Source organism: Rhinatrema bivittatum, chromosome 2, assembly GCF_901001135.1.
Source record: "Rhinatrema bivittatum chromosome 2, aRhiBiv1.1, whole genome shotgun sequence".
Lineage (NCBI taxonomy): Eukaryota > Metazoa > Chordata > Amphibia > Gymnophiona > Rhinatrematidae > Rhinatrema > Rhinatrema bivittatum.
The window spans coordinates 6,231,649-6,368,344 of record NC_042616.1 but is presented as its reverse complement, the minus strand read 5'-3'; the positions used below and the strand labels follow the sequence as shown (position 1 = coordinate 6,368,344).

At 46.3% G+C, this 136,696-nt stretch overlaps 4 protein-coding genes across 8 annotated transcripts; all 4 read right to left on the bottom strand.

Annotated features, from left to right (window-relative positions):
* Window positions 1-27,357: 27,357 nt before the first annotated feature.
* On the bottom strand, window positions 27,358-69,215 carry LOC115083457 (oocyte zinc finger protein XlCOF6-like). 5 transcript variants are annotated; one of them, XM_029587287.1, is made up of 3 exons: window positions 69,133-69,215; window positions 28,769-31,449; window positions 27,358-27,821 (listed from the first exon to the last, which is right to left on the bottom strand). In XM_029587287.1, exons 2-3 carry the CDS (start codon window positions 30,802-30,804, stop codon window positions 27,698-27,700), a joined length of 2,160 nt encoding a protein of 719 aa, XP_029443147.1. In that variant the 5' UTR covers window positions 30,805-31,449; window positions 69,133-69,215; the 3' UTR covers window positions 27,358-27,697. The 5 variants fall into 5 exon arrangements, with proteins under 5 accessions (XP_029443147.1, XP_029443143.1, XP_029443144.1 ...); XM_029587283.1 differs by having other exon boundaries at window positions 27,362-31,449; XM_029587284.1 differs by having other exon boundaries at window positions 27,362-31,446; window positions 69,133-69,204.
* Window positions 69,216-78,545: 9,330 nt separating this feature from the next.
* Window positions 78,546-79,679, bottom strand: LOC115086004 (gastrula zinc finger protein XlCGF57.1-like). The gene has a single exon (XM_029592585.1). It carries the CDS (start codon window positions 79,677-79,679, stop codon window positions 78,546-78,548), a length of 1,134 nt encoding a protein of 377 aa, XP_029448445.1.
* A 160-nt stretch (window positions 79,680-79,839) lies between these two features.
* Window positions 79,840-96,369, bottom strand: LOC115086003 (zinc finger protein 282-like). Its single transcript, XM_029592584.1, has 4 exons — window positions 96,308-96,369; window positions 82,102-82,587; window positions 80,850-80,973; window positions 79,840-79,964 (listed from the first exon to the last, which is right to left on the bottom strand). The coding sequence occupies exons 2-4, from the start codon at window positions 82,507-82,509 to the stop codon at window positions 79,840-79,842; spliced, it is 657 nt and encodes a 218-aa protein (XP_029448444.1). The 5' UTR covers window positions 82,510-82,587; window positions 96,308-96,369.
* Window positions 87,015-133,772, bottom strand: LOC115083453 (zinc finger protein 271-like). Its single transcript, XM_029587277.1, has 4 exons — window positions 133,655-133,772; window positions 119,849-120,334; window positions 118,602-118,725; window positions 87,015-91,836 (listed from the first exon to the last, which is right to left on the bottom strand). Exons 2-4 carry the CDS (start codon window positions 120,254-120,256, stop codon window positions 89,915-89,917), a joined length of 2,454 nt encoding a protein of 817 aa, XP_029443137.1. The 5' UTR covers window positions 120,257-120,334; window positions 133,655-133,772; the 3' UTR covers window positions 87,015-89,914.
* Between the last annotated feature and the right edge of the window lie 2,924 nt (window positions 133,773-136,696).

The following is a 136,696-nucleotide window of genomic DNA, read 5'->3' as shown; positions in this document are numbered from 1 at the left end:
GGGCTGCTAGATGTCAGCCCAGCACTAACCCGAGCCGCCCAAATGCCCCGGAAAGTGCCCTCCCCGCTGGGTGTGAGGGAGCCCGAGCTGCACAATGTGGGCTCTGCTGCGGGGGCATAAGGGGGATCCCCACCCCCTCCTCCGCTCAGGCTCTGGGAGCAGGACTGGGCACTCACTGACTAACAGAACATCTAACAATTAAAAAACTTTAAAAACCATTATCAAACACCAATAATATATTCCAGTACAGCAGACATCAATTAACACTCAGTAATTAAAACTAAACAATCCATGGCTTAGTCAGGGGGTGGAGGGTGTGCACGGACTTTCTCTTCCCTCTCATATTCACACACATTTTAAAACAGGGATCCCCAAACTCAGTCCTCAAGGGCTGCAAGCAGGTCAGGTTTTCAGGATTGCCTCAGTGAATATGCATGAAACCTGCATGCATTGCCTCCATTGTATGCAATAGACCTCATGCCTGATCCTTGTGGAAATCCTAAAAATCTGACTGGGCTGCGGCCCCTGAGGGGATCTGTGCTCTAAACCCCACATTGATTCTCACACAAAGGCTCGCTCAGGGACAGATTAAGAGGCAGGAATGCTCACATGCACATACATGCTGACACACACACATGTATACAGACTGACATGCAGGCTGGTTAGGGATGACTTCCTCCAGATGGGGAGGGAGAGGGATAGGGTGTTTTCTGAGGGGAGTTGGGATTGCTCTAGTATGTGCATATGTATGAGCTGCAGGGGAGAGAGGGAGATGGGAAGGGAGAGGGATAGGGTGTTTTCTGAGGGGAGGTGGAATTGCTCTAGTATGTGCATATGTATGAGCTACAGGGGAGAGAGGGAGATGGGGAGGGAGAGGGATTGGGTGTTTTCTGAGGGGAGGTGGAATTGCTCTAGTATGTGCGTATGTATGAGGTGCAGGGGGAGAGAGGGAGATGGGGAGGGAGAGGGATAGGGTGTTTTCTGAGGGGAGGTGGAATTGCTCTAGTATGTGCGTATGTATGAGGTGCAGGGGAGAGATGGGGAGGGAGAGGGATTGGGTGTTTTCTGAGGGGAGGTGGAATTGCTCTAGTATGTGCGTATGTATGAGTTGCAGGGGGAGAGGGAGGTGGGGGGGAGAGGGATAGGGTGTTTTCTGAGGGGAGGTGGAATTGCTCTAGTATGTGCGTATGTATGAGGTGCAGGGGAGAGAGGGAGATGGGGAGGGAGAGGGATAGGGTGTTTTCTGAGGGGAGGTGGAATTGCTCTAGTATGTGCGTATGTATGAGGTGCAGGGGAGAGAGGGAGATGGGGAGGGAGAGGGATTGGGTGTTTTCTGAGGGGAGGTGGAATTGCTCTAGTATGTGCGTATGTATGAGTTGCAGGGGGAGAGGGAGGGGGGGGGGGAGAGGGATAGGGTGTTTTCTGAGGGGAGGTGGAATTGCTCTAGTATGTGCGTATGTATGAGGTGCAGGGGAGAGAGGGAGATGGGAAGGGAGAGGGATAGGGTGTTTTCTGAGGGGAGGTGGAATTGCTCTAGTATGTGCATATGTATGAGTTACAGGGGAGAGAGGGAGATGGGGAGGGAGAGGGATAGGGTGTTTTCTGAGGGGAGGTGGAATTGCTCTAGTATGTGCGTATGTATGAGTTGCAGGGGGAGAGGGAGGTGGGGGGGAGAGGGATAGGGTGTTTTCTGAGGGGAGGTGGAATTGCTCTAGTATGTGCGTATGTATGAGGTGCAGGGGAGAGAGGGAGATGGGGGGAGGTTATCAGTTGCTCAGGTGTGTGTATGTGTGCTGCTTGAGATGAGGTAGGGGGAATATTTCTGGAATAATAGGGGGTGGTGTAGTTCTCACCCTTAGTAAAAGGAGGGAGCAAAGTAAATGCTGCTGGCAGGAGAGAGAGGATCCAGGGCTGTTTGAAGGGCAGACAAACATTCAGAATGCACCGTGCCAGGCCCAGGGTGGTGAGGGGACCAATGTGCCTTGTCAGGGGGTGAAAGCAAGGGGGTAGAAATAGGGAAGAGAGAAGAGGCTAAAGGTGAAGGGAGGAAGGGGGGGGGAGAGGGAGGTCTGGAAGCAGGGGGAAATGGCTCTTGACAGGTAAGATAGGGGCTTAGGCCAGATCCAGAGCAAGAAGCAAGGGGGGGGGGGTAGTGGAGAAAAGAGGGGGAGAGACTGAGGAGAAGAGGTGGGAGGGGAGAGAGGGAGACAGTGATAGTAGAAGAGGAAGATAGGAGAGGGGAAGGGGAATATAAGTATCCCTTCTCTTCCCTCTGCCTCCAGCCCTCCCCTTCCCCCTCTAGCAAAATCCTCTTCTCAGCCCCTCACCCCACCTTGTGCCTACCCCCATTGTGCTTGCCCCCTAATAGGGTACAAACAGCAGGTACAAACAGAAGACTTCAGGCACCTGGTCCGAGAAGGAAAAGTTTTTATTCTTTTTGCCAGCAAAAATAGATGCGACTGAAATGGTTTTCAGTAAAACTGCACCCCCCTCCCAAGCAGGGAGTGACTTCTTATACATTTCACATTTCTTATCTTTTACACGCATGCGTTCTATATACTGTTGAGCAAGCATATCCCGGCTGAGTGACTGACCCCCTCCTCTTCTTCAGCCTGGAACTTTCTTCTGTGTCCTGCAGGAGAGGCTGCCGGGACTTGCAGTTCAGGAAAGGAATTTGTGCGTTGGCAGCAGTACTGCCCTATACATAATACAACCATTGTTCTACTCCTAGCTGTGTGCTCAGCAAAGTTACAGACTTGGCAGGCAAGCAGTGAAAGCTTATCAGACAATAAGAACAGTGAAAGGCAAAAATGAAAATGTGCTGACAGAGAGTTTCTCAATGTCCTAACCATAGCTTTATTGCAGGCAGTAGACCCTTTATGAAGCAGGGGGTTCTGGTACATGAAGTCCTGTTTGGCAGGAGTTTCAGGTTGTCCTCTGTCAGGGTGAAGTCTCCGCCCACTACATTCCCCCCTTTTGATACTTATCAGTCTCTATGAAAAGTATCACACCATCACAACGCAGCCGTGGGGCTGAAAGAAACAGAAACAAGAAAAGTTAGCAAATTGAGTTCTCAGGGGCCCTAATTTCCCAAACAGTCCGGTGGTTTCTTCACGGGTTTGAGAGGGATGGGCCCTATTGGCTCCACCCCCCTTTGTAGCCCGAACTTGTCATGTATGGGAAGATGGCCCAGGATAAAACATGAGGATGGTTAAACAGGTTCTATAGGCTCAGAGGAATACATGTGCAGTGACAGGAGCTGCGTGGCTGTTTTCCGTTCAGCAATGTCCTCCATCATCCGACGAAGGCGGTTGAACAAGAAAGGAATAATGCAGGATCCTAAAAGACAAAACAATTAAACTGGCTAGGATAACAAACAAGCTCTTAAATCCACCGATCATGGAAAACCAACCACCGAATCCGTTGGCCCAGTCCCAAGCACTATTCCACTGCTGGACAGGGACGTGAGCCATCTCGACCATGCGATCAGTGATGTCTTGGATAACCTTGCTTTGGTCATCTATCTGCAAACAACAATTAGAGAGATTAAATTTACCACATACGCCACCTTCTTGAGCCAGTAAGTAATCTAAAGCCAGTCTATTCTGGTACACTGCAGTCATAATCTTGGTGTTTTGTTTTGCCAAGAGGTTAAGAGCGAAAGCAGTGTCGTTGCTGATGAGCTCCAGCACTGCCTGAAGCCTGATGATCCGATTTAACATGTAGATGGGGGTGCGATAACCATATGAGCCATCTGCCGCCCAGGTGGCGGGGCCATAATACTGGATTATGCGTTCAGGTGGCCACTCATTATCCTCCCAGGCACCAATTTTCAGGGACGTGGTGGATCTTTGAGCCCAGTCCTTGTTAAAGTATACAGGTATACTGTATACTGTTCCCCTGCAGTGAGTGGCAGCAGGAAGAAGCTGGGTCAGACAGTACCTAAGATACAGGTCCCTGCCCAGGCAGGGGGCAGTCGTTCATATGCCCAGCGGCCACAGATATAGTAATACCCATCAGGAGCAATCCAGGTGACATTAGTGTATCCCCCCTTTGACCAGGTCTGATTGAGCACCCGGTCCGTCCACAGAGGGGTAGGAAGGGAAACATTATCAGTTTGCCACCAGGTGGTGGAGTTGAGGGTGAAAGTGAGCACACCCGTGCAGACAGTGTCACCTTCGGAGTGTGTGTAGGTGTTACCCAGCATTCTGGAGGCACAGTGCTGACCGATGATACTGGTCTGGAGTGCCCACTGATAGGGGATCCGGGTTCGATTGTAAACGAGGGAGGCATTCAACGCATTAATCTCGTGCTGGGACATTTCCTTCGCCTCCCAGGGCCACTGCTCGCCCATATTGGTGCCCCCGCACACGTAGCAATTGGTGACGTTAAGAGTGACCGCAATGTTTTCAGCAAGGTTCAGGAACATGTTTTTCGCCTGGGCTGAGACTGAGGTCGTTCTGGAAATTATTTCTGCTTTCTCAAATCTCATCATATACTTCCTGGTAGCCTAGAACAGTAGACTTATAGACAGTAGAAGGGGGCATTTCTAATGTCTGTTGAATGGTCAGGTAGGTGGAAGGATCTCATCCAGAGCCATCAATACCAAAGGACCAGGATTTTAATCCACGGCTGGTTCTGATGTTTAATGCGCCACACGAGGGAAACCAAATTGCCTGCCCTGCGGGTCAGGCCAGTGATGCCTCCCGAGCAGTCATAAAACCCCTCACCCCCTCCGGTGTACATGCATACGCTACTCCATCCCCGGCCCTGGCAGGGCCACCAGGGTTGTAACTCTGCAGGGGGGGGTATAGATAATGCTCACACATCCACTTGTGGTTAGACTCGTATGCTTGTTTCCAGGCAGCCGAGCCACAGGTCCTGGCCATGGGATGGAGGGAGATGACAGTGCAAGCATCAAACCAGAAAGTGCAGGTGGTCAGGCCTCCCACCATAACACGCGTGGAATTGACATAAAAGAGTTTGCTATCCCCTTGCACAAAGGGGCCAGCCGGCGTGCGTGCCAGCCCAGCGTATATGGTGATATTGTAGTATTTGGGGCTCGAGGGAGTGTGACAAATGACTCTATCCTACTCAACGCATCTGTGGAGGCTCTGTTTGCCCTGCGTAGTTAAGACTGTGCAAAAGGGGGCAGGGACACATCCCTCAGGGGCTTGCGTTTGGTAGATGATAGTTCTGGACTGATTCCGCACCTTCCCGTGCATGTGGGCCACCACCTTTATACATTCTGTGCAATCTTTGCTGAAGGTGGTTGGAGCTGGGGACGTCGAACAGGAGTGGAGTGAGAGCAGCCAGATGAGGAGGAGCATTCCCCTTCTTCGATGATGCGCCTGTGGTAATTAGACCAGAATATAATGACTAAACAGGACTGGGTGAACCTCTGTGAAATTTCATTTTTAACCCATTCCCTTTTACCACCCTCCACTCTGGGGTGGTTGCTGGCTTGATTCTGGTCCACCGTATCCAGGTTGGAGTGCCTGCAACCTTAAATGCAGGGCCCTCTCCACTTGGGTTTCAGGCATACTTGGAATCTGTGTATATAGTGACTACTTTGTCCTTCGCCCACCTAAGGGTTCTTGACCTGACTATTGCCATCGGTGTGCACCGGGGCTGGTCCTTCAGGTTGGGTTGGCTGGCATGTATGGAGGTCATGCTTTCTTCTCATTCATGTGTTACTGGTTCCGGGGCCGTAAGCTGGGGCGTCGTAAGAGCCTGTTTCAGCTCTTGTAGGGCCCTCAGGTCCGGCTTGTATCACCTCGTACGTCTCCCGGGCGATTAGAAGATCGTCGACATACTGAACAACTGGCCCCGGCTCGACCTGGTACATCTTCAGGTCTCTAGCCAGTTGTTCTCCGAACAGGGTCGACGAGTTCTGGAATCCTTGTGGGAGACATGTCCAGGTCAGTTCCATGTGAAGACAAAGAACTGCTGGTGGTCCTCCGCCGGGAGAATAGCGAAGAAGGTGTCCTTTAGATCGAGTACACTGTAACGCTTGGCTTTTGCTGGGATCTGAGCCATGGGGGATACGGGTTGGGGCCAGGGCAGGCCTGTGTTCTGCGGGATCTGGTTTCTTTACCGGCAACAGTGGCATGTTCTGCTCAGATCTGGGTGCTTTCAGGACTCCCTGTTTCAGGAGCGTTTCTTCCCGGTCCCTTCAGGCTGTATGCACTCTTGTCGCCTCCACCGCCATCTGCCAGTGGGGGTTGTCCGATCTTCTGCCTCCCTGGCCCCTCTGCGGTGGTGCAGGTCCATCTCTCTCATCAGTATCCGCTGCCGGGCTCCCATATTTCTCTTGCCATTCTTCGCAGTCTGGCTTCCAATGGCCTTCTCTCTTGCAGTACGCACACTGATTCCTTCCCAGAGGGAGCCTCTCTGTCATTGCGATATCATTTGTACCCCATTATAGCACTATCCCATTGGTTATCCTCCTTCCACCATGTCTCTGAGATGCCAATTAAGTCTATGTCATCATTCACTGCTATACATTCTAATTCTCCCATCTTACTTCTTAGACTTCTGGCATTAGCATACAAACATTTCAAAGTTTGTTTTTTGTTTGTATTTTCATTCTGCTTTTTAATTGATAGGGATAAGTTAGAATTTTTTAGCTCAGGTGAGTTTTTAGTTACAGGCACTTGGACTACTTTTCTTATTATTGGAACCTCACTGTTGGGATGCCCTAATTCTAATGCATCATTAGTATCCTTTGAAGATACCTCTCTCCGAACCATGCGCTGCTGAGCGACTGTTGGCTTTCCCCTTTGTTCTAGTTTAAAAGCTGCTCTATCTCCTTTTTAAAGGTTAGTGCCAGCAGTCTGGTTCCACCCTGGTTAAGGTGGAGCCCATCCCTTCAGAAGAGACTCCCCCTTCCCCAAAAGGTTCCCCAGTTCCTAACAAAACTGAATCCCTCTTCCTTGCACCATCGTCTCATCCACGCATTGAGACTCCGGAGCTCTGCCTGCCTCTGGTGACCTGCGCGTGGAACAGGGAGCATTTCAGAGAATGCTACCCTGGAGGTTCTGGATTTAAGCTTTCTACCTAAGAGCCTAAATTTGGCTTCCAGAACCTCCCTCTCACATTTTTCTATGTCATTGGTGCCCACATGTACCACGACAGCCGGCTCCTCCCCAGCACTGTCTAAAATCCTATCTAGGTGACGCGTGAGGTCTGCCACCTTCGCACCAGGTAGGCAAGTTACCAGGCGATCCTCAAGCCCACCCGCCACCCAGCTATCTACATTCCTAATAATCGAATCACCAACTATGACGGCCGACCTAACCCTTCCCTCCTGGGCAGTAGGCCTTGGGAAGATATCCTCAGTGCGAAAGGACAATGCATCACCTGGAGAGCAGGTCTTTGCTACAGGATCCTTTCCTGCTGCACCAGGTTGATGCTCTCCAATCATGAGACCTTCTTCCTCCAAGGCAGCACCAGGGCTGCCAGTCTGAAGTTGGGACTTGGCTACTATGTCCCTGAAGGTCTCATCTATATACCTCTCTGTCTGCCTCAGCTCCTCCAGGTCTGCCACTCTAGCCTCCAGAGATCGGACTCATTCTCTGAGAGCCAGGAGCTCTTTGCATCGCATGCACATGTACAACTTCTCACCGGTGGGTAAAAAATCATACATGTGACACTCGATGCAAAAGACTGGGAAGCCCCCCTCTTGCTGCTGGACTGCTGCCTTCATCTCAATTTTGATCAGTTCCTAGTTAAGTTTTAGGTTGCTATGGGAGTAGGAATGTGTCTAATTAACGTCCTTTAAATGTATTAGTGAATTCACTATATGTCTGGTAGTGGCCACCGGGGTCTGATCAAACTCTCAATAAATGTTGAGATTACTTACCTGGTAATCTCCTTTTCCTTAGTGTATGCAGATGGACTCAAAACAAGTGGGTATAGTGTGCTCGTGCTAGCAGTTGGAGACGGATCTGACAGGTACATATACCCCCACAGGAAGTAAAGCAATTCAGTAATCTTCCTTGCAAAAGCTGTAGCTGACCGATCGTTTGAATGAACAGGATAAACTGGGCAGACTGGATGGGCCGTTTGGTCTTCTTCTGCCGTCATTTCTATGTTTCTATAGGATTACCCTGACCAATTGATGGTAGCTGGAGACCGCCAGTGTTCTCAACTGGAAGGCGTCGACACCCGGCAGGGTGGAAGTCCTATATAAGCAAAATATGGCTTACCGTGAGTCGGCGAATCCCCATGTATACCGGCAGCCGGGCGGGATGCTGAGTCCATCTGCATACACTAAGGAAAAGGAGATTACCAGGTAAGTAATCCCAACATTTCCTAGCATGTAGCAGATGGACTCAAAACAAGTGGGATGTACAAAAGCTACTCCCGGACTGGGCGGGAGGCTGCCCGAGGTCCGTTTAGGATTGCCCTCGCAAATGCTGTGTCCTCCCTGGCCTGGACATCCAGACGGTAGAATCTGGCGAAGGTATGGAGGGAGGACCATGTTGCCGCTTTACATATCTCTGCAGGCAACAGCATCCTAGACTCTGCCCAAGAGGCTGCTTGCGTTCTGGTAGAGTGAGCCTTGACCTGTAGAGGCGGTGGTTTTCCCGCCTCAACGTAGGCTGCCTTAATAACTTCTTTGATCCAGTGGGCGATGGTTGGCCGAGAGGCCGCTTCCCCTTGCTTCTTCCCGCTGTGAAGGACGAACAGGTGGTCCATCTTTCGTATTGCTTCTGACATTTCCAAGTATCTGGCCAGTATTCTGCCGATGTCGAGATGACGCAGTATTCGACCTTCTTCCGACTTCCTCAGACCTGCCGTAGACGGCAAGGATATGGTTTGGTTGAGGTGAAAGTGTGAGACCACTTTGGGTAAGAAGGAAGGAACCGTGCGAAGATGGATAGCCTCTGGAGTGATTCTGAGAAATGGATCACGGCAGGACAGTGCTTGTAGCTCTGAGATGCGGCGTGCTGAACACACAGCCAGCAAGAACACCATCTTCAAGGTTAACAGACGGAGAGACAGGCCTCGAAGGGGCCTGAAGGCGGATCCCGCTAGAAATTCCAACACTAGGTTGAGGTTCCACAAGGGCACTGGCCACTTCAGTGGCGGGCGAATGTGTTTGACTTTCAGGAATCGTGAAACGTCTGGGTGTGCGGCCATGGTGTTGCCATCGCTCCTGGGACTGTAGCAAGACAACGCTGCTACCTGAACTTTAATGGAGCTGAGGGACAGACCCTTTTGAAGTCCATCTTGTAGGAAGTCTAAGACGATAGGAATCTTAGCGGTATGTGAATTGGTGCCGTGAGAGTCGTACCAGTCTTCAAAAACTCTCCAGAATCTGATATATGTCAGTGATGTGGAGAACTTGCGTGCTCGGAGAAGTGTATCTATTACCGGCTCCGAGTATCCTCTTTTCTTCAATCTAGCCCTCTCAATGGCCAGACCGTAAGAGAGAATTGAGCTGGATCCTCGTGGAGGATGGGACCTTGCCGCAGCAGGTCCCTGTGTGGAGGCAGGCGTAGAGGATTCCCTGCCAGTAGTCTTTTCACGTCTGCGTACCAGGGTCTTCTTGGCCAATCCGGGGCCACCAGAAGAACTAGGCCTCTGTGTCGCTGAATCCTGTGCAGAATGGCACCCAGCAGGGGCCACGGAGGAAAGGCATACAGCAGAATTCCCTGAGGCCAGGGCATCGATCCCCTGGGATAGCGGATCCCGCCTGCGGCTGAAACATCTGGGTACCTGAGCGCTGGACCTGTCTGCCAATAGGTCCATGCCCGGGGTCCCCCACTGATCCACAATCATCTGGAAAGCTGTGGGCGACAGCCGCCATTCCCATGGACCTAGGCCTTCTCTGCTGAGGAAGTCTGCCGTGGTACCATCCTTCCCGGCGATGTGAACGGCGGAGATGTCCCGGAGATTCGCTTCCGCCCAAGCCATCAGGGGGGCCATTTCTAGAGACACCTGTTGGCCGATGCATGCCACCGTGGTGGCGCTGTCTGACATCACTCTGACTGCTCTGCTGCGAAGTCTGTGGGCAAATCGCAGGCATGCTAGCCTGACTGCCCGTGCCTCTAGTCGGTTGATGTTCCACCTTGACTCTTCTGTTCCACCGCCCTTGGGCGGTGAGTTCTTCGCAGTGTGCTCCCCATCCGTTCAGGCTGGCATCTGTAGTGAGCAGGGTCCAGGTTGGGGAGGACATTCTTGACCCCCGGCTCATGTGGCCGGGCTGCAACCACCACCGTATCTGGGTCCGCACTCTGGCTGGTAGAGGTAGGTGTGTGGCGTAGTTCTGTGATCGTGGGCTCCACCGGGATAGGAGGCCGCGTTGTAATGGTCTCATGTGAGCCCGCGCCCATGGTATCACCTCCAGAGTGGATGCCATAAGACCGAGGACCTGTAGGTAATCCCAAGCTGTGTGCCGGGTGGCGCTCAGCAGGACCTGCAGACGATTCCGGAGCTTTGACCTTCTCTTGGAGGTCAGACTGACCTTGTCTTCCTGGGTGTCGAATCGGACCCCTAGGTATTCCAGTGACTGAGAAGGCTGTAGGGAACTCTTGTTTAAGTTTACTACCCATCCTAGGCTTTCCAGAAGAGCAATAACTCTGTTGGTTGCCTGGTGGCTCTCCTCCGGTGACTATGCCCTGATCAGCCAATCGTCCAGGTAGGGATGGACGAGAATTCCTTCCTTCCTGAGTGCCGCCGCCACTACTACTATGACCTTGGGAAAGATCCGCGGCGCGGTGGCTAACCCAAAGGGTAAAACTCGGAACTGGAAGTGCTGATTCAGGACTTTGAAGCGTAAATAGCGCTGGTGGTCCCGATGGATTGGATATGCAAATAGGCTTCCGACAGATCTAGGGAGGTGAGAAACTCCCCTGGTTGTACTGCATTCTTGACAGACCGCAGAGTTTCCATGCGAAAGCTGGGCACCCTCAGGTATTGGTTGACTGACTTGAGGTCCAGGACGGGCCTGAAAGTGCCCTCTTTCTTGGGTACTATGAAATAAATGGAATAATGCCCAGAATTCATCTCCTCTACAGGCACTGGGATTATGGCTTTTAGTGCCAGGAGCCTCTGTAAGGTCACCTCTAGTGCAGTCCTCTTGAGAGGCGAACAAGGAGATTCCACAAACTTGTTGGGTGGGAGCCGAAGAAAATCCAGGAAATAACCGTCTTGGATGATGGCGAGGACCCACTGGTCTGAAGTAATCTCGACCCACCTGCCGTAGAAGAGGGTTAGCCTGCCCCCTATGGCTGCTACCCCCGGATGGGTCGGCCGATTGTCATTGTGGGTTGCGGCCGGGACCAGAACCCGAGCCGGTTCTCCTCTTGTTGTGCTTAGCCCGAAAGGGCTGGCTCCTGGCCTGAGAACGCGGTGCTTGTTAGCGAGCCCTGTAAGGGTTGAAGCGCTGAGAGTTTCGACCTCTGGATGGTCTAGAAAACGAACGCTGGTTCCTCCTCGACCTGTCTTCCGGCAGACGGGGAAATGGGGAGGCACCCCATTTGTTAGCCCAGTTCTCGAGATCGCTGCCGAACAGTAGGGATCCCTTAAAGGGCATTCTTGTGAGGCGCGTCTTGGAAGAAGAGTCGGCAGCCCAGTTGCGGAGCCAGAGCTGCCTCCTGGCTGCCACTGAGGATGACACTCCCTTGGCTGCCGTCCGGACAAGATCGGAGGCAGCGTCCGTGAGGAATGCGAGAGCTGACTCCATGTCTTCTCCTGGGGTGTTGTTTCTCGCTTGTGATAAACAGGAACGTGTCACCACGGTGCAGCAGGTCGCGATTCTTAGGGTCATGGCTGCCACCTCGAAAGCTTGTTTGAGCATGGTATCCATGCGCCGGTCATGTGCATCCTTGAGGGCCGCTCCCCCCTCCACCGGAATTGTGATGCGCTTCACAATTGCGTTAACTATGGCGTCTACCTTAGGGCATGCCAGCAGCTCCTTGGACGCCGGGTCCAGAGGGTACATGCCTGCCAAGGCCCGACCCCCTTTAAATGCGGCCTACGGTGCAGTCCATTCCAGATCTATTAGCTGCTGTGCTGCTTGTAGGAGGGGAAAATGGTGAGCCGTTTGGCGCAGGCCCTCTAACACGGGGTTCATGTGAGGGACCCCTGGGGTGTCCCGGCCCGGAATGGCCAATTCTGATAGGCATTGTGAGACCAGGCCTGGAAGATCCTCTTTCCGAAAGAAGCGTCTCATGGTCCGATATGGTTCCATCTCCGAGGGGAGTTCTCCCTCCTCGGGGGGTCTCCTCATCTTCCTCGGAGCAATCCGAATCCCCATGCGTGGGGCTTCTGGGTGGCGAGTGGCTGCGCCTAGGTCTCGAGGGTCCAGGGACTGGATCATCCGGAATAGAAAAGCCCATTCGAGGAGCAGACTGCATCTGGACAAAGGCGTGGATCCCCTTGAATAACTCCACCCAGGAGAGTGAAGCCGGATATGGCCTTAGGGCCACCAGGTCTCTCGGGTTCCCTGGCTGCTCACCACGGTCTGCTAAGTCCGGAGTGTTCCCTGAGGAACCGCTGGGCTGGGACCGGTCCTGTCCTGGGACTCCCATGGCCTCCTCGGGAGTCTGCCTCCTCGCTCTGTGTGGCTCTGAGGTTGCATGCTGAGCAGAGGCTTAGAGCTCTTATGCCTGATTCTGGAGGTGCCGGCTCTGCGGACGTATGGGCTCTCTGATGCTCCATACGCTTTGCAATATGTATCGCCTACTAATATGTGCAGATCCTATGAGAGTGCGCGTATCAACCTGCGCTTAGCTGCATGCGCCTATAAACGGGCGTCTCAGGAACGTGCGTCTACCAATAGGCGTCTTATGATCGTGCGCCTATAACGTGCGCTCATCAACGACGTCTTATGAACGTGCGCCTATCGACGGCGTCTTATAAATGTGCGCCTATAATGGGCGCCTAGCCACGGCGTCTTCGGAGTGTGCGCCTATAACGTGCGCCTATCCACGGCGTCTTAGGAATGTGCGCCTATAACCTGCGCCCAGCAACAACATGCGGCTAGGTAGCGAAGGCGAGTAGGCAAGCAAAATGGCGACCTCCACGGCGGGCCGCTACTGAGGCAGGCCCTGCAAATCCACACTTCCTCGGAGACCACAGTAAAGATGTACGCCTTACCTTGGCTTCGGCGCTTCCCGGCTGCGACCCGGGCAGTCTCCGGCTGTGGGGGGAGAGGGTGAGTACCTTCACCGCCGCGCTCAAGGAAGTGCACCCGCTGCCTCTAGGCCGCGCCCGAACTCGTCTCGCTCGGGGGCCAAATCCACGTCGGGACCGAGGCTGCCTCTAGGCCTCGCCCGAACTCGTCTCGCTCAGGGGCCAAGCCACGTCTGAGCCCTTCTCACTCGGGGGCTAGGTCCCTGCCGCGAGTCGGCCACCGGACTGAGGCTCCTACCTCCGAGGGACCATGGAAGTCAGCTCGGGAATCTCAACTGGGTGAGTGACCGGCTGTTATCACCACAGGAGTGCGGGGCTCTTCTTCAGTAGGTTTCTTCTAGGAATTTAGTCGTTAGAATTTGGAAACACGCTTAGCGAGCGTGAGGTAGCTCCAAACTGCTTTGGAGACGGAAATTACTGAATTGCTTCACTTCCTGTGGGGGTATATGTACCCGTGCTGACGTCAGATCCGTCTCCAACTGCTAGCACGAGCACACTATACCCACTTGTTTTGAGTCCATCTGCTACACGCTAGGAAAGTTTTTGTTGGTTTTTTTTTTTTTTTTGTGAAAGTGGCACTTGCCTATAAATTAAAGGATGAACTAGGGGTGGGTGGGCGAGGGATGGGAAATACAATCAGTCTAACTTCGGTTAGTCAGCCAGAGTGACTCACTGCTTTGTTGATTAACAAATGTTGGTACCTATTCAAACCAAATCACACTACCTCAACACCTTTCCAAGGTGAGTAACTGAGCTGAACTTTTCAACCTTTTTACTTAGGTATACCCTGCTCCTAGCTTATTTCTAGCTTCTGGCTACTTTTTGTGTTTTGTTTTTTTATACAAACACTCAGTTCTGCCTTACAGACTTTTAAAAATAAACACATTACCTACTGCTTACTAGCTGCCTTATTTATTTTATTTTTTTTATTTAACATTTTTTATATACCGAAATTCTAGCAACAATGTTGCTAATCATTTCGGTTTACATATAACATTGGAGTGACTTAACATGCGAGTCTTACATGCGAGTCTTACATGCGAGTCTTAACATGCGAGTCTTACATTGACTGACTATTTAAAAATATAGTCTAACTTGTTTATTCACTGCCTTATTGACTATTAAAAACACAAACACACACAAACACTATAAATAATATTCCCAAATAGTTAACTTTGCCCCAATACTTTTAAAAAAGACAATGTCCCAAGCAAAAACTTACTGATTCCTTTCAGCCACCAGCAAGGTGATCCTCTCCTCTCATGCAGATGGTGGTCGGAGCTCGGTCCCCTAGCTGCTACCTAGCTCACCACATCACTTGACTCTTTTTCTGCAGTTTAACTTTCATGCTGTTTCTTCTTCCAGGCTTTGGGGGGGGGGGGGGGGCTCATTCTGTGGCCTCTAGATTTAAAATGCAGGGATTTTGCATGAAAGTTGCAGTACATTATCTTGTTCTCATCCTCAGGGAGCCATCTGCCTCTATCCCAGCCCCTGTTCATTTTGCCATTAACTTATGAGGACCATTTCCTGATTCATTGGGTTCCCCAGGGCCTATAACTGTGGCAGGGACGTGACCTTCCCCTGAAGATCCTGCACTGTCACTCCCAGCATCATTACCTCCAGTGCAGAGGCTCAGGCTGGGAATCTTTTTATCTTGGGCGTTGCGTGCATTTATCTTTTTCATCCTTAAATACTAATACTGGCCTTGCTGACAGCTGCTTTAGATTTTGTACCAAGTGAAAGTACTGAGCAAGGAATATCAAGAGTTGCTCTGTTCCATTATTTTCTGTCCTTCAACTGTGAATGGAGCATTTTAAGATGAGGAGCTGAGTGACTTTCTCATCACATTCAGTACAGACAAATGCTAAGTCAGGATATGAGGAATAAGATCTCAGTCTCTCACATTTGATGCTAATGCCCTTCATAATACTTGAATAGTGCCAAAGAGACCCTCCTGTTTTATCAAGTCTAAACTGGCTACCTATCCCTGAATGAACTGATTATAAGATAGCCATGACTATCTTTAAACTTCTTAGTCCAGATTTTCCAACGTGGGCTAATGCTTTACTTCGCATTTATAAGCCCACGTGAGGTTTAAGATCTTCTCAACTTTGTCTGCTTGAAATACCCTCTGTTCGTCTAGCGTGCCCTCTCTATCGCAGGCCCCACTCTCTGGAACTCCCTCCCTGTGCCTTGAACCATGTGTGATCAAATTTAAAAAGAAACTAAAAACACTACTGTTCAAACAAGCCTATCCAGAATAAAATCCCCCTCCACACTATCCCTGCACCCCCTCATGCTGACCACATATTCCTTACATTAAGGAGCTAATTTTATTGTTAACTTAGGATTGTTCTTGTTACTTTAATCTATCCTTCCACGCTGATCTTGGTTAACCCTCTCCCAGTTCACTTTCCCTGTTAATATGTATTTTCAAGCCTTTTGTTCAAATGTAAACCGGTATGATGTCTCCACTAATACATGTATATAAAAGTTTCTAAATAAATAAATAAATAAATTTATCTTCCACCAGAGAGACATCCTTTTCGGTAGCTGCTCCAGCAGTCTGGAATCTTCTTCCACTTGAACTTCGAACCCTTGATAACTTGAAAAAAATTCAGGCATTCTTTGAAAGAATCTTTGTTTCATCGTGCTTTTGATACGTGTTAAATATAACTATATGCGTACTGAATTAAACACTTCTTCATTTAGAAGCCAATGACCATTGTTTAAAAGAGTAAGTTTGATCTTTGTGATGGTGAATATGAGTAATACTTGCAGATACTGACAAATGTCTTTAACCATTGTTTCTATGAAATTTATGGTATGTCTTTTTTTTTATGTGGTAAGTTTCAAAATTATTTTGTGTATGTTTTTACTGTGAATCACCTTGACCTTTTGTGAAAGGCGATCAATACATTTTAACAAAAATGTTTCATCTGACAATTCAACTCTCTTTGGAAGTGTAGTTAGCACTGAAGTAGTAGCCCCAGAGTCTAATAAAAAGGTATAAGGTTGCTTATTAATATATACTGTCAACATGGGGTCTTCTGCTCCTGCCCAAATTTGCACCATTCCTAGGAGTCATTGGGCAAACCCATTTCCTGCTCTATACCTCTGGATCTCGTTGGCAGGATCCCAATGAGGAAATCCTCCTTGTCTTCCTCTACCACCAGGTCTGTTATATGGGGGATTTCTGTCAGGATTAGCTCTGCATTCATTTGCGAAATGTCCAAATTTCCCACAATACCAACAATCTATGCCTGCTCGTCTATCAGATCCGATACCAGCTCCTTGTGAGGGACACCCATACATGCCTCTTCAACCTTTCCCTCTTCTACATCTTACCAGCCCTCTGCCATGGTATTATTTCCTCTAGGTGTAATCACTGCACCTATTAATTGATTCTGGGGATAGCACGCATTACACCCATCATGTCCATATCACATTCCTATCTGAACCGACTAACTCCTGCTGTCCTAGACACCTAATTTTTCTCTCCCTCTTTTCGTTTACTTAGCTCTTCTATCTGCATAGAATAGAATTTAGTTTGGATTTTAGCCAAATCTTCAGCTCCTTTTCCATTCTTTTTGACATACAGATCACTGTAATGACAGATATTGAGAAAATTTCTGGCCACATCTTACTTTCCAGTCCTACCATATGATCTAGCCTTTGCCATACTCCTTTTGGTAAAGTTTTCCGTAATTCTGGGTAAAACAAAGGTAACATACCAGGCTGATCAAATGGATGTTCCATTTGCTGAAACCATTCCTCCTGCACTGCTTGCACATGCAGCCTGTCAGATTTACCATCCCATACATGTGACATAAGGGTTAATAAATCTCTCTGAGTAGAGAAGCTTTGACGTAGGGCTTCTCAAAAATTGTGACGGAAGTGATTAAAAGATTGCCATCATATTCTGAATTACCTAATGTGATTTCCCTCATTCTAACTTGTCGAAACAATGTATCTACATCAACTCCAGGGGGTCGAGCTAATAATGCTTTGATATCTCCTAGGGCCAGGGTCAGTCCACTTGTTAATTTTTCAAACTCACGGATCCATGTACCTGCACCTGTCATTAGAGGTGGCAACTGCAGAATTATATTAGTTAAATCAGTGAATTGCCATGGAATATAGCGAGGAAGAACCTGACCCCGCTCTGAACTAAGAAGTGTTTACTAAAGAGTATGTTGGGGAGATACCCGTTCCAGAGAAGGTTTTCATGGGTAATGATTCAGATGGACTGAATCAAATCACGGTGAACCTAGAAGATGTGGTAGGCCTGATTGACAAACTGAAGAGTAGTAAATCACCTGGTCCGGATGATATACACCCCAGGGTTCTAAAGTTACTAAAAAATGAAATTTCAGACCTATTAGTAAAAATTCGTAACCTATCATTAAAATCATCCATTGTACCTGAAGACTGGAGGATTGCTAATGTAACCCCAATATTTAAAAAGGGCTCCAGGGGCGATCCGGGAAACTACAGACTGGTTAGCCTGACTTCAGTGCCAGGAGAAATAGTGGAAAGTGTTCTAAACATCAAAATCACAGAACATATAGAAAGACATGGTTTAATGGAACAAAGTCAGCATGGCTTTACCCAAGGCAAGTCTTGCCTCACAAATCTGCTTCACTTTTTTGAAGGAGTTAATAAACATGTGGATAAAGGTGAACCGATAGATGTAGTGTATTTGGATTTTCAGAAGGCGTTTGATAAATTCCTCATGAGAGGCTTCTAAAAAAGTAAAAAGTCATGGTATAGGTGGCGATGTCCTATCGTGGATTACAAACTGGCTAAAAGACAGAAAACAGAGAGTAGGATTAAATGGACAATTTTCTCAGTGGAAGGGAGTGGGCAGTGGAGTGCCTCAGGGATAAATGATCTGGAAAGAAATACGACGAGTGAGGTAATCAAATTGCAGATGATACAAAATTGTTCAGAGTAGTTAAATCACAAGCAGATTGTGATAAATTGCAAGATGACCTTGTGAGACTGGAAAATTGGGCATCGAAATGGCAGATGAAATTTAATGTGGATAAGTGCAAGGTGATGCATATAGGGAAAAATAACCCATTCTATAGTTACACAATGTTAGGTTCCATATTAGGTACTACCGCCCAAGAAATGAATCTAGGCGTCATAGTGAATAACACATTGAAATCGTCGGTTCAGTATGCTGTTGCAGTCAAAAAAGCAAACAGAATGTTGGGAATTATTAGGAAGAGAATGGTGAATAAAACGGAAAATCTCATAATGCCTCTGTATCGCTCCATGGTGGGACCCCATCTTGAATACTGTGTACAATGCTGGTCGCCGCATCTCAAAAAAGATATAATTGCGATGGAGAAGGTACAGGGAAGGGCGACCAAAATGATAAGGGGAATGGAACAGCTCCCCTAAGAGGAAAGACTAAAGAAGTTAGGACTTTTCAGCTTGGAGAACAGACGGCTGAGGGGCGATATGATAGAGGTGTTTAAAATCATGAGATCTAGAACGGGTATGTTATGAATGCCGCCCGCGGGGTTCCCCCCCCCCCCCGCGAGCAGACATACTCACCGCGTCAGCATCTTCACCGACGCAGCAGGACGCCGCCGTCGGCATGCCCACGCAGCCAGGAGGCCGCCTTCCTTCGTCTTCCGCTCCGCGGTCGGAGCCGGGGCCTGGGACCGCCCCCACCATCTTCCGGATCTTCGCGGTGTTTAGGCCACAGCCCCAGGCTCGAGTAGCGGCAGAAGCCGCCCCCGGGGCCTCCTGCAGCGGCTGGAGCCGCTGCCGACGTTAGGCTCCGCCTTCCTAGCTTCTTCTGCCTCTCTTCAGCGTCTGACGCTAGATGCTGTGCAGGCCGCTGTCTGCGGTCCTGCACAGCCCTGCTCTGCCTGCCTTAGACGCGCGGCCGCGTCTCTCTGCAGGAAGTGTCTGGGCCCCACCTAAATGACTACTTCCTGGCTCAGCCCTATAAAGGGCTGCTCCATTCTTCATGCCTTGCCTTGCATCGTGTTCCAGTCTTTGCTCTGGAGGCTCTGGCCTGCCAGAGACTTTGTAAGGTCTTCTCTTCTTCAAGGAGCTCCTTGTCTTGTTCCACATTTCATGTCTTCGCCTGAGGTCCATGTCCAGGTTTCTTCGCCTTCGTCCTGGTGTTCCTGCCTTCCTGATGTTCTTGCCTTCCCTCCGCCTCGTCCTCGCTCTGGAGCCTTCTGGTACCGGTAGGCCGGGGGTTCCCCAGATGTAGTTCCTGGGTGGACTAGGCTGCCGGTGGACGGTTGTCCTGTGCTCCTGAGCCGTGAAGCCTGCTGTGTGTTCCTGCGCTGTCCCGCTCCTGTCGTGGTCCGCGACCAGCCTTGGGGCTGTGTAGGGCGCGTAACGGACAGGGTGGTCCGTGACTCAGTCCCGCGGGTGGCCTGAGTAGCGCGCCCTGAGAGACAGTGCCAATGCCCATGCCTTGTGTCTTGCCTTGATGCCATGTGTCTTCGTCTGCCTTATCCAGCCATGTGTCTTGCCTCGGATGCCGTCCGCATCATCCCAGCCATGAATCCTCGTCTTGGATGCCGTCTGCATCAACCTCGTCAAGTGTCTTGTCTGCGATGCCATCTGCATCGATCCTGGTGTCTTGTATCCACAGCCCTAATGTCACGTCTTCTACCAAGTGTCTTCGTGCCATGTGATGCCGTCGCATCAACTTCAATGTTTCCTTGTCAAGGCCCGTCTGCCCTCAACCTCAGGCCAGGCCTGCTGCTCCATGCTGCTCGCAGCAGGTCCGAAAGGGCCCATAATGGTCGGAGGACCATTCACCTTCCAACATCCTCGGATGTTTGGCCATGGGAGCTTGCCGGCCTGGCAGAGGGTAGAGTGTCCAGCCACGCGGAGCCACCGTCAACCCTTGGTTCGGCCCGGGACGGCCTGGATCGGGCTGAGGCCCATGGGCACACGAAAACCACCCGATACATAACAGGGTAGATGTGAATCGGTTATTTAGCCTTTCAGATAATAGAAAGACTAAGGGGCACTCCATGAAGTTAGCAACTGGCACTTTTAAAACTAATCGGAGAAAGTTCATCTTCACTCAACGCACAATTAAACTCTGGAATTTATTGCCAGAGGATGTGGTTAGTTCAATTAGTATAGCTGTGTTTAAAAAAGGATTGGGTAAGTTCTTGCAGGAGAAGTCCATTACCTGCTATTAATTAAGTTGACTTAGAAAATAGCCACTGCTAGTACTAGAAACGGTAACATGGAATAGACTTAGTTTTTGGGTACTTGCCAGGTTCTTATGGCCTGGATTGGCCACTGTTGGAAACAGGATGCTGGGCTTGATGGACGCTTGGTCTGACCAAGTATGGCATGTTCTTATGCTCTTAGGGGTAGATTTTATAAAGTTGAGCACACGCGTACTTTTGTTCGTGCACCAGGCGCGAAGAGTACACGGGATTTCAATAGATATGCGCGTAGCCGCGCGTATCCATTAAAATCTAGGGTTGGCGCGCAGCCTGCCTCCATTCCCTCCGATTTCGGAGCAGCCTCAGAGGGAACTTTCCTTCCACCCCCCCCCCCCCCGCACCTTCCCCTCCCTAACCCCCCCTACCTTTGTTGCACAAGTTACGCCTGCCCGAGGCATGCGTAAATTTAGCGAGCCGGGCCAGCCATCGGCGCGCCATGGTCCGGTCTAGGGGCTGGTCCGGAGGCCGCAGCCACGCCCTCGGAACACCCCCAATGACGCGACACGCACCCGGAATGCCCCCGATGACGCGCCAGCTGTGACACGCTCCCCCAGAAAAATCCCGGGACTTACACGCGTCCAGGGGCTTTGCGCGCCGGAAGCCTATGCAAGATAGGCTCGGCGCGCGCAGGGGGGGTTTGGGGTAGGTTTTCGGGGGTTACGCGCGTAACCCTTTGAAAATCTACCCCTTATTATGTAGCTTTAGCTCCTGCTTGTTTTCCATATTTTTCCCATACCATAAAGGCAACATTCATATACTGATCATCCCAGGGGTCTACATAATAGTGACTATCTTCACTCTCAGAAACTATTTCCTTTGGTGTCTTTGTATGCAAGGTCTGGGCTAACATTAGAAGATCTCCGTTAGCATCCCTACAAGCTTTCTCCATATCTGCTCCTTCATGTATTATCACACACCCCTGAGTTTTACATTTCCTGGATGTCTGTTTTCTGGGACGGTCCTTTACTTGCCTGCTCTTTTTTCCCTTTTTCCATAAGCTTTTTTCCTCATCCCCCTCATCTGCAGAGCTACTGCTTCCTCCTTCCTCCTCTAAGCTTTCAGCTATCGGAAGCATAAAAACATTTTTTAACCTTTTTCTTAACTCATCTACAGTCAGTCCGGATTGAACAATGTTCGAAGGGTGCATTAACCCTTTAAGGATACAACTCACCTCCTGCCACCCTTTCTGTAATTCTAACGAAGGAGGGACAGATACATCTGCTGACTGGAGTGTCATGGGAGCTGCCACTGACGAACTGACTGAGATATTACAGAAGTACCCACTGCTGAAGTATTGCTAACCGGTAGTGGAGTCAAGGGCAGAGGGTCTAACTGCAGTGGCTTATAGCCTGGAGTTACATCTTTTGGATCTACATGTCCCAACTCAGAAGGGACAAGGTGTAGCGGAAAGTGAGCTAACTGGCTACAGGCATCCGGCAGAACTGGATACAAGCCTAGAAGGGTTAGAGTCAGGGAGCATGGAATAATTAACAGAAGCCATATCAGGGGCGTATGATGGGGGCAGTTTAATCCCATTCAGTATCCTTATGGACAGAATCTCTCTGCCTATACCATAAGTCAAAAACTTGCATATGTTTATCTAAACTCTGTCCTTTCTTTATATAACTAAGCAACTTCAACAACAGAGGGCTGCAGAGAGCCTTCATTTGGCCAAACAAAATCATGATGTCCTTTAGACTTTTTTCCTGATTGCTTGCACCACTTATGAAAATGTTGAATCTGTTTAACTTTAAGAGGGTTTGCTTCTAATACTAAATCTAAAGGAGTTTTCATATTATCCACTAGATGGCTCCCTTCCACCAGAATAGATAAAGTGACTTTACACAAAAGACAAAACGCAATCTGCCTTATCCCCTGCGCTTTTTTCCTCTTTTTTTTTTCTGTGATGAAGAAAACTATTAGGATAGAAAAGAATAGATGGAATCCCAAGATGTTAAACTCAAAAGAATTGAGTTCACAACATTCCATCTTTGAGAACCAATTAGAACACAAAGGGCTATGGCTTGGCCAAAAGGGACAGTGAAAAATAAAGGCAGAAGAAGAAACCAAAACTGATGCACAGTATCTGGTGTGCAATATTTGATATACAATATTTACCCACTATTCCCTTTACATGTGCAGTACAATCAATAAAACAATTAAAAATATAAAAAAGGATATACTCGCAGGTTGGTTATGTTGATTTGGTTAAATACTTACATACAGATCTGTCTTTCGCTTACCACTATGGCGTGAGTGCGTCTTTACGTCTTTGCTCTCTCTCTCCGGGTATAACTTCTCAGTCATCAAACATACAGAATACTTTATCTGGGTGACTTCCTTCGGACATAAGCCAATCTATGTCCGAGTACCAGTGTTGAATCTGAACCTGTCTACCAGATTCAGATGCAAGATTGCACAATGCACGGTGGCCTCAGCTGCTGCTGAGTCCTGCCACGGTCGCCAGATGTTATGCGCTAAATCACGCTTAAGGTGCTTATCTGCAGACACAAAGGTATTATACCAAAGTTTTTGGATAACCAATTTTTAATTTTTTTTTTTATATTGTATATCAATAAGCTCTACAGGCATCTTTGGGAGGAACGGAGGGACAGGCCCTCTCCGGCCAGACGCTCAGGAGAAGCTCTACCCTTTGTTTCTCTCCGTACATTAGTAAAGTCTTCGTTTTATAGATAACATAGACAGTCTCAATCCCTAAATTGCTTGACTCTTATGGGAGTCTCATGTACAAAGTTTATGTCAAAACAAGATGAATTAAACCTAAGTTACCCTGATCTCCCTCCCAAATTGAGGCCCACTTGACTAATGTTCACATCAATCTTCTGATAATCCTTTGTCCTGTCAGGTTTTCACTCTCAGGGAGGTTTCCAAGACTCTGGTTTCGCTGATACCACTTTAGTTGAAACGTTAATCCGTGAGATTCTATCCTTTTCCTTCTGCCTTTTTGTAACCCCATGACCTTCCATCATAAGTTTTTGACATCTCCTGCTGCTGTCCAGATGTCTCTTGTAGTTTCTCCAAATTAAGGTCAATAGAGCATTTAAGGCTCCTATGGCCAGAACTGCAAGCAGGCCAAGGCAGCAAAGGATTCTGGGTGAGTCATAGTCTTCATGTTGGTTTCAAACTCAGGCAAACATATCAAGATCTATAATTAAGATCAGTTCATATTTTTTTGCAGTTTAATTTTGATGCTGTTTCTTCTTTCAGGTTTTGGTGGGCTCTCTTTCTGTGGCCTCTAGCTTTAAAATGCAGGGATTTTCACTGAAACCTGCAGTACATTATTTATTTATTTATTTAAAGCTTTTCTATACCGGCATTCATGATACAATCATGCCGGTTTACAAATAACAGGGGGGTGCAATAACTTTGTTCTTTTAACCAGGGCAGAGGAAGTAAAAAGTTACAATATAACAAGATTGTTATATTATTATATCATTCTCATCCTCAGGGAGCCGTGTGCGTCCATCTCAGCCTCTATTTATTTTGCCATTAACGTCTGAGGACCATTTCCTGATTCAGTGGGTCCCTGAGCAGGTTCCTCAGGGCCTATAACTGTGGCAGGGATGTGACCTTCACCTGAAGATACTGCCCTGTCACTGCCACCATCATTACCTCCTGTGACGAGGCTGAGGACCTTTTTATCCTGGGCGATGCATGCATTTATCTTTTTCTCTCTTTTCATTCTTAAATAGTAATAGTGGCCTTGCTGACAGCTGCTTTAGATTTTGTATCAAATGAAAGTACTGAGCAAGGAATATCAACAGTCGCTCTGTTGCATTATTTTCTGTCCTTCAGCTGAGAATGGAGCACTTGGAGCCTTTCAATGTGTGGAGCTGAGTGAATTTCTTGTCACATTCAATACAGACAAATGCTAAGTCAGATTATGTGGAATAAGATCTCAGTCTCTCACATTCACTGCTAATGCCCTTCATAATACTTGAATAGTGCCAAAGAGAGCCTCCTTCTGGAGATCATAAGATGTTATATGTACAGGCAACATCTCCAGCTGTACCTAAAAATAAGTAATCAGGCAGTAGCACCCAATACATGTGGACCAGTTCTGTGTCCTTGTCCACCTTTTCTTGGTCTTCGATTCCTTCTTCCATTGGCACATAAGTATCTTTGATCTCTCCATATGATCCACAGGGGCGGATTTTCATACTCCGCGAATAGGCCTACTTTTGTTTGCGCTCCAGGCGCAAACAAAAGTACGCTGGATTTTAATAGATACGCGCGGAGCCGCGCGTATCTGCTAAAAACCTGGATCAGCGCGCGCAAGGCTATGGATTTTGTATAGCCGGCGCGCACCGAGCCGCGCAGCCTACCCCCGTTCCCTCCGAGGCCGCTCCGAAATCGGAGCGGCCTCGAAGGGAACTTTCCTTTGCCCTCCCCTCACCTTCCCCTACCTAATCCACCCGCCCGGCCCTGTCTAAACCCCCCCCTTACCTTTGTCGGGGGATTTACGCCTCCCGGAAGGAGGCGTAAATCCCCGCGCACCAGCGGGCCTGCTGCACGCAGGGACGCGACCTGGGGGCGGGTACGGAGGGCACGGCCACGCCCCCAGACCGCCCCGGGCCGTAGCCACACCCCGTACCCGCCCCCAAAACGCTGCCGACACGCCCCCGAAACGCCACAACGACCGGGCCCGCCCCCCGACACGCCCCCCTCGGAGAACCCCGGGACTTACGTGAGTCCCGGGGCTCTGCGCACGCCGGTAGGCCTATGTAAAATAGGCTTACCGGCGCGCAGGGCCCTGCTCGCCTAAATCCGCCCAGTTTTGGGCGGATTTAGGCGAGCAGGGCTCTGAAAATCCGCCCCACAGAGTATATACCTGCTACTCACACCTCCATCGGCAATGCTCTTCTTGTGGTTTTTTTTCCATTACCCACAATATCCGCTTTTCTGTCAGGATCAGGACCCCAGTGCTTTCCTAATTCAGCGATGTTATAATGTTTACACAACTTCTGAGGATGGGCCGGGCCAGCTTATTATGCCTTTCTGTATCCATGCCTTCTCACATCAGCACCTGACTTCCAGCAGCAGAACCATTTCTAGTTCTGTTTTACAGACTCTCATTCATTCATTCATTTATTTATTTGAAACTTTTATATACTGGCATTAGTAAGCATACATCATACCGGTTCACATTGTAACTAGAAGGCTGAAATTACAATCAACGGGGAGGGGAAACAGGGAGGAATATACATAGAGCAGGAGGGGTTGAAATTAAAGCATTAAAAAACTGTAACAGGCTATTTACAGGTCTATACATGGAGGCTTAAACAGGTTAATTACAGGAGTCTATATACAAATGGGTTCAAATTGGGTGAGGGCTGGTGGGGGGGGGGGGGTGAGGAATAGTCTGGGTAGGCTTGTCGGAAGAGCCATGTTTTGAGTTTTTTTCTGAACTTGTAGTAGCATGGTTCAAGCCTGAGCGTGGTGGGGAGGGCATTCCATTGTTTGGGGCCTGCGATGGATAGGGCGCGATCCCTAGTAGTGGAGAGGTGGGCTTTTTTTAAAGGGGGAATAGAGAGGGTGCCTTTGTTGACAGAACGAATGGGTCGTTCAGAGCGTATGGGACAGAAGGGTTCATCAAGCCAATTAGAGTTGTACGAGTGGATGGATTTGTGTACTATGGTTAGGATTTTAAAGAGGATACGGGATGTGATGGGGAGCCAGTGGAGTTCTTTGAGTATAGGGGTGATGTGGTCGGCTTTTCGTGAGTTGGTGATGACCCTGGCGATGGCATTTTGGAACATTTGTAAGGGTTTGGTGGTGGAGGAGGGTAGACCGAGGAGGAGGGCATTACAATAGTCAAGCTTTGAGGAAAGGGTAGCTTGGACGACTGTGCGGAAATCATGATAGTGGAGGAGGGGTCTGAGTTTCTTCAGAATACTGCGTTTGAAGAAACCTTCTTTGAGGATGGCGTTGATCTGTTTTTTTAGATTGAGTTGTTGATCAAGAATTACCCCAAGGTCTCTTACAGTAGGTTGGGACGTTATGGTATTGAATGCTGGGTCGTTGGAGATCAGGGGTTTAGGAGGGAGGTGAGGGGAGATGAGGAGCAGCTCTGTTTTGGAGGAGTTTAGAGCGAGGTGGATGTTGGTGAGGAAGTCATTTATGTTGGCAAGACATGTGTTCCAGAATGCAAGGGCATCTGAGAGAGAGTTGTGAATGGGTATGATGATTTGCACGTCGTCTGCATAGAGGTAGAATTTGAGGCCGAGGTCTGTAAGGAGCTGACATAGCGGTGTGAGGTATATATTGAAAAGGGTAGAGGAGAGGGAGGAGCCTTGGGGGACACCTTGAGACAGGGGATAGAATGTGGAATTGGCGTTTCCTATCTTGACTGAGAACTTTCTGTTAGATAAATAAGATTTAAACCATAGTAGGGCTAGGCCTGAGATGCCTATTTCTGTTAAGCGGTTGATGAGGTGGTTGTGATTGATGGTATCAAAGGCAGCTGAGATGTCGAGGAGGGCGAGGAGATAACAGTTGTCTTGGTCCATGCCTATAAGCAGGTGGTCCGTGAGGGAGAGCAGAAGGGTTTCGGTATTGAGGTACTTACGGAAGCCGTATTGGGCTGGGTGCAGTATATTATTGTTTTCAAGATATTCTGTAAGTTGGATGTTCACAATCTTTTCCATAATTTTGGAGAGGAAGGGCAGGTTAGAGATGGGGTGGAAGTTGGCAGGGTCTTTGGGGTCTAATGTAGGGTTTTTAAGGAGGGGCTTAACAATTGCTTGTTTGAGGGCATCTGGGACAGAGCCTGAGGAGAGGGAGGAATTTATGATGTCTGCAATAGGTTTGGAGATAGAATTAGGGATGGAGAGGAGGGATTTTGTGGGGATGGTGTCTGAAGGGTGAGATGCGGGTTTGAGTTTTCTGAGAATAGACTCCACTTCTTTAGAGGAAGTCAGGTCAAGGGTTTGGAAGGTGGGTGTAGTGGGGGAGGGTTGGGGGGGGGGGGGGGGAAAGGGGGGTTGAAGGAGATGGGTGTTGAAATCTGTGGAGGATGTTGGTGATTTTTGTGAGGAAGTATTGGGCGATTTCTTCGCTCTTGGCGGCGGCTTCATTTTCAGGGATGGCGGGCTGGGGGGACTTGGTGAGGTTGGCAACATAATTGAAGAGGGCTTTCGGGTTATAGATGTACTGGTGGATCTTGGAGGCATAGAAATCTCGTTTAGTTTTGAGGGTGGTTATTCTATAATGGTGAAGGGCGGATTTGTAGCTTGAGGCGAGTTGGGGTGAGGGGGCTTTATGCCAGATTCTCTCTCGCTGCCTCAGGGTATTTTTTAGGGATCTTAATTCTGTCTGTTGGATGCTAGACCACACTCACGACATGTAAATGGCTTCTCTCCAGTGTGGATTAACTGGTGGGATTTGAGACATTCTTTCCGAATGAAACTTTTACCACACTCACTACATGTAAACGGCTTCTCTCATTTGTCTATTGAACCAGGTTTTTTCTCTCCTGGCTGTGAACCATTCACTATCCTGTGCTGCAATTAATCTCTCATCTCTGTGTTTAAACTCGCCATTCCAGGACCATTCCTGTGTCAGTTTTTGAGCTGTGTGGGGGTTTTGAAGAAACTCTTTGTATTCCCCAACTATATTTGTGTTTTGGGGAATTCATTTTTCATGTCTACTGGTCTGATTCTTTGCAATGATTTTTCTATTGTTTTGCAAATTCCATTGCTTCTTTCCCCTCCTGTACTGGCACAGTCTCACTCTTCTATCAACTGTCCAGACTTAAGGATAGAGACCAATTTTGACCATTCAATTTTGTACTTTAGTACTGTTTGAGTATTTGTATCTGTAAGGCCCAAACCACCTTCAGCTGTTGGAAAATACAATCTCAGCATTCACTGAATCTTATAGGTTACTTGATTCTTAGACAGAAGTTGTATTGGTCTAGCATCCAACTCTTTAATATCTTTATCAGGCCATTCTACAATTCCAAAAACTATAGGAGAGTGTGTGAATTGCATGTGACACGTGAATTCTCTGGTAGCTTGAAAGTTCTTCCTTTGTTCTGAAGCTTTTACCATACAAAGTACAAAGACTTGGTTTCAATCCTAGGTAGACTAATGCCATATAAAAAATATCTTCTGATTTAAACTTCTACCACTGTCATATGTAAATGGTTTCTCTGATGATGATTGAAACTTCCTTTATGAATGAAAGCTTTACCACACTCACTACATGTAAATGGCTTCTCTCCAGTGTGGATTGACTGGTGGGATTTGAGACGTTCTTTACGACTGAAACTTTTGCCACACTCACGACATGTAAATGGCTTCTCTCCAGTGTGGATTAACTGGTGGGATTTGAGACATTCTTTCCGAATGAAACTTTTACCACACTCACTACATGTAAACGGCTTCTCTCCAGTGTGTACTCTCTGGTGACATTTGAAGTTTCCTTGACTACTGAACCTTTTACCACACTCACTACATGTAAATGGCTTCTCTCCAGTGTGGATTCTCTGGTGGGATTTGAGAACTTTTTTCAGACTGAAACTTTTTCCACACTCACTACATGTAAATGGCTTCTCTCCAGTGTGGATTCTATGATGGCGTTTGAAATCTACTTTGTGACTGAAACTTTTACCACACTCACTACATGTATAAGGCTTCTCTCCTGTGTGGATTCTCTGGTGACATTTGAAGTTTCCTTGACCACTGAAGCTTTTACCACACTCACTACATGTAAATGGCTTCTCTCCTGTGTGGATTCTCTGGTGGGATTTGAGATGTTCTTTCAGACTGAAACTTTTGCCACACTCACCACAAGTAAATGGCTTCTCTCCAGTGTGTATTCTCTGGTGACATTTGAAGTTTCCATGACCACTGAAGCTTTTACCACACTCACTACATGTAAATGGCTTCTCTCCTGTGTGGATTCTTTGGTGGGATTTGAGATGTTCTTTCAGACTGAAACTTTTGCCACACTCACTACATGTAAATGGCTTTCCTGTGTGGGTTCTCTGGTGGGATTTGAGATGTTCTTTCCGACTGAAACTTTTACCACACTCACTACATATAAATGGCTTCTCTCCAGTGTGTATTCTCTGGTGACATTTGAAGTTTCCTTGACCACTGAAGCTTTTACCACACTCACTACATGTAAATGGCTTCTCTCCTGTGTGGATTCTATGGTGGGATTTGAGAAGTTCTTTCAGATTGAAACTTTTGCCACACTCACTACATGTAAATGGCTTCTCTCCAGTGTGGATTCTATGATGGCGTTTGAAGCGTGCTTTGTCTCTGAAACTTTTACCACACTCACTACATGTAAATGGCTTCTCTCCTGTGTGGACACTCTGGTGCGATTTGAGATGTTCTTTCAGACTGAAACTTTTGCCACACTCACTACATGTAAATGGCTTCTCTCCAGTGTGGATTCTGTGGTGAAATTGGAGATGTCCTTTCAGCCTGAAACTTTTGCCACACTCACTACATGTAAATGGCTTCTCTCCAGTGTGTATTCTCTGGTGACATTTGAAGTTTCCCTGACCACTGAAGCTTTTACCACACTCACTACATGTAAATGGTTTCTCTCCTGTGTGGATTCTCTGGTGGGATTTGAGATGTCCTTTCAGACTGAAACTTTTGCCACACTCACTACAGGTAAATGGTTTCTCTCCTGTGTGGATTCTCTGGTGGATTTTCAGTTCTTCCCTTCTCTTAAAGCTTTTATGACACTCAGAACATGGAAACAGTCTCACTCCACTGTGGATTCTCTGGTGGGATTTGAGAAGTTGTTTCTGACTGAAACTTTTACTACAATCAGTACATGTAAATGGTTTCTCTCTTTTATGGATCCTCTGGTGAATTCGGAGTCCCCTCTCTGTCTCAAAACTTTTCTCACACTCAGAACATGGAAATGGTTTAACTCCAGTATGGATTATCTGGTGGCGTTTTAAGGTTCCTATCTCACTGAAACGTTTACCACACTCACTAGATCTAAATGGTTTCACTCCAGTGTGGATTCTCTGGTGGGTGACAAGGTTGCGTTTCTCTATGAAGTTTTGACCACACTCAATAGATATAAATTGGCTTTCTATCTGCTGGATTTTCTTCTCTTGTTGGACGTCTGCCTTCTCACGGAGGCTTTTTTCAGACTGAATACAAGACAATGCTCTCTGCCCAGTAAGTTTTTTTCTGTTTCCTGAAAAGACTTTCATATCACAAAAACTTTCGCTGCATTCATTATTTGAAATTGCTCTCTCTCCTGGTTGGAATTTTAGTTGTTCTATGACGTTTTCTCTTTGATTGACGTTTCTGTCACTACCAGCACACGTGAATACTTTTTCTTCTGTCTGTGTGTTTGGGTTTATTAAGTCTTGCTTGTGAATGATGTTTTCTCCACTTTCAGAACATGAAAATACTCTCTCTTCTGTCTCCATTTTCTGGTGATTTAATAAAGAGAACTCAGAGCTGCAAGATTCCACGTCTTGAGGGCAATGAAATGATTTCTTACTTATGTGTGTTCTTTGGTGTATTACTAAGGATTCCCTGCTAGAGAAATTTTTCTTACATTCAAAATAAGTGAAGTGTTCCCTTGAGTGTGACTTATCTGGGGTAATTTCAGGGTTAATTTATGTTTGAAGTATTTTCCACACTGAGAGCATGGAAAAGGCTTTGCTTCTTTGTGGGTTCTTTGGTGTGATACAAAATGACATTTCCTATGAAAGCTTTTTCCACAGGTGTCACAGTGTAAGGATTTCTTCCCTTCCTCCTCTCTCTGGTTCAGGTAAGAAGTCGTTTGATCACTGTTAGTACTTTGGAAGGGTCTCTCTGCTCTCAGGTGTGTCTTGTGCTCAGGGATGTCTGTGACCTCCCTGTCACTTCCCACACATGCAGTGAGTGTCCTGCAGGGTTTCGCTGCTTCTTCTCCAAATCCTGATGACTTTGGCAAGTGCCTTCCCCCTCAGCTCTCTAGGAAAGATTGTCACAGACATTTCTTGATTGTCTCTGTGTAAGTGCCAGTACTATAGTGTGTTCTTCTCGATTCACCTTCCTCTTCTCTTCTTGTATGACCTCATTGTCTGCTGGATAAAAAAAAGAAGGAATTAATCATGTATCAGGGTCAATGGTGGAAAGCTATCAATGACCTGGGATCAGACTTTCCGAAGGATCACACAATGACTGCATGGGATCTCTGATATTAGAGAATGGAGAAATTACTTACCTGATAATTTCGTTTTCCTTAGTGTAGACAGATGGACTCAGGACCAGTGGGTTATGTGCTCTTCTGCTAGCAGGTGAGAGTCAGATTTCAAAGCTGACGTCACTCTAGATATACCCCTGTAGTAACCTCAGGTCTTCAGGATTCTCTTCGAAAAGCCACTGTGGATCTATCTTGCTTAAATAACTTGATTAAACTTATTAAACTTGATTGGATTGATTCAACTGATTCCAAAAATTGGAGACCGCCAGTGCACTCAATCAATTAACGCCAACACCGGACAAACTGTGGGTGTCTTGAACTAGGAGTAGGCAACAGATTACCCGTATTTGCTTAGTCTCGAGGTTTGATTTCTGAGGTCCTCCTTCTCTGGGGCAGCCATGGGTGGGATGCTGAGTCCATCTGTCTACACTATGGAAAACGAAATTATCAGGAAAGTAATTTCTCCATTTCCTAGCGTGTAGCCAGATGGACTCTGGACCAGTGGGATGTACAAAAGCTACTCCCGGACAGAGCGGGAGGCTGCCCGTGGCCCACTTAGTACTGCCGTTGCGAAGGCTGCATCTTCTCGGGCCTGAACATCCAGGCGATAAAACCTGGAGAAGGTATGTAGTGAGGACCACGTCACTGCCCGATAGATCTCGGCAGGCGACAGCAGCTTGGTTTCTGCCCAGGAAACTGCTTGGGCCCTAGTCGAATGAGCCTTAACCAATAAGAGTAAAGGCCTTCCTGCTTCTGTGTAAGCTGCCTTGATTACTTCCTTCATCCAGTGAGCTAAGGTCGCCTGCGAGGCAGCTTCTTCTTGTTTCTTCCCAATGTGGAGAACGAACAAGTGATCCGTTTTGTGGACCTGTTCCGATCTTTTCAAGTTTCGCACCAGTGAGCCTTCCGAGTCCTTATGTTCATCCGGAGATGGTAGCGAAATGGCTTGGTTCAGATGAAACTCGGAAACCACTTTCAGTAGGAAAGAGGAGACAGTGCTTAGCTGTATGTTTCCAGGAATGAACCTGAGGAACGGTTCCCGACAGGCTAGTGCCTGTAGTTCAGATGTACTACGAGCTGAACATATTTCCACTAGGACTACCGTCTTCAGTGTTACGAGGCGTAACAGACTGCATGTGGGTCTGAAGGAAGTTCCTGCTAGGATGTCTAATACCAAATTGAGGTTCCATAGGGGCACCGGCCACTTTACGGGTGGACGAAGTTGATTAACCCCTTTTAGGAAACAGGTCAAATCCAGATGAGCTGATAGACAGATTCCATTCACTTTGGCTCTGAAGCAAGAGATGGCTGCTACTTGGACCTTGAGGAAGTTGAGAGACAACCCCTTCATCATCCCTTCCTATAGGAATTCCAGAACCATGGGGATCTTGGCCGTCCGCGGGGATATCCTGCGGTCCCCGCAACAGGCTTCACATATCCTCCATATTCGCATATCCTCCATATCCGTATATTCCCCGTAGCTCACAAAAAACTTAAATTTTCCTCCCACTCCCTAAACTTACCACCTCCTTTCGAGACCAACCTATTCAAATAAAAAAATCTCCAAATACTTCTCCTCTACGCCCCCCCAGGTTGCTTACAGCACAACCTTTCCCCACTGATCGAATCCATCACAACCCACATCAACTTACAAGAGCCCGCCATCATACTAGGAGACTTCAATCTCCGTATAGACACCCACCCCCTATCAAAAAAACCAACCCCGCATCCCACCCCTTAGATCCCATCCCCATCAAAACTCTAAAACTCATCAGAGAGATTATTGTCAAACCAATAACCTACATCATCAACCTATCACTCGAACAAGGAATCTTCCCAGACAAGCTCAAAAACGCCATCATCAAACCAATCATCAAAAAACCTCAACTCGACAAAACCGACCCAGCAAACTACAGACCTGTCTCCAACCTCCCATTCTTAGCAAAAATTATCGAAAAAACAGTCAACAATCAACTTACAGATCACCTTGACGCCCATAATGTTCTCAGCCAACACAGCATGGTTTCAGAAAATTCTTCAGCACCGAAACCCTCCTCCTCTCTCTAACCGATACCATCCTCAGAGGACGCGACAAAGGCCAATCTTTCCTCCTGATACTCCTTGATATATCAGCTGCCTTTGACACCATCAATCACAGAACACTCCTCACCAGACTTAAAGAAATTGGGCTACGAGACACTACAATCAAATGGTTCAAGTCCTACCTCTCAAACAGATCCTACATCGTCAAGACTAACTCATCTGAATCCACCCAAGCGCCCCTCACACATGGTGTCCCTCAAGGATCCTCCCTATCCTCAACCCTTCAACATTTACCTCCTCCCACTATGCAAATACCTCTCAGATGCAAACCTCACCTACTTCATCTATGCTGACGACATACAAATATTACTCCCCATAAGCAAGTCCATTGAACACACCATGGAAAGATGGAACAAACTCAGCTCAAAATTATCCCACCTGCTATCTCAACTATCACTCTGCCTCAACCAAGTCAAAACAGAAATCCTTCACATCCACGATGACCGTCCCTCTTCTCCCCTCAATTGCACCCCCTCAAACAACTCAGGAAGCTCAAACAACCCGGGGGTCCCAAACATCTCAAGAATCTCACTCACACCCTCCACAAGAAACCTAGGCGTAACAATCGACAGCCAACTTAACCTTAAACGCCACATCTCCAATACGATTAAAGATGGATTCCTTCAAGCTTCAAACACTGAAAAAACTCAAACCCCTTCTCCAAGCGCATGATTTCCGAACAGTCCTTCAATCAATTATTTTCTCAAAACTCGACTACTGCAACTCCCTCCTCCTTGGCCTCCCAGAAATCCACATCAAACCGCTCCAAGTTCTTCAAAACGCCGCCGCCAGAATCATCACTAACAGCAGAAAATCCTCCCACATCACACCCACCCTCAAAGAACTCCACTGGCTGCCCATCACACAAAGAATCCAATATAAAATCCCCACCCTCATACACAAAAAAATAAACAACAACAAAATGAACTGGCTAAACACCGCAATACTCCCATACCCCACACAAAGAATTCTCAGGTTTACCAACACTGGCCTTCTCTCCGTCCCCAATCTCAAAACTGCACACTTCAACGCAACCCGCAAACGAGCCATATCAATAGCAGGCCCTACCCTATGGAACTCCCTCCCCCCCCCAGCTCAGAAATGAACCCTCATCGCAAGTCTTTAAAAAACATCTCAAAACATGGCTGTTTATAAAAGCCTTCCCTCCAGACCCTTAACCTGCCCGATCGCATCACACTCTGGCCACATCGCAATCCCCTGCATGCATTCCGCCCTCCCTGACCCAACCACACACCCTATTCCCCCCCCCCAACCCTCTCCCCCCACCCACCCCATGCCTCCCTTCAATCAATCCTGATACCTAAATTATATTGTCACCAAGTCTTAATGTATATATGTTATATGCTATAATCTTATTTTTATTTTTCCATGTATATTTGTTATACTCGTTACCATGTTATAATGTAAAATAGGGCGGACCCCGCCCTTTTTCTGTTCCCTGTAAACCGATGTGTTATCTCGATCGAATGTCAGTATATAAAAGAAAATAAATAAATAAATAAAATATGACAGAGGGGGTTGAGAACTTGCGTGCAGCAGAGCAGGGTGTTAATCATGACCTTCGAGTAACCAGAACTGAGATGGATCTTCGTGAAGAATCGGTCCCTGCTGGAGAAGGTCCCTGTGTGGGGTAGACACAGAGGGTTCCCCTGCCAGGAGTCTTTGCATGTCCACGTACCATGGGCGTCTTGGCCAATCTGGGGCCAGTAGTAGAACTAGTCCCCTATCGTGTTCTATCTTGTGGATGACCTTACCCAATACTGGCTATGGAGGGAAGGCATACAGTAAGTCTTCCTTTGGACGAGAGCATCAATCCCTTGGGAGTGTGGCTCTCGTCTGTGGCTGAAAAACCTTAGGACTTGGGCACTGAGAGAGGTGGCTAGTAGGTCCATGGTTGGGAGGCCCCAGTGATTTACTATCAGTTGGAAGGCTGTGATCGACAGCGTCCATTCCCCCAGGTCCAGGCTCTCTCTGCTGAGGAAGTCTGCTGAGACGTTGTCTTATCCTGCGATGTGGGAGGCCGAGATTCCCTGTAGATTTATCTCTGCCCATGCCATAAGCAGGTCTATCTCTAGAGATACCTCCTGGCTCCTGGTTCCTCCCTAGCGGTTGATGTAGGCAACCATTGTCGCGTTGTCCAACATTACTCGAATCGCTTTGCCTCGGAGTCTGTGGCTGAATCGCAGGCACGCTAGTCTGACTACTCGAGCTTCCAGGCTGTTTATGTTCCATCCTGCCACTTCCTTGTTCCATTGTCCCTGGACCGTCAGTTCCTGACAATGGGCTCCCCATCCTCGTAGGCTCGCATCCGTGGTGAACACAATCCAATTCGGTGGGGATAGACTTACTCATCTGATTAGGTGGTCTTCCTGTAACCACCACTGAAGCTGAGAACGTACCTCTGCTGGTAGGAGGTGGTGAATTGAGTACTCCTGGGATAGTGGGTTCCAGCATGACAGTAAGGAGCGTTGGAGTGGTCGCATGTGGGCCCTTGCCCATGGCATGACTTCCAGGGTTGACGCCATGAGCCCGAGGACTTGAAGATAGTCCCATACCTTGGATCGTACGTTGGTCATCAATCGTCGTAATTGTTGTATCAGTTTCTTTCTAGGTACTCTAGAGACTGCGAGGGCTGTAGACTGCTCTTGACTGTGTTCACTACCCAGCCGAGTTTCTGCAGTAGGCTCTTGACTCTGCTGGTCAACTGCTGGCTCTCGTCCGGAGACTTTGCTCTGATCAGCCAGTCGTCCATGTAAGGGTGCACCAATATATTACCCCAATATAGACTGGGGTGCACCAATATATTACCCCAATATAGACTGGGTAAATGTATCATCGGGTCACGCTAGAGAGATAACGTTCCTGGATGGAATAAATGATAACTTTATGGAGCAATTGGTTCAGGAACCGACGAGAGAGGGAGCAATTTTAGATCTAATTCTCAGTGGAGCACAGGACTTGGTGAGAGAGGTAACGGTGGTGGGGCCGCTTGGCAATAGTGATCATAATATGATCAAATTTGATTTAATGACTGGAAAAGGAACAGTGTGCAAATCCAAGGCTCTCGTGCTAAACTTTCAAAAGGGAAACTTTGATAAAATGAGAAAAATTGTTCAAAAAAAACTGAAAGGAGCAGCTACAAAAGTAAAAAATGTCCAAGAGGCGTGGTCATTGTTAAAAAATACCATTCTAGAAGCACAGTCCAGATGTATTCCACACATTAAGAAAGGTGGAAAGAAGGCAAAACGATTACCGGCATGGTTAAAAGGGGAGATGAAAGAAGCTATTTTAGCCAAAAGATCTTCATTCAAAAATTGGAAGAAGGATCCAACAGAAGAAAATAGGATAAAGCATAAACATTGGCAAGTTAAATGTAAGACATTGATAAGACAGGCTAAGAGAGAATTTGAAAAGAAGTTGGCTGTAGAAGCAAAAACTCACAGTAAAAACTTTTTAAAATATATCTGAAGCAGAAAGCCTGTGAGTCAGTTGGACCGTTAGATGATCGAGGGGTTAAAGGGGCACTTAGAGAAGATAAGGCCATCGCGGAAAGATTAAATGATTTCTTTGCTTCGGTGTTTACTGAAGAGGATGTTGGGGAGGTACCCGTAATGGAGAAGGTTTTCATGGGTAATGATTCAGATGGACTGAATCAAATCACGGTGAACCTAGAAGATGTGGTAGGCCTGATTGACAACTGAAGAGTAGTAAATCACCTGGACCGGATGGTATACACCCCAGAGTTCTGAAGGAACTAAAAAATGAAATTTCAGACCTATTAGTAAAAATTTGTAACTTATCATTAAAATCATCCATAGTACCTGAAGACTGGAGGATAGCAAATGTAACCCCAATATTTAAAAAGGGCTCCAGGGGCGATCCAGGAAACTACAGACCGGTTAGCCTGACTTCAGTGCCAGGAAAAATAGTGGAAAGTGTTCTAAACATCAAAATTACAGAACATATAGAAAGACATGGTTTAATGGAACAAAGTCAGCATGGCTTTACCCAGGGCAAGTCTTGCCTCAGAAATCTGCTTCACTTTTTTGAAGGAGTTAATAAACATGTGGATAAAGGTGAACCGGTAGATATAGTATTACTTGGATTTTCAGAAGGCATTCGACAAAGTTCCTCATGAGAGGCTTCTAGGAAAAGTAAAAAGTCATGGGATAGGTGGCGATGTCCTTTCGTGGATTGCAAACTGGCTAAAAGACAGGAAACAGAGAGTAGGATTAAATGGGCAATTTTCTCAGTGGAAGGGAGCAGACAGTGGAGTGCCTCAGGGATCTGTATTGGGACCCTTACTGTTCAATATATTTATAAATGATCTGGAAAGAAATATGACGAGTGAGAATCAAATTTGCAGATGACACAAAATTGTTCAGAGTAGTTAAATCACAAGCAGATTGTGATAAATTGCAGGAAGACCTTGTGAGACTAGAAAATTGGGCATCCAAATGGCAGATGAAATTTAATGTGGATAAGTGCAAGGTGATGCATATAGGGAAAAATAACCCATGCTATAATTACACAATGTTGGGTTCCATATTAGGTGCTACAACCCAAGAAAGAGATCTAGGTGTCATAGTGGTTAACACATTGAAATCGTCGGTACAGTGTGCTGCGGCAGTCAAAAAAGCAAACAATGTTGGGAATTATTAGAAAAGGAATGGTGAATAAAACGGAAAATGTCATAATGCCTCTGTATCTCTCCATGGTGCGACCGCACCTTGAATACTGTATACAATTCTGGTCGCCGCATCTCAAAAAAGATATAATTGCGATGGAGAAGGTACAAAGAAGGACTACCAAAATGATAAGGGGAATGGAACAACTCCCCTATGAGGAAAGACTAAAGAGGTTAGGACTTTTCAGCTTGGAGAAGAGACGACTGAGGGGGGATATGATAGAGGTGTTTAAAATCTTGAGAGGTCTAGAACGGGTAGATGTGAATCGGTTATTTACTCTTTCGGATAGTAGAAGGACTAGGGGGCACTCCATGAAGTTAGCATGGGGCACATTTAAAACTAATCGGATAAGTTCTTTTTTACTCAACGCACAATTAAACTCTGGAATTTGTTGCCAGAGAATGTGGTTAGTGCAGTAAGTATAGCTGTGTTTAAAAAAGGATTGGATAAGTTCTTGGAGGAGAAGTCCATTACCTGCTATTAAGTTCACTTAGGGGTAGATTTTCAGACTGCGCGAATAGGCGTACTTTTGCTGGCGCATCAGGCGCAAGCAAAAGTACGCTGGATTTTAGTAGATACGTGCGGAGCCGCGCGTATCCGCTAAAATCCGGGATCAGCGCGCGCAAGGCTATGGATTCTGTATAGCCGTCGCGCGCCGAGCCGCGCAGCCTACCTCCGTTCCCTCCGAGGCCGCTCCGAAATCGGAGCGGCCTCGGAGGGAACTTTCTTTTGCCCTCCCCTTCCCCTCCCTTACCCACCCACCCGGCCCTGTCTAAACCCCATCCTTACCTTTGTCGGGGGATTTACGCCTCCCAGAGGGAGGCGTAAATCCCCGCACACCGGGCGGGTACGGAGGGCGGGGCCATGCCCCCGGACCGCCCCGGGCCATAACCACGCCCCGGACCTGCCCCCAAAACGCCGTGACGACCGGGCCCGCCCCCGATGTCCCCCTCGGATATTGAGCTGGCGGAGACTACGAGCTTCCTTCGAATTCTTCAAGTCATCCGTCGATGGTAGCAAGATGGTTTGGTTAAGATGGAAGTGTGATACCACTTTGGGAAGGAACGAGGGGACCGTGCATAGCAGGACAGTGCTTGTAGTTCTGAAATGCGGCGGGCTGAGCAGACTGCCACCAGGAATGCTGTCTTTAAAGTTAACAGATGGAGGGACAGACCTCGGAGGGGTCTGAAGGAGGTTCCTGCTAGGAAATCCAAAACCAGGTTGAGATTCCACAGAGGTACCAGCCACTTTAGTGGTGGGCGGATGTGTTTGACTCCTCTCAGGAAGCGTGACACGTACAGGTGAGAAGCTATGCTGTCGCCCTCGCTCCTGAGGCCGTAGCATGCCAGAGTGGCAACCTGTACCTTGATGGAGTTGAGGGACAGTCCCTTATGTAGCCCGTTCTGTAAGAATTCCAGGACCACGGGAACTTTAATTGAGCGTGGCTTGATGTCGTGCTCTTCGCACCAGGCTTCAAAAACTCTCCAAATCCTTATGTACGTTAGAGATGTGGAGAACTTGCGTGCTCGGAGTAGGGTGTCGATTACAGCCCCCGAGTATCCGCTCTTTCTCAGGCGAGCCTTCTCAATGGCCAGGCCGTAAGAGAGAATTGAGCTGGGTCCTCGTGGAGGATCGGTCCCTTCTTGGAGCAGGTCTCTGTGTGGAGGCAGTGGTAGGGGGTTCCCTGCCAGTAGTCTTCTCATGTCGGCGTACCACGGTTTTCTTGGCCAGTTCGGGGCCATCAGAAGAACTAGTCCTCTATGTAGCTATATCTTGTGAATGATTGCGCCCAATAGGGGCCACGGTGGGAAGGCGTATAATAGGGTCCCCTGTGGCCAGGTCTGTACCAGGGCATCGATCCCCTGGGATTGAGGTTCCCGCCTGCGGCTGAAGTACCTGGGTACTTGGGTGTTGGACCGGTTTGCCAGAAGGTTCATATCTGGTGTCCCCCACTGGTTCACTATCATTTGGAACACTGCGGACGACAGCTTCCATTCTCCTGGGTCTAGGCTTTCCCTGCTGAGGTAGTCCGCCGTGATGTTGTCTTTCCCGGCAATGTGGACGGTCGAGATCTCCTGGAGGTTTACTTTCGCCCACGTCATTAGGGAGTCTATTTCCAGAGACACCTGTTGGCTTCTGGTTCCCCCCTGCCGGTTGATGTAGGCCGCTGTTGTGGCATTGTCTGACATTACTCTGACCGCTTTGTCTCGGAGTCTGTGAGCGAATCGTAGGCAGGCTAGTCTGACTGCCCGGGCTTCTAGGCGGTTGATGTTCCATCCCGACTCTTCTGCGTTCCACTGCCCTTGGGCGGTTAATTCCTCGCAGTGTGCTCCCCATCCTCGTAGGCTGGCGCCTGTGGAGAGCAGGGTCCAGGTTGGGGAGGATAATCTTGTTCCCTGGCTCAGGTGGCTGGCCAGTAGCCACCACCGTAGCTGGGTCCGAACTCTGCCCGGGAGTGATAGATGTACGGCGTAGTTCTGAGACAATGGATTCCATCGTGATAGAAGTGAGTGCTGCAGGGGTCTCATGTGAGCTTGTGCCCATGGTACTACTTCCAGTGTGGATGCCATCAGACTGAGGACTTGTAGGTAATCCCATGCTGTGGGGCGAGGTTCGCTCAACAGGGTTTGTAACCAGTTCCACAATTAAGAACATAAGAACATAAGAAAATGCCATACTGGGTCAGACCAAGGGTCCATCAAGCCCAGCATCCTGTTTTCAACAATGGCCAATCCAGGCCATAAGAACCTGGCAAGTACCCAAAAACTAACAGGTCTATCCAGTAAAGTGCGGCCACGTTTACCCTGCTCCTAACCCGCGTTCTACTCACTTTCCGGCCGCGTTAGCACTTCCCGCGATCCCCAATCCCCTTTAACCTACTCCTACCGCATCCTCAAATCCCCGGGCAACCCCTTCCGCACGCGGCATGTATATTGCATGTAAATGAGCGAATTAGCTATTCCCTACCATCCAGTAACGCACGCCCCGACTATCCCTTTTTTACCCTGCCGTTTTGCTGTGCGTTTAACCTGCTAACTTACCGCCTACCCCTACCCCTGCGTTAGAGGCAGGGGTAAGGGTAGGCGGCAAATTTCCCCCAGCCCCCGCTCTCCTGCCCTGACCGCGTCCATGGGTGCTGGTCTCCGGGGCAGCCCCAGTCCTCTCCCCTCCTCCCGAAGCAAAAAAAAAAAAAGCGAAAAAAAAAGTTGCAAGAGAGAGAGGGGAGAGGACGGGCAATCCTACGCTCAGGATTGCCAGTCCCCCCTCCCCTCCTCCCGAAGCAGGGCGCGAAAAGCAGCCTTGCTCCGGGAGGAGGGGAGCTTACATTAGCAAGCTATTTACATACAGGATCGAGCGGTAGGTGAGCTGCACTGTGGTGCGGCAACCGCGGGTGCACCGGGCACTAACGCAGCTCTTCCTACCGCTCGGTACTGGATTGACCTGTAAGTCTATTCCATGTTACCATTACTAATGGCAGTGGCTATTTTCTAAGGGGCAGATTTTAAAAGCCCTGCTTGCGTAAATCCGCCCGGATTTACGCGAACAGGGCCCTGTGCGCTGGTGCGCCTATGTTCCATAGGCCTACCCGCGCGCGCAGAGCCCCGGGACTCGCGTAAGTCCTGGGGTTTTTCGAGGGGGGCGTGTCGGGGGCGTGTCGGATCGGCGCGGCGTTTTGGGGGCGGGCCCGGGGCGTGGTTTTGGCCCAGGGCGGTCCGGGGGCGTGGCCGCGCCCTCCTGAACTGCCCCCAGGTCGCGGCCCGCTGGCGCGCAGGGATTTACTTCTCCCTCCGGGAGGCGTAAATCCCCCGACAAAGGTAGGGGGGGGCGAAAGCGAGTTCCCTCTGAGGCCGCTCCAATTTCAGAGCGGCCTTGGAGGGAACGGCGGCAGGCTGCGCGGCTCGCGCCGGCTACACGACATCGGCAGCCTTGCGCGCGCCGATCCTGGATTTTAGCTGATACGCGCGGCTACACTCGTATCTACTAAAATCAAGCATACTTTTGTTGGCGCCTGGTGCGCCAACAAAAGTACGCGAAGGCGCACTTTCTTAAAATCTACCCCATAGTGAACTTAATAGCAGGTAATGGACTTCTCCTCCAAGAACTTATCCAATCCTTTTTTAAACACAGCTATACTAACTGCACTAACCACATCCTCTGGCAACAAATTCCAGAGTTTAATTGTGCGTTAAGTAAAAAAGAACTTTCTCCAATTAGTTTTACATGTGCCCCATGCTAACTTCATGGAGTGCCCACTAGTCCTTCTACCATCTGAAAGAGTAAATAACCGATTCACATCTACCCGTTCTAGACCTCTCATGATTTTGATCTTCTTTTGGGAGTCAGGCTGAACTTGTCTTCTTTGGTGTCAAATCGGACTCCTAGGCACTCTAGAGACTGTGAGGGCTGTAGACAACTTTTGTTTGTGTTGACCATCCTAGGTTCTCCAGTAGAGTCTTGACTCTGTTGGTTGCTTGGCGGCTTTCCTCTGGGGATTTCGCCCTGATCAGCCAAACATCTAGGTAAGGATGTACTAGGATTCCTTCCTTCCTCAGTGTTGCCGTCACCACCACTATGATCTTCGTGAACGTTCAGGGTGCTGTGGTTAATCCGAAGGGTAGTGCCCGGAACTGGTAGTGACGGTCCAGGATTCTGAAGCGTAGATAGCGCTGGTGTTCCTGATGAATTGGGATGTATAGGTAGGCCTCTGAGAGATCCAGGGATGTGAGAAACTCTCACGGTTGTATCACCCTTATTACGGAGCGTAGGGTTTCCATGCGGAAGCGGGGAATCCTCAGGTGACGGTTGACCGACTTGAGGTCCAGGATAGGCCTGAACGTCCCCTCTTTCTTGGAGACGATAAAATAAATGGAATAATGCCCAGTATTTATTTCTTGTGGAGGCACTGGAGCTATGTCCTCGAGGGCCAGTAGTCTGGTCAGTGTAGATTCCACTGCCGCCCTCTTGGCTAGGTCGTGGCAAGGGGACTCCACGAATTGTCCGGAGGGGTTTGCAGAAAATCCAGGTAGTACACCTCCCGAATGATAGCTAGGACCCACTTGTCCGAAGTTATCTCAACCCATCTGTGGTAGAATAGGGCTAGTCTGCCCCCTATGGCTTCTTCCTTTGGACAGGTCGGCTGAATCTCATTGTGGGGTACGGCTGGGGCCTGTACCCGAGCTGGTTCCCCTCTTGTTGGGCTTGCTCCGAAAGGACTGGTTCCTGCCCATAGGGCGGGACGCTTGATAGTTGCTTCTGTATGGATTGAAGCGCTGTGAACTTCTGCCTCTGGAGGACCGGGGGAAGGGTCGCTGTTTTTCTCTTCATCCTGTCCTCCGGTAGGCGCAACAATGGGGACTCGCCCCATTTGTTGGCCAGTTTCTCTAGCTCGCTGCCTAACAGGAGGGATCCTTTGAAGGGCATCCTTGTGAGGCGAGTTTTGGAAGATGAGTTGGCCGACCAGCTTCAGAGCCAGAGTTGTCTCCTGGCAGCCACCGCAGATGACACTCCTCTGGCCGCTGTGCGCACCAGATTGGAAGCAGCGTCCGCAAGGAATGATACTGCTGGTTCCATGACTTCTCCAGGGGTGTTGCTCCTGGTATGAGATAAACAGGCACGTGTCACTGCGGTGCAGCAGGCCGCTATTTGTAGGGACATAACGGCTACATCAAAATACTGTTTAAGGATGGATTCCAGATGCCGGTCATGTGCATCTTTGAGCACTGCTCCTCCCTCCACTGGGATAGTAGTGCGCTTCGAGACCGCGCAGACCATGGCATCAACTCTTGGGCATGTGAGAAGATCCTTGGCCGCCGGGTCCAGGGGGTACATGGCTGCCATAGCTCGGCCCCCTTTGAATGTGGACTCTGGGGCACTCCATTCCAGATCAATTAGCTGCTAGACGGCTTGTAACAGAGGGAAATGGCGGGAGGTCTGCCAAAGGCCCTCCAGCAGGGGATTCGGCTTGGGCCCCCCCCCCCCCGAAGCATCTGGGTCTGGGATAGCAAGCTCCTTCAGACTGTGGGTGACCAAGTCAGGGAGCTCGTCCTTGGTGAAGAAGCGTCTCATGGTTCGGTGAGGCTCTGTCCCCGGGGGAGTTCCCCCTCTTCTAGGGGCTCTGCTTCCTCTTCAGAGTTGTCCGTGTCCCCATACTTGGGGCTCCTGGGCGGTGGAAACTTTTGTCTAGGCCTCAAGGGGCCTGGGGCGTAAAGGTCCTCTGGCGGAGGATGTGGCTGGTCAGCCAGGGGTTCCGTTTGCATGTGAACAAAGGTGTGTAGCCCTTTGAAGAACTCCACCCATGAGATAGACGCTGGATCCAAGCTGAGAGGCGTTGGGTTCCTGGGGGTCCCCGTCTGCGGGGGTGTCCTGCTGGGATTTGCTAGGTCTGGGATACCACTAAGGAGCTATTACTTGGCCCTGAGTGGGACTGGCCCTGGGCTGGATCTCCCAGGGCCTCCTCGCACTGAGTGCACAGGGCGTTGGCCTCCTTGCTTTGTGCAGCTCTGATATGGCATGCTGGGCAGAGACCTTGAGCCTTTATCTTCGTTTCTGGTTGTGCCATGGTTGTCGGCGCATCTAAGCTGTGTGTGTGGGTTGTGCGCCCAAGTCGTGGTATGCCCTTAGCCCGGTAGGCGCACGTATCTTGTGCGCGCGGTCCTTGTGTGTGTAACTTATGCGCACAAGGAATATGTGCATGTAAGTGTATGCGCATATGTAATCTGTGTGCCTAGGTAAGCTTGTGCGCTCGGCCCGAAGCTATGAGCGGAGCAGCGAATAGGGCCAAAATGGCGACGGCGATCACGCGGGCAATATGGCGACTACCATGGAGGGTCTCCACGTGGGTAGACCCTTGGATCTAACCGGGGCCTGGCCCTGCTAGGGTGGATCAACCCAGCGGCACTGGTCCTGGACGGCGACCTGTGCGACTCCTCGAACCTCGGAGTCGACACTGAAGATTTCTACCTTACCTTGTCTTCGGCGATTCCCGGTTTTGTTCCGGGCGGTCTCCGGCTGCGGGGGGAGAGGGCAAATACCTTCACCGCTGCGCTCGAGGGGGCACCCGCTGCCTCTCAGCAGCGCCTAGGATCGGGGGCTAGGTCCTCGCCGCGATTCGGCCACCAAACCAAGACTCACCTCCGAGGGACCACAGAAATCACCTCAGGAAATCTCAACTAGGGGAGGGACCCCCAGTTGAGATGAGCCCCGCAGGAGAGCGGGGCTCATCTTCCAAGGTAGGTTTCGTCTTCAAATTTGGGTTTTCTTCTTGAATTGGTTCTAACGCTGCGAGAGCGTGCAGGTAGTCCCTAACTGCTATGGAGACGGAAAATACTGAAGAGCTGCACTTCCTGCAGGGATATATGTACTACGGGCTGACGTCAGATTGAAATTTGATCTGTCTCCAACTGCTATGACGAGTACACTATACCCATTGGTCCTGAGTCCATCTGATACACGCTAGGAAATAGCCGTTAATGGACTTCTCCTCCAATAACTTATCCAAACCTTTTTTGAACCCAGCTACACTAACTGCACTAACCACATTCTCTGGCAACAAATTCCAGAGCTTTATTGTGCGTTGAGTGAAAAAGAATTGTCTCAGATTAGTCTTAAATGTGCTACTTGCTAACTTCATGGAATGCCCCCTAGTCCTTCTATTATTCGAAAGTGTAAATAACCGATTCACATCTACTCGTTCAAGACCTCTCATGATCTTAAAGACCTCTATCATATCCCCCCTCAGCCGTCTCTTCTCCAAGCTGAACAGCCCTAACCTCTTCAGCCTTTCCTCATAGGGGAGCTGTTCTATCCCTTTTATCATTAGAAAAATGAGCAACAAAGGAAAAATAGGAAAAAAAGAGACTGTGACCAACTGATTAGAAAAATACAAAGTTCAGACACCAAAGGTAAAAATAACAAAATCATTTTGAGATTTCAGCAATTTGAATAGGCCATCTTTGGAAATGTGCATTTCTGATTTGTATTGATTTATTTAAGGCTTTTCTACATCGAACAAATGTTTTAACAATAACATAGCCAATAAACATATTAAAATGAGGCAGATATTGGCAGGGTCAAAAGTTACATTTTAACAAGGGCGAGCAACTGGGGATTGGGAAAAGAGAAGGGGGAAAACAAAAGTATACAAACAATAGGATACTTTATACAGACAGTGAGGGTGGCTAGTATAGCCAATCTCTAAGGTTACTTCTAAAAATTATGACATCTATGTTAGTTAATGAGTGATTATGTGAAGCGTAACGAAACAGTACATTAAAGTTCAGTGATGTAAATATGGTCTAGGCGCACGGAAAGGCTCGGCCGAACAACCATGTTTTGAGTTTCTTTTTAAAGGTCAGAAGGCAGGTTTCCTGTCGGGGGTCAGAGGGCAAGGCATTCCGGATGGAGGGACCTGCTGATGAAAAAGCCCGCTCTCTGAAGTTTAATCTGTGTACCATTTTATTCGGGGGGACGTAAAGTGATCCCTTATAAACGTCCCTTATCGGTCTGGCCGTAGTGTGTAGTTTGAGCGGTTGTATCAGGTCAAGAGGGGTCTGATGGTATATGCATTTGTGAATAATTGTGAGTGATTTGTGGAGTATTCTAAAGTTGACTGGGAGCCAGTGTAGATCTTTTAATATAGGTGTGATGTGCTCTCTCCGATTGGTGTGTGTTAGTATTCTTGCTGCCGCATTTTGAAGCAATTGGAGGGGTTTTGTAGTAGCAGCAGGCAGACCTTGTAGTATAGAATTGCAATAGTCGACCTTGGAGAAAAGGATGGCTTGGAGAACAGTTCTAAAGTCATGGTGGTATAGTAGAGGTTTAAGTTTTTTGAGCACCTGTAATTTATAAAAGCACTCCTTGGTAGTATGGCTTACAAATTTCTTTAAGCTCAAGTGACTGTCAATGATGACTCCGAAGTCTCTAGTGTGAGAAGTTTGGATATTAGCGCACATCTGTTGTTGGGGATGACTGATTTCTGGAGTGATAAGCAGAAGTTCTGTTTTGGAGGTGTTAAGCACCAGGTTGAGATCTGTAAGGTGAAGGTTGATAGTTTGTAAGTGAGAATCCCATAACCTGAGTGCAGAATCCAAAGAGCCAGTGATGCGAATCAAAATTTGAACATCGTCTGCGTAAATATAGAACTTCAGTTTTAATGTTGTGAGAAGATGGCAGACGGGGAGGAGGTAGATGTTAAACAGAGTGGGAGATAATGAGGAGCCCTGGGGGACTCCGAATGGAGAATTGGTGTGGGGAGATTCCTTGTTATTGATTTTTACCTTATAGCCTCTGTTACTTAGGAATGAGTTAAACCAACTGAGGGCGGCTCCTGTGATTCCTATATCTGATAGATGGTTTAATAGACAGGCGTGGTTTTCAGTGTCGAACGCTGCGGAGATATCGAGAAGAGCTAGCAGGAAGGAGCGTCCTTTATCAAGGCCCAGGTATGCCTGATCTAAAAGTGAGACGAGGAGGGATTCAGTGCTGTGTTCTTTCCGGAATCCATATTGCGATGGGTGGAGAATTTTATGTTCTTCCAAGTAATTTGTTAATTGATTGTTTACCACTTTCTCCATGATCTTGGCTAAGAATGGCAGGTTGGATATTGATCGATAATTATTGGGGTCGTCCGGGTCCAGGTTTGGTTTTTTTAAGTATGGGTTTAAGGTGGCCAATTTAAGAGCGTCCAGGAAGATTCCCTGTGAGAGAGAGCAGTTGATGATATCTGCTAGATGTTTGGAAATGGACGCCGGTACTTGAAGCAGTAATTGGATGGAATTTGGTCTAGCGGGTGAGTGGAGGGTTTCATTCTTTTTAGCAGGGTTTCAACCTCTGTGGTGTAAGTGGGCTCAAAGGAATCCAACTCTGCATCCGAGTTATGGTGGTGGGCAGGAACTGAAGATGGTGTGTTAGGTTTAGAGGGTAATCTAGCCAGTGTATTGGAGATTTTATTCTGGAAGAAGATGGCCAAATCATTGGCTTTTGATTGGGCTAGATCATCCGGGATTGATGAGGTGGTAGATTTAGTGAGATCCGAGACGTAAGAGAAGAGCGCTTTGGCATCGAAAATCATATCATGGATACGGTGGGCGTAGAAGTCTCTCTTCGATCGTAGAGTCGCAGTTCTGTAGTAGTGGAGCGCGGTTTTGTATATGGCTAGAGAACGGGGGTTGGGGAGATCCGCCATAACTTTTCTTTTTGTCTCAGGCTTTGTTTTAACGAGTGGAGCTCCTTTGTGAACCATGGTTGTTTGTTTTTCTGAGTAGGGTTGATATTCTTTGTCGAAGTTGGGCATAGTTTATTAGCTTTGTTTTCCATGATATTTTGCCAGGAGAGTATGGCTGTATTGGGGTTTGAAAGATCCAGATTGGGAAGTTCTTTGATCAGAGAATTGCTGATGGCTTCTGATGGGCAGGATTTCCTATAGTGCAGGGTGGTGAGAGGAGGGGGTGCAGGAGGTCTCGTCGTTTTGAGAGTGGATGTAATCATAAAATGGTCTGACCATGGTACTGGTAGGCATAAAGGTGGTGAGAGTTGTATGAGGCTGGCATTTGTGAAAATGAGGTCAAGTTTATGACCTGCCTTATGTGTGGGATGGTTGATGAGTTGAGTGAAGCCCATGTCCGTGAGGGAAGATAGAAGTGCTTCACAGTTAGAAGATAAAGGGTTAGCGTCGATGTGTATATTAAAGTCCCCAAGAATGATGGCTGGTGAGTCCAGGTTTAGGTATTTAGCAATGATTTCTACTAAAGGTGAGGCGTCCGAGTCTAGCAATCCGGGGGGGGGGGGGGGGGGGGGCGTATATGAGGAGAACTTGGAGGGATTTGGATTTGAACAGGCCTACCTCTAGTTTGGGAATTGAGTTAATAGGTTGTAGAGTGAGGTTAAGACCTTTTTTTGCCGCCAGGAGAAGTCCTCCCCCTCTTTTCTTTAGTTGAGGAATTGGAAAGATGTCATATATCTGAGTGGGAAGTTGATTTATAAGGACTGTGTCTGTCGGCTTTAGCCAGGTCTCTGTGATTGCACAGATGTCTGGTTTGGAGTCAAGCAGGAGGTCATGTAGGATGTGGGTTTTTTTGGTGATCGATTGAGCGTTAAATAGAGTTATAGTGAATAAAGCAAGCCCCAGGAATTGGGTAAGAGGAGATGTCATGACCGGAATGAGATTTCTGTAAGGTTTGTGTTGCTGTTGCAGTGGGGCTTTCATCCTAATGTATGGGCTATGGGGTAAGCAGGGTATTGCGTATCCTTCATCCTTAGGAGTTTAGAGCGTTGGCGTGGTCTGGAGTTGTTAGGTATGGTAATCTTTAGGCCTTAGCGTATCTGTGGCGGATAGCAGGGATGGCGAGATTTGGGGGGGTCTGAGGCGAGAGCCTATTGGATTGATTTTGGTTGCAGTGGTCGAAGGGTTGAGGTGGATTGTTGTGTTGTTCTGTGGCTCCGTTGACTTGGCTAGGCTGCTGATCCAGTAGGGGCCGGATTCGAAGGCGGTCACCGGAGAAGGGGAGAGAAGGCAGATACTTGATCGGTGTTATCAGTGGAATGGGTAAGGAGAATAATGATTATGGCCTTACCCCGGCGGTTCTTGAATGTCTGCCGCTCAGGTCTGGGAGAGTTGAGCTTGTGTTGATATGCTGGGCTTCGCTAAGGGGCTGCACGAAGGGGCGCACAAAGGGGCAGGCTCCTTTGTTGTGCTCCTTCAGTGTGCGGCGCCCTGGTCGGGAACTGGGTTTTAAATCCCCCCTAGGTCGCGTTCCGAGTGAAGTCAGGCGGGGCGACGCTGAGCTCCGGAGGCCATATCGGACGAAGCGAAGTGCCGGATGGGGTCGTCGGAGGAAGGTAAGCCCAGCCTCGTGGCCGGCGGTCGGTGGTAGGGCGAGAATTTGAGGCCTTTGTAGTCTCTGTATTAGAAAGGGGTCAGTCTCTGTTTTGCCTGTGTGTGTGTGACTGAGGTGTAGTATTCTTGCCAGCGTGCAGTTTCTCTGTAGTAGTCTATCTCGTTCTGTTACTCTAGTAGGTGACGTATTAATGCTCTAGGGCCTGGTGTAAGATTTGCATTTCTGCTTTTTCATAAGGTTGCTGAAATTTGAGTCCTGAGAGTAGGTGCTGTGACTAATGTATGGCAAGGCTCTAGATGTCTCTTTCTTTGCAGGAGTTTGTGTTACTTCACAAAAAAGCAGTGGAAGGATATTTTTTGCTGAGGTAACACCAGCATTTGAATATTTTTTTTTTCATGTTAGTTGTAATGTGAAATGTCCTAGCTCTGCAGCTATTCTGATGATTATTGATATTTTATTTGTAGTTATGATGATTTCTGGCTTTCTACAAAGAGAAAGGAAAATTAGGTTCTTACCTTTGCTAATTTTCGTTCCTGTAGTACCATGGATCAGTCCAGACAGCTGGGTTATGCCTCCCCTCCAGCAGATGGAGTCAGAGAGAAAACTGAAAGCACCCCCTAGATATACTGGTGTGCCACCTGCGATCCTTCAGTATATGTGATATCAAAGCAGACAGGAATCCAACCATGAGAAATGCCACCCCCAAAATTTTCCAAAAACTCAGAGTGTATGCCAACTTAGAGGCCAGATCAAACAGGAACCTCCAGAAACACAGACAAACAAATAGAACATCAAAAATGCACAGGTAACATGCAACAACCGAACAGGGTACCGCGAAAAAACGCGTCATCTGTGGCGTGGACACGAACCGGAAAGAAAACACGAGCGGACTCCCAGAAGAAGAGGGCGGGCGTCTGGACTGATCCATGGTACTACAGGAACGAAAATTAGCAAAGGTAAGAACCTAATTTTCCTTTCCCTGTACGTACCAGGATCAGTCCAGACAGCTGGGATGTACCCAAGCCGCCTTAACTGGGGTGGGACCCTGAGAGTCCCGCTCGAATCACGCTGCTGCCAAAGGACTGTGAGGACGGCCCCCTGACATCCAGGCGATAGTGCTTGGCAAACGTATGCCAAGATTTCCAAGTGGCCGCCCTACATATCTCCTGGGAAGAGACCAATCAATTCTCTGCCCACGAAGTCGCCTGAGCACGCAACGAATGAGCCTTAAGCCCATCCTGGACAGACTTACCACAACCAATGTAGGTGGATGCAATGGCTCCCTTTAACCATCGGGCAATCGTAGCCTTAGATGCCGTAAGACCCTTCTTGGGCCCATTCCACAACACGAAGAGATGATCCGACTTTCGAAAATCATTGGTAACCTCCAAGTATCGTAGGAGAACCCGCCTGACGTCCAGGCGCCGTAAGTCCTTACCTTGGGGAGACCGCAAGTCCTCCGTCGAAAAGGAAGGCAGCTCAACCGTCTGGTTGACATGAAACGCCGAGACCACCTTAGGTAGAAAGGACGGCACGGTCCGTAAGGAAACTCCCGAGTCAGAAATACGCAAGAACGGTTCCCTGCAAGAAAGAGCCTGAAGCTCCGACACCCTCCGAGCCGAGGAAATAGCCACGAGAAAAACCGCCTTGAGGGTCAGATCCTTCAACGAAGCCGACTGAAGAGGCTCAAACGGAGCCACACACAAACCCCGGAGCACCAAATTCAAGTTCCAGGAAGGACAGGGAAGCCTAAGAGGAGGACGCAGGTTTCTAACTCCCCGCAAAAACCGAGCCACATCTGGATGACACGCAAGAGAAGACCCGTCCAACTGACCTCTCAAGCATCCCAGAGCCGCCACCTGGACACGAAGCGAATTATACGCCAACCCCTTTGTCAGGCCCGCCTGCAGGAACATGAGGATCTGAGGAACGGTCGAACGCTTAGGCGTGATACCCAAACCGGCGCACCAAGCATGGAAGACCTTCCAAACTCTAGCATAAGCAAGCGTAGTAGAAGACCGACGCGCGCGGAGCAGGGTAGACACCACCGCATCCGAGTAACCTCTTTTCCTCAACTGTTTCCGCTCATAAGCCAAGCCGCCAGACAAAAGCGACCCGCCAGGTCGAACACTACCGGACCCTGACGCAGGAGATTGGGAAGATGACCTAGCCGTAGAGGACCGTCCACCGCCAGGTTGATGAGATCCGCGAACCACGGACGACGCGGCCATTCCGGAGCAACGAGGATCACCGGACCTTGATGTGACTCTATGCGACGTAACACCTTCCCCACCAGGGGCCACGGTGGAAACACGTACAGGAGAATGTGACGGGGCCACGGAAGTACCAGCGCATCCACGCCTTCCGACGCGTGCTCTCTTCGACTGAAGAAACGCGCCGCCTTCGCATTTGACCGGGTCGCCATGAGATCCAGGTGCGGAGTCCCCCACCGCCGAGTGATGAGAATCATTGCCTCCGGCGAAAGCTCCCATTCTCCGGGATCCAAATGTTGTCGACTGAGGTAGTCCGCTTGAACGTTGTCTACGCCGGCAATGTGGGAGGCCGCCAGACGCGATAGGTGGCGTTCCGCCCAGGACATCAATAACGCGGCCTCCGTCGCTACCGCACGACTTTTCGTGCCTCCCTGCCGATTTATGTATGCCACTGTGGTTGCGTTGTCCGACAGAATGCGTACCGCCCGACCGACGACCATGGGCAGGAGGCGACGCAAGGCCAGACGTACCGCCCTGGTTTCCAAGCGGTTGATGGACCAAGTGGCCTGGCGTGCTGTCCAGGTGCCCTGAACAGCCCGGGATTGGCAGACCGCCCCCCAGCCGGAAAGACTGGCATCCGTAGTCACCACCAACCAAGATGGGGGTTCCAGGGGCACTCCTTGGAGCAGGTTGTCCTGATGGAGCCACCAGGCGAAACTGGAGCGGGCCTCCTCCAGGAGAGGGAGTTCCAGACTGTAATCCTCTGATCTGGGATCCCAACGAGAAAGTAGAGATCTCTGTAAGGGCCGCATATGCGCGAAAGCCCATTGCACCATCTCCATAGTAGACACCATATGACCAATAAGCTGTAAGTGATCCCATACCGTGGGAGTCTCGAGATCCAGCAGACGCCGGACCAGGGCCATGAGATTGAACATGCGCTGACGAGGAAGGAAAACCTTGCCCACCGATGTATCGAAGCGCGCGCCCAAAAACTCCAGTTGTTGGGTCGGCTCGAGTCTGCTCTTCGCGAAGTTGACCACCCAACCCAACGACTAAAGTTGACTCACTACCAGGGAAACCGCCCGTTTGCAAGCCGCATGCGACTTCGCTCTGATGAGCCAATCGTCGAGGTAAGGGTGCACGAGTACCCCCTGCCGACGAAGAGAAGCCGCGACCACGACGAGCACCTTGGTGAACACTCGCGGCGCGGTGGCCAGGCCGAAAGGAAGGGCGCAGAACTGGTAGTGGGACCCTAGCACCATGAAGCATAGGAACCGTTGATGATGCTCTCGGATACCAATGTGGAGATAAGCCTCCGTCAAGTCCAAAGAAGCCAAATATTCTCCCTTGTGGACGGCCGCAATAACAGACCGTAGAGTCTCCATCCGAAAGCGAGGCACTCGTAGGGCCTTGTTTACACCTTTGAGATCCAGTATCGGACGGAAGGAACCCTCCTTTTTGGGAACCAGAAAATAAATGGAATACCGACCCGTCTGCAGCTGGTCCGGCGGGACCGGAGTCACCGCCCCCAGAGCTTGTAAGTGCTCGAGCGTTTGGGCTATCGCCAGCCTCTTTTCCATCGGCCCGCACGGCGACACCAGAAAGAAATCCCGGAGGGGACGTGCAAAATCCAACTCGTAACCGTACCGGACCACGTCGAGGACCCATTGATCCGAAGTTATTTTGACCCATTCCTCCCAAAACCGGGACAGCCGACCTCCGATAACGGGAACGGAGGAATGGGCCTGCGCACCTTCATTGCGCGGGCTTAATAGCAGCAAAACTTTGCGAGGAGCCTCCACGCTGAGGCCTCCTGCCCAAGACTGGGTTCTCGTGGTCTGTTGCCGCTGGGGAAAGGAACCGCCTCGTCCCGCACGAAAACGTCGTTGACCGCGAAAGCGAGCCCTTGCATTCCCAAACGCCCGTGCTTGGCGCGGCTTATCCTCCGGCAACTTATACACTTTGTTGTCGCCTAGGTCCTTAATGAGCTGATCCAGCTCCTCACCAAAAAGCAGCTTGCCCTTAAAGCAGTGGTTCTCAACCTTTCTAATGCCGTGACCCCGAAATACAGTTCCTCATGTTGCGGTGACCCCTTGCCCCGCGAGAGTGGGGTGAGGGTGGGGCTTTGGTCATATGGGGGCGGGGTTATGGATGGGGTTGGATTTTAGTGCATACTTATTTATTATGACATTTATAAACAGAACCACCATTCCTCATAAAACAATAAAATTAAGAAACATAAAGCATCAGTTATAATAGTAAAACCATACTAATAAAAGAATATTTTAAAATTACTGATAAATAGAATTTCTATTAATTAAAATCATATACATTTTTATAATTTCCCAAACACCAATAATATTTCAAAACAGCACATATATCAAACAACACCCAATAATTAAAACTAATAAGGATTTTAAAAAGCCCCTGCTGTCCATACATGGGAGCTCTTGATTTCCAGTCACCCTGATATTGTCGAGGATTAGGAGGTTATTCTCTCTCTCTCACACATACACTCACATGTCCATTCTCTCTCACACATACACTGTCACATACTTACACATTCATGCTCTTATACCCACCATAACCTCTCACAGACACTGATACACTCTCAGGGTGTAAGACACTCTCCCCCCCCCCCCCCCCCCCCACTCACTCACACACACTCTTACTCCCCTGGATTTTCTCATACACACTCATGCTCTCACTCTTACTGGCTCTCTCACAACCTCAGAGCCTCTCAGATAAAACTCTATGCAGCAGAAATAATGCTGAATGTTGAGAATTGTGTTATGCAGACTAATCTGGAAAATGCACTAATTTCTACATGAGTCATAATGAATCAGTCCTCAGCTGCAGGCATCAATTGATTATCCTGGCTCCCTTTATGTTTGCCAAATACAGTTCATGTGTAACAGCAATCCTAATTCTCCACCAGATGATTTCACATCCCACTTCATACTTTGTCACCTCCAGCTGAGTCAACAATTAATCTAATTACTGCCACTGCTGCCACGTGGCTATTGGGGAGGCACTGATTGCTGCTATTGGCACTGAAGCCCATTCTGCTGCCTCCTCTGTGCAGGCCCCGTGGGTTTCCACTTCCTCCATGTTGATCTCGTACATTGTGAGATCCGCCATAGAGAAAAAGTGCTACTCTTGCACATTCCCAAAGATTACATGTGCCAATCAGTAAAAAGTAATTTATTTTTTTTTTTACATCTGCTTCCCTTTCTAATTTTTTGCCATTTCGTTTTATATTGCCTTTTTTTCTATTTCTTTTCTCTCCACCTGTCTTCTTCCCTCAAACACACAGTCAGGAACCTTTTTGGCTGAGAGAGCCATAAACGCCACATATTTTAAAATGTAATTCCATGAGAGCCATACAATATGTTTAAAACTAAATACAAGTAAATGTGTGCATTTTATGTAAGATCACACTTTTAAAGTACAATAAGTCTCTGAAAATATTACACCAGGCCTTAAGACACCAATACATCTCCTATTAGGAAAACGGACCAAGTCAGGCTGCTATAGAGTCCTACACTGAAACTACACGCCAGCAGAAAACCTCACCTGAATCACGTGCTGTCCCTCACCTAACATAGAATAAAGAGACCAAAACGCATAACAAGAAGCATGCAGACAAAACTGAATTGGAAACTGCAACAAGCCAGAGTCTCTGTATGCAGTGTAACAAAGGAAAAAAGAAACATCACCCATCCTTATAAAAGGAATCAAGAAATATAAAATCATCAGCAGTAAAACTGTACTAACAAAAAGAACATATTTCGAAACAGCTGATGAGTGGAATATCCAATAATTAAAAACTCATATAAAACATTTCCAGATACCAACAAAATATTTAAAAATAGCAGACACAAAGACCCAGTAATGAAAAATAATAAGGATACAAACATTTTTTTGCTCTGCATACCTGGGAACATTTGATATCCAGGTGTCCTGAGATTGTTCTGAATTAGCAGGAGGTGGGGTGGTTTGCTTGGAACTTTCTCCTCTCTCAGTCACATACCAGCGCTCTCTCTCACACTGGCTCTCAATGACACACTTATACACACATGCTCTCAGTACTCACATATACACGTTTTTTCTCTCTCATATAGGCTCTTAATTACACATTTACACACATGCTGTCTATCTTTTCACGCTTACACACACACACAGGCTTTCAATCACATAAATACATGCTGTCTTTTTCTCTCACACACAGACTCTCATTCACATGCTTACAAACATGTCCTCTCTTTCTCTCATTTACACACAGGCTCTCAATCACATACTCACATGCTCCGTCACCTAAATCAGCTCTCAATCACACACAGACACACATGATCTCTCTCTCTCATTTAAACACAGGCTCTCAAACACATACTCACATGCTCCATCACCTAAACCAGCTGTCAATCAGACACAGACACACATGATCTCTCTCTTACTTATACACACAGGCTCTTAATCATACATACACATGATTTCTCACACACAAAGGATCTCAATCATACACACATACTCTTTCACACAAACTTACACATACAGGTTCCCAATGGTAAACTTACATTCATGCTCTCTCTCTCACAGGCAGGCTCTCAATCACAGACATACTCTCTTTCACATACACAGGCTCTCAATCATTCACATACATGCAATCTCTCACTCACACACACAGGATCTCAAACACACATGCTTGCTCGTTCATTCATTCACTATCTCTCTCCCCCACCCCGGGAACTAGCAGCAGCAGCAGCCTCCTCCCAACGCTAACCTCTTCATTTTCAGCCCTCGCGGAGGCGGAGTCCCATCGGCCGCGGTTGAAACTCCATTTTCCTCCGAGCCGCACTGCAGTCTCCTTCCCGTCGGACACTAGCGTGGCCTCTTCTTCCCGCGCAGGCACCCGATGCTCTCCACTTCCTCTTCCGGGCCGCGGGAAGAAGAGAGCACACCGGCGTGCTCTCTTCTTCCCGCGGCCCGGAAGAGGAAGTGGAGAGCATCGGGTGCCTGCGCGGGAAGACTCCCGCGCAGGCACCCGATGACTCCAGCGCTGGCACCCAGCTGACACCCGATGACTCCCGCGCAGGCACCCGGCTGACTCCAGTCGTGCCCGGCGTGCTCTCTTCTCCTCCCCCCCCCCCGCGGCCCGGAAGAGGAAGTGGAGAGCATCGGGTGCCTGCGCGGAAGAAGAGACCACACTAGCGTGGTCTCTTCTTCCCGCGCAGGCACCCGATGGCTTCTGGCTGCCAACCCGCTTCAGCCTGAAGATCTTTCAAGGCTATCCCACCCGTGACGGGGATAGTCGTATGTTTTAACCACTGCCGTAACCGCCGAATCCACCGCCGGTGTCTTTAGGAGTTCCAAGGAATCTTTAGGCAAGGGATATAGCTTTTCCATAGCCCGAGTGACCCGCAGAGAGGATTCAGGCAGCTCCCACTCCTTGGAAACAATCTGTAAAACCTTATGATGGAACGGAAAGGTTTGAGGAGGGGCTCGGATCCCTGCCATAGCGATATCCCCCGTCGAGGTGTCAGCGTCCTGGGGGGGCACCGTGAGCTCAAGCTCCTGGAGGACATGCAGAATTAGTGAGCTTAATTCCTCCTTACCGAATAAACGCAGCACCTGGGGGTCGTCCCCCTCCACGGGCAACTGGTCGTCAGCCAACAGCAAGTCTGACTGATCCTGAGAAGCCAGAGCAGGATCCGCGGCCTCTGTGCCCTCAAGCCCCCCCCCGTGGGCGGGGAACACTGGCCCCTGCGGACCCCACTCCCAGTGGCTTTCCCTGGGGTAAGGAAGGTTTAGAAACCTTAGGGGGAGAAGGGGCTTCTGGCTGCCAACCCGCTTCAGCCTGCAAAAAGGCTTTGTGCATAAGCAGCACAAAATCAGAAGAAAAAGGGACCGACCGTTTTAAATTTGCCCGAAGGGATCCCGAGGGAAGAGGGACTTGAGGGCTTTCCGGAACGGCTGGAGACCGCGTGTTTCGCCCGCCAGGGGAGGGGGGGGGAGGGAAGCCTCATCCTCCGAAAGCTCCGGGTCCGATTGCCGCGTGGCCAAGATGGCCGCCGCACTCCTCCCCGAGGGAGGAGGGGCCGGAGAACGGCTAGCAGGAGCGCTGCGATGCCGCGACGGGGAATGCAGCCCCGAATCGCTGCGGGCAGCGCTCGGCCCCCGGGAGGGTCCCTCGTCCCCGGGAAGACATCGGGGACAAAGGCCCTCCCGCGAGAGTCGCGCCCCCGTTCCAGCACAGGCCGCACAGGCCGAAGATCGCGGCATCGCAGGAACAAAAACGGCACCAGGAGAAAAAAGGCGCGAAAATCGAGGTGAGTTAATTCCTCACACTAGCACAGCTCGTCGGGTGGCCGAGCCACCCCCTCCGGGGTCCGAAGAGGCTCTGGCAGGCCGGGGTAAACAAAGAAAACCACTGCCTGTGCCCGACAGGACTAAGGTGGAGAAAAAAAAAATCAAAATCTCTTTTTTTTTTTTTTTGTATTTTAAAACCCCCTTCAGGGTTGGGACCCCTGGAAGTGGGGGGAGGGTGACCGGCCCACCGGTAAGCTCTCCCCCAGCCTCAAAGACACCTAACCCGGGAACTGTCACAGGGCAGAGCCCTATGTGCCTGCCCTAAAGAGCTGAAAACCGCGCTGCGCTGAAGGAGAAAAAACACCAACACGGACAGACAGGAGTGAGGACAGAAAGATACCCGATGATCTTGTCCCTCTGTCAAAAATTCCCCTTATTTAATTAATTTTACGGTACAAATAACCTGACCAGACCAGGACCGCAGGTTATGCCTCTCAATCTGCTGGAGTCAGAGAATATACTGAAGGACCGCAGGTGGCACACCAGTATATCTAGGGGGTGCTTTCAGTTTTCTCTCTGACTCCATCTGCTGGAGGGGAGGCATAACCCAGCTGTCTGGACTGATCCTGGTACGTACAGGGAACATAAGAATATGCCATACTGGGTCAGACCAAGGGTCCATCAAGCCCAGCATCCTGTTTCCAACAGTGGCCAATCCAGGCCATAAGAACCTGGTAAGCACCCCAAAACTAAGTCTATTCCATGTTACCATTGCTAATGGCAGTGGCTATTCTCTAAGTCAACTTAATAGCAGGTAATGTTCTTCTCTTCCAAGAACTTATCCAATCCTTTTTTAAACACAGCTATACTAAGTGCACTAACCACATCTTCTGGCAACAAATTCCAGAGTTTAATTGTGCGTTGAGTAAAAAAGAACTTTCTCCGATTAGTTTTAAATGTGCCCCATGCTAACTTCATGGAGTGTCCCCTAGTCTTTCTATTATCTGAAAGAGTAAATAACTGATTCACATCTACCCATTATAGACCTCTCATGATTTTAAACACCTCTATCATATCCCCCCTCAGTCGTCTCTTCTCCAAGCTGAAAAGTCCTAACCTCTTCAACCTTTCCTCATAGGGGAGCTGTTCCATTCACCTTATCATTTTGGTTGCCCTTCTCTGTACCTTCTCCATCGCAATTATATCCTTTTTGAGATGCAGCGACCAGAATTGTACACAGTATTCAAGGTGCGGTCTCACCATGGAGCGATACAGAGGCATTATGACATTTTCCATTTTATTCACCATTCCCTTCCTAATAATTCCTAACATTGTTTGCTTTTTTGACTGCCGCAGCACACTGAACCGACGATTTCAATGTTATCCACTATGACACCTAGATCTCTTTCTTGGGTTGTAGCACCTAATATGGAATCTAACATTGTGTAACTATAGCATGGGTTATTTTTCCCTATATGCATCACCTTGCACTTATCCACATTAAATTTCATCTGCCATTTGGATGCCCAATGTTCCAGTCTCACAAGGTCTTCCATAATTGATTGGTTTTGATTGTTTGTTTTCCTTGCTTTTTACATGCTATGCTTGTGCATTTATAAACTGCAATAAATATAAAATAAAATAAACTAATATAGATTGATAAGGAAGTTTTAATTCTGGTAAGTGTTTGAAATAATTGAGGTAAAATGTTTTAAAGTTTCACGCATGATGCATAATGGCTGTTGCAAGCTACTCAGAAAGCCACTGTAGGGTGCAGTATACGGCATTATTTATCAGTAAGAGTGCAACTAGTAGGTCTCAGACCTGCATGCCTACAGCCCACCCACCTTAACCTTCTGCCCACCCAAAAATCAGTTCTGGCCACCACACTGTTTGGCAAAACTATTTCATATGTAAATAATGATTAAAATACAGAGAATGGAAAAGTGAATAAAAGTTACAAAATAATAAGAACAGCAAAATAAACTTACGGAAAGCAAACAGAACAAATGGAGAAATTACTTACCTGATAATTTCGTTTTCCTTAGTGTAGACAGATGGACTCAGGACCAATGGGTATAGTGTGCTCCTGATAGCAGTTGGAGACGGATCAGATTTCAATCTGACATCAGCACCTAGTACATATACCCCTGCAGGAAGTGCAGAAGCTCAGTATTCTTCCTTGCAAAGCATTATGGATATATGTGTGAGTTTAACTCTGATAACTTTGGTGCCACGTTAAAAGTTTTGATTAATTTTGATTACTTGAACTGGTTGATTGACTATAGCTGGAGACCGCCAGTATCCTCAACCGGAAAGCGTTGACTCCCTGTAGGGTAGATGTCCTATGTAAAGGAAAAACATGGCTTACCTTGATTCGATGAACAACCATGTATAACAGCAGCCGAGGGTGGGCTGCTGAGTCCATCTGTCTACACTAAGGAAAACAAAATTATCAGGTAAGTAATTTCTCCATTTCCTAGCGTGTAGCAGATGGACTCAGGACCAATGGGATGTATAAAAGCTACTCCTGAACTGGGTGGGAAGCTGCCTGAGGTCCGCTTAGGATAGCTCTTGCAAATGCTGTGTCCTCCCGGGCCTGAACATCCAGACGGTAGAATCTGGGGAAGGTATGGGTGGAGGACCACTTTGCCGCTCTGCAGATCTTGGCAGGCGACAGCATTCTAGTTTCTGCCCAGGAGACCGCCTGCGCTCTGGTGCAGTGGGCCTTGACCTGTAGAGGTGGTGGTTTTCCCGCTTCTATGTAGGCCGCCTTGATGACTTCTTTAAGCCAACGCGCGATGGTTGCCCGTGAGGCCGCTTCCCCTTGCTTCTTCCCGCTGTGAAGGACGAACAGGTGGTCCGTCTTTCGTACTGGTTCTGACATTTCCAGGTATCTGGATAGTAATCTGCCGATGTCGAGATGGCGCAGGGAACAACCTTCTTCAGACTTCTTCAAACCGTCCATGGTTGGTAATGATATGGTTTGTTTGAGCTGGAAGTGTGATACTACTTTGGGTAAGAAGGAGGGAACTGTGCATAGATGGATGGTCCGTGGGGTGATTCTGAGGAATGGATCACGGCAGGACAGCGCATGTAGTTCTGAGATGCGGCATGCCGAGCATACGGTCAGCAAGAACACCATCTTAAGGGTTAGTAGACAGAGAGACAGGCCTCGGAGGGGTCTGAAGGCGGGTCCCGCTAGGAATTCCAAAACTAGGTTGAGGTTCCACAGGGGCACTGGCCACTTCAGTGGTGGGCGAATGTGTTTGACCCCTTTCAGGAATCGTGAAACATCTGGGTGCGTGGCAATGCTGTTGCCCTCGCTCCTGGGACCGTAGCTTGACAGTGCTGCCACCTGAACCTTGATTGAATTGAGGGACAGGCCCTTCTGAAGTCCATTCTGTAAGAATTCCAAAATTATGGGAACTTTAGCGGAATGTGGTTTGGTGCTGTGATCTTCGCACCAGGCTTCAAATACTCTCCAGATCCTTATGTACGTTAGCGATGTGGAGAACTTGCGTGGTCGGAGGAGGGTATCTATTACTGTCCCCGAGTATCCCCTCTTCGTCAGTCGGGCCCTCTCAATGGCCAGACCGTAAGAGAGAATTGAGCTGGATCCTCGTGGAGGATGGGGCCTTGTTGTAGTAGGTCCCTGTGTGGGGGCAGGGGTAGAGGATCCCCTGCCAGTAGTCTTCTCATGTCTGCGTACCAGGGTCTTCTTGGCCAGTTCGGGGCCACCAGAAGAACTAGGCCTCTGTGTCGCCGAATCTTGTGAATGATTGCGCCCAGCAGGGGCCATGGGGGAAAGGCGTATAGCAGGGTCCCCGGAGGCCAGGTCTGTACCAGGGCGTCGATCCCTTGTGACTGTGGGTCTCGCCTGCGACTGAAGTATCTGGGTACTTGAGCGTTGGATCTGTTCGCTAGCAGGTCCATGTCCGGAGTCCCCCACCGATCCACTATCCTCTTGAAGGCTGTGGATGACAGCTTCCATTCTCCCGGGTTTAGGCTTTCTCTGCTGAGGAAGTCTGCCGTGGTGTTGTCCTTCCCGGTGATGTGGACGGCGGAGATGTCCTGGAGATTTGCTTCCGCCCAGGTCATCAGGGAGGCTATTTCTAAGGATACCTGTTGGTTTCTGGTTCCGCCCTGCGGTTGATGTATGCCAACGTGGTGGCGTTGTCCGACATCACTCTGACCGCTTTGTTTCGAAGTCTGTGGGCAAATCGCAGGCAGACTAACTGACTGCCCGTGCCTCTAGTCGGTTGATGTTCCACCCTGACTCGTCTTTGTTCCACCGCCCTTGGGCGGTTAGCTCTTCGCAGTGTGCTCCCCATCCGCTTAGGCTGGCATCTGTGGTGAGCAGGATCCAGGTTGGGGAGGATATTCTTGATCCCCGGCTCATGTGGTTGGACTGTAGCCACCACCGTAGCTGGGTCCGAATTCTGGTCGGTAGGGTAGATGTACGGTGTAGTTCTGTGATCGTGGACTCCACCGAGATAGGAGTGAGCGTTGCAAAGGTCTCATGTGAGCTTGCGCCCATGGTACCACTTCCAATGTGGATGCCATTAGACCGAGGACTTTTAGATAATCCCAAGCTGTGGGGCGGGTGGCGCTCAGCAGGGTCTGGAGTCGGTTCCACAGCTTTGATCTCCTCGTGGGGGTCAGGCTGACCTTGTCCTCCTTGGTGTCGAATCGGACTCCTAGGTATTCCAGCTACTGCGATGGCTGTAGGGAACTCTTGTTTGTGTTGACTACCCATCCTAGGCTCTCCAGTAGAGTTATGACTCTGTTGGTTGCTCGGTGGCTCTCCTCCGGTGACTTTGCCCTGATCAGCCAATCGTCCAGGTAGGGATGGACGAGGATTCCTTCCTTCCTGAGTGTCGCCGCTACCACTACTATTACCTTGGTAAAGGTCCGCGGTGCGGTGGCTAACCCGAAGGGTAAAGCCCGGAATTGGAAGTGTTGGTTCAGGACCTTGAAGCATAAGTAGCGCTGGTGTTCCTGATGGATGGGGATGTGCAAGTAGGCCTCCGACAGGTCCAGGGATGTGAGGAACTCTCCTGGCTGTATTGTACGTATGACTGACAGCAGGGTTTCCATGCGAAATCTTGGGACCCTTATGTGTCGTTGACTGACTTAAGGTCCAGGATGGGCCTGTAGGTGCCCTCTTTCTTGGGTACGATGAAGTAAATGGAGTAATGTACAGAATTTATCCCCCGTGCAGGCACTGGGGTTATGGCCTTTAAGGTCAGGAGTCTGGTCAGAGTAGCCTCCACTGCCGCCCTCTTGAGGGGGTCGTGGCAGGGAGATTCCACGAACTTGTCCGGAGGGGTTCGAAGGAAGTCCAGGTAGTACCCTTCTCGGATGATGGCTAGGACCCACTTGTCCGAAGTTATCGCGACCCATCTGTGGTAGAATAGGGTTAGTCTGCCCCCTCTGGCTTCTTCCCTTGGATGGGTCGGCTGATTCTCATTGTGGGGTGCAGCTGGGACCTGAACCTGAGCCGGTTCCCCTCTTGCTGTGTCTGTTCCGAAAGGACTGATTTCTGGCCGGAGGACGAGGTGCTTGGTAGCTATTCCTGTAAGGATTGAAGCGTTGTAAGCTTCTGCCTCTGGATGGCCTGGGAAAGGGACACTGGTTTTTCTTTGACTTGTCTTCTGGCAGACGAGGTAATGGAGAGTCGCCCCATTTGTTAGCCAGTTTCTCTAGTTCGCTGCCGAACAGGAGGGATCCCTTGAAGGGCATTCGTGTGAGGCGTGTCTTGGAGGAGGCGTCGGCTGACCAATTTCGCAGCCAGAGTTGTCTCCTGGCTGCCACTGAGGATGACACTCCCCTGGCTGCTGTGCGTACTAGATCGGAGGCAGTGTCAGTGAGGAACGAGAGAGCTATTTCCATTTCTTCCCCCGGGGTGTTGTTCCTGGCTTGAGATAAACAGGAACGTGTCACCACGGTGCAGCAGGTCGCAATTTGTAGGGACATGGCTGCCACCTCAAAGGCTTGTTTCAGTATGGCTTCCAGGCGCCGGTCATGTGCTCCTTGAGGGCCACCCCTCCCTCCACTGGAATGGTGGTGCGCTTAGCGACTGCGCAAACTATGGTGTCCACCTTGAGGCACGCTAGCAGCTCCTTGGTTGCTGGGTCCAGGGGGTACATGGTGGATAAGGCTCGATCCCCTTTGAATGAGGACTCCGGCGAATTCCACTCCAGGTCGATTAGCTGTTGTGTCGCCTGTAGGAGGGGAAAATGGTGGGCCGTCTGTCGAAGGCCCTCTAGCAGGGGGTTCATTCTAGGTTCCCCCGGGGTGCCTTGGCCCGGGATAGCGAGTTCCGATAGGCATTGAGATACCAGGTCCGGAAGAACTTCCTTTGCGAAGAAGCGTCTCATGGTTTGATGCGGCTGTGTCCCAGAGGGAAGTTCTCCCTCCTCGAGGGGCTCGACTTCTTCCTTGGAGTAATCAGTGTCCTCGTAGGTGGGGCTTCTGGGTGGTGGGAGCCTGTGCCTAGGCCTCGAGGGTCCTGGGGCATGAGGGTCTTCCTGTGTGTATGGGTCCGCTCGAGATTCAGACTGCATCCTGACAAAGGCGTGAATCCCTTTAAATAATTCCACCCAGGAGAGCGATGCAGGTTCTAAGTTGAGGGGCGCCAGGTCTCTGGGGGTCCCCGTCTGAGGGATGGTCTCACTGGGGCCTGCTAGGTCTGGGGTGTTCCCTGAGGAGCTAGCACTGAATCTTGGGTGAGACTGGCCCTGGCCTGGAGCTCCCAGGGCCTCCTCACATTGGGCGCATAGGGTGTCTGCTTCCTCGCTCTATGCGGCTCTGAAGTGGCATGCTGAGCAGAGGCCTAGAGCTTTTATGCCTGATTCTGGAGGTGCCGCTTCTGTGGACGCATGGGCTCTTATGCAATCCATTGCGTCAGATATATATATGCGCCGGTGGGCTCCCAGCCGTAAATACACGCTTTGTACTGTGCGCGAAGCTTATGCGAGGAGGATTCTTAATGTGCGCCTAAGGAAGTGCGCCAATTAATGTGCGCCCAACTATCGGCACCTATAATACGCGCCCAATTATCGGCACCTATAATACGTGCCCGTTAACTTGTGCGCTTAGCTTTATTTGAGCGCTCGAGCGGGCGGCGAACAAAGTCAAGATGGCGACGGCAAGTGGGCGGGCAAGATGGCGACCTCGGAGGGTGTCCACGTGGGCAGACCCTGCTGATCCTCGATCTTCGGAGACCGGTAAGTAAAAGATGTACGCCTTACCTTGTCTTCGGCACTTCCCGGTTGCGACCCAGGCGGTCTCCGGCTGCCGGGGGAGAGGGTGATTACCTTCACCGCTGTGCTCAAGGAAGTGCACCCGCCGCCTCTAAGCCGTGCCCGAACACGTCTCGCTCGGGGGCTAAGTCCTCGCCGCAAACGGCTCCGGACCGAGGCTGCCTCTATGCCACGCCCGAGCCCTTTTCACTCGGGGGCTAGGTCCCTGCCACAATTCGGCCACCGGACCGAGGATCTTACCTCCGAGGGACCACGGAAATTACCTTGGGAAACTCAACTGGGGGAGGAACCCGAGGATATCACCGCAGGAGTGCGGGGCTCGTCTTCAGGTAGGATTTTTCTTTAAAATTTGGTAGAATGCTCAGCGAGCGTGAAGATAGCTCCTAACTGCTTTGGAGATGGAAAATACTGAGCTTCTGCACTTCCTGCAGGGGTATATGTACTAGGGGCTGACGTAAGATTGAAATCTGATCTGTCTCCAACTGCTAGCAGGAGTACACTATACCCATTGGTCCTGAGTCCATCTGCTACACGCTAGGAAATTTCAGGCTTTTGTATGCAAATAAAATTGTGACCTGTATGAGAAGTCCCCTCTTCCTCTCACTACCAGAGGGTCACGCAGCACCTATACAAGCCACCAGGTCTCCTGGGGATTTTTCCTGGTAAAATTGTGACTCCCCCCCCCCCCCCCCCCCCCCAAAAGCCTAAGAACATGCCATTATGGGTCAGACCAAGGATCCATCAAGCCCAGCATCCTGTCTCCAACAGTGGCCAATCCAGGCCATAAGAACCTGGCAAGTACCCAAAAACTAAGTCTATTCCATGTTACTGTTGCCAGTAATAGCAGTGGCTATTTTATAAGTTAACTTAATTAATAGCAGGTAATGGAGTTCTCCAAGAACTTATCCAAACCTTTTTTAAACACAGCTACACTAACTGCACTAACCACATCCTCTGGCAACAAATTTCAGAGTTTAATTGTGCATTGAGTAAAAAAGAACTTTCTCCGATTAGTTTTAAATGTGCCCCATGCTAACTTCATGGAGTGCCCCCTAGTCTTTCTGCTATCCGAAAGAGTAAATAACAGATTCACATCTACCCGTTCTAGACCTCTCATGATTTTAAACACCTCTATCATATCCCCCTCAGCCGTCTCTTCTCCAAGCTGAAAAGTCCTAACCTCTTCAGCCTTTCCTCATAGGGAAGCTGTTCCATCCCCTTTATCATTTTGGTTGCCCTTCTCTGTACCTTCTCCATCGCAATTATATCTTTTTTGAGATGTGGCGACCAGAATTGTACACAGTATTCAAGGTGCGGTCTCACCATGGAGCGATACAGAGGCATTATGACATCTTCCATTTTATTCACCATTCCCTTTCTAATAATTCCTAACATTCTGTTTGCTTTTTTGACTGCCGCAGCACACTGAGCCGACGATTTCAATGTATTATCCACTATGACACCTAGATCTCTTTCTTGGGTTGTAGCACCTAATATGGAACCCAACATTGTGTAACTATAGCATGGGTTATTTTCCCCTATATGCATCACCTTGCACTTATCCACATTAAATTTCATCTGCCATTTCGATGCCCAATTTTCCAGCCTCACAAGATCTTCCTGCAATTTATCACAATCTGCTTGTGATTTAACTACTCTGAACAATTTTGTGTCATCTGCAAATTTGATTGCCTCACTCCTATCATTTTAATGTTGAACGCATTAAAAGCCAAATGTATGGGAAAAGAAAGGCAGAATCAGAGGAGCTCCTAAGGATGGGAGACTGCGGGGCGGAGAGGCTGCAGGGGGGTCGGATCTAAAAAAAAGCCCTGATCTCCCCCTCCCCCTCATTTAACTAGAAAATGTCGCAGGGACCCCAGAAAAAGAAAAACGAGAGAGCGCGCGCGCTTACCCTGCGATTTATCGCAATCGCTGATTTCTCCGAAAAGGAAATTCCCGGGTTAGGAGCACGTGGGAGGGGGAGGAGCTCTCCCTCTGCCTGACCTCGTGCGTCTTCCTGTTTCGCCTTCCTCAGGCACCGCCCCCTTCTGCTGACCTCACCTCCTGCCGCCTCCGATTGGCTGCTGCCTCCGATGACTCATCACTCTGCGACTGCTTGCGGGGCTGCTGCTGTCCCTGCGTCATCACGCTGCGACTGCCGGCAGGGCTTCCTATAGCAAATAACAAACGGCACCCGCCGCAAACAGGGCTGCTAGATGCCAGCCCAGCACTGACCCGAGCCGCCCAAATGCCCCGGAAAGTGCCCTCCCCGCTGGGTGTGAGGGAGCCCGAGCTGCAGAATGTGGGCCCCGCTGCGGGGGCATAAGGGGGATCCCCACCCCCTCCTCCGCTCAGGCTCTGCTCTGGGAGGAGGGTGGCAACTTTTTCACAGAGCAGGACTGGGCACTCGACCGGGCGGGGGGAGGGGGGAGATGCCCCTCCCCTTTCATAATTTGAATAAAACATCAAGAAATATAAAATATATAGTAAGGCAAGATCAATAAAATAAATACTTCAACACAGATGACTAATAGAATATCCAGTAATTATAAAAACTAAAACAAATATATCAAGCAACCAAGCAAACAGAAGACTGTCAACTTAATTGTTTAAGTCTTTTTTTTTTTTCTCCTTTATCTTTTGGTCATCAATGTTACAACGTTATTGTTAAATTTTGAACTTATGTACACTGTTCCAAGTTTCATAACCTTGTTCTATGTAATGCCTTTTGGCAATTTTCATGTTCTGTTTCAATGTAAACCGATGTGATCTTTATTTCATATAGGAACACCGGTATATAAAAATCTAAAAATAAATAAAATAAATAAATAAATAAGACACGACGAGAGACCAGGGAACACGAGACCGAACGAACGGACAGGGCTCAGGTTTCTGAGTGCAAGTAAAATTGTGAGCTCTGAGCGCAGACTCTCGGGGGCTAAACCCCCTCTGCTCGCTTTCCCAGGGCGGTACTTACCCCCCCCCCTATTCAAGCCAGCAGATCTTCTGGGGATTTTTGCAGGGGGTCAAGATTTAAAGCCCTGACTCCCGCTCCCCCTCATTGTGCTAGAAAATGTGGCAGGGACCCCAGAAAAAGAACAACCAGAGAGAGAGAAAGCGCTTACCCTCCAAGGCCAAGCTTTACTGCAATCGCTGATTTCTCCTTAAGAAAAGGAAATTCCCGGGTTAAGAGCACGGGGGGGGGGGGGGGGGGGGGGAGGAGCTCTCCTTCTGCCAGACCTCGTGCTTCTTCCTCTTCTACAGGCACCGCCCCCTTCTGCTGACCTCACCCCCTGCCACCTCCAATTGGCTGGTGCCTCTGATGATTCATCATTCTGCGACTCCTGGCAGAGCTGCCCGGGTGCCAGCCCAACACTAACCCAACCTGCACAAATGTTGTTTCTTGCAGACCCGGAAAGTAACCTCCCCGCTGGTTTTGAGGGAGCCCGTGCTGCACAATGTGCGCCCTACTGTGGGGGCATAAGATTTGCATAAGGAGGATCCCCACCCCCTCCGCTCAGTCTGTGGTCTAGGAGTAGGGCTGCCATGAAGGGGGTATATCCCTCCCCTCTTTCATAAATTTGCATAGAACATCAAGAAATATAAAATATTGATAAGAGTAAGACCATATTAATAAATAGAATAAATACTTCAACACAGCTAATAGAATATCTAATAATTTAAAAAAAACTTTAAAAAAACATATCAAACACCAATAATATATTTTAAAACAGCACACATCCATTAATACACAATAGTTAAAAATAAAAACTCCATAGTTTAGTCAGGGGTTGGAGAATGTGCATGGACTTTCTCTTCTCTCTCATATACACACACATTTTAAAACCGGGATCCCCAAACTCAGTCCTCAAGGGCTGCAAGCAGGTCAGGTTTTCAGGATTGCCTCAATGAATATGCATGAAACCTGCATGCATTGCCTCCATTGTATGCAATAGACCTCATGCCTGGTCCTTGTGGAAATCCTAAAAACCTGACTGGTTTGTGGCCCCTGAGAGGAGATCTGTGCTCTAAACCCCACATTGATTCTCACACACAGGCTCGCTCAGGGACAGATTAAGAGGCAGGAATGCTCACATGCACATGCATGCTTACTGACACATGTATCTAGACTGGAGAAACTACTTACCTGATAATTTCATTGTTCTTAGTGTAGACAGATGGACATCCCTGCAGTGCCCTCACCTCCTCAGTATTCTCTTTAAAAACCATTGTGGACATCCACATTTTGCACTCTCTCGCACTCTTTTCCCCATCCCTCCCTATCATCTCCCCACCAAAATGACCTTCCACAGTGAGAAACCCTGGGACAGCAGCAGAAGTGCAATGGAGCTGGTCTGGGGGTGGGAGTCTGACAGCAGAAATAAAGGCGGGCGGGTCCCGATTCCTGGCATCAGGGCTGGCAGCACCGCAGCGGCAGTGGCAAGAGAAGGAGGGTGATGGTGCTCCTGGCTGCCCTGCAGCAGCAGCAACACAGAGAGGGAGGAAATTACCAGCAGGGAGCAGGGAGCAGCGACCACAAATAGGGGAAGAGGCCTCTGGCTACAGAAAAGGCACACGAGTTGTGCTGTTGCTTTTTTAATATATAAATATATTTTTTTTTTTATTTTTTTTTTTTAAATTCTTTATTTATGAATTTTCAAGACAAAACTAAAATTCACTTATTTTGTTTCCAATTATACATTGAAATTTTTAAGAAAAATAAAGGACCATAAACATACATAAATTAATACAAATAATTAATTTTCCTAATTTTCCAATTACCATACAATATGGGAGCCTATAGAGCAGACCTAATACAAAAGAAAAAAAAGAACGAAAGTCCTATAGGTAATAACAGAAGGACACAGGATTATCATTTATCCCAACTACTATTAACTGGGGGAATCCGCTGCCTGACCCTGGGTTCTACGTTCTTCCAGGAACCTCTCCAAATCTGAAGGATCGTAATACACATATTTTATGCCATCCACCCTCATAATGCATTTACATGGGAATCTAATTATAATTTGTATTCCAAAAGTTCTAGCTAAATTAGCTAGCATAATAAACTTTTTCCTACGTAATTGGGTGTCCTTTGCTACATCGGGGTAAACCCATAACTTCTGGCCCAAATAAGAAGTGGATCTATTCTGCATAAAAAGTTTAAGAATTTTATCCCTTTCAGTTGAAAGGGCAAATTTAGCTATTAATGTTCCTCTTTTCTCAATTTGAGCGCTATACGAAGTTTCTATAAGTTCGGTAACATTCAAAGTATTTTCCTGTGGGGGAGTGATTAAGTTGACATTTTGATTTCCTTCACCCAAAAAATACGCATTAATTATAGATGGAAAATTTTCAGATGGAAGGGACAAAATTTCAGTGAAGTAATTCTTAAGCTGTTCTATTGGAGAAATCATTTTACATTTTGGGAAGTTAACAAACCTTAAATTGGAATATCGAACCACATTTTCTAGGTTCTCAAGTTTTCTAGCTATAATATTCTCCCCTTTTATTATAGATGTTTGTACCTCTTTTATTTTAATTATCTCTACTTCAACATTCCTCAAAGTAGTCCCATTACTTATTACCTTCGGGCTTAAACCCAGCAATGTAGACTGTACATCCTTAATATTAACATTTAAAGTTTCAACATTTTTCTGTAATGACATTATTGCTATCCATAACATTTCCAATGAAACTTTTTTTGAATCACCAAAATCAACATTAGGGACAGATGGCATATGTAATAGTTGAAACTGTTCCTGTTCTACAGTATTGCCCAGGGAAGAAACAAGCGCAGTTGCTCCAGTTATTATAGTGGTCCCACTGGTTTCACCAGAGCTTTGATCCAATCGTTGGAGTAAGGGGGGAATCCCCTTCTCCTTTTCCCTCACTGCTGGATTATTACAATGAACTTCCTCTAACGGGCTAACCGGTATATACGCAGTCCGTAATATTGGAGAGCCTTGATCATTGATACCAGCAGTGATCATTGGTTGATTTGGTGTCGGCGGGACCCCGGGACTGAGACTCACTTCTCCCGACAAGGGGGATATCTGCTCAAAATCCCCACTTGTAATGGGACACTCCGGGGTTATTCCTGTGCGAGAGTAAAACCCAGTTAAGGTAGTTTGTGAGAGGCCCGGTTTGGCAGGGGTAGAGGCGTCCTGCCTTACCTTGCCTTTCCTCTTCGTGTGAGGCATAATACTCGTTGATAGCGTAATATAACCCCTGAGGGATTTACTCACTCTTCCGTCGCAGATAGATATAGGTAGGAGGATGAGGGATCACCGTTCATCAGCCAAGTTGGTAACAGCCATTCAGCCTAAAACGGAACGCGTGCACTAGGCAACGCGCGCCGACGGCGACGAGCGCCGATTCCTCCTCAATTTGAAGGAGCGGACGCTGCTCTGACGTCACTTCCGCCTCGTTTGGGATCCCTGGAACCGGGTCTCCTCCGCTGTACCGGGGCTTACCCCTCGTTGTTATCGGGTTTCAATAAGTGGCGGCAGGACCTGGTAGCCCCTCTCTCCTCTAACTCAGGCTTCCCAGGTAAAAACGCCGATTCCTCCTCAATTTGAAGGAGCGGACGCTGCTCTGACGTCACTTCCGCCTCGTTTGGGATCCCTGGAACCGGGTCTCCTCCGCTGTACCGGGGCTTACCCCTCGTTGTTATCGGGTTTCAATAAGTGGCGGCAGACCTGGTAGCCCCTCTCTCCTCCAACTCAGGCTTCCCAGGTAAAAACGCCGATTCCTCCTCAATTTGAAGGAGCGGACGCTGCTCTGACGTCACTTCCGCCTCGTTTGGGATCCCTGGAACCGGGTCTCCTCCGCTGTACCGGGGCTTACCCCTCGTTGTTATCGGGTTTCAATAAGTGGCGGCAGACCTGGTAGCCCCTCTCTCCTCCAACTCAGGCTTCCCAGGTAAAAACGCTGATTCCTCCTCAATTTGAAGGAGCGGACGCTGCTCTGACGTCACTTCCGCCTCGATTGGGATCCCTGGAACCGGGTCTCCTCCGCTGTACCGGGGCTTACCCCTCGTTGTTATCGGGTTTCAATAAGTGGCGGCAGACCTGGTAGCCCCTCTCTCCTCCAACTCAGGCTTCCCAGGTAAAAACGCCGATTCCTCCTCAATTTGAAGGAGCGGACGCTGCTCTGACGTCACTTCCGCCTCGTTTGGGATCCCTGGAACCGGGTCTCCTCCGCTGTACCGGGGCTTACCCCTCGTTGTTATCGGGTTTCAATAAGTGGCGGCAGACCTGGTAGCCCCTCTCTCCTCCAACTCAGGCTTCCCAGCTATATTTTTTATTTTTAAAGATTTCAACAATTCCTAAAATCTTTTCCATTTTTTGACCCTCATAGCACACAGAGCTGAGGAGTTCAAAGTATTTTCCACAATGATGAGCTGGGGGCAGAGCAGACCCTAAAGGTTGTGGGGCCTAAGGAGACTTAGCCCCTCTGATATTCTGAAGAGTGGGTTTGCCCCTGAGATTGAAGAGGGGGATTTGGGGTGGGAGTGGGAGTGGGGGGGTGAGGGGTGAGGGAAGGGTTCACTGGATTTTCATTCCCAATGCAGAGATCTCCACCCATCGGCTGCTGCACTTCCTGCCTCACTGGTGTTTCCAAGGAGCAGGAAGCGATGTTAGACGTCAGGGGATGAGGTTACAGCGGCAAAGCAGAGACCCCAAAATCTCAATTGCACCTCTCCCAGGTACGACCCTATTAAGGGAAGAGGGTAGGTTGATGGGAAAAGACTAAAACCAACTCATCCCATGTTTTACAATCCTAGAATAGATTTTCCATTACCACAAGGCTGCTTTTCTCTCAGGATCAGGATCCCAGTGCCTTCCTGGTACAGCGATGTTATAATGTTTACACAACTTCAGAGGATAAGCCGGGCCACCTTATTATCTCTTTCTACATCCAGGCCTTCTCACATCAGCACCTGACCTCCAGCAGCAAGCTGTGTAACTAATTATAGTTCTGTTTTACAGACCCTGCATTGTCTGTTCCACTACGTTTTTTCCCTGCTGCCTGTGAACCATTCCCTGTCATGTGCTGCAATTCTCAATCTCTCATCTCTATGTTTAAAATCGCTATTTCCATGTCAGGTGTTGAGCCATGTGGGGTTTCTGAAGTAACTCTTTGTATTTCCCACTATGTTTGTGTTTTTGGGAACTGATTTTCCTTGTTTTCTGGTCTAATTCTTTTCAATTATTTTTCTATAGCTTTGCAAATTCCATTCCTGCTTTCCCCTAATGTTTGAGCTGAGTCTCAGTTATTCCTTCCACTCACTGTAACAATTGTCTAAGCTTAAGAATGAAGAACAATTTTGGCCATTCATTTCCGTACTTCAGCACTGTTTGCATAGTTGCAACTGAAAGGCCCACACCACCATCAGCTGTTCTAAAGTACAATCTCAGCATACTCTGACTCCTAGATGTTACTTGATGCATAGGGAAAAGTTGTATTGTTCTTGCATCCCACTCTTTATGTTCAAACATTTTATTGATTTTGTCAAATAAATGAACAATTACAACAGTGAGGAAGGTGTGTTCCTTAACCATCCTCATGTACAACGATTAGAACTCAATTCCCTTCTGCCTCAAATTCCCCTCTATCCCATCCTTCCCCCCTCCCCAGGTACATTGGCAGTGATATGTAACAGGCCAAAAATCGTACAATGAAAAGGAAAAAAAAAGATTCTCAATAGCCAGTAATATCGTAAAATTGGTAAATTAGTCGTTAACAACTAAACTACGTGCTCGATGTGTTAGGCTTTGTAGGTACGGGTCCCCAGGTTTTAAGAAATGCTCGCCGAAGACGCGGCACTTCTTGTGACCCCATGCTTTCCATAGTCATCATCGCATGAAAATGGTTTCGCCATACCCAGTAGGATGGCACATCGGCAGAACGCCACAACAACAATATCATTTTTTTTCCCACTAAGCAGGCTTTTTGGAAAAATAGACGTGAGCCAGGATCTCTTATCCGTATGGGTGAGACACAACCAAATAAGAAGCATAGAGGGGAGAACGGGATCGGCACATTTAAAAGATCTTCCAAATAATTTGCCACTTTGCGCCAAAAACGCTTCACCACTGGGCAGGACCAAAAAGCATGAGATAACATACCAATGGCAAGGTTACAACGAACACAAGACGCCGAAGGTGCTATTGTCAATTGTTTTGCCACTAAGGGCGATACGTATGTCCTAGTTAAAAATTTGAATTGCAGTTCCCTGTAATGCATATTAGAAGAGATTTTGGCTATATGCCTAAAGCCCACCTTTAAGATAAAGCTAGTCACCATAAAGTCTCCATCATGGTTCCAGCGTGCTGCCAATAAGGAGCAAGTATCCAACCCTACCTTTTGACGTATGGCTTTATAATAATTAGACAGAGAGGGGGCCTTAGTGCGGGCAAAACAAAAAAAATTTTCTAGCGTATAAAAGACCACAGGTTCCTTTGATACCGCACGCAAGGCCCTTAGGTAGTGGCGCACTTGTAAATAGGGGAATATGTGTGAGGCCCCCAACCTATACATTGCACCAATTTCTTGAAAGTTCATTAACTCGCCATCTGTTTTAAGAAGGTGTCCAAGGTAGACAACACCCTTGTCTACCCATCGTCGCCCATATGCGGTAAGGCCCTGACTGAGATCCCGGGAAAAAGTCATCATTCCCTATTAGGGGGAGAAAATAAGCACAGACTCTAGAATTTTGCAGTAGTTTCGAGAGTCTCAGCCAAGTTTGTCGAAGCGGCTTAATGAGTGCCAATTGATTTAGGAAAGGCGGAAGACTAATAGACTGAGCTTGCAGCACATATGAAGGCGCTCGTGGATACATTACTGCATTGTCGGCCTCAATTGCTGTATAAAAGGGTGTGGTTATTAGCCAATCCCGTATTAGTCGCATATTACATGCCAAATTGTATAGAGCCAGATCCAGGAGCCCCAGGCCTCCTCGATTTCCCCCCCTCCATATAAATTGATGAATCACTCTCTCTAACTTAGCCAGGTCTTTCTTTCGCACCAGTAGGGGTAAATTTTGCAAATGATAGAGCCATCGAGGAAGAATGGCCATTTTAAACAGATTTACCGGGCCGCCCAGGGAAATTGGGAGGGTCTGCCATAGGGCTAACATATCTTGTGTTTTAGTAATTAAGCTTGGGATATTTACCTCATAAATTTGCTCTGGGTCGGCCGGTATACGGACTACCAGGTAACGAAATGCATCCCCCGCCCACCGTAGGGGGAACTGCCCACACCATTGCACCTGCAATGTCGCTGGAAATGCTAATGCCGAAGACTTGGATGCATTCAATCGTAGTCCAGAAAATGTCCCAAAATTTTCTATAGTTCGCATCAATGGAGGTAATGAGGCCTGAGGCTTAGTTATAAAAACCAATAAATCGTCCGCAAAGGCCACATATTTAAAGATCTGTGGGCCAAAGCGGACACCTCGGATTTCAGGCGCGTTCTGTATGGCGAGTAAAAGAGGTTCTAATTGCAATATAAACAATAGTGGGGATAGGGGGCAACCTTGGCGGGTACCCCTGGTTATCTGAAAGGGTTGTGATTGTGCCCCGTTGGCAGTGATTACCGCCTGAGGGTCCTGATATAGTAGGTGTATTGCCTTGAGAAAGTACCCTCCAAAACCCATTCTATGTAGTATACAAAACAGGTAGTCCCATTCCACTCTATCGAATGCCTTTCCGGCGTCGAAACTAATGACCAAATATGGGTTAGACATTTGCTGACAAATTGTCATAGCTGTTAATACTCTGCGTATATTAGCTAAAGCATATCTCTGGCATACGAAGCCCACTTGATGGTCCCCGATTAGAGTAGGGAGAATGAGCGCCAGCCTATCTGCCAGTATCTTTGTCAATAGTTACTGATCATAATTAAGAAGGGATATGGGCCGGTATGATTCTGGCAAGAGCAAGTCTTTACCGGGTTTTGGTAGAAGTGTGATGTGAGCAAGATTGGCATTTGGGGGAAAGGCGCCTTGATCTATCAAATCCGTGAATACACCTGCCAATGTGGGAGAGATAGAGTTCTGCAGAAGTTTATAGAACTCTGCTGTATACTCATCCGGGCCTGGGGCTTTAAAGCCCTTTGAGTGATGTATAGCAAAGCTAGCCTCTGCTTCTGTAATGGGCATGTTAAGCCCTTCCTTCTGATCTGGCGTTAAATGTGGCAAGGATAGATGGGCACAAAATTTATCACATGCTGTATTATTCCATCCCTCTGTGGTGTATAAATTAGAAAAATAAGTGCGAAAGCACTGCAAAATGGAAGGGGTGTCTCGTACCATCCGACCCTGAGATGGTCGCAACACTGGAATAAAGTGATTGGTGCGCTGAGTGCAAATTAAGTTAGCCATCATCTTCCCTGCTTTGTTACTATATTGGTATAAACGAAATTGATAATATAAGTGGCTCTTTTTAGCCCGCTGGTGAAGTAATGAGCTTAGGGCATGTTGATGAGTTAGATATTCAGTACGAGCCTCTTTCGTTCCTACAGCCACCCAGTGAAGGCGAGATTGGTGCGCAAGTATGGATAGTGTTAAGATTCGGCGGTTAAGCATTTTCCTATATTGGGTAACATATGATATTATCTCACCTTGCAACACCGCTTTTGCAGTGTACCATAGTAATACGGGGTTGGATTCGTGCTCCTTGTTCAAGGTTATAAGTTCTTGCCATTTGTTCAGAATAAATTCCCGAAATTTCCCATCATTGGCTAGGAAATATGGATATCGCCATATTTTAGGTGTGGGAGATACTAGTGAGGTCCACAAATCCACCCATATCGGCCCATGGTCCGAAATCGCTATGTTATCAATACCTGCTTCGCGGACTCTCGCAAACGCTTGAGAACTTATGAGAAAGTAGTCAATGCGGGAGTGGGTCCCGTGCGCTCGTGAGACATGGGTAAAGTCATGCTCTGTGGGGTGTAAGGTTCGCCACACATCTAACAAATCCAAGTTTTTCTCCAACATAGTAGGTCCTTTACCCATCCCCTGCTCACAACGTCCGCTCTTAGATGTATCTAGGTGAGTGTCTCGGACTGTGTTGAAATTGCCCCCTATTATCAAGGTATCAGTGGAGTATGGGAGTAGGTGAGTATAAAGGCCTCTAAAGAATCCCGGCTCATAGTTGTTAGGGGCATAGATATTACACATTACCACTTTCTGGTGATCGAGTTCAGTAACCAAGATAATATATTTCCCTTGTGGGTCTTTGATTTCTTGACTAATTTTTATAGGGAGTTGACGGTTTAGTAAGATGGCGACTCCGGCCGATTTTGATGAGGCCGATGCAAATCTCACATCTGCATCCCACTCTTTAATATCTTTATCAGGGCATTTTAACAACTCCAAAAACTATAGGAGAGTTTTTGAATTGTGTGTGGCTTCTCTGGTGGCTTGCAGTTTCTTCCTCTGTTCTGAAGCTATTAATACAAAAAGAACAAGGACTTGGTTTCACTCCAGTGAATATTCTCTGATGCCATGCGAAAGATATCTTCTTACTTAAACTTTTACCACTCTCATATGTAAATTGTTTTTCTGGTGGCGTTTGAAGTTTCCTTTGTTACTGAAACATTTACCACATTCACTACAAGTAAATGGATTCACTCCAGTGTGGATTATCTGGTGACATTTGAAGTTTCCTTTGTTACTGAAACATTTACCACACTCACTACATGTAAATGGCTTCTCTCCTGTGTGAATTCTCTGGTGACTTTTGAAGTTTCCTTTGTGACTGAAACCTTTACCACACTCACTACATATAAATGGCTTTTCTCCCGTGTGTATTCTCTGGTGGATGATGAGGTCACTCTTCCACCTGCAGCTTTTACCACACTCAGTACATATAAATTGGAATTTTACTTTGGGAATTTTCTTCTCTTGTGCGACATCTGCCTTCACATTGAAGTTTTTTTCAGATCGAATACAAGACAATGGTCTCCCACCAGTAAGGTTTTTTCTGTCCCCTGAAAAGATTTTCCCCTCACATAAGCTTTCATTGCACTCATTACTTGAAATTGCTCTCTGTCCTGTTTGTAATTTTAGTTGTTCTGTGAAGTTTTCTTTCTGATATAAGTTTCTGTCATCACCAGTACACATGCATAATTTTTCTTCTTTCTGGGAATTTGGGTTTATTATTAAATCTTGCTTGTCAATGATGTTTTCCCCACTTTCAGAACATGAAAATGTTCTCTCTTCTGTCTCCATTTTCTGGTGATTTAATAAAGAGAACTCAGAGCTGTAAGATTTCCCATCTTGAGGGCAATGAGAGGGTCTCTGTCCTGTGTGTGTTCTTCGGTGTATTACTAAGGCTTCCCTGCTAGAAAAGTTTTTCTTACATTTAATACAAGTGAATGTGTTCCCTTGAGTGTGGATTCGCTGGTGTAATTTCAGGGTTAACTTATGTTTGAAACATTTTCCACACTGAGAGCATGGAAAAGGTCTTGCTGCTGTGTGGGTTTTCTGGTGCAATACTAAATGACATTTCCGATCAAAGGTTTTCCCACAGGTGTCACAGTGAAAAGAGTTTTTCACTTTCTCCTCTCTCTGTTGGAGCTCAGTAGTCATTTGATCACTGTTAGTACTTTGGAAGGGTCTCTCTGCTCTCAGGTCTCTCTGGTGGAAGTTAGAAGTCATTTGATAACTATTAATATGGAAGGGTCTCTCTGCTCTCAGGTGTTTCTGGTGCTCATGGATGTCTGTGAGCTCCCTGTCACTTCTCACACATGCAGTGACTCCATCTGGTGAGTTTCTTGCAGGTTCTCGCTGCTTCTTCTCCAATTCCTGCTGACTTTGGCTAGTGTCTCCCCCCCTCAGACCTCTGGGAAAGATTCTCACAGACATTTCCTGATATAAGTGCTAGTACTATAGGGTGCTTTTCTCTTTTCTCCTCCCCCTTCTCTTCTTGTAATACCTCATTGTCTGTTGGTTATAAAAAGGAGAAATTAATCATGTGTCAGTGGCAATGGCATGAAAAGCTTTCAATGAGTTAGGGTCAGACTTTTTGAAGGATTGTACAATGGCTATATGGGATCTCTGTTATTAGAGAATATGGTGATGTAGCATAAACTTTAGGAGTCACCTCTGAAAACTCCTGTGTGATGTTTTTATAGAGCTCCTGTGATTTATTTTAATTATTCATACATTTATAAAAAAAACTTATATCCTGCCTCCTGCAATGCAATTCTTCAGGATGGATTACAAAGATAACTGCACACTGAGTTACAAATAAAACAACATAACATAAAATGGATAAATGAAAACATCTTTACACAATAGCGTTTTCATACATTCATAAATCACCCTCCATCCTGAACTCAGCTGGAAGAGCAGGAGGAATTAAAAGCTCTCTTACATGTTAGTAGCAATCAATACTCAGGAGCAGAGGGAACAGAAGCATCCCTGTCCCTTTAGCCCTCAATGATATCAATGGCTCACAACGTCCTAACTTAGAAGAATTCAAACCCCTTATTTCTGAATATCACCATCAGTTCCAACTAAGAGCGACTCTGCACAGGGAGCCAGTGAAGATCTTTTAACACAGGAGTTGTGATCATACCTTCCACTGCCACCAATTACGTGACATTTTTATCTGACAGCAATAAACCTGCTGTAATGCAGGAACGCTTGAGATCACACAGGTCCCTCCTTTAGGATGCCTGTGGGTCTGGTTCTTCTGGGCTTATCTACTAATTGTGAGGAGAGGAATTGAGGACCGACTTCATGAACCTATTCATAAATCCAGGCCTGCTTGCACATCTCTGGTGTGGAGCTGACCCAGGGAAAAAAGGATAATGCAATCCTTACCTAAAGAGCTCAGGATCTCATAATTCTCCTTCACATCACTGTAAAGCTCCTTATGTCCTTCATCTAAACAACCCCCTTCCTCCTGGAAGAAAGAGACAGCGAGGTCCTCAAACATCACCGGCACCTGAAACACAAACCAGAAATGCTCAGGGACACATGGAGGGGCTCAGCTGGCTGTAATCTCTTATCATTTTATCATGGAAGAGGGGACACCAGGAACCCTCATCCCAAGGAACTGCCAGACTTGTTCCCCTGGAGTCAGATTCCTCTCTGGACCTCAGGGTTTGCAAGTCTAACTATGGAAAGATTCTCTGATCCCAGAGACACAGAATATCAAATGCCTCTGCCTGGATAAATCAGTGAATAATAAAACCCAAGATCATTACACAGAACCTCAGGAACATCTGATTCTGTCACATCAGGAGAAGTCACTGTGCTCTCATCCTCCTGACTGCTCAGCTCCTAACCTTGATCATCTTTGATGCCGTTCTCTCCTACGCACATCCAATGGTTAACCTAAAGTATGTGGTATCTGGAGTGGATACTACCTTTCATACCCCATTCCCTCACAGCAAACCCTGGTTCACTCCCTCTCTGCCTCCTGTGGATCCCCTCACTCAAAATTAGTAAAACCATATACAGTGCTGCACAAAACACATAAAAAAGATGGTCCCTGCTCAGTAGAGCTTACAATCTAATCAAGACAACCAGACAGTCTTGAGGAATTTCTTTTATTAAGAAAACGGTTAAAGATGAATGAGGCTGTAAGGGGAGATAATCAGGTCTAAGATTTAAAAGCAGCCTCAAAAAGGTGGGATTTAGACAGGATATAAATCAGGCGAGAGAGGGAGCAGGACGCAGCGGCTCAGGAAGTCTGTTACAAGCACACGGTGCAGTCAGGAGGAAAGCATGGAGTCAGGAATCGAGGGGGGGGGGGGGAGAGGAGAAGGGAACAGATAGGAGGGACAAATTCGATAAAGTGTGGCTGCCATACTTATCATGGAGCCAAACACACTCCATGCCCAATACTCTCGGAGCTGGTGCAGCTGGTCGATCACATCCCTGATGTATGCGCTATGTTCTTTTGTATATCTTTATGACAATATTGTCTGACACTTATGCTTGCTTCTCATTGGTGAAGCCTACTTACGTAGGCTTAGTTTTTGGAAACATTTTTTAACTTCTAAGTTTTCCTTCTGAGTGAAACACTATCTTGAAGGGAGGCAGAAGAATTTGGGAATAAATGTGCTACCTTGTTCTCCAACGCCTGCAGCCGTTTAGCATGAGCAGAGATTTTCTTCTCCTGGGTCACCGAGCGCAGCTCCAGTGAGGAGATTTCCCCTTGAATCCTTTCCAACTTGCTGCCAAGTGTCGCTTCCAGACGCACCAGAACCATCCACAAAGAGTCCAAAGTTCTGGGCTGCAGTGGATCGGGGAAAAGGGACACAGTTACCCCTGTAACATTTTCTGAACTTGGGGGATCAGCCACAGCCTTCACCAAGGAGGGATCGGGCTCTGGTGACGGGAAAACTCCCAGTGCTGTCTTCATAACCTTCCTGTACTGCTGCAGGCGAGGTGTCTGAGCTTCAGACTGTAATCGCTGTACCCCGGCAGGTCTGGACCCCAGCACTGAAGTCCCAGGACCAATAAAACCATCCATGGGTCTGACAGGAACCTCCGAAAGAGACAGATGAGATGTTTCCTTTCTATTCCATACAGTCAGCAGAGACAGGGAGGGCTGAGGAGGAGAGAAAAAGAGAATGTGAAGAGTTAACTCCCCCCTGTACCAGGCACTTTGGGAAGTAACACAAAACCCTGCAGAAAACACACTCAGCACCTTTGTATCAAGCCCATCACAGTTAAACAGCACTAAAAGGCAGAATATAAATCAAATAAATAAACCAAATAAATCAATCACACCCAACACTCACCCAGCAACAATCTAACGTATGAAACGGCGACACTGGAAATAAGGCAACAGGCCCCAGAGCAGCTGCACAATGAGCTTTCTGTCATCCGTGATTTAGAAATGTTTTTACATAAATAAAAATCTATTGGAGAACAGAACAAGCAGGACTGGGGCAGATCCTGACACAAAGACTACACAGGAGCTGAATCCCTCACCTCAGTCACACATGGGACAGAGAGAGAGAGAGACCCTCACCCAATAAGGAATATCAAATGGAAAAGAGTAATAGAAATGACAAAATAATAACTGTAAAGTACAATTACAGCTCAGAGAGAGCACAAAGGACAGGGCTCAGGTTTCTGAGAGAGAGAGAGAGACCCTCACCCAATAAGGAATATCAAATGGAAAAGAGTAATAGAAATGACAAAATAATAACTGAAAAGTACAATTACAGCTCACAGAGAGCACAAAGGACAGGGCTCAGGTTTCTGAGAGAGAGAGAGAGACCCTCACCCAATAAGGAATATCAAATGGAAAAGAGTAATAGAAATGACAAAATAATAACTGTAAAGTACAATTACAGCTCAGAGAGAGCACAAAGGACAGGGCTCAGGTTTCTGAGAGAGAGAGAGAGACCCTCACTCAATAAGGAATATCAAATGGAAAAGAGTAATAGAAATGACAAAATAATAACTGTAAAGTACAATTACAGCTCCCAGAGAGCACAAAGGACAGGGCTCAGGTCTCTGAGAGAGACCCTCACCCAATAAGGAATATCAAATGGAAAAGAGTAATAGAAATGACAAAATAATAACTGTAAAGTACAATTACAGCTCCCAGAGAGCACAAAGGACAGGGCTCAGGTTTCTGAGAGAGAGAGGGAGAGACCCTCACCCAATAAGGAATATCAAATGGAAAAGAGTAATAGAAATGACAGAATAATAACTGTAAAGTACAATTACAGCTCCCAGAGAGCACAAAGGACAGGGCTCAGGTTTCTGAGAGAGAGAGAGAGAGACCCTCACCCAATAAGGAATATCAAATGGAAAAGAGTAATAGAAATGACAAAATAATAACTGTAAAGTACAATTACAGCTCCCAGAGAGCACAAAGTACAGGGCTCAGGTCTCTGAGTGCAAGTAAAATTGTGAGCTCTGAGCGCAGACTCTCGGGGACTAAACCCCCTCTGCTCTCTTTCCCAAGGCGGTGCTTACCCCCCTATTCAAGCACCGGGTCTCCTGGGGATTTTTGCAGGGGGTCGGATTTAAAGCCCTGACTCCCCCTCATTGTGCTAGAAAATGTGGCAGGGACCCCAGAAAAAGGGGAGGGGAGGAAGGAGGGAGAGAGAGAGAGCGCGCGCTTACCCTGTGGGGCTGAGCTTTACTGCAATCGCTGATTTCTCCTTAAGAAAAGGAAATTCCCGGGTTAGGAGCACGTGGGAGGGGGAGGAGCTCTCCCTCTGCCTGACCTCATGCGTCTTCCTCTTCCTCAGGCACCGCCCCCTTCTGCCGCCTCCGATTGGCTGCTGCCTCTGATGACTCATCACTCTGCGACTCCTGGCAGAGCTGCCCGGGTGCCAGCCCAGCACTAACCCCAGCCGCCCAAATGTTGTTTCCTGCAGCCCCGAGTGCCCTCCCCGCTGGGTGTGAGGGAGCCCGAGCTGCACAATGTGGGCCCTGCTGCGGGGGCATAAGGGGGATCCCCACCCCCTCCTCCTCCCTGGCTCTGGGCTGGGAGGAGGGCTGGGCACTCACGTGTGGGGAGCTGACAGAGGTGTATGCCCCTCCCCACCATGTTCATAAATTTCCCTAATAGATCAAGAAGTATAAAATATTGATACTGCAAGGCCGACCAGAACCGCCCACAAAGGTTCGCTCAAAGCCCCCCCCAAAAAAATCCTCGGTCCACAACTCTATTCAGAAGCGAGCACTTTTGACAGCAGGTCCGCTCCATTGGAATTCGCTTTCCCCGGATCTACGCCTAGAACAATGCCATCTCTCCTTCAGAAAGAAACTGAAAACCTGGTTGTTCACACAAGCTTACCTTTGAAGGAACCTCTATTAAACAACATTGACTCTCACCCCTCGATTCCTTCCCCAATCCCTCCCCCCCTCCCTGTTTCCAGTCCCAGACCTGACACCTCCCCCCCCTGCTCACCTCTCCCTGTCTCCTCCTCCCACCGGATATACTATGTTAATAATCGCCCAGGATAAATCTCTGTTGAAGTCTCGCTACTCTATGGTTTTTAGTTGATTATTTTATCACTCTCCAGTTGTTATCGTTTTTAAATCTTTCCTGTCTTCCATCGCCCATGTTTTTGCTCCCCTGTTTAATGTAACTTTACCTTCTACTTAGTTGTTAATTGGTTTCCCCTGTTTTAATGTAAACCGCTACGATAAGACCTTGTCTTGAGAATCGGTATAGTAAAAGAATTTAAATAATACCGCAAGAATATATTAATAAATACAGCTCACTAATAGAACATCAAACACCAATAATGTATTTCAAAACAGCACAGATCAATTAACACCCAATAATTAAAACTAAAAAATCCATGGTTTTAGTCAGGGGGTGGAGGGTGTGCACGGACTTTCTCTTCCCTCTCACACACAAATTTTAAAACAGGGATCCCCAAACTCAGTCCTCAAGGGCTGCAATCCGGTCAGATTTTTAGGATTGCCTCAGTGAATATGCATGAAACCTGCATGCATTGTCTCCATTGTATGCAATAGATCTCATGCCTGTTCCTTCTGGAAATCCTAAAAACTTGACTGGTTTGTGGCTCCTGAGGGGGATCTGTGCTCTAAAGCCTACATTGATTCTCACACAAAGGCTCGCTCAGGGACAGATTAAGAGGCAGGAATGCTCACATGCACATACATGCTGACACACACAAATGCATACAGACTGACATGCAGGCTGGTTAGGGATGACTTCCTCCAGATGGGGAGGGAGAGGGATAGGATGTTTTCTGAGGGGAGATGGAATTGCTCTAGTATGTGCGTATGTATGAGTTGCAGGGGAGAGAGGGAGATGGGGAGGGGGAGGGATAGGGTGTTTCTGAGGGGAGGTGGAATTGCTCTAGTATGTGCATATGTATGAGTTGCAGGGGAGAGAGGGAGATGGGGAGATGGGGAGGGAGAGGGATAGGGTGTTTTCTGAGGGGAGGTGGAATTGCTCTAGTATGTGCGTATGTATGAGGTGCAGGGGCGAGAGGGAGATGGGGGGGGGAGAGGGATAGGGTGTTTTCTGAGGGGAGGTGGAATTGCTCTAGTACGTGCGTATGTATGAGGTGCAGGGGAGAGAGGGAGATGGGGGGGAGAGGGATAGGGTGTTTTCTGAGGGGAGGGGGAATTGCTCTAGTATGTGCGTATGTATGAGTTGCAGGGGAGAGAGGGAGATGGGGAGGGAGAGGGATAGGGTGTTTTCTGAGGGGAGGGGGAATTGCTCTAGTATGTGCGTATCTATGAGTTGCAGGGGAGAGAGGGAGATGGGGAGGGAGAAGGATAGGGTAGCACATTGAAGACTAATCGGAGAAAATTCTTTTTCACTCAATGCACAATAAGCTCTGGAATTTGTTGCCAGAGGATGTGGTTAGTGCAGTTAATGTAGCTGGGTTCAAAAAAGGTTTGGATAAGTTCTTGGAGGAGAAGTCCATTAATGGCTATTAATCAAGATGACTTAGGGACTAGCCACTGCTATTAATTGCATCAGTAGCATGGGATTTTCTTAGTGTTTGGATAATTACCAGGTTCTTGTGGCCTGGTTTGGCCTCTCTTGGAAACAGGATGCTGGGCTTGATGGACCCTTGGTCTGACCAAGCATGGCAATTTCTTATGTCTTTCTGTCCTTGTGTTCTGAGGGGTGGTGGAATTGCTCTAGTATGTGCGTATGAGTTGCAGGGGAGAGAGGGAGATGGGGAGGGAGAGGGATAGGGTGTTTTCTGAGGGGAGATGGAATTGCTCTAGTAGAGGAGGGAGAGGGGAAGATAAGTATCCCTCCTCATTCCTCTGCCTCTAGCCCTCTCTTCTTCCTCCTCTAGCAAAATCCTCTTCTCAGTCCCTCACCCCCTGTGCCTACCCCATTGTGGTTGCCCACTGCCCTCTCTTCCCCGCCCTGTCCCATTCTCTCTCTGTGTGCTGTCTTCTGCCTCTTCCCCTCCTCTCTTCAGCATCCCTCCCCCGTCTTTCCCTGCTTCCACCCCCTTGTTCTCTTCTCACTCCCTTTCTTTTTGCTCTCTCTCGCACTCTTGTCCTCATCCCTTGCTCCCCACCACAATGACCTTCCACAGTGAGAAACCCTGGGACAGCAGCAGAAGTGCAATGGAGCTGGTCTGGGGGTGGGAGTCTGGCAGCAGAAATAAAGGTGGGTGGGTCCCGATTCCTGGCATCAGGGCTGGCAGCACCGCAGCGGCAGCGGCAAGAGAAGGAGGGTGACAGTGCTTCTGGCTGCCCAGCAGCGGCAGCAACATAGAGAGGGAGGAAATTACCAGCAGGGAGCAGCGACCACATATAGGGGAAGAAGCCTCTGGCTACAGAAAAGGCACACAAGTTGTGCCGCTGCTTTTTTTTAATATATAAATCAATTTTTTATTTTTATAGATTTCAACAATTTGAAGCAAGAATTTAACCTTAGTTACAGAAATAAAAAAAGAGGATTAGTCTAATCATATAAAAAGGTGAGAAAAGGAGGGGGGGGAGCTTTTAAATCACATAATTATTCATCATGTTTATTCCCCAAGGTATCAACTTTAGAAGAGAGATGATGAATTTTGCTGTTGCATTCCTTCATAGAAGAACCGAAGCCTACAATCAGGTCCCGTATGGTTTCTAAGGTTATCATGGCCGGCTTAGTTGGTAATACAAAAGACTCACCGAGATGCCCAGGGAGCAACACACCTGGGACAACACTCGCCATCAGGGCAACAGCTTCCACCAAGTTCTCCTGGGTCTCAGCGGGGAAAGAAGCAACTGTGCGGAAAGCCAAAACTGGGACTCCCCCAGTCCTCGAGTACATGGGGAGGACAGCAGAGCTCCACTCCAAACCCTCCTCCCCCGCACAGCATCATCACAAGGTGCTACGGTCAACCAAGGAGAAGAGAAACCTTGCATGACAGCATGCTGGCAGGGTTCCCACCCCACACCAACGAGAACCCCATATGACCGCATGCTGGCAGGGTTCCCCCCCCCAACAGTAACAGATCCTATGTTATGGTATGCTCGTGGGGTTCCTAAACCTGCCAGCAATTAGAAGCCACTGTGACAACATACTGGCGAGGTTCCTATCTCCTGCTAGTAAGGAGAGGCCCCGCTTAATGTGGGTCTGATGGTGACCTGCCCAGAGGCTGAGAATGACATTCTGGGGACTAGGGATGAGTAACTAAAAAGAAAGGGCTATAAGTAAGAGAAAGAAAGGGGGTGAGAGTGAGGCTTGGGATGGGGCAGAGAGGGAAGGAAGGGGCATGAATGAGTGATAGAGGGAAGGGAATGAGGGGAAGGCTGAGTGACACTGGAGAGAGAAGGGAGAGAGTGAGCAGCCTTAACCTCTTCAGCCTTTCCTCAAAAGGGAAGCCGTCCCTTCACCTTTATCATTCTGGTTGCCTTTCTCTGCACCTTTTCTAGTTCTGATGTATATTTATTTATTTTAAATATTTATGACCCAAAAGATCGAAATTTCGCTGTGGCTTAGAGAGAAATATCCGTAATAGAGCTTTTGAGACACAGGGACCAGAATTGCACACAGGACTCAGGGTGCAGATGCACCATGGAGGGATACAGAGGTATTATGACTTTCTACATTTTATTCTCCATTCCTTTCCTAATAATTCCTAAAATCCTTTGCATTTTTTGAACCTCATAGCACACAGAGCTGAGGAGTTCAAAGTATTTTCCACAATGATGAGCTGGGGCAGAGCTGACCCTAAAGGTTGTGGGGCCTGAGGAGACTCAGCCCCTGCAGGCCCCTCTGATATTCTGAAGAGTGGGTTTGCCCCTGAGATTGAAGAGGGGGATTTGGGGTGGGACTGGGGGGTGAGGGAAGGGTTCACTGGATTTTCATTCCCAATGCAGAGATCTCCACCCATCGGCTGCTGCACCTTCTGCCTCACTGGTGCTTCCAAGGAGCAGGAAGTGATGTTAGACATCAGGGGATGAGGTTACAGCGGCAATGCAGAGACCCCAAAATCTCAATTCCACCTCTCCCCAGGTACGGCCCTATTAAGGGAAGAGGGGAGGTTGATGGGAAAAGACTAAAACCAACTAAAACCAACAATCCTAGAATAGATTTTCCATTACAATGGCCGCTTTTCTCTCAGTGCCTTCCTGATACAGCGATGTTATGTTTACACAAATTCCGAGGATGAGCCAGGCCACCTTATTATGCCTTTCTGTATCCAGGCCTTCTCACATCAGCACCTGACCTCCAGCAGCAAGCTGTGTAACTAATTATAGTTCTGTTTTACAGACCCTGCATTGTCTGTTCCACTAGGTTTTTCTCTGCTGCCTGTGAACCATTCCCGGTCCTGTGCAGCAATTCTCAATCTCTCATCTCTATGTTTAAAATCACTATTCCCATGTCAGGTGTTGAGCCATGTGGGGTTTCTGAAGTAACTCTTTGTATTTCCCACTATATTTGTGTTTTTGGGAACTGATTTTCCTTGTTTTCCGGTCTAATTCTTTCCAATGATTTTTTTTTTATAGCTTTGCAAATTCCATTCCTGCTTTCCCCTAATGTATGAGCTGAGTCTCAGTTATTCCTTCCACTCACTGTAACAATTGTCTAAGCTTAAGAATGAAGAACAATTTTGGGCATTCATTTTCATACTTCAGTACTGTTTGCGTATTTGCAACTAAAAGGCCCACACCACCATCAGCTGTTCTAAAGTACAATCTCAGCATATTCTGACTCTTAGATGTTACTTGATGCATAGGGAAAAGTTGTATTGTTCTTGCATCCTACTCTTTAATATCTTTATCAGGGCAATTTAACAATTACAAAAACTATAGGAGAGTTTTTGAATTGTATGTGACTCTTGTGTGGCTTCTCTGGTGGCTTGCAGTTTCTTCCTCTGTTCTGAAGCTATTAATACACAAAGAACAAGGACTTGGTTTCACTCCAGTGTAAATTCTCTGATGCCATGCGAAAGATATCTTCTTACTTAAACTTTTACCACTCTCATATGTAAATGATTTTTCTGGTGGCGTTTGACGTGTCCTTGTTCACTGAAGCTTTTACCACACTCACTACATGTAAATGGCTTCTCTCCTGTGTGGATTCTCTGGTGACATTTGAAGTGTCCTTTCTGTTTGAAACTTTTACCACACTCTCTACAAGTAAATGGATTCGCTCCAGTGTGGTTGCTCTGGTGGCATTTGAATGCTGCATTTGAACTGAAAGTTTTGCCACATTCACTACATCTAAATGGCTTCTCTCCAGTGTGGATTCTCTGGTGACATTTGAAGTTTCCTTTCTGACTGAAACTTTTGCCACATTCACTACATGTAAATGGATTCTCTCCAGTGTGGATTCTCTGGTGGAATTTGAGAAGTTCTTTCCGACTGAAACTTTTATCACACTCACTACATGTAAATGGCTTCTCTCCAGTGTGGATTCTCTGGTGACATTTGAAGTTTCCTTTCTGACTGAAACTTTTACCACACTCACTACATGTAAATGGCTTCTCTCCAGTGTGGATTCTCTGGTGGAATTTGAGAAGATCTTTCCGACTGAAACTTTTATCACACTCACTACATGTAAATGGCTTCTCTCCAGTGTGGATTCTCTGGTGGAATTTGAGAAGTTCTTTCCGACTGAAACTTTTACCACACTCACTACATGTAAATGGCTTTTCTCCTGTGTGGATTTTCTGGTGGCGTTTTAAGCCGACTTCCTGAATGAAACTTTTACCACACTCACTACATGTAAATGGCTTTTCTCCCGTGTGTATTCTCTGGTGGTTGATGAGGTCACGCTTCCACCTGCAGCTTTTACCACACTCAGTACATATAAATTGGCATTTTACTTTGGGAATTTTCTTCTCTTTTGTGACATCTGCCTTCACATTGAAGCTTTTTTCAGATCGAATACAAGACAATGGTCTCCCACCAGTAAGGTTTTTTCTGTCCCCTGAAAAGATTTTACCCTCACATAAGCTTTCATTGCACTCATTACTTGAAACTGCTCTCTGTCCTGTTTGTAATTTTAGTTGTTCTGTGAAGTTTTCTTTCTGATATAAGTTTCTCTCATCACCAGTACACATGCATAATTTTTCTTCTCTCTGTGGATTTGGGTTTATTATTAAATCTTGCTTGTCAATGATGTTTTCCCCACTTTCAGAACATGAAAATGTTCTCTCTTCTGTCTCCATTTTCTGGTGATTTAATAAAGAGAACTCAGAGCTGTAAGATTCCCCATCTTGAGGGCAATGAGTGGGTCTCTGTCCTGTGTGTGTTCTTTGGTGTATTACTAAGGATTCCCTGCTAGAAAGGTTTTTCTTACATTTAATACAAGTGAATGTGTTCCTTTGAGTGTGGATTCGCTGGTGTAATTTCAGGGTTAACTTATGTTTGAAACATTTTCCACACTGAGAGCATGGAAAAGGTCTTTCTGTTGTGTGGGTTTTCTGAAGCAATACTAAATGACATTTCCTATCAAAGGTTTTCCCACAGGTGTCACAGTGAAAAGATTTCTTCACTTTCTCCTCTCTCTGTTGGAGTTCAGTAGTCATTTGATCACTGTTAGTACTTTGGAAGGGTCTCTCTTCTCTCAGGTCTCTCTGGTGGAAGTTAGAAGTCATTTGATAACTATTACTGTGGAAGGGTCTCTCTGCTCTCAGGTGTCTCTGGTGCTCATGGATGTCTGTGAGCTCCCTGTCACTTCTCACACATGCAGTGACTCCATCCGGTGAGTTTCTTGCAGGTTCTCGCTGCTTCTTCTCCAATTCCTGCTGACTTTGGCTAGTGTCTCCCCCCTCAGACCTCTGGGAAAGATTCTCACAGACATTTCCTGATATAAGTGCTAGTACTATAGGGTGCTCTTCTCTTTTCTCCTCCCTCTTCTCTTCCTGTATGACCTCATTGTCTGTTGGATATAAAAAGGAGAAAATTAATCATGTGTCAGTGGCAATGGCATGAAAAGCTTTCAATGAGTTAGGGTCAGACTTTTTGAAGGATTGTACAATGGCTATATGGGATCTCTGTTATTACGGTAATGTAGCATAAACTTTAGGAGTCACCTGTGAAAACTCCTGTGTGATGTTTTTATAGAGCTCCTGTGATTTATTTTAGTTATTCATAAATTTATAAAAAAAAATCTTATATTCTGCCTCCTGCAATGTAATTCTTCAGGGTGGATTACAAAGATAACTGCACAGAGTTACAAATAAAACAACATAACATAAAATGGATAAATGAAAACATCTTTACACAATAGCATTTTCATACACTCAAAAATCACCCTCCATCCTGAACTCAGCTGGAAGAGCAGGAGGAATTAAAGGCTCTCTTACATGTTGGTTGCAATCAGTACTCAGAAGCAGAGGGAACAGAAGCATCCCTGCCCTTCAGCCCTCAATGATATCAGTGGCTCATAACGTCCTAACTTAGAAGACATCAAACCCTTTATTTCTGAATATCACGATCAGTTTCAACTAAGAGCGACTCTGCATAGGGAGCCAGTGAAGATCTTTTAACACAGGAGTTCTGATCATACCTTCCACTGCCACCAATTTCGTGACATTTTTATCTGAGCAGCAATAAACCTGCTGTAATGCAGGAACGCTGGAGATCACACAGGTCCCTCCTTTAGGATGCCTGTGGGTTGGTTCTTCTGGCTTATCTACTATTTATTGTTTTAAAAACATTTATTATTATCCATTTATAGTGGACCTGCGATACTAAGTGGGTTACAATAATAAATTAAAATAATAATAAACCACATTTAACATACATACAATAGCATATCTACATTTAAAGGACAGATCACTTAAAAAACTCACATCCCTAACATTTCCATCTTCTCTATTACATTATATAAATAAAAATGTTTTCCAACCTTACATGTGTCTGTATAAATTTATTTTCTTTTTATTGAGGGAAAGTGATCTCAAGTATCAACAGAGAGAGGAGCTCTCAGGGATGGGAGAAAGAGGCTGAGAGAACCAGAGATATGGAGAGGAGAGGAGAGGGAGGACCAGGAGAAAGGGTGAAGAGAGGGAGAGAGGAACAGGAAAAGGGTGAGGAGAGGGAGAGAGGAACAGGAAAAGGGTGAGGAGAGGGACATAGGACCAGGACAATTGTGAGGAGAGGGACTGAGGACCGGCTTCATGCACCTATTGATAAATCCAGGCCTGCTTGCACATCTCTGGTGTGGAGCTGACCCAGGGAAAAAAGGATAATGCAATCCTTACCTAAAGAGCTCAGGATCTCATAATTCTCCTTCACATCACTGTAAAGCTCCTTCTGCCCTTCATCTAAACTCCCCCCTTCCTCCTGGAAGAAAGAGACAGCGAGGTCCTCAGACATCACCGGCACCTGAAACACAAACCAGAAACGCTCAGGGACACATGGAGGGACTCAGCTGGCTTTAATCTCTTAACATTTTATCATGGAAGAGGGGACACCAGGACCCCTCATCCCCAGGATCTGCCAGACTTGTTCCCCTGGAGTCAGATTCCTCTCTGGACCTCAGGGATTGCAAGTCTAACTATGAAAAGATTCTCTGATACCAGAGACACAGAATATCAAATGCCTCTGCCTGGATAAATCAGTGAATAATAAAACCCAAGATCCAACAGAGCATTACCCAGAACCTCGGGAACATCTGATTCTGTCACATCAGGAGAAGTCACTGTGCTCTCATCCTCCTGACTGCTCAGCCTCTAACCTTGGGTCATCTTTGATGCCGTTCCCTTCTTCTGCACATCCAGTGGTGAACCTAAAGTATGTGGTATCTTGAGTGGATACCACCTTTGATACCCCCTCCCCTCACAGCAAACCCCTGGTTCACTCCCTCTCTGTCTCCTGTGGATCCCCTCACTCAAAATTAGTAAAACCATAAATAGGGCTGCACACAACACATATAAAAGACGGTCCCTGCTCAGTAGAGCTTACAATCTAATCAAGACAACCAGACAGTCTAGGAATTTCTTTTATTAAGAAAACAGTTAAAGATGAATGAGGCTGTAAGGGGGGGATTATCAGGTCTAAGATTTAAAAGTAGCCTCAAAAAGGTGGGATTTCAGACAGGATATAAATCAGGAGAGAGAGGGAGCAGGACGCAGCGGCTCAGGAAGTCTGTTACAAGCACACGGTGAAGTCAGGAGGAAAGCACAGAGTCAGGAATCGGAGGTAGAGGAGAAAGGCACAGATAGGAGGGACAAATTCGATAAAGTGTGGCTGCCATACTTATCATGGAGCCAAACACACTCCATGCCCAATACGCTTGGAGCTGGTGCAGCTGGTCGATCACATCCCTGATGTACGCGCTATGTTCTTTTGTATATCTTTATGACAATATTGTCTGACACTTATGCTCGCTTCTCATTGGTGAAGCCTACTTACGTAGGCTTATTTTTTGGAAACATTTTTTAACTTCTAAGTTTTCCTTCTGAGTGAAACACGATCTTGAAGGGAGGCAGAAGAATTTGGGAATAAATGTGCTACCTTGTTCTCCAGCGCTTACAGACCTTTAGCATAAGCAGAGATTTTCTTCTCCTGGGTCACTGAGCGCAGCTCCAGCGAGGAGATTTCCCCTTGAACCCTTTCCAACTTGCTGCTAAGTGTCGCTTCCAGACGCACCAGAACCATCCACAAAGAGTCCAAAGTTCTGGGCTGCAGTGGATCGGGGAAAAGGGACACAGTTACCCCTGTAACATTTTCTGATCTTGGGGGATCAGCCACAGCCTTCACCAGGGAGGGATCGGGCTCTGGTGAAGGGAAAACTCCCAGTGCTGTCTTCATAACCTTCCTGTACTGCTGCAGGCGAGGTGTCTGAGCTACAGACTGTGACCTGGGCAGGTCTGGACCCCAGCACTGAAGTCCCAGGACCAACAAAACCATCCATGGGTCTGACAGGAATCTCCGTAAGAGACAGGGGAGATGTTCCCTTTCTATTCCATACAATCAGCAGAGACAGGGAGGGCTGAGGAGGAGAGATAAGGAGAATGTGGAGAGTTATTTCCCTCCTGTACCAGGCACTTTGGGAAGTAACACAAAACCCTGCAGAAAACACACTCAGCACCTTTGTATCAAGCCCATCACAGCTAAGCAGCACTAAAAAGCAGAATATAAATCAAATAAATAAACCAAATAAATCAATCACACCCATAACTCACCCAGCATCATTCTAACGTATGAAACAGTGACACTGGAAATAAGGGAACAGGCCCCAGAGCAGCTGCACAATGAGCTTTCTGTCATCCGTGATTTAGAAATGTTTTTACATAAATAAAAATCTATTGGAGAACAGAACAAGCTGGACTGGGGCAGATCCTGACACAAAGACTACACAGGAGCTGAATCCCTCACCTCAGTCACACATGGGACAGAGAGAGAGGGAGACCCTCACCCAATAAGGAATATCAAATCGAAAAGAGTAATAGAAATGACAAAATAATAACTGTAAAGTACAATTACAGCTCACAGAGAGCAGAAAGGACAGGGCTCAGGTTTCTGAGAGAGAGAGAGACCCTCACCCAATAAGGAATATCAAATGGAAAAGAGTAATAGAAATGACAAAATAATAACTGTAAAGTACAATTACAGCTCACAGAGAGCACAAAGGACAGGGCTCAGGTTTCTGAGAGAGAGAGAGAGAGACCCTCACCCAATAAGGAATATCAAATGGAAAAGAGGAATAGAAATGACAAAATAATAACTGTAAAGTACAATTACAGCTCACAGAGAGCACAAAGGACAGGGCTCAGGTTTCTGAGAGAGAGAGAGACCCTCACCCAATAAGGAATATCAAATGGAAAAGAGTAATAGAAATGACAAAATAATAACTGTAAAGTACAATTACAGCTCAGAGAGAGCACAAAGGACAGGGCTCAGGTTTCTGAGAGAGAGAGAGAGACCCTCACCCAATAAGGAATATCAAATGGAAAAGAGTAATAGAAATGACAGAATAATAACTGTAAAGTACAATTACAGCTCAGAGAGCACAAAGGACAGGGCTCAGGTTTCTGAGAGAGAGAGAGAGACCCTCACCCAATAAGGAATATCAAATGGAAAAGAGTAATAGAAATGACAGAATAATAACTGTAAAGTACAATTACAGCTCCCAGAGAGCACAAAGGACAGGGCTCAGGTCTCTGAGTGCAAGTAAAATTGTGAGCTCTGAGCGCAGACTCTCGGGGGCTAAACCCCCTCTGCTCTCTTTCCCAGGGCGGTGCTTACCCCCCCCCATTCAAGGCACCGGGTCTCCTGGGGATTTTTGCAGGGGCTCGGATTTAAAGCCCCGACTCCCCCTCCCTGTGCTAGAAAATGTCGCAGGGACCCCAGAAACAGGGGAGGGGAGGAGAGAGAGAGAGGAAGGGAGAGCGCGCGCTTACCCTGCGGGGCTGAGCTTTACTGCAATCGCTGATTTCTCCTTAAGAAAAGGAAATTCCCGGGTTAGGAGCACGTGGGAGGGGGAGGAGCTCTCCCTCTGCCTGACCTCATGCGTCTTCCTCTTCTGCTGACCTCACCTCCTGCCGCCTCCGATTGGCTGCTGCCTCTGATGAGTCATCACTCTGCGACTCCTGGCAGAGCTGCCCGGGTGCCAGCCCAGCACTGACCCGAGCCGCCCAAATGCCCCGGAAAGTGCCCTCCCCGCTGGGGGTGAGGGAGCCCGAGCTGCACAATGTGGGCCCCGCTGCGGGGGCATAAGGGGGATCCCCACCCCCTCCTCCGCTCAGGCTCTGCTCTGGGAGTAGGGCTGCCATGAGGGGGGTATGTCCCTCCCCTCTTTTTCATAAATTTGCATAGAACATCAAGAAATATAAAATATTGATAAGAGTAAGACCATATTAATAAATAGAATAAATTCTTCAACACAGCTAATAGAATATCTAATAATTAAAAAAAAACTTTAAAAAAACATATCAAACACCAATAATGTATTTTAAAACAGCACACATCCATTAATACACAATAATGAAAACTAAAACCTCCATAGTTTAGTCAGGGGTTGGAGAATGTGCATGGACATAAGAACATAAGAAATTGCCATGCTGGGACAGACCAAGGGTCCATCAAGCCCAGCATCCTGTTTCCAACAGAGGCCAAAAAACAGGTCACAAGAACCTGGCAATTACCCAAACACTAAGAAGAACCCATGCTACTGATGCAATTAATAGCAGTGGCTATTCCCTAACTATAATTGATTAATAGCCATTAATGGACTTCTGCTCCAAGAACTTATCCAAACCTTTTTTGAACCCAGCTACACTAACTGCACTAACCACATCCTCTGGCAACAAATTCCAGAGCTTTATTGTGCGTTGAGTGAAAAAGAATTTTCTCCGATTAGTCTTAAATGTGTTACTTGCTAACTTCATGGAATGCCCCCTAGTCCTATTATTCGAAAGTGTAAATAACCGAGTCACATCTACTCGTTCAAGACCTCTCATGATCTTAAAGACCTCTATCATATCCCCCCTCAGCCGTCTCTTCTCCAAGCTGAACAGCCCTAACCTCTTCAGCCTTTCCTCATAGGGGAGCTGTTCCATCCCCTTTATCATTTTGGTTGCCCTTCTCTGTACCTTCTCCATCGCAACTATATCTTTTTTGAGATGTGGCGACCAGAATTGTACATAGTATTCAAGGTGCGGTCTCACCATGGAGCGATACAGAGGCATTATGACATTTTCCGTTCTATTAACCATTCCCTTCCTAATAATTCCTAACATTCTATTTGCTTTTTTGACTGCTGCAGCACTCTGAGCCGACGATTTTAAAGTATTATCCACTATGATGCCTAGATCTTTTTCCTGGGTGGTAGCTCCTAATATGGAACCTAACATCGTGTAACTACAGCAAGGGTTATTTTTCCCTATGTGCAACACCTTGCACTTGTCCACATTAAATTTCATCTGCCATTTGGATGCCCAATCTTCCAGTCTTGCAAGGTCCTCCTGTAATGTATCACAGTCTGTCTGTGATTTAACTACTCTGAATAATTTTGTATCATCCGCAAATTTGATAACCTCACTCGTTGTATTCCTTTCAAGATCATTTATATATATTGAAAAGCACCGGTCAGGGCCGGTGCAAGGGTATTAGGCGCCCTAGGCGAAACGTCAGCTATGCCGCCCCCCCCCCCCCCCCCCGCCTCCACACACAATTAACTTACATTGTGCATTAATGAAAATAACGAAGTCTGTATTTATAACAGAACACTTATTTGACATTTTTATGCCATGTAAACCATTGAGATGATTTGTCTTATCGACGGTATAGAAACTCTTTTATAAATAAATAAATAAAAATATATAAAATAAACATAAACCAAAGCTATACTTGTTGCTCAAACAAAAAAAGCAGACACATCACATAATATTAAATAATTAAAATGGCAGTCAATCAAGAAAAATGAACTTAAAAAGCCATCTTTACTTACCCCCTCCAGCAGCTCTCTTACTCTTCTTCCATGCAGGCTGTAGTACACACCAGAAGCAGCAGTAGTGGCTAAGCTCTATACCAGGGGTCAGGAACCTTTTTGGCTGAGAGAGCCATAAACGCCACATATTTTACAATGTAATTCCATGAGAGCCATACAATATGTTTAAAACTAAATACAAGTAAATGTGTGCATTTTATGTAAGATCACACTTTTAAAGTACAATAAGTCTCTGAAAATATTACACCAGGCCTTAAGACACCAATATATCTCCTATTAGGAAAACGGACCAAGTCAGGCTGCTATAGAGTCCTACACAGAAACAACACGCCAGCAGAAAACCTCACCTGAATCACGTGCTGTCCCTCACCTAACATAGAATAAAGAGACCAAAACGCATAACAAGAAGCATGCAGAAAAAACTGAATTGGAAACTGCAACAAGCCAGAGTCTCTGTATGCAGTGTAACAAAGGAAAAAAGAAACATCACCCATCCTTATAAAACAAATCAAGAAATATAAAATCATCAGCAGTAAAACTGTACTAACAAAAAGAACATATTTCGAAACAGCTGATGAGTGGAATAGCCAATAATTAAAAACTCATATAAAACATTTCCAGATACCAACAAAATATTTAAAAATAGCAGACACAAAGACCCAGTAATGAAAAATAATAAGGATACAAAAATTTTTTTGCTCTGCATACCTGGGAACATTTGATATCCAGGTGTCCTGAGATTGTTCTGAATTAGCAGGAGGTGGGGTGGTTTGCTTGGAACTTTCTCCTCTCTCAGTCACATACCAGCGCTCTCTCTCACACTGGCTCTCAATGACACACCTATACACACATGCTCTCAGTACTCACATATACACATGCTTTTTCTCTCACTTATATAGGCTCTTAATTACACATTTACACACATGCTGTCTATCTTTTCACGCTTACACACACACACAGGCTTTCAATCACATAAATACATGCTGTCTTTTTCTCTCACACACAGACTCTCATTCACATGCTTACAAACATGTCCTCTCTTTCTCTCATTTACACACAGGCTCTCAATCACATACTCACATGCTCCGTCACCTAAATCAGCTCTCAATCACACACAGACACACATGATCTCTCTCTCTCATTTAAACACAGGCTGTCAATCACATACTCACATGCTCCATCACCTAAACCAGCTGTCAATCAGACACAGATACACATGATCTCTCTCTTACTTATACACACAGGCTCTTAATCATACATACACATGATTTCTCTCACACACAAAGGATCTCAATCATACACACATACTCTTTCACACAAACTTACACATACAGGTTCCCAATGGTAAACTTACATTCATGCTCTCGCTCTCTCTCACAGGCAGGCTCTCAATCACATACATACTCTCTTTCACATACACAGGCTCTCAATCATTCACATACATGCAATCTCTAACTCACACACACAGGATCTCAAACACACATGCTTGCTCGCTCATTCACTATCTCTCTCCCCCACCCCGGGAACTCGCGGCGGCAGCAGCCTCCTCCCAACGCTAACCTCCTTCATTTTCAGCCCTCGCGGAGGCGGAGTCCCATCGGCCGCGGTTGAAACTCCATTTTCCTCCGAGCCGCGCTGCAGTCTTCTTCCCGTCGGACACTAGCGTGGCCTCTTCTTCCCGCGCAAGCACCCGATGCTCTCCACTTCCTCTTCCGGGCCGCGGGAAGAAGAGAGCACGCCGGTGCCGCTGACTCAGCGGCACCGGCGTGCTCTCTTCTTCCCGCGGCCCGGAAGAGGAAGTGGAGAGCATCGGGTGCCTGCGCGGGAAGACTCCCGCGCAGGCACCCGATGACTCCAGCGCAGGCACCCGGCTGACACCCGATGACTCCAGCGCAGGCACCCGGCTGACACCCGATGACTCCCGCGCAGGCACCCGGCTGACTCCAGTCGTGCCCGGCGTGCTCTCTTCTCCTCCCCCGCCCCCCGCGGTCCGGAAGAGGAAGTGGAGAGCATCGGGTGCCTGCGCGGGAAGAAGAGACCATGCTAGTGTGGTCTCTTCTTCCCGCGCAGGCACCCGATGCTCTCCACTTCCTCTTCCGGACCGCGGGGGGGGGGGGGGGGAAGAAGAGAGCACGCCCGGTGCCGCTGACTCCAGCTGTCCTGCCGCGTTCCGCCCGGGCTGACAGTAAAGGACTCACATGCTTGAAAGCGCGGCTCTCTTAATTTTACCGGGGCAGTGCCGCCCCCGGGAAGCTGGCGCCCTAGGCGACCGCCTAGTTCGCCTAGTGCTTCCGCCGGCCCTGGCACCGGTCCAAGTACAGATCCCTGAGGCACTCCACTGTTTACCCTTTTCCACTGAGAATATTGACCATTTAATCCTACTCTCTGTTTCCTGTCTTTTAACCAGTTTGTAATCCACGAAAGGACATCGCCTCCTATCCCATGACTTATCAATGTTTTACACTTACCTTGACAATGCTTATGTTTTATCCTAGTTTCTTCAGATGGATCCTTCTTCCAATTTTTGAAGGATATTTTTTTGGCTAAAATAGCCTCTTTCACCTCAGCTTTTAACCATGACGGTAATCGTTTTGCCTTCCTTCCACCTTTTTTAATGCGCGGAATACATATGGACTGCGCCTCTAGGATTGTATTTTTAAACAATGTCCAAGCCTGTTGAACACTTTTAACCTTTGCAGCTGCACCTTTCAGTTTTTTTCTATTTTCCTCATTTTATCAAAGTTTCCCTTTTTAAAATTTAGTGTTAGAGCTGCAGATTTACTTATTGTCCCCCTTCCAGTTATTAGTTTAAATTTGATCATGTTATGATCACTGTTGCCAAGTGGCCCCACCACCGTTACTTCTTTCACCAAATCTTGCTTTCCACTAAGAATTAAATCTAAAATAGCTCCCACTCTTGTAGGTTCCTGAACCAATTGCTCCATGAAGCAGTCATTTATTACATCCAGGAACTTTATGTCTCTAGCAAGTCCTGATGTTACATTTACCCAGTCAATATTGGGGTAATTGAAATCTCCCATTATTATTGCACTGACAAATTGGTTAGCTTCCCTGATTTCTCTTAGCATTTCATCATCTGTCTGACCATTTTGTCTAGGTGGACGGTAGTATACTCCTATCACTATACTCTTACCCAAAACACATGGGATTTCTACCCATATAGATTCTACTGAGCATTTACTCTCTTGTATTTATCCTGTTGGACTCTATACCCTCTCGGACATAAAGTGCCACACCCCCACCAAATTGATCCTCCCTATCATTGCGATATAATTTGTACCCTGATATAGCACTGTCCCATTGGTTATCCTCCTTCCACCAGGACTCTGTGATGCCAATTATGTCAATCTCATCATTTGCTGCTAAACACTCTAACTCTACCATCTTACTTCTTAGACTTTTGGCATTGGCATACAGACATTTCAAAGTGTGGTTTTTGCTTGTTTTAACAACCTGCTTTTCAGTTGTTTGGGATAATTCGGAAATCATTAGCTTTGGTGATTTTTTACATGTAGGTATATTAACTATGTTTGCATTTAATGGAACCTCTGTTGGGATGCCCTAACTCTCCTGTTTCATTAGTATCCTTCAAGGATACATTTCTCCGAACCATGCACTGCTGAGTGACTGTCGGCTTTCCCCCTTGTTCTAGTTTAAAAGCTGCTCTATCTCCTTTTTGAAAGTTAGAGCCAGCAGCTTGGTTCCACTCTGGTTAAGGTGGAGCCCGTCCTTTCGGAAAAGTCTCCCCTTTCCTCAAAAGTTTCCCCAGTTCCTTACAAAGCTGAATCCCTCTTCCCTGCACCATCGTCTCATCCACGCATTGAAACTCTGGAGCTCTGCCTGCCTTTGGGGACCTGCACGTGGAACAGGAAGCATTTCAGAGAATGCCACCCTGGAGGTTCTGGATTTCAGCTTCCTACCTAAAATCCTAAATTTGGCTTCCAGAACCTCTCTCCCACATTTTCCTATGTCGTTGGTGCCCACATGTACCACGACAGCCGGCTCCTCCCCAGCACTGTCTATAATCCTATCTAGGTGACGCGTGAGGTCTGCCACCTTCGCACCAGGCAGGCAAGTTACCAGGCGGTCCTCACGTCCACCAGCCACTCTGCTATCTACATTTCTAATAATTGAATCACCAACTATGATGGCCGGCCTAACCCTTCCCTCCTAGGCAGTAGCCCTGGGAGATTTGTCCTCAGTGCGAGAAGACAATACATCACCTGGAGAGCAGGTCCTTGCTACAGGATCACTTCCTGCTACACCAGGGTGATGTTCTACTACTGGGAGACCTTTCTGATCCAAGGCAACACTGGGGCTGCCAGAATGGATTTGGGACTTAGCTACTATGTCCCTGAAGGTCTCGTCAATGTACCTCTCTGTCTCCCTCAGCTCTTCCAAGTCTGCTACTCTAGCCTCCAGAGATCGGACTCGTTCCCTGAGAGCCATATTCACACACATTTTAAAACAGGGATCCCCAAACTCAGTCCTCAAGGGCTGCAATCCGGTCAGGTTTTCAGGATTGCCTCAATGAATATGCATGAAACCTGCATGCATTGACTCTTTGTATGCAATAGACCTCATGCCTGCTCCTTGTGGAAATCCTAAAAATCTGACTGGGTTGCGGCCCTTGAGGGGATCTGTGCTCTAAACCCCACATTGATTCTAACACACAGGCTCACTCAGGGACAGATTAAGAGGCAGGAATGCTCACATGCACATCATGCTGACTGACACATGTATCTAGACTGGAGAAACTACTTACCTGATAATTTCATTTTTCTTAGTATAGACAGATGGACATCCCTTCAGTGCCCTCACCTCCTCAGTATTCTCCTTAAAAGCCATTGTGGACATCCACATTTTGCTCTCTCTCGCACTCTTTCCCCCATCCCTCCCTATCCTCCCCCCACCACAATGACCTTCCACAGTGAGAAACCCTGGGACAGCAGCAGAAGTGCAATGGAGCTGGTCTGGGGGTGGGAGTCTGGCAGCAGAAATAAAGGTGGGCGGCTCCCGATTCCTGGCATCAGGGCTGGCAGCACCGCAGCGGCAGTGGCAAGAGAAGGAGGGTGATGGTGCTCCTGGCTGCCCAGCAGCAGCAGCAACACAGAGAGGGAGGAAATTACCAGCAGGGAGCAGCGACCACAAATAGGGGAAGAGGCCTCTGGCTACAGAAAAGGCACACGAGTTGTGCTGTTGCTTTTTTTTAATATATAAATATTTTTTTATTTTTTTTATTTTTAATTATTTATCATTTTCAGTTTTACAAATAAGAAATTATTCATTCAATTCTTTACATTGAATATCATTAAGTACAGCTATAATAATTAATAATTAATATATCCAAGTCAAAATAATTACAAAATATGATAATAAATTGCATTCTATAGCTGATTTATAGTTAATTAATTTGTAATATGAAACTCAAACATATAAGGCAATACTGGATATAACTGAACTACACAGAAATAAGGAGATTTATGGAAATTAAATAGATATTATATATATCTTACCAAAGGATATACATAGACCACTGCTGGTTATTATCTATTTCATGTCTCATTAGATTGCGACATCGGAGAGGAGGTTAATGGCTCCCGTGTCTCTATGAATTGGCGTAGCTGGTCTATTTGAGTAAAACTGAAAAATTCATTTCCTTTTTTCATGATACATTGACAGGGATATTTCAAAAGAAAAGAAAATCCCAACGATATCACTCTCTGCTTTAATGCCAAAAACTCTCGTCTTTTAGTGCGAGTAATAGGTGCCAGGTCTGGAAAGATTTTAACATTTTGACCCAAATAGGTAATCGGATATCTTTGAAAGTAATTTTTCATCAGTTTTCCTATATCCATAGTAGTAATAAAAGATACAATTAATGTATCTCTTTCCATAATCTCTAAAGCCGAATTTTCCAAAAAGCTGGTGAGATTAATTGGAATTGAGACTGCCACTTGAGGAGCTCTTTTTTTTTTTATAAAGAAACAAGAGTTAATAGTTAACATATTATTTTCGGAAAAACCGAGCTCCTCTTGTAGGAATCTCTTCAATGTTGTAAACGGTATTTCACCAGCTATTTTTGGAAAATTTAAGATTCTAACATTTAAATGTCTCGCATTATTTTCAAGTGTTCCCAATCTTCGTGAATTCATTAATTGATCCTTTACAATAGCTAAGTTAAGAGATTGAATAGTTCTTACATTATCTTCCACACACTGAACTCTATTCGTTACCTCATCTACTTGTTATTGCACTACTTGAAATTGTTGTTGAAATTTATTAGAAACAGTATCAATTTTACTCTCAAGCCTGTTCACCGTTACATTAAGGCCACTAACCAGTTCCCATATAGCTCGCAATGTTATCGTCTCAGGCTTTACCAGCGAGAGCTGAGAATCCCCAAGTTGTCTTACTGAGGAGGATTCTAGGTGGATACTTGCAGTTTTTGCAGATGTTCCTTCCAGAGGGGGGGTCTCATTCGGGGGAAAACCCCCTTCTGGGCCTCCTCCCTCTTTTCCGGATACGGATTCAGCACCTTCTCCCGCTGTAGAACAATCCACTACGTTGGTGGTTGACTCAGCTGCATCTCCGTCTGCTCTTCGCTGTGCCGGGGGCGAACGTTGTTCTGGACTAAGGGATGCCTCATTCAAAAGATCCTCCCGTTCTCCTTCCGGAGGGATCTTAGCGAAATCACTGGTTTCCCCAATTACCAGCTGTGTCATGAAACGGTCAATTTCAGTTTGTAGTAAGGGAGGCAAGGACTCTGAAGGGAAAGTCCTTACCTTCCCTTTTCTTTTTGCAGGCATAAAGATTAAGGGCTATTATCAAATATATTTTTTATTTTTAAAGATTTCAACAATTCCTAAAATCTTTTCCATTTTTTGACCCTTATAGCACACGGAGCTGAGGAGTTCAAAGTATTTTGCACAATGATGAGCTGGGGGCAGAGCTGACCCTAAAGGTTGTGGGGCCTGAGGAGACTTAGCCCCTCTGATATTCTGAAGAGTGGGTTTGCCCCTGAGATTGAAGAGGGGGATTTGGGATGGGACTGGGGGGTGAGGGAAGGGTTCACTGGATTTTCAGTCCCAATGCAGAGATCTCCTCCCATCGGCTGCTGCACCTCCTGCTTCACTGGTGCTTCCAAGGAGCAGGAAGTGATGTTAGACGTCAGGGGACGAGGTTACAGCGGCAATGCAGAGACCCCAAAATCTGAATTGCGTCTCTCCCCAGGGACGGCCCTATTAAGGGAAGAGGGGAGGGTTGATGGGAAAAGACTAAAACCAACTGATCCCATATTTTACAATCTTAGAATAGATTTTCCATTACCACAATGGCTGCTTTTCTCTCAGGATCAGGATCCCAGTGCCTTCCTGGTATAGCGGTTATGTTTACACAACTTCCGAGGATGAGCCCGGCCAACTTATTATGCCTTTCTGGATCCAGGCCTTCTCACCTCCAGCAGCAAGCTGTGTAACTAATTATAGTTCTGTTTTACAGACCCTGCATTGTCTGTTCCACTAGGTTTTTTCTCTGCTGCCTGTGAACCATTCCATGTCCTGTGCTGCAATTCTCAATCTCTCATCTCTATGTTTAAAATCGCTATTTCCATGTCAGGTGTTGAGCCATGTGGGGTTTCTGAAGTAACTCTTTGTATTTCCCACTATGTTTGTGTTTTTGGGAACTGATTTTCCTTGTTTTCTGGTCTAATTCTTTTCAATTATTTTTCTATAGCTTTGCGAATTCCATTCCTGCTTTCCCCTAATGTTTGAGCTGAGTCTCAGTTATTCCTTCCACTCACTGTAACAATTGTCTAAGCTTAAGAATGAAGAACAATTTTGGCCATTCATTTTGGTACTTCAGCACTGTTTGCATAGTTGCAACTGAAAGGCCCACACCACCATCAGCTGTTCTAAAGTACAATCTCAGCATACTCTGACTCCTAGATGTTACTTGATGCATAGGGAAAAGTTGTATTGTTCTTGCATCCCACTCTTAATGTTCAAACATTTTATTGATTTTGTCAAATAAATGAACAATTACAACAGTGAGGAAGGTGTGTTCCTTAACCATCCTCATGTACAACGATTACAACTCAATTCCCGTCTGCCTCAAATTCCCCCCTTTCCCCTCTATCCCATCCTTCCCCCCTCCCCAGGTACATTGGCAGTGATATGTAACAGGCCAAAAATCGTACAATGAAAAGGAAAAAAAAGATTCTCAATAGTCAGTAATATCGTAAAATTGGTAAATTAGTCGTTAACAACTAAACTACGTGCTCGATGTGTTAGGCTTTGTAGGTACGGGTCCCAGGTTTTAAGAAATGCTCGCCGAAGACGCGGCACTTCTAGTGACCCCATGCTTTCCATAGTCATCATCGCATGAAAATGGTTTCGCCATACCCAGTAGGATGGCGCATCGGCAGAACGCCACAACAACAATATCATTTTTTTCCCACTAAGCAGGCTTTTTGGAAAAATAGACGTGAGCCAGGATCTCTTATCTGTATGGGTGAGACGCAACCAAATAAGAACCATAGAGGGGAGAACGGGATCGGCACATTTAAAAGATCTTCCAAATAATTTGCCACTTTGCGCCAAAAACGCTTCACCACTGGGCAGGACCAAAAAGCATGAGATAACATACCAATGGCAAGGTTACAACGAACACAAGGCGCCGAAAGTGCTATTGTCAATAGTTTTGCCACTAAGGGCGATACGTATAGTTAAAAATTTGAATTGTAGTTCCCTGTAATGCATATCAGAAGAGATTTTGGCTATGCGCCTAAAGCCCACCTTTAAGATAAAGCTAGTCACCATAAAGTCTCCATCATGGTTCCAGCGTGCTGCCAATAAGGAGCAAGTATCCAACCCTACCTTTTGATGTATGGCTTTATAATAATTAGACAGAGAGGGGGCCTTAGTGCGGGCCAACAAAAATTTTTTTCTAGCGTATAAAAGACCACAGGTTCCTTTGATACCGCACGCAAGGCCCTTAGGTAGTGGCGCACTTGTAAATAGGGGAATATGTGTGAGGCCCCCAACCCATACATTGCACCAATTTCTTGAAAGTTCATTAACTCGCCATCTGTTTTAAGAAGGTGTCCAAGGTAGACAATACCCTTGTCTACCCATCGTCGCCATATCCTTTCAGCTCTAACTCAAAACTGGAAGTCGGCTTCTTCACCTCACAACATCTTCAAATCCTTCTTGTCTACGCCCCCCCGGGACTCCTAGAAGCAGATGTCTCCCCCCTCCTTGAAATCACCACCATGCTCATCAACCTGGATACTCCAGCAATCATTTTAGGAGATTTCAATCTGCACATAGACAATCCCTTACCATCTAACAGCTGCGTAACACTCATCACAGCCCTGTCTGCTATGGGATTCCAACAACTAGTCAACGAACCCACACACAAAGCGGGTCACACTCTGGACTTGATTTTCGTCAACAAGGGCATTACGACTACATCCAATTTGAAGAACAAAAAGGTTCCATGGTCAGACCACACTCTCATCTCTACCTCATTCACGCTGAAAAAATCCAACACTCCCTACTCCCCCTCTCCTTCATTCCACTACAAGAGGCGATGCTCACCAGAAGACCTTAACAACCAATTGGTCTCACAGCTACCCCTATTAGACCTCACCGACCCGAACACTGCCATTCGCTCCTGGAACAACATAACAGAAAACATAGCCAACAAGCTCTGTCCTTCAATTACAAAAAGATCTCACACCAATGCATCCAACAGACAACCGTGGTTCACTAATGAACTCAGAAAACTAAAACAAAGTTTAAGAAAAAAAGAAGCGACTTGGCGCAAAACCCCTTGTGACATCACCATTTTTTCATACAAATCCACACTTTACCAGTACAAATCTCTCACCTCAAAATCAAAAAAAGACTATTATGCATCTAAGATTCACAACCTGGTTTTTGACGCCAAAGCCCTCTTCGCTTATGTCTCCAGCCTCACTCAAACCATTCCGCGAGAAATCCCAGGCAACATGGCACAACCCAAAGCGGAAGAACTCGCTCAGTTTTTCCAAAATAAAATCACCAATCTCTTAACACAACTGCCTTCCAATACAGCCGACCTCCAGACATATCAACAACCTGCCCACAAAAACGTCAGCTTAAACACCTTTGAACCCGTCTCTTCCACGGAGATACAAACCATCCTGAGAAGAATGAAACCTTCGTCTCATCCTGCAGACCACATCCCCTCCAAACTTCTTCTATCTATTCCAGACACAATAGCCACTTCATTGAACATAGACATAGACATAGACATAGAAATGACGGCAGAAGAAGACCAAACGGCCCATCCAGTCTGCCCAGCAAGCTTCACATTTTTTTCTCATACTTATCTGTTTCTCTTAGCTCTTTGGTTCTATTTCTCTTCCACCCCCACCATTAATGTAGAGAGCAGTGATGGAGCTGCAACCAAGTGAAATATCAAGCTTGATTAGTTAGGGGTAGTAGGGGTAGTAACCGCCGCAATAAGCAAGCTACACCCATGTTTATTTGTTTTACCCAGACTGTGTTATTCAGCCCTTATTGGTTGTTTTTCTTCTCCCCTGCCGTTGAAGCAGAGAGCTATGCTGGATATGCGTGTAGTATCAGTTTTTCTTCTCCTCTGCCGTTGAAGCAGAGAGCTATGCTGGATATGCGTGAAGTATCAGTTTTTCTTCTCCCCTGCGGTTGAAGCAGGATATGCATTGAAAGTGAAGTATCAGGCTTATTTGGTTTGGGGTAGTAACCGCCGTAACAAGCCAGCTACTCCCCGCTTTGTGAGTGCGAATCCTTTTTTCTTCTCCCCTGCCGTTGAAGCAGAGAGCTATGCTGGATATGCGTGAAGTATCAGTTTTTCTTCTCCCCTGCCGTTGAAGCAGAGAGCTATGCTGGATATGCATTGAAAGTGAAGTATCAGGCTTATTTGGTTTGGGGTAGTAACCGCCGTAACAAGCCAGCTACTCCCCACTTTGTGAGTGCGAATCCTTTTTTCCACATTTCCTCTTGCTGTTGTAGCTTAGAGTGATGTTGGAGTCACAGTAACCATGTGTATGTTTATTGAATAAGGGTATTATCTCCAGGCAGTAGCCGTCATTCTGGCGAGCCACCCACTCTTTATTGACGGCCTCTTGATTTTATGGATCCACAGTGTTTATCCCACGCCCCTTTGAAGTCCTTCACAGTTCTGGTCTTCACCACTTCCTTCGGAAGGGCATTCCAGGCATCCACCACCCTCTCCGTGAAGAAATACTTCCTGACATTGGTTCTGAATCTTCCTCCCTGGAGCTTCAAATTGTGACCCCTGGTTCTGCTGATTTTTTTCCTATGGAAAAGGTTTGTCGTTGTCATTGGATCATTAAAACCTTTCAAGTATCTGAAAGTCTGTATCATATCACCTCTGCTCCTCCTTTCCTCCAGGGTGTACATATTTAGATTCTTCAGTCTCTCCTCATAAGTCATTTGATGAAGACCTTCCACCTTTTTGGTCACCCTTCTCTGGACCGCCTCCATCTTGTCTCTGTCTCTTCGGAGATACGGTCTCCAGAACTGAACACAATACTCCAGGTGAGGTCTCACCAAGGACCTGTACAAGGGGATAATCACTTCCCTTTTCTTACTCGATATTCCTCTCTCTATGCAGCCCAGCATTCTTCTGGCTTTAGCTATCGCCTTGTCACATTGTTTCGCCGACTTCAGATCATTAGACACCATCACCCCAAGGTCTCTCTCCTGCTCCGTGCACATCAGCCTTTCTCCCCCCATCGAATACAGTTCATTCGGATTTCCACTCCCCATATGCATGACTTTGCACTTCTTGGCATTGAATGTCAGCTGCCATGTCTTCGACCACTCTTCCATCTTCCTTAAATCCCGTCTCATTCTCTCCACTCCTTCCGGCGTGTCCACTCTGTTGCAGATCTTAGTGTCATCCGCAAAAAGACATACCTTACCTTCTATCCCTTCCGCAATGTCGCTCACAAAGATATTGAAAAGGACCGGTCCCAACACCGATCCCTGCGGTACACCGCTTAAAACCGCTCTCTCTTCAGAGAGAGTTCCATTTACCATCACACATTGTCTTCTGTCCGTCAACCAGTTTGCAATCCAGGCCACCACCTCGGCACTCACTCCTAAGCTTCTCATTTTATTCACCAGTCTCCTGTGCGGGACAGTGTCAAAAGCTTTGCTGAAATCCAAGTAGATGACATCGAGTGCTCTTCCTCGATCCAATTCCTTGGTTACCCAGTCAAAAAAGTCAATCAGATTTGTCTGACAGGATCTTCCAATGGTGAATCCATGCTGCCTCTGGTCCAGCAATTCTCCCGACTGTAGATAGTTCACTATTCTCTCTTTCAACAGTGACTCCATTACTTTTCCCACCACTGAAGTGAGGCTAACCGGTCTGTAGTTACCAGCCTCTTCTCTGTTCCCACTCTTGTGAAGCGGGACCACCACCGCTCTCCTCCAATCATTCGGCACCACTCCCGTTTCTAGGGATCTATTGAATAGGTCACACAGCGGACCTGCCAGCACATCTCTGAGCTCCCTCAGTATTCTGGGATGAACTTCATCAGGCCCCATGGCTTTGTCCACTTTCAGTTTCACCAGCTCTTCCCATACATTTTCTACTGTAAATGGAGTTACATCTACTCCATTCCCCTCCAGTTTCTTGTTAACTAGTGTCGGTCCTTCTCCAGGGTCCTCTTTAGTGAACACAGAACTGCTCTCTAGCCCAAGGAACCTTCCCAGATGATCTTAAAATGGCCTCAATCTCACCGCTCCTAAAGAAACCCAACCTAGACCCGAAGGACCCTAACAACTTCCGCCCCATAGCTAACCTCCCATTCATCGCCAAGATCATGGAAAAACTAGTGAACTCTCAACTCTCAGATTTCATCGAAGACAACAATCTTCTCTTCATCCCACAACACGGCTTCCGTAAAAATCGAGGCACAGAATCCCTCCTCACTTCGTTGACAGACCATATCTTACTGGGCCTCGACAAAGGAAACTCTTTTCTATTGATCTTGTTAGACCTATCAGCAGCGTTCGACACGGTCAACCACACCATCCTCTTAAACCAGTTATCGTCCATAGGAATCTGCGGCACCGTCCTATCTTGGTTCAAAACCTCTCTCAACAACAGAGGTTACAAAGTTAAACTCCAAAACAAGGAATCCTCAAGATTTGACTCTGCCATAGGAGTCCCACAAGGTTCTTCATTATCTCCGACTCTATTCAATATTTACCTGCTTCCTCTTTGCCAACTTCTCACTGACCTCAATCTAAAGTACTTCCTATACGCAGATGATATTCAAATCATCATCCCCGTCAAAGACACATACTCTAAAACTCTTGACTACTGGGAATCATGCCACCAAAAAATCAAACAACTTCTCAACAGCCTTCACCTCATCTTAAATTCCTCCAAGACAGAAATCCTACTCATCTCTCCCGAGAACAATACACCTAACATTACTCTTCCCACCAACCTACCTACTGCACAAGTTAGAGACTTAGGAGTGTTATTGGACAACCGGCTAAACTTCAAGGCACACATCAACAAAACAACCAAAGACTGCTTCTATAAACTCCAGGTTTTGAAAAGGATAAGACCTCTCTTCCATGCTCAAGACTTCAGAACGATCATCCAGGCAGTCATTTTTTCAAAATTAGACTATTGCAACTCCCTATTGCTAGGTCTGCCTTCTTCCTATTCCAAACCATTACAGATGGTGCAAAATTCAGCAGCCCGACTACTAACAGGCACAAGAAAAAGAGACCACATATCTCCTATCCTGAAAGAGCTACATTGGCTACCCGTATACTTCCGTATCATGTACAAAACCATATGTATCATTTTCAAAACTATACATCAATGCACTTCCCTCGATCTTCAATTTCCTCTCCAAGTATACAACTCGACAAGACCTACCAGAGATGTTTATAGAGGCACACTCCAAGTTCCCCCTGCAAAAACGACTAGACACATTACCCTAAGAGATCGCGCCACCCCCACAGCTGGCCCCCTTCTGTGGAATTCATTGCCCACAGATCTCAGACTGGAACCTTGCCTCCCAACTTTTAGGAAAAGACTTAAGACTTGGTTATTCAAGCAAGCTTTCCAAGACACAATTTAATGACACAATCCAAGGACACAACCCAAGGACTCCTCAAAACATTCAGCCATTAATCTTGCCATTTGTACATAACTTGTAATGTGACTTGTATATCGTTTAACCATTTATTCTTTCCTTTTTCTTCCTCTTCACCAAGTTCTGCCACCCTTGTTAATTGTAACTGTACTTTCGGTCACCTGAGTTCTAGTTTGATGTATTTAATGCACTCCCGTTTCATGTAAACCAGCAAGATATGTTCTCATGATTGCCGGTATATAAAAACCTTAAATAAATAAAATAAATAAATAAATATGCGGTAAGGCCCTGACTGAGATCCCGGGGAAAAGTCATCATTCCCTATTAGGGGGAGAAAATAAGCACAGACTCTAGAATTTTGCAGTAGTTTCGAGAGTCTCAGCCAAGTTTGTCGAAGCGGCTTAATGAGTGCCAATTGATTTAGGAAAGGCGGAAGACTAATAGACTGAGCTTGCAGCACATATGAAGGCGCTCGTGGATACATTACTGCATTGTCGGCCTCAATTGCTGTATAAAAGGGTATGGTTATTAGCCAATCCCGTATTAGTCGCATATTACATGCCAAATTGTATAGAGCCAGATCCGGGAGCCCCAGGCCTCCTCGATTTCCCCCCCTCCATATAAATTGATGAATCACTCTAACTTAGCCAGGTCTTTCTTTCACACCAGTAGGGGTAAATTTTGCAAAAGATAGAGCCATCGAGGAAGAATGGCCATTTTAAACAGATTTACCGGGCCGCCCAGGGAAATTGAGAGGGTCTGCCATAGGGCTAACATATCTTGTGTTTTAGTAATTAAGCTTGGGATATTTACCTCATAAATTTGCTCTGGGTTGGCCGGTATACGGACTACCAGGTAACGAAATGCATCCCCCGCCCACTGTAGGGGGAACTGCCCACACCATTGCACCTGCAATGTCGCTGGAAATGCTAATGCCGAAGACTTGGATGCATTCAAACGTAGTCCAGAAAATGTCCCAAAATTTTCTATAGTTCGCATCAATGGAGGTAATGAGGCCTGAGGCTTAGTTATAAAAACCAATAAATCGTCCGCAAAGGCCACATATTTAAAGATCTGTGGGCCAAAGCGGACACCTCGGATTTCAGGCGCGTTCTGTATGGCGAGTAAGAGAGGTTCTAATTGCAATATAAACAATAGTGGGGATAGGGGGCAACCTTGGCGGGTACCCCTGGTTATCTGAAAGGGTTGTGATTGTGCCCCGTTGGCAGTGATTACCGCCTGAGGGTCCTGATATAGTAGGTGTATTGCCTTGAGAAAGTACCCTCCAAAACCCATTCTATGTAGTATACAAAACAGGTAGTCCCATTCCACTCTATCGAATGCCTTTTCGGCATCGAAACTAATGGCCAAATATGGGTTAGACATTTGCTGACAAATTGTCATAGCTGTTAATAGTCTGCATATATTAGCTAAAGCATATCTCTGGCGTACGAAGCCCACTTGATGGTCCCCGATTAGAGTAGGGAGAATGAGCGCCAGCCTATCTGCCAGTATCTTTGCCAATAGTTTCTGATCATAATTAAGAAGGGATATGGGCTGGTATGATTCTGGCAAGAGCAAGTCTTTACCGGGTTTTGGTATAAGTGTGATGTGAGCAAGATTGGCATTTGGGGGAAAGGCGCCTTGATCTATCAAATCCGTGAATACACCTGCCAATGTGGGAGAGATAGAGTTCCGCAGAAGTTTATAGAACTCTGCCGTATACCCATCCGGGCCTGGGGCTTTAAAGCCCTTTGAGTGATGTATAGCAAAGCTAACCTCTGCTTCTGTAATGGGCATGTTAAGCCCTTCCTTCTGATCTGGCGTTAAATGTGGCAAGGATAGATGGGCACAAAATTTATCACATGCTGTATTATTCCATCCCTCTGTGGTGTATAAATTAGAAAAATAAGTGCGAAAGCACTGCAAAATGGAAGGGGTGTCTCGTACCATCCGACCCTGAGATGGTCGCAACACTGGAATAAAGCGATTGTTGCGCTGAGTGCAAATTAAGTTAGCCATCATCTTCCCTGCTTTGTTACTATATTGGTATAAACGAAATTGATAATATAAGTGGCTCTTTTTAGCCCGCTGGTGAAGTAATGAGTTTAGGGCATGTTGATGAGTTAGATATTCAGTACGAGCCTCTTTCGTTCCTACAGCTGCCCAGTGAAGGCGAGATTGGCGCGCAAGTATGGATAGTGTTAAGATTCGGCGGTTAAGCATTTTCCTATATTGGGTAACATATGATATTATCTCACCTTGCAACACCGCTTTTGCAGTGTACCATAGTAATACGGGGTTGGATTCATGCTCCTTGTTCAAGGTTATAAGTTTTTGCCATTTGTTCAGAATAAATTCCCGAAATTTCCCATCATTGGCTAGGAAATATGGATATCGCCATATTTTAGGTGTGGGAGATACTAGTGAGGTCCACAAATCCACCCATATCGGCCCATGGTCCGAAATCGCTATGTTATCAATACCTGCTTTGCGGACTCTCGCAAACGCTTGAGAACTTATGAGAAAGTAGTCAATGCGGGAGTGGGTCCCGTGCGCTCGTGAGACATGGGTAAAGTCATGCTCTGTGGGGTGTAAGGTTCGCCACACATCTAACAAATCCAAGTTTTTCTCCAACATAGTAGGTCCTTTACCCATCCCCTGCTCACAACGTCCGCTCTTAGATGTATCTAGGTGAGTGTCTCGGACTGTGTTGAAATTGCCCCCTATTATCAAGGTATCAGTGGAGTATGGGAGTAGGTGAGTATAAAGGCCTCTAAAGAATCCCGGATCATAGTTGTTAGGGGCATAGATATTACACATTACCACTTTCTGGTGATCGAGTTCAGTAACCAAGATAATATATTTCCCTTGTGGGTCTTTGATTTCTTGACTAATTTTTATAGGGAGTTGACGGTTTAGTAAGATGGCGACTCAGGCCGATTTTGATGAGGCCGATGCAAATCTCACATCTGCATCCCACTCTTTAATATCTTTATCAGGCCATTTTAACAACTCCAAAAACTATAGGAGAGTTTTTGAATTGTATGTGACTCTTGTGTGGCTTCTCTGGTGGCTTGCAGTTTCTTCCTCTGTTCTGAAGCTATTAATACACAAAGAACAAGGACTTGGTTTCACTCCAGTGAATATTCTCTGATGCCATGCGAAAGATATCTTCTTACTTAACCTTTTACCACTCTCATATGTAAATTATTTTTCTGGTGGCGTTTGAAGTTTCGTTGATCACTGAAGCTTTTACCACACTCACTACAAGTAAATAGATTCGCTCCAGTGTGGATTCTCTGGTGACATTTGAAGTTTCCTTTGTGACTGAAACGTTTACCACACTCACTACATTTAAATGGCTTCTCTCCTGTGTGGATTCTCTGGTGACAATTGAAGTGTCCTTTGTGACTGAAACGTTTACCACACTCACTACATGTAAATGGCTTCTCTCCTGTGTGGATTCTCTGGTGACTTTTGAAGTTTCCTTTGTGACTGAAACGTTTACCACACTCACTACATTTAAATGGCTTCTCTCCTGTGTGGATTCTCTGGTGACAATTGAAGTGTCCTTTGTGACTGAAACGTTTACCACACTCACTACATGTAAATGGCATCTCTCCAGTGTGGATTCTCTGGTGGAATTTGAGATATTCTTTCTGACTGAAACTTTTACCACACTCACTACATATAAATGGCTTTTCTCCTGTGTGGATTTTCTGGTGGATGATGAGGTCACTCTTCCACCTGCAGCTTTTACCACACTCAGAACATATAAGTTGGCTTTTTACTTTGGAAATTTTCTTCTCTTGTGCGACATCTGCCTTCACATTGAAACTTTTTTCAGATCGAATACAAGACAATAGTCTCCCACCAGTAAGGTTTTTTCTGTCCCCTGAAAAGATTTTCCCCTCACATAAGCTTTCATTGCACTCATTACTTGAAATTGCTCTCTGACCTGTTTGTAATTTTAGTTGTTCTGTGAAGTTTTCTTTCTGATATAAGTTTCTGTCATCACCAGTACACATGCATAATTTTTCTTCTTTCTGGGAATTTGGGTTTATTATTAAATCTTGCTTGTCAATGATGTTTTCCTCACTTTCAGAACATGAAAATGTTCTCTCTTCTGTCTCCATTTTCTGGTGATTTAATAAAGAGAACTCAGAGCTGTAAGATTCCCCATCTTGAGGGCAATGAGAGGGTCTCTGTCCTGTGTGTGTTCTTTGGTGTATTACTAAGGCTTCCCTGCTAGAAAAGTTTTTCTTACATTTAATACAAGTGAATGTGTTCCCTTGAATGTGGATTCGCTGGTGTAATTTCAGGGTTAACTTATGTTTGAAACATTTTCCACACTGAGAGCATGGAAAAGGTCTTGCTGCTGTGTGGGTTTTCTGGTGTAATACTAAATGACATTTCCGATCAAAGGTTTTCCCACAGGTGTCACAGTGAAAAGATTTTTTCACTTTCTCCTCTCTCTGTTGGAGTTCAGTAGTCATTTGATCACTGTTAGTACTTTGGAAGGGTCTCTCTGCTCTCAGGTCTCTCTGGTGCTCATGGATGTCTGTGAGCTCCCTGTCACTTCTCACACATGCAGTGACTCCATCTGGTGAGTTTCTTGCAGGTTCTCGCTGCTTCTTCTCCAATTCCTGCTGACTTTGGCTAGTGTCTCCCCCCTCAGACCTCTGGGAAAGATTCTCACAGACATTTCCTGATATAAGTGCTAGTACTATAGAGTGCTCTTCTCTTTTCTCCTCCCTCTTCTCTTCCTGTAATACCTCATTGTCTGTTGGTTATAAAAAGGAGAAATTAATCATGTGTCAGTGGCAATGGCATGAAAAGCTTTCAATGAGTTAGGGTCAGACTTTTTGAAGGATTGTACAATGGCTATATGGGATCTCTGTTATTAGAGAATACGGTAATGTAGCATAAACTTTAGGAGTCACCTGTGAAAACTTCTGTGTGATGTTTTTATAGAGCTCCTGTGATTTATTTTAGTTATTCATACATTTATAAAAAAAAAATCTTATATTCTGCCTCCTGCAATGCAATTCTTCGGGTGGATTACAAAGATAACTGCACAGAGTTACAAATAAAACATAACATAACATAAAATGGATAAATGAAAACATCTTTACACAATAGCATTTTCATACACTCATAAATCACCCTCCATCCTGAACTCAGCTGGAAGAGCAGGAGGAATTAAAGGCTCTCTTACATGTTAGTAGCAATCAATACTCAGGAGCAGAGGGAACAGAAGCATCCCTGTCCCTTTAGCCCTCAATGATATCAATGGCTCACAACGTCTTAACTTAGAAGAATTCAAACCCCTTATTTCTGAATATCACCATCAGTTTCAACTAAGAGCGACTCTGCACAGGGAGCCAGTGAAGATCTTTTAACACAGAAGTTCTGATCATACCTTCCACTGCCACCAATTACGTGACATTTTTATCTGAGCAGCAATAAACCTGCTGTAATGCAGGAACGCTGGAGATCACACAGGTCCCTCCCTTTAGGATGCCTGTGGGTCTGGTTCTTCTGGGCTTATCTACTATTTATTGTTTTAAAAACATGTATTATTATCCATTTATAGTGGACCTGCGATACTAAGTGGGTTACAATAATAAATTAAAATAATAATAAACCACATTTAACATACATACAATAGCATATCTACATTTAAAGGACAGATCACTTAAAAAACTCACAAATTTCCATCTTCTCTATTACATTATATAAATAAAAATGTTTTCCAACCTTACGTGTGTCTGTATAAATTTATTTTCATTTTATTGAGGGAAAGTGATCTCAAGTATTAGCAGAGAGGAGCTCTCAGGGATGGGAGAAAGAGGATGAGAGAATCAATGATGTGGAGAGGAGAGGGAGGACCAGGAGAAAGGGTGAAGTGAGGGAGAGAGGACCAGGAAAATTGTGAGGAGAGGAATTGAGGACCGACTTCATGCACCTATTGATAAATCCAGGCCTGCTTGCACATCTCTGGTGTGGAGCTGACCCAGGGAAAAAAGGATAATGCAATCCTTACCTACAGAGCTCAGGATCTCATAATTCTCCTTCACATCACTGTAAAGCTCCTTATGTCCTTCATCTAAACAACCCCCTTCCTCCTGGAAGAAAGAGACAGCGAGGTCCTCAAACATCACCGGCACCTGAAACATAAACCAGAAACGCTCAGGGACACATGGAGGGGCTCAGTTGGCTTTAATCTCTTATCATTTTATCATGGAAGAGGGGACACCAGGAACCCTCATCCCAAGGAACTGCCAGACTTGTTCCCCTGGAGTCAGATTCCTCTCTGGACCTCGGGGTTTGCAAGTCTAACTATGGAAAGATTCTCTGATCCCAGAGACACAGAATATCAAATGCCTCTGCCTGGATAAATCAGTGAATAATAAAACCCAAGATCTGACAGAGCATTACCCAGAACCTCAGGAACATCTGATTCTGTCACATCAGGAGAAGTCACTGTGCTCTCATCCTCCTGACTGCTCAGCCCCTAACCTTGGGTCACCTTTGATGCTGTAATGGTGAACCGAAAGTATGTGGTATCTGGAGTGGATACCACCTTTGATACCCCGTTCCCTCACAGCAAACCCCTGGTTCACTCCCTCTCTGTCTCCTGTGGATCCCCTCACTCAAAATTAGTAAAACCATACACAGTGCTGCATAAAACACATATAAAAGATGGTCCCTGCTCAGGAGAGCTTACAATCTAATCAAGACAACCATACAGGGCAAAAGAGCCTTGAGGAATTTCTTTTATTAAGAAAACGGTTAAAGATGAATGAGGCTGTAAGGGGAGATAATCAGGTCTAAGATTTAAAAGCAGCCTCAAAAAAGTGGGATTTCAGACAGGATATAAATCAGGAGAGAGAGGAAGCCTGACGCAGCGGCTCAGGAAGTCTGTTATAAGCACACGGTGCAGTCAGGAGGAAAGCATGGAGTCAGGAATCGGGGGTAGAGGAGAAGAGCACAGATAGGAGGGACAAATTCGATAAAGTGTGGCTGCCATACTTATCATGGAGCCAAACACACTCCATGCCCAATACGCTTGGAGCTGGTGCAGCTGGTCGATCACATCCCTGATGTACGCGCTATGTTCTTTTGTATATCTTTATGACAATATTGTCTGACACTTATGCTCGCTTCTCATTGGTGAAGACTACTTACGTAGGCTTATTTTTTGGAAACATTTTTTAACTTCTAAGTTTTCCTTCTGAATGAAACACGATCTTGAAGGGAGGCAGAAGAATTTGGGAATAAATGTGCTACCTTGTTCTCCAACGCCTGCAGCCGTTTAGCATGAGCAGAGATTTTCTTCTCCTGGGTCACCGAGCGCAGCTCCAGTGAGGAGATTTCCCCTTGAATCCTTTCCAACTTGCTGCCAAGTGTCGCTTCCAGACGCACCAGAACCATCCACAAAGAGTCCAAAGTTCTGGGCTGCAGTGGATCGGGGAAAAGGGACACAGTTACCCCTGTAACATTTTCTGATCTTGGGGGATCAGCCACAGCCTTCACCAGGGAGGGATCGGGATCTGGTGAAGGGAAAACTCCCAGTGCTGTCTTCATAACCTTCCTGTACTGCTGCGGGTGAGGTGTCTGAGCTACAGACTGTGACCCCTGTACCCTGGCAGGTCTGGATCCCAGCACTGAAGTCCCAGGACCAACAAAACCATCCATGGGTCTGACAGGAACCTCCGTAAGAGACAGGTGAGATGTTTCCTTTCTATTCCATACAATCAGCAGAGACAGGGAGGGCTGAGGAGGAGAGAAAAAGAGAACGTGTAGAGTTAACTCCCTCCTGTACCAGGCACTTTGGGAAGTAACACAAAACCCTGCAGAAAACACACTCAGCACCTTTGTATCAATCCCATCACAGCTAAACAGCACTAAAAGCAGAATATAAATCAAATAAATAAACCAAATATATCAATCACACCCAAAACTTACCCAGCAACAATCTAACGTATGAAACGGTGACACTGGAAATAAGGGAACAGGTCCCAGAGCAGCTGCACAATGAGCTTTCTGTCATACGTGATTTAGAAATGTTTTTACATACTGAGGACCGAAGATGGCCGCCATGTAAGACGCGGAGGAAAACCTTCGGCAGCGCTTTTCCTACTTTTCTGTTCTGCTGCAATTATTGTGCCCCACACGAAGCGCAAGGCTAAGCTTAGAGGGGTAACGACAAGCTTACCCTCAAGCAACCATCTTCAGCCGCGCATAGAGGGTTTTTTCTCAGCGGACACTAATCAGACGCTGGGAAGTGCAGTCGCGGTAGGAAATCTCGAGGAGCGCGAGATTAACCTCTTGACTCTGGATACCACTCTGAGCCCCGGCACGCCGGACAGATCCGTTCCCCCAGGCCAGCTACCGCTGAGGTCCGTGCCAGAATCAGCGCCAAACCCTGTGGAAGCTCAGGGGAGTTTGGAAGCGCTGCAACATCGAGATCTCTTGAGTGTGGATAAGGGACTTTGGAAGTTCCCGGACACGGGAGAAAGGAAAGATCCTGAAAACGAACAAAATCCTCGCGTGGAAATAGCACTGGATATCCCTGGGACATCAGCACAAGGTAGGGGAACGGGCGCAATTAGGACTATGGGTGAAGAGAATCCAAAGGTTGTGGAGACTGATCTATCCAAATATATGACTTTACCCTCTACAATGGAAGGCATTTGTGGGGCTTTAAAATCAATTGAGTCCTCTCTAGTTACTTTATCACAAGTTACTATGGACACTAAAAACCAAGTTTTGATTAATACAACATTACTGTCTTCCTATAATCAAAAAATAGAGGATATTGATAAAAGACTTTATGAATCTGAAAAAATTATTCAGAATTTGATAAAATCGGAAAGAATTACTAATAGAAGACTAGAAAGTCTTGAAAATGCTTCAAGGATTTGCAATTTAAGAATATTAAATTTTCCCCAAATAAGATTGATCTCCCCACTTGAACTCTTTGAAAGCTATATGTTAAATATATAGCATATTCCTGAATCAGCATTTCCAGTTATTACTAAGATTTATTACCTCCCACAAGTTTCAAGAGAAAATGTAAGAATACAGGAAGAGGGGGATCAATCATTGGATGTTTCTGCCATTCTTGAATCATCTATTGAGACAGATATTGCTCAGAGAAGACCAGTATTGGTGACTTTTGCATTCGCATCTGAACGTAATAACATATTAAGAATGTTTTTCCGCAATAGGCAGTCGTTATTCTATGGCCATAAGGTCTGGATCTTTCCAGATCTGATAAGATCTACACAAATAATGCGTAAACAATTCCTTGAATTGAGACCAGATGTTATAAAACTCTGAGCGAAGTTCAATTTACGTTACCCCTGCAAATGTGTCATTATTTTTAACAATGTTAATTTTATGTTTTCTTTGAGATTGAACAGTTGAAAACTTTTTTGGAAACTCATACCCAGACATAAAATAATTGTGGTCCGCAGTAAGATAAGATATTAGTATACATGGAGACCTGAAGTGTTACAAGTATAGTTTTTCTTTAATTAACGCTCTGTTTTCTAGTCCTCCCCCTTATTTCCTTTATTTCAGTACAAAGGTTTATGTAGTAGAGAAAATTTTCTTTATATGATTATGCCTTTGATTATGCCTTTGATTGTACTATATTACAATAACAAGATGTATGCTTGTTATAATTTGGAAATTTAATAAAAATAAAATTAAAAAAAAAAAAAAAAGACATGTTTTTACATAAATAAAAATCTATTGGAGAACAGAACAAGCTGGACTGGTGCAGATCCTGACAAAAAGACTACACATGAGCTGAGTCCCTCACCTCAGTCACACATGGGACAGAGAGAGAGAGAGACCCTCTCCCAATAAGGAATATCAAATGGAAAAGAGTAATAGAAATGACAGAATAATAACTGTAAAGTACAATTACAGCTCCCAGAGAGCACAAAGGACAGGGCTCAGGTTTCTGAGAGAGAGAGAGACCCTCACCCAATAAGGAATATCAAATGGAAAAGAGTAATAGAAAGGACAAAATAATAACTGTAAAGTACAATTACAGCTCAGAGAGAGCACAAAGGACAGGGCTCAGGTTTCTGAGAGAGAGAGAGAGAGAGACCCTCACCCAATAAGGAATATCAAATGGAAAAGAGTAATAGAAATGACAAAATAATAACTGTAAAGTACAATTACAGCTCAGAGAGAGCACAAAGGACAGGGCTCAGGTTTCTGAGAGAGAGAGAGACCCTCACCCAATAAGGAATATCAAATGGAAAAGAGTAATAGAAATGACAAAATAATAACTGTAAAGTACAATTACAGCTCACAGAGAGCACAAAGGACAGGGCTCAGGTTTCTGAGAGAGAGAGAGAGACCCTCACCCAATAAGGAATATCAAATGGAAAAGAGTAATAGAAATGACAAAATAATAACTGTAAAGTACAATTACAGCTCACAGAGAGCACAAAGGACAGGGCTCAGGTTTCTGAGAGAGAGAGAGAGACCCTCACCCAATAAGGAATATCAAATGGAAAAGAGTAATAGAAATGACAAAATAATAACTGTAAAGTACAATTACAGCTCCCAGAGAGCACAAAGGACAGGGCTCAGGTTTCTGAGAGAGAGAGACCCTCACCCAATAAGGAATATCAAATGGAAAAGAGTAATAGAAATGACAAAATAATAACTGTAAAGTACAATTACAGCTCCCAGAGAGCACAAAGGACAGGGCTCAGGTTTCTGAGAGAGAGAGAGAGAGACCCTCACCCAATAAGGAATATCAAATGGAAAAGAGTAATAGAAATGACAAAATAATAACTGTAAAGTACAATTACAGCTCACAGAGAGCACAAAGGACAGGGCTCAGGTTTCTGAGAGAGAGAGAGAGACCCTCACCCAATAAGGAATATCAAATGGAAAAGAGTAATAGAAATGACAAAATAATAACTGTAAAGTACAATTACAGCTCAGAGAGAGCACAAAGGACAGGGCTCAGGTTTCTGAGAGAGAGAGAGAGACCCTCACCCAATAAGGAATATCAAATGGAAAAGAGTAATAGAAATGACAAAATAATAACTGTAAAGTACAATTACAGCTCCCAGAGAGCACAAAGGACAGGGCTCAGGTTTCTGAGAGAGATAGAGAGACCCTCACCCAATAAGGAATATCAAATGGAAAAGAGTAATAGAAATGACAAAATAATAACTGTAAAGTACAATTACAGCTCCCAGAGAGCACAAAGGACAGGGCTCAGGTTTCTGAGAGAGATAGAGAGACCCTCACCCAATAAGGAATATCAAATGGAAAAGAGTAATAGAAATGACAAAATAATAACTGTAAAGTACAATTACAGCTCACAGAGAGCACAAAGGACAGGGCTCAGGTTTCTGAGAGAGAGAGAGACCCTCACCCAATAAGGAATATCAAATGGAAAAGAGTAATAGAAATGACAAAATAATAACTGTAAAGTACAATTACAGCTCCCAGAGAGCACAAAGGACAGGGCTCAGGTTTCTGAGAGAGAGAGAGAGAGACCCTCACCCAATAAGGAATATCAAATGGAAAAGAGTAATAGAAATGACAAAATAATAACTGTAAAGTACAATTACAGCTCACAGAGAGCACAAAGGACAGGGCTCAGGTTTCTGAGAGAGAGAGAGACCCTCACCCAATAAGGAATATCAAATGGAAAAGAGTAATAGAAATGACAAAATAATAACTGTAAAGTACAATTACAGCTCCCAGAGAGCACAAAGGACAGGGCTCAGGTTTCTGAGAGAGAGAGAGAGAGACCCTCACCCAATAAGGAATATCAAATGGAAAAGAGTAATAGAAATGACAAAATAATAACTGTAAAGTACAATTACAGCTCCCAGAGAGCACAAAGGACAGGGCTCAGGTTTCTGAGAGAGAGAGAGAGACCCTCACCCAATAAGGAATATCAAATGGAAAAGAGTAATAGAAATGACAAAATAATAACTGTAAAGTACAATTACAGCTCCCAGAGAGCACAAAGGACAGGGCTCAGGTTTCTGAGAGAGAGAGAGACCCTCACCCAATAAGGAATATCAAATGGAAAAGAGTAATAGAAATGACAAAATAATAACTGTAAAGTACAATTACAGCTCACAGAGAGCACAAAGGACAGGGCTCAGGTTTCTGAGAGAGATAGAGAGACCCTCACCCAATAAGGAATATCAAATGGAAAAGAGTAATAGAAATGACAAAATAATAACTGTAAAGTACAATTACAGCTCCCAGAGAGCACAAAGGACAGGGCTCAGGTTTCTGAGAGAGAGAGAGAGAGACCCTCACCCAATAAGGAATATCAAATGGAAAAGAGGAATAGAAATGACAAAATAATAACTGTAAAGTACAATTACAGCTCCCAGAGAGCACAAAGGACAGGGCTCAGGTTTCTGAGAGAGAGAGAGAGACCCTCACCCAATAAGGAATATCAAATGGAAAAGAGTAATAGAAATGACAAAATAATAACTGTAAAGTACAATTACAGCTCACAGAGAGCACAAAGGACAGGGCTCAGGTTTCTGAGAGAGAGAGAGAGAGAGACCCTCACCCAATAAGGAATATCAAATGGAAAAGAGTAATAGAAATGACAAAATAATAACTGTAAAGTACAATTACAGCTCAGAGAGAGCACAAAGGACAGGGCTCAGGTTTCTGAGAGAGAGAGACACCCTCACCCAATAAGGAATATCAAATGGAAAAGAGGAATAGAAATGACAGAATAATAACTGTAAAGTACAATTACAGCTCACAGAGAGCACAAAGGACAGGGCTCAGGTTTCTGAGAGAGAGAGAGAGAGAGACCCTCACCCAATAAGGAATATCAAATGGAAAAGAGTAATAGAAATGACAAAATAATAACTGTAAAGTACAATTACAGCTCACAGAGAGCACAAAGGACAGGGCTCAGGTTTCTGAGAGAGAGAGAGAGAGAGAGAGACCCTCACCCAATAAGGAATATCAAATGGAAAAGAGTAATAGAAATGACAAAATAATAACTGTAAAGTACAATTACAGCTCACAGAGAGCACAAAGGACAGGGCTCAGGTTTCTGAGAGAGAGAGAGAGACCCTCACCCAATAAGGAATATCAAATGGAAAAGAGTAATAGAAATGACAAAATAATAACTGTAAAGTACAATTACAGCTCCAGAGAGCACAAAGGACAGGGCTCAGGTTTCTGAGAGAGAGAGAGAGACCCTCACCCAATAAGGAATATCAAATGGAAAAGAGTAATAGAAATGACAGAATAATAACTGTAAAGTACAATTACAGCTCCCAGAGAGCACAAAGGACAGGGCTCAGGTTTCTGAGAGAGAGAGAGAGAGACCCTCACCCAATAAGGAATATCAAATGGAAAAGAGTAATAGAAATGACAAAATAATAACTGTAAAGTACAATTACAGCTCCCAGAGAGCACAAAGGACAGGGCTCAGGTTTCTGAGAGAGAGAGAGAGACCCTCACCCAATAAGGAATATCAAATGGAAAAGAGTAATAGAAATGACAAAATAATAACTGTAAAGTACAATTACAGCTCCCAGAGAGCACAAAGGACAGGGCTCAGGTTTCTGAGAGAGAGAGACCCTCACCCAATAAGGAATATCAAATGGAAAAGAGTAATAGAAATGACAAAATAATAACTGTAAAGTACAATTACAGCTCCCAGAGAGCACAAAGGACAGGGCTCAGGTTTCTGAGAGAGAGAGAGACCCTCACCCAATAAGGAATATCAAATGGAAAAGAGTAATAGAAATGACAGAATAATAACTGTAAAGTACAATTACAGCTCCCAGAGAGCACAAAGGACAGGGCTCAGGTTTCTGAGAGAGAGAGAGACCCTCACCCAATAAGGAATATCAAATGGAAAAGAGTAATAGAAATGACAAAATAATAACTGTAAAGTACAATTACAGCTCCCAGAGAGCACAAAGGACAGGGCTCAGGTTTCTGAGAGAGAGAGAGACCCTCACCCAATAAGGAATATCAAATGGAAAAGAGGAATAGAAATGACAAAATAATAACTGTAAAGTACAATTACAGCTCCCAGAGAGCACAAAGGACAGGGCTCAGGTTTCTGAGAGAGAGAGAGACCCTCACCCAATAAGGAATATCAAATGGAAAAGAGTAATAGAAATGACAAAATAATAACTGTAAAGTACAATTACAGCTCCCAGAGAGCACAAAGGACAGGGCTCAGGTTTCTGAGAGAGAGAGAGAGACCCTCACCCAATAAGGAATATCAAATGGAAAAGAGTAATAGAAATGACAAAATAATAACTGTAAAGTACAATTACAGCTCACAGAGAGCACAAAGGACAGGGCTCAGGTTTCTGAGAGAGAGAGAGAGACCCTCACCCAATAAGGAATATCAAATGGAAAAGAGTAATAGAAATGACAAAATAATAACTGTAAAGTACAATTACAGCTCCCAGAGAGCACAAAGGACAGGGCTCAGGTTTCTGAGAGAGAGAGAGAGAGAGACCCTCACCCAATAAGGAATATCAAATGGAAAAGAGTAATAGAAATGACAAAATAATAACTGTAAAGTACAATTACAGCTCACAGAGAGCACAAAGGACAGGGCTCAGGTTTCTGAGAGAGAGAGAGAGACCCTCACCCAATAAGGAATATCAAATGGAAAAGAGTAATAGAAATGACAAAATAATAACTGTAAAGTACAATTACAGCTCACAGAGAGCACAAAGGACAGGGCTCAGGTTTCTGAGAGAGAGAGAGAGACCCTCACCCAATAAGGAATATCAAATGGAAAAGAGTAATAGAAATGACAAAATAATAACTGTAAAGTACAATTACAGCTCACAGAGAGCACAAAGGACAGGGCTCAGGTTTCTGAGAGAGAGAGAGAGACCCTCACCCAATAAGGAATATCAAATGGAAAAGAGTAATAGAAATGACAAAATAATAACTGTAAAGTACAATTACAGCTCAGAGAGAGCACAAAGGACAGGGCTCAGGTTTCTGAGAGAGAGAGACCCTCACCCAATAAGGAATATCAAATGGAAAAGAGTAATAGAAATGACAAAATAATAACTGTAAAGTACAATTACAGCTCACAGAGAGCACAAAGGACAGGGCTCAGGTTTCTGAGAGAGAGAGAGACCCTCACCCAATAAGGAATATCAAATGGAAAAGAGTAATAGAAATGACAAAATAATAACTGTAAAGTACAATTACAGCTCCCAGAGAGCACAAAGGACAGGGCTCAGGTTTCTGAGAGAGAGAGAGACCCTCACCCAATAAGGAATATCAAATGGAAAAGAGTAATAGAAATGACAAAATAATAACTGTAAAGTACAATTACAGCTCACAGAGAGCACAAAGGACAGGGCTCAGGTTTCTGAGAGAGAGAGAGAGACCCTCACCCAATAAGGAATATCAAATGGAAAAGAGTAATAGAAATGACAAAATAATAACTGTAAAGTACAATTACAGCTCCCAGAGAGCACAAAGGACAGGGCTCAGGTTTCTGAGAGAGAGAGAGAGAGACCCTCACCCAATAAGGAATATCAAATGGAAAAGAGTAATAGAAATGACAAAATAATAACTGTAAAGTACAATTACAGCTCCCAGAGAGCACAAAGGACAGGGCTCAGGTTTCTGAGAGAGAGAGAGAGACCCTCACCCAATAAGGAATATCAAATGGAAAAGAGTAATAGAAATGACAAAATAATAACTGTAAAGTACAATTACAGCTCACAGAGAGCACAAAGGACAGGGCTCAGGTTTCTGAGAGAGAGAGAGAGACCCTCACCCAATAAGGAATATCAAATGGAAAAGAGTAATAGAAATGACAAAATAATAACTGTAAAGTACAATTACAGCTCACAGAGAGCACAAAGGACAGGGCTCAGGTTTCTGAGAGAGAGAGAGACCCTCACCCAATAAGGAATATCAAATGGAAAAGAGGAATAGAAATGACAGAATAATAACTGTAAAGTACAATTACAGCTCCCAGAGAGCACAAAGGACAGGGCTCAGGTTTCTGAGAGAGAGAGAGAGAGACCCTCACCCAATAAGGAATATCAAATGGAAAAGAGTAATAGAAATGACAAAATAATAACTGTAAAGTACAATTACAGCTCACAGAGAGCACAAAGGACAGGGCTCAGGTTTCTGAGAGAGAGAGAGAGACCCTCACCCAATAAGGAATATCAAATGGAAAAGAGTAATAGAAATGACAAAATAATAACTGTAAAGTACAATTACAGCTCACAGAGAGCACAAAGGACAGGGCTCAGGTTTCTGAGAGAGAGAGAGACCCTCACCCAATAAGGAATATCAAATGGAAAAGAGTAATAGAAATGACAAAATAATAACTGTAAAGTACAATTACAGCTCACAGAGAGCACAAAGGACAGGGCTCAGGTTTCTGAGAGAGAGAGAGAGACCCTCACCCAATAAGGAATATCAAATGGAAAAGAGTAATAGAAATGACAAAATAATAACTGTAAAGTACAATTACAGCTCCCAGAGAGCACAAAGGACAGGGCTCAGGTTTCTGAGAGAGAGAGAGAGACCCTCACCCAATAAGGAATATCAAATGGAAAAGAGGAATAGAAATGACAAAATAATAACTGTAAAGTACAATTACAGCTCCCAGAGAGCACAAAGGACAGGGCTCAGGTTTCTGAGAGAGAGAGAGACCCTCACCCAATAAGGAATATCAAATGGAAAAGAGTAATAGAAATGACAAAATAATAACTGTAAAGTACAATTACAGCTCACAGAGAGCACAAAGGACAGGGCTCAGGTTTCTGAGAGAGAGAGAGAGACCCTCACCCAATAAGGAATATCAAATGGAAAAGAGGAATAGAAATGACAAAATAATAACTGTAAAGTACAATTACAGCTCACAGAGAGCACAAAGGACAGGGCTCAGGTTTCTGAGAGAGAGAGAGACCCTCACCCAATAAGGAATATCAAATGGAAAAGAGTAATAGAAATGACAAAATAATAACTGTAAAGTACAATTACAGCTCCCAGAGAGCACAAAGGACAGGGCTCAGGTTTCTGAGAGAGAGAGAGAGACCCTCACCCAATAAGGAATATCAAATGGAAAAGAGTAATAGAAATGACAAAATAATAACTGTAAAGTACAATTACAGCTCCCAGAGAGCACAAAGGACAGGGCTCAGGTTTCTGAGAGAGAGAGAGAGACCCTCACCCAATAAGGAATAACAAATGGAAAAGAGTAATAGAAATGACAAAATAATAACTGTAAAGTACAATTACAGCTCCCAGAGAGCACAAAGGACAGGGCTCAGGTTTCTGAGAGAGAGAGAGACCCTCACCCAATAAGGAATATCAAATGGAAAAGAGTAATAGAAATGACAAAATAATAACTGTAAAGTACAATTACAGCTCACAGAGAGCACAAAGGACAGGGCTCAGGTTTCTGAGAGAGAGAGAGACCCTCACCCAATAAGGAATATCAAATGGAAAAGAGTAATAGAAATGACAAAATAATAACTGTAAAGTACAATTACAGCTCCCAGAGAGCACAAAGGACAGGGCTCAGGTTTCTGAGAGAGAGAGAGACCCTCACCCAATAAGGAATATCAAATGGAAAAGAGTAATAGAAATGACAAAATAATAACTGTAAAGTACAATTACAGCTCCCAGAGAGCACAAAGGACAGGGCTCAGGTTTCTGAGAGAGAGAGAGACCCTCACCCAATAAGGAATATCAAATGGAAAAGAGTAATAGAAATGACAAAATAATAACTGTAAAGTACAATTACAGCTCACAGAGAGCACAAAGGACAGGGCTCAGGTTTCTGAGAGAGAGAGAGAGACCCTCACCCAATAAGGAATATCAAATGGAAAAGAGGAATAGAAATGACAAAATAATAACTGTAAAGTACAATTACAGCTCACAGAGAGCACAAAGGACAGGGCTCAGGTTTCTGAGAGAGAGAGAGAGACCCTCACCCAATAAGGAATATCAAATGGAAAAGAGTAATAGAAATGACAAAATAATAACTGTAAAGTACAATTACAGCTCACAGAGAGCACAAAGGACAGGGCTCAGGTTTCTGAGAGAGAGAGAGAGACCCTCACCCAATAAGGAATATCAAATGGAAAAGAGTAATAGAAATGACAAAATAATAACTGTAAAGTACAATTACAGCTCCCAGAGAGCACAAAGGACAGGGCTCAGGTTTCTGAGAGAGAGAGAGACCCTCACCCAATAAGGAATATCAAATGGAAAAGAGTAATAGAAATGACAAAATAATAACTGTAAAGTACAATTACAGCTCACAGAGAGCACAAAGGACAGGGCTCAGGTTCTGAGAGAGAGAGAGACCCTCACCCAATAAGGAATATCAAATGGAAAAGAGTAATAGAAATGACAAAATAATAACTGTAAAGTACAATTACAGCTCACAGAGAGCACAAAGGACAGGGCTCAGGTTTCTGAGAGAGAGAGAGAGAGACCCTCACCCAATAAGGAATATCAAATGGAAAAGAGTAATAGAAATGACAAAATAATAACTGTAAAGTACAATTACAGCTCACAGAGAGCACAAAGGACAGGGCTCAGGTTTCTGAGAGAGAGAGAGACCCTCACCCAATAAGGAATATCAAATGGAAAAGAGTAATAGAAATGACAAAATAATAACTGTAAAGTACAATTACAGCTCACAGAGAGCACAAAGGACAGGGCTCAGGTTTCTGAGAGAGAGAGAGACCCTCACCCAATAAGGAATATCAAATGGAAAAGAGTAATAGAAATGACAGAATAATAACTGTAAAGTACAATTACAGCTCACAGAGAGCACAAAGGACAGGGCTCAGGTTTCTGAGAGAGAGAGAGAGACCCTCACCCAATAAGGAATATCAAATGGAAAAGAGGAATAGAAATGACAGAATAATAACTGTAAAGTACAATTACAGCTCCCAGAGAGCACAAAGGACAGGGCTCAGGTTTCTGAGAGAGAGAGAGAGACCCTCACCCAATAAGGAATATCAAATGGAAAAGAGTAATAGAAATGACAAAATAATAACTGTAAAGTACAATTACAGCTCCCAGAGAGCACAAAGGACAGGGCTCAGGTTTCTGAGAGAGAGAGAGAGACCCTCACCCAATAAGGAATATCAAATGGAAAAGAGTAATAGAAATGACAAAATAATAACTGTAAAGTACAATTACAGCTCCCAGAGAGCACAAAGGACAGGGCTCAGGTTTCTGAGAGAGAGAGAGACCCTCACCCAATAAGGAATATCAAATGGAAAAGAGTAATAGAAATGACAAAATAATAACTGTAAAGTACAATTACAGCTCACAGAGAGCACAAAGGACAGGGCTCAGGTTTCTGAGAGAGAGAGAGAGACCCTCACCCAATAAGGAATATCAAATGGAAAAGAGTAATAGAAATGACAGAATAATAACTGTAAAGTACAATTACAGCTCCAGAGAGAGCACAAAGGACAGGGCTCAGGTTTCTGAGAGAGAGAGAGACCCTCACCCAATAAGGAATATCAAATGGAAAAGAGTAATAGAAATGACAAAATAATAACTGTAAAGTACAATTACAGCTCCAGAGAGCACAAAGGACAGGGCTCAGGTTTCTGAGAGAGAGAGAGAGAGACCCTCACCCAATAAGGAATATCAAATGGAAAAGAGTAATAGAAATGACAAAATAATAACTGTAAAGTACAATTACAGCTCCCAGAGAGCACAAAGGACAGGGCTCAGGTTTCTGAGAGAGAGAGAGAGACCCTCACCCAATAAGGAATATCAAATGGAAAAGAGTAATAGAAATGACAAAATAATAACTGTAAAGTACAATTACAGCTCAGAGAGAGCACAAAGGACAGGGCTCAGGTTTCTGAGAGAGAGAGAGACCCTCACCCAATAAGGAATATCAAATGGAAAAGAGGAATAGAAATGACAAAATAATAACTGTAAAGTACAATTACAGCTCACAGAGAGCACAAAGGACAGGGCTCAGGTTTCTGAGAGAGAGAGAGAGACCCTCACCCAATAAGGAATATCAAATGGAAAAGAGTAATAGAAATGACAAAATAATAACTGTAAAGTACAATTACAGCTCCAGAGAGAGCACAAAGGACAGGGCTCAGGTTTCTGAGAGAGAGAGAGTACCCTCACCCAATAAGGAATATCAAATGGAAAAGAGTAATAGAAATGACAAAATAATAACTGTAAAGTACAATTACAGCTCAGAGAGAGCACAAAGGACAGGGCTCAGGTCTCTGAGAGAGAGAGACCCTCACCCAATAAGGAATATCAAATGGAAAAGAGTAATAGAAATGACAAAATAATAACTGTAAAGTACAATTACAGCTCAGAGAGAGCACAAAGGACAGGGCTCAGGTTTCTGAGAGAGAGAGAGACCCTCACCCAATAAGGAATATCAAATGGAAAAGAGGAATAGAAATGACAAAATAATAACTGTAAAGTACAATTACAGCTCACAGAGAGCACAAAGGACAGGGCTCAGGTTTCTGAGAGAGAGAGAGACCCTCACCCAATAAGGAATATCAAATGGAAAAGAGTAATAGAAATGACAAATAATAACTGTAAAGTACAATTACAGCTCACAGAGAGCACAAAGGACAGGGCTCAGGTTTCTGAGAGAGAGAGAGAGACCCTCACCCAATAAGGAATATCAAATGGAAAAGAGTAATAGAAATGACAGAATAATAACTGTAAAGTACAATTACAGCTCACAGAGAGCACAAAGGACAGGGCTCAGGTTTCTGAGAGAGAGAGAGAGACCCTCACCCAATAAGGAATATCAAATGGAAAAGAGTAATAGAAATGACAAAATAATAACTGTAAAGTACAATTACAGCTCCCAGAGAGCACAAAGGACAGGGCTCAGGTCTCTGAGTGCAAGTAAAATTGTGATCTCTGAGCGCAGACTCTCGGGGGCTAAACCCCCTCTGCTCTCTTTCCCAGGGCGGTGCTTACCCCCCCCTATTCAAGGCACCGGGTCTCCTGGGGATTTTTGCAGGGGCTCGGATGTAAAACCCTGACTCCCCCTCCCCCTCATTGCGCTACAGAGCGCGCGCTTACCCTGCGGGGCTGAGCTTTTACTGCAGTCGCTGATTTCTCCTTAAGAAAAGGAAATTCCCGGGTTAGGAGCACGGGAAGGGGGGGGGGGAGGGGCTCTCCCTCTGCCTGACCTCGTGCGTCTTCCTCTTTCGCAGGCACCGCCCCCTTCTGCTGATCTCACCTCCTGCCGCCTCCGATGACTCATCACTCTGCGACTGCTTGCGGAGCGGTTGCTGCCACTGCGTCATCACTCCGCGACTGCTTGTGGAGCTGCTGCGTCTTGCGTCATCACCCTGCGACTGCTTGCGGAGCGGTTGCTGTCACTGCGTCATCACTCTGCGACTACTGGCAGGGCTTCCTGTAGCAAATAACAAACGGCACCCGCCGCAAACAGGGCTGCTAGATGTCAGCCCAGCACTAACCCGAGCCGCCCAAATGTTGTTTCCTGCAGCCCCGGAAAGTGCCCTCCCCGCTGGGTGTGAGGGAGCCCGAGCTGCACAATGTGGGCCCTGCTGCGGGGGCATAAGGGGGATTCCCACCCCCTCCTCCGCTCAGGCTCTGCTCTGGGAGGAGGGTGGCAACTTTTTCACAGACCAGGACTGGGCACTCACGTGTGGGGGAGCTGGCAGAGGTGTATGCCCCTCCCCTCATGTTCATAAATTTCCATAAAACATCAAGAAGTATAAAATATTGATATAGGAAGACTATATTAATACATAATACAGCTCACCAATAATATATTCCAGTACAGCAGAGATCAATTAACACTCAGTAATTAAAACTAAACAATCCATGGTTTAGTCAGGGGGTGGAGGGTGTGCACGGACTTTCTCCTCCCTCTCATATTCACACACATTTTAAAACCGGGATCCCCAAACTCAGTCCTCAAGGGCTGCAATCCGGTCAGGGTTTTACGATTCCCTCAATGAATATGCATGAAACCTGCATGCATTGCCTCCATTGTATGCAATAGACCTCATGCCTGTTCCTTGCAGAAATCCTAAAAACCTGACTAGTTTCTGGCCCCTGAGGGAATCTGTGCTCTAAACCCCACAATTAAACTCTGGAATTTGTTGCCAGAGAATGTGGTTCGTGCAGTTAGTATAGCTGTGTTTAAAAAAGGATTGGATAAGTTCTTGGAGGAGAAGTCCATTACCTGCTATTAAGTTCACTTAGAGAATAGCCACTGCCATTAGCAATGGTTACATGGAATAGACTTAGTTTTTGGGTACTTGCCAGGTTCTTATGGCCTGGATTGGCCACTGTTGGAAACAGGATGCTGGGCTTGATGGACCCTTGGTCTGACCCAGTATGGCATTTTCTTATGTTCTTATGATTCTCACACACAGGCTCGCTCAGGGACAGATTAAGAGGCAGGAATGCTCACATGCACATCATGCTGACTCACACACATGCATACAGACTGACAGATGCAGGCTGGTTAGGGATGACCCTCCGGATGGGGAGGGGGAGGGATAGGGTGTTTTCTGAGGGGAGGTGGAATTGCTCTAGTATGAGCCTATGTATGAGGTGCAGGGGAGAGGGGGAGATGGGGAGGGAGAAGGATAGGGTAGCACATTTAAGACTAATCGGAGAAAATTTGCATTGTCATTATTGAGTCTGCACGGTATAACATGCACTTTGAATAACCTGTAAATTCCATTTTTGAGATTGGTCTAATCCACCAGTCAACAATGCCTCCTTTAATCTGCGACTGCTCCTTATCCTATCAACTCGGACACCACTCAAAAATTCCTCCCTTAATATTCCACCAGACCACACACCACAAGACCACACCCAATAAAAGAAGGCTTATTCTGATCCCCACTTTCACTCGCATACAAGCCATCAGTCTCTCACTCATTTCCATCATTCTGCTCATTGCACAATCTCTCCAAAAGAAAACCCATCTCCAATATGACATTCTAACTGACTCTAAACCAGAAATATGCGCTGTCACTGAAACCTGGTTTAAACAACATGACACTCCCCTCATCAACCAACTGCCCATAGACAACTACGACGTGTTCTCAATCCCATGTAAAAAGAAGAGAGGCGGTGGCCTACTTTTAGCTGTAAAAAAGGATCTCCAACTTCTTTCCCAGAAATGCGATCTCCCAAACCAGTACGAAGTAGGCTTTTTCAAATCTAAGTCGCTGCAAATCTGTCTCATTTACACCCCCCCCAGGTCTACTAGAGAAAGACTCATCCCCCCTGATTGAATTCTTTGCTAATTCCCTTTCTGCTGACATACCCACGATTCTCCTTGGAGACTTTAACTTACACGTGGATGCCTGCTCACAATCCCCGGCCTGTGAAGCATTCATGTCCGCCCTCGAAGCTATGGGTTTCAATCAAATTGTTCACTCCCCTACACACAAAGCTGGACACACCCTAGATCTGATCTTCATCAACTCCCCCTTCAACATAAGCAATCCCCCATCATGCCTGGCAGTACCTTGGTCTGATCACTCTCTGATTCTTACTAACTTTACTCTTCCGCAAATTTCCCCTACACTACCTTGCCAACCCATATCCTTTAAATACCACAAAACTTGCACTGTGGACACTATCACGCAAGCATGCTCTGACATAGACAGTCAAATTGACCTTTCTTCCCCAGACAATGCCTTCTCCTCTTGGGTCAACATCACACATAGCATTGCCAACAAGCATTGCCCAATAACAACAAAAACCCTCAACCCGAACCGTAGAAATAGAAAACCCTGGTACACACACGATCTCAAAATTCTTAAAACTCAGCTTAGAGCTGCCGAAAGGTGTTGGCGCAAGCACCACTCCCCTGCAGCCAAGACCAACTATTACCAACGCATGCACGAATATAGAAACTCCATCCTCCATACTAAACGCGAATACTATGCCAGAAAAATACACGGTCTACAACATAACCCCAAGGCCCTTTTTTCTATGGTTGCAGACCTTACCACTCCCTCTCACACGCAACAACTAGCAACCTCCTCCAAGAACCGATGCAACGATTTAGCACACTTCTTCAGAGATAAAGTTGCATCAATCACGGCACACTTTTCCCACAATAACAAC

Coding starts and splice junctions, on each gene's coding strand:
- LOC115083453 (XM_029587277.1), bottom strand. CDS start 120,256: ATGGATGGTTTTGTTGGTCCTGGGACTTCAGTGCTGGGATCCAGACCT. Junction 118,726..119,848: donor TGCAGGCGTTGGAGAACAAG/GTAGCACATTTA, acceptor TTTATGTTTCAG/GTGCCGGTGATGTTTGAGGA. Junction 91,837..118,601: donor TGAGATCCTGAGCTCTGTAG/GTAAGGATTGCA, acceptor TATATCCAACAG/ACAATGAGGTCATACAGGAA.
- LOC115083457 (XM_029587283.1), bottom strand. CDS start 30,804: ATGGAGACAGAAGAGAGAGTATTTTCATGTTCTGAAAGTGGAGAAAAC.
- LOC115086004 (XM_029592585.1), bottom strand. CDS start 79,679: ATGACTTCTAACTTCCACCAGAGAGACCTGAGAGCAGAGAGACCCTTC.
- LOC115086003 (XM_029592584.1), bottom strand. CDS start 82,509: ATGGATGGTTTTATTGGTCCTGGGACTTCAGTGCTGGGGTCCAGACCT. Junction 80,974..82,101: donor TGCAGGCGTTGGAGAACAAG/GTAGCACATTTA, acceptor TTTGTGTTTCAG/GTGCCGGTGATGTTTGAGGA. Junction 79,965..80,849: donor TGAGATCCTGAGCTCTTTAG/GTAAGGATTGCA, acceptor TATAACCAACAG/ACAATGAGGTATTACAAGAA.